At 41.9% G+C, this 122,021-nt stretch overlaps 4 protein-coding genes and 1 pseudogene across 4 annotated transcripts; 3 read left to right on the top strand and 2 right to left on the bottom strand.

Moving 5' to 3' along the window:
* The first annotated feature begins 35,929 nt into the window (after window positions 1–35,929).
* TRIM40 (tripartite motif containing 40) lies at window positions 35,930–53,971 on the top strand. The gene is made up of 5 exons (XM_007532327.1): window positions 35,930–36,343; window positions 52,286–52,381; window positions 52,959–53,171; window positions 53,470–53,620; window positions 53,829–53,971. Exons 1-5 carry the CDS (start codon window positions 35,930–35,932, stop codon window positions 53,969–53,971), a joined length of 1,017 nt encoding a protein of 338 aa, XP_007532389.1.
* A 1,895-nt stretch (window positions 53,972–55,866) lies between these two features.
* LOC103121752 (tripartite motif-containing protein 10) lies at window positions 55,867–66,786 on the bottom strand. The gene is made up of 7 exons (XM_007532285.2): window positions 65,935–66,786; window positions 64,355–64,450; window positions 63,520–63,750; window positions 61,923–61,945; window positions 61,310–61,425; window positions 58,282–58,314; window positions 55,867–57,194 (listed from the first exon to the last, which is right to left on the bottom strand). Exons 1-7 carry the CDS (start codon window positions 66,361–66,363, stop codon window positions 56,677–56,679), a joined length of 1,446 nt encoding a protein of 481 aa, XP_007532347.1. The 5' UTR covers window positions 66,364–66,786; the 3' UTR covers window positions 55,867–56,676.
* A 3,654-nt stretch (window positions 66,787–70,440) lies between these two features.
* TRIM15 (tripartite motif containing 15) lies at window positions 70,441–83,491 on the top strand. The gene is made up of 7 exons (XM_007532286.3): window positions 70,441–70,809; window positions 73,419–73,514; window positions 75,242–75,472; window positions 76,113–76,135; window positions 78,153–78,268; window positions 78,612–78,644; window positions 82,362–83,491. The coding sequence occupies exons 1-7, from the start codon at window positions 70,441–70,443 to the stop codon at window positions 82,880–82,882; spliced, it is 1,389 nt and encodes a 462-aa protein (XP_007532348.1). The 3' UTR covers window positions 82,883–83,491.
* On the top strand, window positions 79,893–81,319 carry LOC103121773 (polyadenylate-binding protein-interacting protein 1-like; annotated as a pseudogene).
* Window positions 83,492–95,614: 12,123 nt separating the features above from the next.
* On the bottom strand, window positions 95,615–115,441 carry TRIM26 (tripartite motif containing 26). The gene is made up of 8 exons (XM_007532287.3): window positions 115,345–115,441; window positions 107,827–108,315; window positions 107,577–107,672; window positions 105,918–106,148; window positions 101,374–101,396; window positions 100,765–100,880; window positions 100,158–100,190; window positions 95,615–99,681 (listed from the first exon to the last, which is right to left on the bottom strand). The coding sequence occupies exons 2-8, from the start codon at window positions 108,262–108,264 to the stop codon at window positions 98,999–99,001; spliced, it is 1,620 nt and encodes a 539-aa protein (XP_007532349.1). The 5' UTR covers window positions 108,265–108,315; window positions 115,345–115,441; the 3' UTR covers window positions 95,615–98,998.
* Between the last annotated feature and the right edge of the window lie 6,580 nt (window positions 115,442–122,021).

Consider the following 122,021-nt stretch of genomic DNA (forward strand, 5'->3'; position numbering starts at 1 on the left):
ACAAAGAGGAGAGAGGGGCCTAAGGAGAGATTAAGTGACTGCTAACAGTTCGACAGTTTGTCAGTGGAGACACCACCTCCAGTCTGCTCCACCAACAAGGGGACAGCTGAAGGGAGGAAAGGACTCCCCAGAGACTCACCAAGTACAGCTCTGAGTCTCCATTGCTACTACCCTCAGAATCTGGAGCAGCAACAGGGAGGGACACCAGGGCACAGAGATCTAACCGGGAAACTCAGGAGAAGACCTATACCTCGGTGGCATAACTGAAGGGCTGTGAAAGTCTCTTTGCATAACCACTGGATTATCTCTGCCACACCCTGCTTTATCTCTTGGTCAGGAGTCATTGATTAAGCCAAGAAGCCTATTGATAGTTTAAAAGCCCTCAGGCTACCATAGCCTACAGGGAAAAAAAAAAAAAGGCTTTTACACCACTGAACTCCAACTCAGGGATTGAAAAACCTCTTAACTTATATAAAATGGTTAAAACAACAAGAAAAAATAATGGAGACTCGAACCAGGACAAGAGTCCAGCTAAAAGTCCTCCAGAGGGCAAAGCACAAAACAACGAGTTCAACATCCAAACATTAGCTAAGGAAATAATAACAGGAGTGAGTAAAGAATTTGAAAAAATTATAATCAGAACTGCAGGAACAACAAATGAGAATATGGAAGAAAATTCTAATAATCTCATGGTTATTAGAGAGCTGAAAGCTGAAATTGCTGAGCTAAGAAGGCAACTAGCTGAACAAGCTAAAACAGTATCAGAGCAGGGCAACAAAATAGATGAACTCCAGAAAGCAGTAGAGGGCAGAGAGAATAGAATCAATGAGGCTGAAGACAGAATTAGCAAGATTGAGGATGAATTAGAGACAACTAAAGAAAAAGTAAGAGATCTCAAAAAGAGATTAAGAGATGCTGAAAACAACAACAGAGTCCTATGGGATGACTTCAAAAGAAACAATATACGCATTATTGGCTTACCAGAGGAAGAAAGAGAAGGGGAGGAAGAAAGCGTTCTCCAGGCCATAATAGCTGAAAATTTCTCTAGTCTAGACAACACCAAAGACATAAAGATTCAAGAAGCCCAGAGGGTCCCAAACAGAATTAACCCAGACCTAAAGACACCAAGACATGTCATACTTAGATTGGAAAGGAATAAGGATAAAGAAAGGATCCTCAAGGCTGCAAGAGAAAAACAGTCACCTACAAAGGAAAACCCATAAGATTAGCAGCAGACTTCTCCATACAAACACTACAGGCCAGAAGAGAATGGCAAGATATCTATCGAGTGCTCAATGAGAAAGGCTTTCAGCCAAGAATACTATATCCTGCTAGACTGTCATTCAGACTAGATGGAAGCATCAAAACCTTCTCAGACAAGCAACAGTTGAAGGAAGCAACCATCACCAAGCCTGCCTTGAAAGAAGTTCTGAAAGGTTTCCTATAAACAACCAGACCACCACAAATAGAACATATATCAAAACACTCTAAAACTCTACAAGAATGGCATTAAAATATCTTCAATCTTTGATATCAATAAATGTGAATGGCCTGAATTCACCTATTAAAAGACACAGAGTAGGAAGATGGATCAGAAAACACAACCCAACAATATGTTGTCTACAGGAAACTCACCTAACGCAACAAGACAAACACAGACTTAAAGTGAAAGGATGGAAAACTATCATTCAAGCCAATGGCCCACAAAAAAGGGCAGGAACAGCTATTCTCATATCTGACATGATAGACTTTAAAATACATAAGATTAAAAAAGATAGGAATGGACACTACTTAATGCTCAGAGGATCAGTCAATCAAGAGGACTTAACAATTATTAATATCTATGCACCCAATGAGAAGCCATCTAAATACATCAAACTTCTACTGAAAGAGCTACAGCAATATATTAACAGTAACACAATCATAGTAGGGGACTTCAACACCCCACTATCTCAACTTGACAGATCATCCAGGAAGAAAATCAGTAAAGATATAAGGGAGCTAAATGAAGAGATAGATAACCTAGAACTATTGGACATTTTCAGAGTCATTCAGAGCAAGTTGTGGTATATATACACAATGGAATACTACTCAGCTGTAAAAAATTGTGACTTCACTGTTTTCAGCCGATCTTGGATGGACCTTGAAAAAATCATGTTGAGTGAAATAAGTCAGAAACAGAAGGATGAATATGGGATGATCTCACTCTCAGGCCGAAGTTGAAAAACAAGATTAGAAAAGAAAACACAAGTCGAACCTGAAATGGAATTGGAGTATTACACCAAAGTAAAAGACTCTGGGGTGGGTGGGTGGGTGGGTGGGGAGAATACAGGTCCATGAAAAATGATGAATGAAATAGTGGGGGTTTTATTGCTAAATGGGAATCTGGGGAATGTTATGCATGTAAAAAAAAAAAAAAAAGAAGTAGAAACGCAAAGCAGAAATTGACTGAGTTTGGAGTATGGCACCAAAGTAAGAAAGCAGAAGTATACTCGAGTTTGCAGTGAGTACCTCCCTAATACTTCCTCTCCACTTTTCCAAGCTTTGGGTCCATGATTGCTCAACAATTTGTTTGGCTTTGTATGTTAACTCTCCTTTCAGTCACCAGGTTCCAGGTGTCATCAGGATGCCGGCCAGACTTCCCTGGATTGAAGACACCACCAATGTGTCCTGGAGCTCAGCTTCCCCAGAGACCCATCCTACTAGGGAAAGAGAGAGGCAGACTGGGAGTATGGACCGACCAGTCAACGCCCATGTTCAGCGAGGAAGCAATTACAGAAACCAGACCTTCTACCTTCTGCAACCCTCAATGACCCTGGGTCCATGCTCCCAGAGGGATAGAGAATGGGAAAGCTATCGGGGGAGGGGGTGGGATATGGAGATTGGGCGGTGGGAATTGTGTGGAGTTGTACCCCTCCTACCCTATGGTTTTGTTAAGTAATCCTTTCTTAAATAAAAAAAATAAAAAAAAAAAGAAAAATAAATGATGTTTCTTTCAAAACATCAGTGTGACAGAACCATATCTGATGACTTTAGTACAAAATGATGTTTCTGTGGATCTCCACCCCCTGAGCTATTCTGATCCCACACCCAGAAACTCAGCATGTAGTAGAAGATGCCAAAATGACAAAGATTGAGCAGACTCCTTTCCCTGCCTCTTCCTCGCCAACTCTGAGGGATAAAGTAGCAACATTTTACATTTCTATTATTTTTAATTTTGTAGTGCTAAGACGTCACACGTGTGTAATTTCATCTCTCCAAGACCAGCATTTTCATTCCTTTTATTCCTTTTTTCTCTTCTTTCTCTTTCTTCCTTTTTCTTTTTTGATAGAGATAGAAAGGGAGAGAGGAGAGAGAGAAACACTATAGCACCAAACCTTTTTCAATGCAATGTCTGAGCTCAAACCTGGGTTGCACATATAGCAAAGTAGCATACTAACCAAGTGAGCTGTTTCCCTGGCCCACATTCCTTTTATTTCAGAGAGAGATCTCAACACCAGAACTTTGCTATTACCATGGTACTCCCACGTAGTCTGGGACTCAAACTCTGGCTGATACAAAGTAAAGCCCATGCCATACTTGGTAAGTGAATTATTTTCTAGTCCTATGTTTCTATTATTTTTGAACACTTAAACATTTTGGAATTAGTCACTGTGTTGTGAATTATCTTGAGTTTCAAATAAAAAGTAAGAGAATATTTTATACCTGTTCTCAGTTGGCTGAAAAATAATCACTCACCCATATTTGACCTTCATATAATTATACAATCAGGATTATTTTTACTTATTATTTTATTTGATAGGAAATTAAGAGGGGGGAGATAAGCTGGAGAGGGAGATAAAAGAGAGAGAGAGAGAGAGAGACACATGCAGTACTGCTTCATCACTTATGAACCTTCTCCCCACATGTGGGGACTGGGAGCTTGAACCCAGGTCCTTTCACATGATAACTTGTGTGCAAAACTGAGTGTACCACTGCCTAGCCCCAGAATCATAATTCTTCTCCTTAGCTTTTCTCACTTTCTCCAAATGGCTGGAGCAGTCATCAATTCCCACTTACAATTTAGTATGTACTCTTCATTCATGCCTTTAAAAAATTTGCTTTTTTCCTTCTTCCCATCAGTCTGGAGTTTATCTGTAGGGAGACAACAGAATAAGATGGAGAAAGACCAGAGACCAAGGAGGTTGAGCAAAGAACTCAGAAAGACACTAGCTCTTACTGAGGATTGAAACTGGGACCTTTAGTGCTTCAGGCATGAAAGTCTTTTTGCATAACCATTACACTGTCTCCCTAGTCTTGTCTTATATCCTTAGGAAACTAAGAAGGCATAAAATACTGAGATATCCTTTCCACTTTCCTGAAGCAGTTATCAAGTTCAGTGTTGCCCAGTAGAAATACAGTCTGAATCAATTTTTTTCCTTTCTTTTTTTAAAATATTTTATTATTATTTATTTATTCCCTTTTGTTGCCCTTGCTGTTTTATTGTTGTAGTCATCATTGATGTCGTTCTTGTTGGATAGGACAGAGAGAAGTGGAGAGAGGAGAGGAAGACAGAGAGGGAGACAGAAAGATACACACCTGCAGATCTGCTTCACCGCTTGTGAAGCGACTCCCCTGCAGGTGGGGAACTGGGGACTTGAACCGGGATCCTCACACTGGTCCTTGTGCTTTGCACCACCTGCGCTAAACCTGCTGCACTACAGCCCAACTCCCTGAATCATAAAATTTTTAACTTTAGTGGGGAATTAATGTTTTACATTTGACAGTGAATACAATAGTTTGTACATGCATAATATTTCTCAGTTTTCCACATAACAATACAACCCCTACTAGGTCCTCTGTCATCCTTTTCCAGGACCTGTACTCTCCCCACCACCCACCCACCCCAGAGTCTTTTACTTTGGTGCAATACACCAACTCCAGTTCAGGTTGAACCATAATATTATTTAAATTTTTCTAGCAATCACATTAACAAAAAGTAAAAAGAAGCCGACAATATCAATTTATGTAGATACTCTATTTCACTTGGTATTTTTAAAATACTGTTATTTAAACACAGCTTTTCATACTACATCTTGTGAAATCTACATGCTTTTGACTGACTTGACTTTGGACTAGCTGTGGTTATGTGTTAGGTGCCTAGGAACACATATGGCAAATATAAGTCATCAAATTGGGCAGCTCAGATCTTCCTTTCTCACGTCTTGGCATGTGAGGAGAAAGTACAGAGGACAAAATGTGTATCGGGCTCAACCCTTTAGCTTCAGAAGTAGAAGGGTACCCTGGTGTGGTAAGAAGGTATTCCCTTCTTAAAACTCTTATGGCGACCCCATCACCATCCCCTAAAGAGAAAGTTTGAGAGAGAGAAAGGAGACAGTGCTCCTGAAGTAAAGAGATAGCTACCCCTATGGGCTCTCTCCTTATGCAGACAGTGTGTGCTGTGACTAGTATGCCACTGCTGAAAATAAAGGCAGGAACCTGGCATTTGAGGAGCCTTGTATGTTGTAGTTTAATTATTTTAACCAGAGTACTGCTCAGTTTTGCCTCGCGCACGTGTGTGTGTGTGTGTGTGTGTGTGTGTGTGTGTGTGTGTGTGTGTGTGCGTGCGTGTGCATGTGTGTGTGTTATATTTTACTTTCCATAGGGTGATGGCATAAGAATCCACTAGAGGTAGATGAACTAACCTCTTTCTTACCTTTAAATTTGTCTAGGTCATCTGTGAGTTCATTGTTTCTTGATTTTACTTCATTGATTTTTTTCTCCAGGTCCAAAGAAAGAGGGGTTGGACTGAGAAAGTCAAACTTTTCACTCCTAAGAGGATATGACCAAACTGAGTGGTGAGGTCACAGAATGAGGGTGAGGGAGAAATAGTTATAGCAAGAAGCTGAGAATCAGATGATAGAGTCTCAGGATACAGGAAGAAATCATGGAGTACTGAGCTGGTAGGATATACTTGGGCAAGGCAAGGCACAGGAAAGATATGGAAATGAAGATGGGAGAAGAAAGGGTATGGGGCAGCAAAGGGGGAAGGGGGTAGTGGGCGGTGACACACCAGGTTAAGTGCACATAGTAGGAAGCACAAGGATCCCAGTTCAAGCTCCCAGATCCCCACCTGCAGGGAGTCACTTCATAAGTGGTGAAGCAGATCTGCAGATATCTATCTTTCTCTCCTACTCTTTATCTTGCCCTCCCCTCTCAATTTCTCTCTCCTATCCAGTAGAAAATGGGGGGGGGGGGATGCCCTTCAGGAACAGTGGGTTTGTAGTGCCAGAACTGAGCACCTGGAGGCAAAAAAAAAAAAGCAAAAAAGAAATAGAAAAAGGACAAGGAAGTACAGTAGCTATCTCACTGAGCAACAGGGCATAGGATGCAGAAGAAGGGAACAGAAGAATCTGTACTAAGAAATAGGAACCTGAAGAAAATCAGTATACCTGCTAATATGCTCAACATAGGTCTTTCTTACCTACAGTCTAAGGTTCTGACAGCAAAGCTAAAAGTATATGGGACTTTATGAAGGAGGGATGGTGAAAGTACTTGAATATATGTAGAACATTATGGGATGAATCAAACAGTAAGCAAAATGCATTTGGGATGACACATCATACCTGTACAAGAGATCCTTGATGTCCTAGAACAGAAAGAGAACAGCACAGGCTCAATAGTTGACTGGTTTATGGGAACTAATGAGGACGTCCAGGTCGTGCTGGGTGTGGGGCAGAGTAGGTGGAGTGCAAAGCCTTACTCCAATATGTGTCTGGTATGTCAGTAATCAGGGAAATAGTTAGACTTTAACAGGGAGTATGTGGAAAGGAGGGGAGGTGAAGGACTGAAATTGTGTAGATAAATGTTGCCTTTGAGACTAAGCTAGAGATAGGACATGGGGGAGGAGAATGTCTGGAATGACTGTGCATGAGCTTTCTTGAAAAAATAGGGTTCTCGAGTGGGGAAGGTGGGAGGTGAGTTCAGGAGGGGTCTCAACTTATATGGGGAATCAGGTAGACACACATTGCATGATACTGTAGCCACCGACAGTCACTAGTGGCTATTGAACAGCTGAAATCTGTTGGCATAATGAGGAACCAAATTTCAAATTTAATTTGATTCTCACTAATCCTAATTTAAGTATAAAACTGAAGCAGTATACAACTACTTTTCCATCAAATACAACTATATTAATTTTGTAGTGAAATGTTATTTCAACCATTGAACCTTTCTAGTCCTTTTTCCAATTATGACACCATCTCCCCAGACAATAACCTGGGTCCACCTACATAGTAGATGTCAGGAAAAGGCAAAAACTAGTAAAGTCATGGGCCCTCTGGTATATACCTAAAATAGACCTACCAGCTTTTTCCAAAACGGAGACCCCAAATCTTCATCTACAATATTCTTGCCTTTAGGTTCATGATTAGTCAACAATTTTTTCTGCTTTACATCTTAACTCTTTTTCAGCCACCAGGTTCCAGTTGATACCATGATGCCAACCCAACTTTCTTGGGCAGAGGACCCCACCATGTGTCCTGGAGCCCCGCCTCCCCAGATCCCTGCCCCACTAGGGAAAGGGAGAGACAGGCTGGGAGTATGGATCGACTGCCAACACTCATGTTCAGCAGAGAAGCAATTACAGAAGCCAGACCTTCCAGCTTCTGTACCCTACAATGATTCTGGGTCCATACTCCTAGAGGGATAAAGAATAGGGAAGCTACTAAGGGAGGGGATTGGATATGGAGTTCTGGGAGTGGGAACTGTGTGGAAATGTACCTCTCTTATCCTATGGTCTTGTCAGTATTTCCATCTTATAAATAAAGATAAATAATTTTTTAAAAAAATACAAAAAAGAAAAAAATTAGCATCCAAATTAAGGTCTGCAGATATGTAAAATATACAGCAAGTTTCAAAGACTTTGTAACAGAAAATGAGATTGTAAGATATTGACCATTATTTGAAATATACTGGTTGAGCTGGGAGATAACTTAGCCTAGGAGAGCACCAACTTGTATACTTGAGCCTCAGAAGCTACAGGTTCCATCCTCAGCACCACCGTATGTTAGAACTGAGTCATATGCTGGTCCTCTTTCTCTCCCCTCTCATTCTTTTTCTCCAAGTCTCTCTTTCATAATAAATAAAGACTTTTTAAAATATTGGTTGATAGGTTTAAATGATAATACTTTGAACAGTATTGAGTTAAATAAATGCATTTTATTAAGCTAATTTTACCTTTTGTCTTTTTTAAAAAATATTTTAAATATTTATTTATTATTTATTTCCTTTTGTTGCCCTTGTTATTTTATTGTTGTACTTATGATTGATGTCGTTGTTGTTGAATAGGACAGAGAGAAATGGAGAGAGGAAGGGAGGACAGAGAGGAGGAGAGAAAGAGAGACACCTGCAGACCTGCTTCACCGCCTGTGAAGCGACTCCCCTGCAGGTGGGGAGCCGGGGTTCGATCAGGGATCCTTATGCCGGTCCTTGTGCTTTGCACCACCTGCACTTAGTCCGCTGTGCTGCCACCCGACTCCCTCTTTTTTTTTTTTTTTTTTTTTGCCTCCATGGTTATCAATGGGGCTCGGTGCCTACACTAAGAATCCACTGCTCCTGGAGGCCATTTTTTCCATTTTATTGCCCTTGTTATTATTGTTGTTGGATAGGACAGAGAGAAATCAAGAGAGGAGGGGAAGACAGAGAGAGGGAGAGAAGGATAGACACTTGCAGACCTGCTTCACCACTTGTGAGGTGACCTCACCCCTGCAGGTGGGGAACCAGGGGATGGAACTAGGATCTTTACGCTCTTCCTTGCGCTTAACACAATGTGCGCTTAACCCACTGCGCTACCGCCCAGCCCCCACCTTTGATCATTTTAATGTTACTACTAACCAAAAGTTAAATCACACATATGGCTTACAGTGTAATTCTAAATTTCATATGTGACCTTTATTATGTTTCTAAATTATGTGTAAGCTGGGTATTATACTTCTAAAGAACAGATGAAAAATGTGGCTAGCTCTGAGTTAGAGGTAGGGTGATAGGAATGACCCCAGATTTTCTGTCATATGACCAGTCCTCAGACCTATCACCAGGAGTGGGCTACTTTTTGCAACTTGATCCCATAGGGACTCACCTTGAGCAGCAGGCTTGGTGGCAAATTCAACCTGCACATCAAAGAATGAGTAAGCTTATGAAGACAATCCAGCTGTTCCTCACAGGAAGCTATGTGGAATTTCTTTGCCTTCTCCATCTCCTGAATTAGCCAATTTGTCCGTGTCAGAAGGAAATTTTCTTCCTCCTTTAGAACTTGATAAAGTTGCTTGAATTCTTTGATAATCCTTTGTTTCTCAAGATCTGTTTGGGTCTAATGGTGAAGAAAACAAATGCTTGCAAGTTGAGAGGATGGCCTTAAAGTTCCTTCTGACCCATTTCTCTAAAACATTGTGGTAGGTCAAAGAGAGAAGAGTACGACCGTCTTTGAATAGAGATGGACTGGTCCTCCATCAAGGGTCTACTCCCCTGACCGAACCTCCAAGCAAGCTCTCAAGAAAAAAAGGGGGGGAAGAGGGGTTGCTACTAAGAGCTACGGAATTATTATGCATGCCTGAGTCACAGCAATGACCCTGGTAGCAATAAAATAATAATAATGATAAAGTAAAATTTTTGAAAAAGAACTGGGTGAGTTTATAAAGTCTTCATTTTCTAACTCGAGAATCAATTTCTAACTAGTAAGAGACTGTGAAGGGAGCAGACTTGGGTTGTAAAAGTGATGTTTATAACTCTAAGATCAGTGGTGGCTTCCTTTATACCACCTGTCCCCATGTGTAGGAGACCAAAACAGTCGACCTATTGTGGACCAAGGTTGGATGTGGAAGGTACTAGCCACATCCACTCAGCAAGACAGATGCTGAAATGGAGGGAAAGGCAGGCACATACTCTCACCCTGGAAGCCATAAATTTCCCCGTCCCTCCTAGTCTCCATCTCATTCTGAGCCTGTTTCTTTGCTATAAGGGGTCTTTACAGATAAATACATTGTAATTACTGGGGTTCTAAGAGCATTTGCAGAGATGTTTCCACTTCTGAGCTCATGGGCAGACCCACATTTGAGGTTTTTCTCACCATGAAAACATTGACCTTCTGTTCACCTTGTTTCTTTGCTTCCTTTATTGTCTTCTCTTTTTGCTTTAACACCTTGATCTTGAGTTCAAGTTTTTCCTGTACAAAAAAAGTTTTGTTTTTTTTCAGCAAGCTGTGCCTAGAGCCCTCTTGGCTTCACAACACAATCCTGATTTCTCAGGACTGTTGGTGAGGCTACCAGGATGAGTACTGGCACAGTATTAATACAGTCCCCTTTGCTGCCCAAACTGGGGGATATTATGGAGGGTCAAGATATTACATGAATGTTACATGTAAGCATGGAAATAATATTGTCTAGTAACCCTGTTTGACTCTCCCCATCACTGAGTTATCTCTAAAGAGGTATTCCATATGCTTCCCGATGCCCAAACTTCCTTTTATGAAACTAATGGTATGTATTTCCCCTGACAGAGGTGACATATATACTGCAAAGCTAGACACAATTTCATTACTGTCTGACTTTTTCTTTCTATAGGAAAAGAGAAAGACCATAACACTGAAGCTTCCTGAAAAGTGGTAGAGACCAGGCTCAAAGTTGGGTTTTACATATGGCAAAGCAGCGTACTCTCCAGCTGAGTTATTTTGCCCGCTCACACATCAGTAACTCTTAAAGCATATGTTCTGGGTTAACAAAATTGCTCACTTGGATAGTTTTGCCAAGTGCGCAGGTCAGGTTCGACTCTGGACCTCCCTCATAAGAGAAAGCTTCAGTATTCTGGTTTCTTTCACTCCTATTTCTGCTCCTTTCTCTGTCTATCCCTGCCTGAAAAAAGTCATCTTGGAGCCGTGAAGCCTTGGTATGGTATGAGAGGGGGGAAGAAAAAGACACATATATATGTTCTATTTGCCCCATTTGGAAGGTGAAACATTTGAAGCTCAGAGAGGTAAAGTGATTCCTTAAAGCTCAGACAGTAAACTCTGGAGTCTGAATCCGAGCCCAAACCTTCTGGCTCAAAATGGCCTATTTTCCATTATGTATCAGATTTCCCTACTCAGACCTTTGAATCTGCCTGACTAAACATCTTACTCAAGTGCCAGGATGAGAGCAATGGGTGCAAAAGCAGAGGGAGAAGGCAACACACTGAAGTCCTGATCTGCTGGGGCTCAAGGGAGGGATTTTAAATGCATACCTGATAACTCCGGGCAACTTCTTCCATCAGTACTGTAGTATGTGATTTGTGGTTCTCAGAGTCACGACACACCAGACAGGCAAACTTCCCATCATCCTCACAGAAGTAATGGTATTTCTCTCCATGATTCAGACATGTAAGTTCTTCACTTTCTAGTGGTTTCTCAGGGGGATCCATAGCTTGGATCTGTTCCACCAGATTCATCAACTGCCAGTTGTGCCGGAATTTGCTGTTCTTCTTCACAGTTTTTTTGCATACAGGACATTTCATACATTTGCCTGTTGCTTCTTTCCCATTTTGATTGATGCATTCAAGGCAGAAATTGTGTCCACATGGGAGGGTGGCGGGACCCTGCAGGATACTTAAGCAGATGGGGCAGGTCACTACCTCCTTCAGGTTATTAACAAAATTTTTAGTAGCCATGAAAGAACAGAGTGCTGCTTTAAGTCTGTAAAAAAAAAAAAAAAAAAAAAAAAAAGCCTAGAATCCTGCTCTGAGAACTGGTTATAGGAATGGAGAAGGAAATCAAGAAGATAGAATTTAATGATTCTACTAACTAGAGAAGGAATGGAGGAGAAGGAGAGACAAAGACCAGGAAAAAGAATAATGTAGGAAAAATATAGGAAGTATTATAGAGTGGAGAAAGCAGATGGACAATCCTATCTTACTACCTCTTGAGAACAAATGAATATTTTGAATAGCTGCTCTGTGCTTATAAATTGGGGAAAGTTGTCCTGAACCTTGGACTAATTGAGAGTATGTTTATAAGGTAGTCAACTGAGCTCACAAGGACCTAGGCACCAAAGTCCACCCATAGAGATTTAGCTAGGGCGGGGGTAGATAGCATAATGGTTCTGCAAAGAGATTTTTATGCCTGACACTCCAAAGTCCCAGGTTCAGTCCCCCACACCACCATAAACTAGAGCTGAGCAGAGCTCTGGTGAGGGGGAGTGTATGGGGGGGGAAGAATTCAGCTAGGGAGTTGAGTGTGGTCTATAAGACTTTCTGAAAGATCACAGCTAGTTTACTCAATGCTCTGGGCACCTCCTAAGCAGAGCCAAAACCTTGAGGGAGGAAGGAAGCAGAGAATGCTCTACCTCAGGTGCTTTGCTCTACACTTAGAAGACATAGGAGATATAATAACCTACATCAGGGAATTTTCAGTTATAGGAAGTAACCATTTCCCTCAGTGATGATTCCTACTCCAGCAGAAGAAAAAAGGAACTGGTGGATCTTTTACTTCCTCTATGTATCTGTGGCTATCTGGCCTCATATTTTTTTCCCCAAATATGAATTCAGTCTTCATATATGTTTCTTCCTTCTTCTTAATGCTGCCTGATCTTAGCATTGCCTTTTTCTGTGACTTCTGTCCCAGCTAGGGAAATAGGAACCATCATTACCTTCACACCATTCTGTAACTCACACACTAACCATTCCTCTCTCCTCATGTTAAGGAGAAAATGTCCTCACTCCCATCCCATTTCATCTGGACTTCACCCTTTAACTATCTCCTCCAGTCATCCCACCAAGAAGCATACTACTAATATATATTTTTAAACATATAGGTTTTTTTAAGAAAGATTCATTTTATTTATTTCAGGAGAAAGAGAGAGGCTTGAGCATCATTCAGGCATATGGAATGCCTAGGATCTAACTTTGGACCTTATGCTTACAAGTTCAATGTTTGTAGCTTATACCATCTTTCAGACCATATGCCATTAATTTTATTTTCTCTTAATCTCAGGTCAAGTATGGATTGTGGGCAATTTTGTGATTATAAATGAATTGTAGGCACTTTTGTGGTTATAAATGGACTGCAGGGAATTCTGTAATTATAACCAGTTACCATATAATCTTCCTTGCTTGGAACAGTCCCAGGTTTCACCTTTGTCCTCAAATAGTTTATTATGCTTCATTTAATTATCAGTTGTCCAGCTTGGATGATAAATTACTAAGACACCCTAGTTATAGAAATGTCATATAAAAGCTCTCCTTTTTATTTTGTTTTGAATTAAAAATTCAACATTAAAAACATCTTGACTTTTATAATATTTCAAAGTTTATATTTACCCTAAATTTTTTACTCTTGGAAATAGAATCTAACTTTTTTTTAAATCTTTTTAAAAAATTTTTTTTAAATATTTATTTTATTTATTTTTTCCCTTTTGTTGCCCTTGTTGTTTTATTGTTGTAGCTATTATTGTTGTTGTTGTTGTTGGATAGGACAGAGAGAAATGGAGAGAGGGAGGGGAAGACAGAGAGGAGGAGAGAAAGATAGACATCTGCAGACCTGCTTCACCGCCTGTGAAGCGACTCCCCTGCAGATGGGGAGCCGGGGTTTGAACCAGGATCCTTATGCCGGTCTTTGTGCTTTGCACCACCTGCGCTTAGCCCGCTGCACTACAGCCCGACTCCCAGAATCTAACTTTTAAACAAGCTTAATTTGACCAGCATGGTTATTTTTAAAATAAGGATAATTTAAATAAATATAAGAAAAGTGGCTATTTTTTCTACCATTCCTTATGTTACCTCTTGTCTGCCTGGCCATGAATGTATTTGACAATTCTCTCATCGCCAGCTTCATTGGGATATAAGTAATGCCTAGACAATAGCTCTAAGTATTTAATGTTTCAGATTTGTAAGATGATCAAATTCTGACACTGGGCTTAAATTGTTTAAGGAGCTCTAGCGTGTGTGTGTGTGTGTGTGTGTGTGTGTGTAGTTTTTTAAATATTTAAGTTACCTACAGCCTTAGGCTATAGATCCTAATCATTGGATTTTAATAGAAAAGCATACCCCCAATTAACTAGATAATAATAATAATAATAATAATAATAATAATAATAATAATAATAAACAACTATTACTACTTTAAATTCTTTCTAAGAGTAAAACAAACCCTTCCCATTCTCTTTAAAATTGTATTTCCCCTAGCCCTAGAACTTCTAAGACTGTGCTCATGTTTTTTGATGTTTCTTCTCTCTGATCCCTTACTATCTTACTGCCTCTGTTCACCTCCACTAAATCAACCAGGGCTGTCATGCCAGGCTATGCTTCTACTGACTTGTTACTGTGGATTGTTGTCAGGGACACCAAGCTTGAGATGTCAACCTCCCAAATCTTCTAATCTAGTGAGATCTCTCGTAACTCACAGTAATCCCTAGTTCCATTTCAGGTGGTACATTATCTAACAAAGTTACAGATACTAGATATAGGCTAGGGCCTAGGGTACTGGTTAGCCCTCCATGATTAGACTTAGACCTAGTAAGTCTGGGATCTTAGTAGAAGGGGCTAAAGAAGGTATCATATTCTCTAACCAATTAGATTTAAACTTAATAAGCTTGGCAATCTAGTAGAAAGGCCCAAAGAAAGAAGACCCCATAAACCTAAACCAGTTTGGATACAACAAATGATACTCAGTGCTTTAACAACTGAGAGAAGGTCTAAGTTTATCAGATAAAGGAAGGATTACACAAGTTGGATAAGGGCAAGACACTGACTCACTTAATGGTGGACTTTTTGGTCAGTACCAGGCCACCCCATCATCTGGGGTTCTAGTCATGGAATCCTTGGATTCCCACATAGATATGATGGGCCTATACCTCTAGTAGATCCCTCTCACCACCATCACTGGTCACTTCCATCAGAAACATCATCACAAGTCTTCTTGTGGGCCATTCCAGGACCTTGCCCTCACTATAAAGTAGCAATAAAGGAGACTGCCCCACTCCCAATCTGAAGGGAGGCGGGGTCATACTACTCTTCCCCTCGAGGAGCACTGTTCCTGAAATGAGTGCACCTAGAATGTTCCCAGCTATAACCATAGCTTGCGAGCTCTGACTAACAGGGACTCTGAGGTTACACAGGCTTCTGTGTTAAATATAAATATATACAGGCCCTGAGTCAGGTTGATGGGGTAAATAGTTAATTGTAGTCACAGATTTTCTTCAAGATTGGGAGTTACTGTTGGTATGTTTCTAATTTTACTTCTAAAAACCTTTTCTGTTTCATTTGGTTTAAATACCCCCTGCTTAACACTGCATTCTATTTACATAACACTGTATTCTATTTACATAACCTCTGTTAACAAGCACCACCTTCCCTCCAGGGCATTGGTGGTTCAGTGGTAGAATTCTCGCCTGCTCTGCCCCCTCTCCTTGTCATACCCTGATTTTTACCAGTCACTTTTCTCTCCACCCTCTCTGTGTCGCATCCTGTTCTCACCCTACTGGGCTAGTATATTTATAAGGACAAGATTGTTTGTAGTGTAGAGTTTAGCTTAGCTCAGCTTAGATTGTGCTGCGTCCTGCATGAATTAAGAGATACTGTGTACAACCCAGCCATGAGTCCCGGGTCGTCTGTTACCCACCTGTGAAGCCAGCCCAAATGAAAACAACAAGTTACTTTCTGCCCTAATGCAATTTCTAGCCCTATTCTCAATTCTGACACCATCTTTGCACACAATATTTTTGTCCACCTCCATGTTAGCTATCAAGCTCAAGCAAAAACCACAAAGTCATGGACCCCTAGGAACATACCTAAAATAGACTTCCTTACTTCTTTCCACCCTAAGATCCCTATTCTTATCTGCTCTATTCCTGTTTTTTGGTTCCTGTTCATTAATCATTTTGTTCTTCTTTACATCTTATTCCCTTTCAGCCACCAAGTTGCAGATGCTATCATAATTCCATCCTGACTTTCTTGGGCAGATGACCTCACCAATATGTCCTGGAACCTCATCTCTCCAGAGTCCTGGAAACAGGCTGGGGGTATGGAGCAATCTTCCAACATCATTAGAGAAATAATTATAGAAGCCAGAACACTCACCTTCTGCACTTCAAAAAGAATTTTGGTTCAGTGGTCCAGGAGGAGGCATAGTAGATAAAATGTTGAACTGTCATGCATAAAGTCCTGAGTTCCATCCTCAGCAGCACATGTACCAGAGTAGTGTCTGGCTCTTTCTCTCTCTCCTCCTATCATTTTCATTAATAAGTAAATAAAATAAAAAAATTTTGGTCCATACTCCCAAAGTAGGAAAAATGATAGGGGGAGATGGCCAGAGGGCTCTGAACTCCAATTCTATCAGGACCCAGAGAAAAAAGAGGAAAAATAGAAGGACATTTAGAAGTAGCAATAGGCATAAGTGTGACTTAGAAAGGAAGTGAAGGCAGGATCATTGAAAAAAATGGATATATATATGTAGTTATAGAGATAATAGCCAGCCCATATCTGTAACCTTAGAAGAACTACTATACCTTCCAATGGAGGAAATGGGGATACAGAACTCTGGTGGGGGAATGCTGTGTAATTATACCTGTTATCTTATAGTTTTGTAAGTCAATATTAAGTCACTAATAAAATTTAAAAAATAATAATTACTGCTGTCCAGCAAAATGGATGAAACTGGAGGTTCCACGCTTAGTGAAATAAGTGAAGAGGGGAAACTAGGTGGTTTCATATAGGGATATAGATATTAAAACAAACACTTGCAAAAAAAAAAAAGGGAAAATCTGAAACCAAATTGTCTCTCAGACTTTGTGAGCACTATGGAGGCATGTGTGTGGGAAGAGGGCAGCACAGAACTTGGGTGATGGGTGTGGTGTGGCTCTAGAACATTGTAAACTATTATTAAATAACTAACAAAAATAGTTTAAAAAATAAAAACAAGTGACATATAACACTGTATAAGTAATATATATGATGTAAAATATGTATATATACATACATATCCATAGCAAAATATTTACCACAGTAAGGTAGTCAATACTTACATATCCATAGCAAAATATTTACCACAATAAGATAGTCAATACTTCCTTAACCTTACATCACCATTTTATAGTGATGATTATGGTAAGAACAATAAAGATTTCTCATAACAACTTTCAAGTATACAATACAGTAGTAACTATAGTCATCACATTATACATTTATTCCCCTGGAACTTACTCAGCTTATAGCTGAACATTGTCACCCTTGGACAAACATATCCTTCCCCCACCTCCTACCCCCTGGCAACCAACATTATACTTTCTGTTTTTATGAATATATTTTTAGACTTTACATTATGCAAATGTGGTTATATAATATTTGTCTTCTTTGTAAATATGACTGAATAATGTTAGAGGCAGTAACTCTAAAATAGTTATAGTTGCTTTTTAAGTTTGAGTTTTAAGAATAGTTTAAATATAGTTGCTTTTTGCCTTCCTGACCAGTGAGGTGGAAAATTCCTTGCCCTTTTCCCCTCGACAGAACCTGAGAGGCCATCAATTATTTTGACAGACCCTGCAGCAAGCAGGACTCCTCATGACCTCTGCAACAGAATACTGTTACCAGACAGTTAAAAATGGCCTGACAAATGATGGCCCGATAGATTGCAAACAGATGGTCGGTGGTCCCAACAAAGAACTAAAGAATGTGGTGACCCCCACTTTGGCAATGACCTATTGGTCTGGTGTGATGTTTAGAAATAGCCCATGCTTTGCTCTGAATGGATCAGGCTTTTGCTAAGTTTGAAATGATTGGATATAGGCAGATAAGGTGATGTGTTCCCCCTCCCTGAGTGTAGTCTGAATTCCTATAAATTGTATGGTTTGAGCTTTGTTCAGGGTCGAGCTTGGTAGACTAACACCAGTCACCATCTCGGCCCGGATTGCAATTCGTGAATAAACATCTTTTACTTCCTTGCAGTGGATGGTGGTTTGATTTCACTCGCTAACAAATAATATCTATATAAGTAATGGAATTTTCTTTATTAATTCATATGTGAATGGGCATAAACTTTTTTTTCAAGTCTTAACTATTGCAAATAATACTGCAGAGCAGATGGGAACACAACTATCTTTTTGAGATTCTAATTTTACCTCTTTTAAATATACAACCAGACCTTAGATTCTTATATCATATGGTAGTTCTGCTTTTTTAAAACTTTATTTACTTTTTTATTTATTCCCTTTTGCTGCCCTGGTTTATCGTCATTGTTGTTATTAGTATTGTTGTTATTTATGTCTTCGTTATTGGATAGGACAGAGAGAAATGGAGAGAGGAGGGGGACAAAGAGGGGGAGAGAGGGGGAGAAAATAACTCTGTCTGCATAACCATTATTGCTATCTACCCCTGCAACTTCTTTATCCACTCATCTATTCTAGGCAACAATAGCAGACACTACTTTTCTTCCATTTTCTTAGTCATCTCACAATGTATCAACTTTGTGGGTCTCTAGTTAGGGTGAAACATATCTCTTCCTGGTGTCCTGAAAGTCTGGGTAAGCTGATTATTCACCTCTTTTTTTCTTTCCTGTTGAAGGGAACTTTTTCTAGCTGGAGACTTCCCTCTTGGCATTATCCTATAATAACACTATCAGAATATAGGAATGATGTCTGCAAAATGAAGTTCTTTTTCCTTCCCTTATTATTTATTCATACTTGAGGTTTTTGTGCTACTGTTGCTGAAGTTTCTTAAGTGGACTCCAGAGTTCTCCCACAACTGTATTTTTTCATGATAACCATTTCATTTTCTATTTTATTAGTGATTTAACTTTTTTTTTTTTCATTTTTTAAAATCTTATTGGGGAAACAGAGGTTGGAGTCTCCTACTCCACCATCTTAGTGGTGTTGAACTTATGACTCAGATTTAAATTCCTTTTGCATGTATTACCTCATTTAAATGTCACCTTTAAGAACAAAGAAACAAAGTATGCTTCAGCATTACCTGGAGGGTTTGCTGAAGTAGAGATTTTCTGAGTCTCAACAGAAACTTTGTTTAAATAGGTCCAGATTTGAGCCTGGTAATTTACATTTAAAACAAAGTCCTGGATGCTGATGTGACCAAAGGATGTTGAGAAGCACTAGTTTAGGAAAAATTGTGCCGATTCTTCCAGCTAATAAATGGCAAAGCTGAAAGTCTATTTCAGGCTTCCCATTCCATATTAAATACTACTGAAATGCTGAACAGACTTTAAAGAACATTGGTCTTTCAACTAGCAAATCAACAAGAAGGAAAATACAGGGCCAGGTGGTGGAGCCCCTGGATAAATGCACACATTACAATGCTCAAGGACCCTGATTCAAGCCCCTGGTTCCCATCAGCAGGGTTAAAGCTTAACGGGTAGTGAAGCAGGGCTATAGATGTCTCTCTGTCTCTCTCCCTATTTTTTTTTAAGATTTTTAAAAATATTTATTGATTGATTGATTCCTTTTTTAAATCTTTTTTATTTTTTTATTTTATTTTATTTATTTATTCCCTTTTGTTGCCCTTGTTGTCTTATTGTTGTAGTTATTATTGTTGTTGTCGTTGTTGGATAGGACAGAGAGAAATGGAGAGAGGAGGGGAAGACAGAGAGGAGAGAAAGATAGACACCTGCAGACCTGCTTCACCGCCTGTGAAGCGACTCCCCTGCAGGTGGGGAGCCGGGGTTCCAACCGGGATCCTTATGCCGGTCCTTGTGCTTTGTGCCACCTGCGCTTAACCCGCTGCGCTACAGCCCGACTCCCGATTGATTCCTTTTTGTTGCCCTTGTTTTATTGTTGTATTTATTGTTGTTGTTGTTATTGATGTCGTCGTTGTCGGATAGGACAGAGAGAAATGGAGAGAGGAGGGGAAGACAGAGATGGGGAGAGAAAGACCCTGCAGACCTGCTTCACCGTCTGTGAAGCGACTCCTCTGCAGGTGGGGAGCCCGGGGCTTGTACCGGGATCCTTACGAGGGTCCTTGTGCTTTGCATCACCTGCACTTAACCCACTGCAACTCCCTTTTTTAAATATTTTATTTATTGATTGATGAGAAAGATAAGAGGAGAAAGAAAGAACCTGACATCCCTCTGGTACATGTGCTGCCAGGGATCAAACTCAAGACCTCATGCTAAGAGTCCAGTGCTCCATTCACTGTGCCACCTCCCAGACCATTCTCTTCCTCTCTATCTCCTCCTCCCCTCTCAACTTCTCTCTGTCTCTATTCAATTTTTAAAAACTACTAAAAAAAAAAAAGAGAGAGAGAGAGAGAAAAGAAAATACACACATGAACATTACTGGGGATTTTCTTTTTGAATTTTTAATTTTTTAAATGTGTCTCTTTCCTCTCACCCCCAAGGTCTTAATGTATCTTGGTACCACTGAATAGTCTATCTGGTGCAGTTTCTCATAGTATTATTACTTGTGGTCTTAAAGTCTTCCATGGTGTTAATTACACCAGTCAACCTCAGACATGAACTTTTCCAACCAACATGTGGCTTAATTAACATGAAGATCAGAATGACCTGGTTGGTAAGTGGCAGTAATTGATTAAAATTTCTTAACTAATTGAATAGTAACCTTTTTTTTTTTTGCCTCCAGGGTTATAGCTGGGGCTCGGTGCCTGCACCATGACCCACTACTCCTGGAGGCCTTTTTTTTTTCCCCCTTTTGTTGCCCTTGTTGTGGTTATTATTGTTGTTGTTGATATCCTTCGTTGTTGGATAGGACAGAGAGAAATGGAGAGAGGAGGGGAAGACAGACACCTGCAGACCTGCTACACCGCCTGTGAAGCGACTCCCCTGCAGGTAGGGAGCTGGGGGCTGGAACCGATCCTTACGCTGGTCCTTGAGCTTTGTGCCTGTGCACTAGCGCCTGACTCCCAACAGCGACCTTCTTAAGGTCAGAGAATTCCTTGGTAGATTAGTGAAGTCTGAGGAGCGTAAGAAACCAGGGAGTTTACATTATTTCGAGGCTTAACCTTAACCAAAATAGGAGTTGCTGGAGTGCCTGGGGAAACTTCCTGGTCATTATTATTTTTTTTAATTTTTAAAAAATATTTATTTATTCCCTTTTGTTGCCATTGTTGTTTTATTGTTGTAGTGATTACTGTTATTGATGTCATCATTGTTGGATAGGACAGAGAGAAATGGAGAGAGGAGGGGAAGACAGAAAAGGGGAGAGACAGATTGACACCTGCAAACCTGCTTCACAGTCTGTGAAGCGACTCCCGTGCAGGTGGGGAGCCGGAGGCTCCAACCGGAAACCTTACCCTGGTCCTTGCACTTTGTACCACGTGCGCTTAACCCGCTGCGCTACCACGACTCCCTCCTGGTCATTATTTTAAAAAGGAAATTTGACCAAAGAAAAGTATTTAGGAAGGAGACAATTAGGTATGCATGCACACAAAAATGATGGAGCAGAAAAACAGATGTGAAGCAAAACTGTAAAGAGAAAGCCATTCAATTACTCAAAATTTTTAAATTTCTTTATTGGGGAATTAATGTTTTACATTCGACAGTAAATACAATAGTTTGTACATGCATAACATTTCTCAGTTTTCCATATAATAATACAACCCCCACTAGGTCCTCTGTCATCCTTTTTGGACCAGTATTCTCCCCCACCCCAGAGACTTGTACTTTGGTGTAATACACCAACTCCAGTCCAGGTTCTATTTATGTTTTCTCTTCTGATCTTGTTTTTCAACTTCTGCCTGAGAGTGAGATGATCCCATATTCATCCTTCTGTTTCTGACTTATTTCACTTAACATGATTTTTTTTCAAGCTCCATCCAAGATCAGCTGAAACGGTTAAGTCACTATTTTTAATAGCTAAGTAGTATTCCATTGTGTATATATACCACAACTTGCTCAGCCACTCATCTGTTGTTGGACAATTACTCAAATTTAGCAAACTTTCTTGAGTAGTCAGAATTTTCTTCTTTTAAGTTTCGCACTGATTGTCTTGAAAGAGGTCAATTTGTCAGTATTTCTCTTAGAGACTTCAAGGTATTAATTAAAATAAACTTCTTGTTCCATTTGCTTGGGCCTTCAGTTTCTTTCTAATTGAGTGTTCAAATTAATTTAGGGAGTTCAAAGGAGTTATATTTTTTTTTGGGTTTTTTTTTTTTTTTTTTTGCCTCCAGGGTTATTGCTGGGGCTCAGTGTCTGCACCATAAATCCACTGCTCCTGGAAGCCATTTTTCTCCCTTTTGTTGACCTTGTTGTTGTAGCCTTGTTGTGATTATTATTGTTGTTGTTGATACCACTTGTTGTTGGACAGGACAGAGAGAGAAATGGAGAGAGGAGGGGAAGACAGAGAGGGGGAGAGAAAGAGAGACACCTGCAGACCTGCTTCACCGCCTGTGAAGCGACTCCCCTGAAGGTGGGGAGCCGAGGGTCCATGTTCAGCAAAGAAGCAATTACAGAAGCCAGACCTCCCACCTTCTGTACCCATAATGATTCTGGGTCCCTACTCCCAGAGGGATAAATAATAGGAGAGCTTGGTGGGGAGCACAGATGGGATAGAGAGTTCTGTTGGTGGGATTTGTGTGGAATTATACTCCTCTTATCCTATGGTCTTGTTAATACCTCCATTTTATAAATAAAAAAATAAAAAAGAGAGAAAAATTAAATTACAGTGATAACCAGAAAAAAAAAAAAAGAAAAGAATATGGTCTGCCTATGGCATGAGTACTCACCAGAAGAGGAGCAAGTTCCCTGAAAGCATTGGATTGTACATGCAAGAGAACTTGACTCTTCAAAATAAATGTGTATGTGTGTGTGTGTGTGTGTGTGTGCGTGTGTGTTAGTAAGCAAAAGTTGGTCTATAGAGGATGGATTACTAAATTATGCTAAGTAATTACTGAGTCCCCAGTGTTGGCTATTTGAAATTGTTTGCTGAGAAATGAATGATATACCTCTGTTATCTTATAAACAACTTTAGCATCCAATGATTTACCCAGCACACCACCTTCCATGCTATGTGGCATCTTGGTCCTGATGGAGGAGGCAACACAATCAGATATGGGAAAGAATAAACTAGTCCATTTTTAGTATCTATTCCAATTTATAGCTTCCTCTATACAGAAAAGAGGCAGTTTTAAAAATATTTATTTATTTTCCCTTTTGTTGCCCTTGTTGTTTTATTGTTGTAGTTATTATTGTTGTTATTATTGATGTTGTCATTGTTAGGACAGAGAGAAATGGAGAAAGGAGGGGAAGACAGAGAGGGGTAGAGAAAGATAGACACCTACAGACCTGCTTCACCACCTGTGAAGCGACCCCCCTGCAGGTGGGGAGCCGAGGGCTCGAACCTGGATCCTTACCCTGGTCCTTGCGCTTTGCGCCAGGTGCGCTTAACCTGCTGCACTACCGCCCAACTCCAGAGGCAGTTTTTAATACAAATCTTACACCGTAAATAAAATAATAATAATTCTAAATGATTTAAATTTGACAAAGGCTGGATATTACAGACTAGATAGATGGATGACCAACTATTTTTTTTAAATTTAATAATGATCAACAAGACCATAGGATAAGAGGGGTACAATTCCATACAATTCCTACACCAGAGTTCTGTATCCCATCCTCTCCATTAGGAACTTTCCTATTATTTATCCCTCTGAGAGTATGGACCCAGGATCATTAAGGAGTGCAGTTAAAACTGAAACTGTAAGAACACTGGAAGAAGTCACAGAATTAGTTCATGGGTCAGAGAGATAACTCCCTGAGTAGGACATGTGCCTTGCCATGCACATGGCACAAGTTTGAATTCCAGCATTACATGGGTGGCTCTGTGGCACCTGAGGAAGGTAATGCTGTGGAGGCTACCCTCCTTCCCCTTAACTCTCTCTGTCTCTGTCTATCTCTATCTATCATCTATATATCTGTCTGTATAAATGAAAAAGTACACTTAAGTCATAAAATTTTGCATGTACAGTGGTCTGGTAGGTGGCTCAGTGGATAAAGTACTGAAGTGTCATCCATGAGGTCCTGAATTCAATCCCTGGCAGCACATGTACCAGAGTGAAGCCTGGTTCTCTCTCTCTCTCTCTCTCTCTCTCTCTCTCTCCCTCTCTCCCTATCTTTCTCATGAATAAGTAAATAAATTCTTTAAAAAATTTTCTGCATGTACAAAGCCCCATACCCCCCAAATTTTACTATAACTTTCATAAGGCCTTTATAAATATGACACAAAGCATAAGATAGTGGTAAATTTACCTACAGGAAACTGCTTCTGTACAAAATACACAAAAGCATATTTAAAAGACAAAACTAGAGAAAATATTACTGTTTTATGTTACAGATTAATCTATGGACATGGATCATTTTTTAAAAAGGGTGATACAAATAAATATAATCAACAATCTCATAGGAAAATTGGCAAAGGATATAAATAGACAGTTCACAGGAATGGGAGTACAAGTGGCTTTTGAAAATATGGGAAGTTTTCCACTTCAGAGATAGAGAAACGCATATTAAAATGATACTGAATGGGGCTGGGTGGTGGTACACCTGGTTGAGCACATATGTTATAAAACACAGGGACCCAGGTTCAAGACCCCACCTGCATGGGGGAAACCTAAGTGGTAAAGCAGTGATGCAGGTGTCTCTCTTCCTCTCTCCCTACCTATCTTCTTTTCCTTCTCAATGTATCTGTCCTATCAAATAAATTAATAAAAATAATGTTTTTTTAGGCAAGCTGCAATATCAAAAGATGTTGCTTAGCAAGGATATGTTCTCTGTTCTCTGATATTTTTCAGTAGCTTAGTTCAGTTGTTATGATCAGTCAGTCATCTTTCTTTACTTCCTCATCTTTTTTTTTGTGATGCTCCAAGGAAATTTATTGTTTAAATTATTTTTATTGGGGTATTAATGTTTTACATTTGACAGTAAATACAATAGTTTGTACATGAATAACATTTCTCAGTTTTCTACATAACAATACAACACCCACTAGGTCCTCTGTCATCCTTTTCCACCATCTGTACTCTCCCCCCCACACCCACCCACCCCAGTCTTTTACTTTGGTGCAATACACCAACTACAGTTCAGGTTCTACTTGTGTTTCTCTTCTGATCTTGTTTTTCAGCTTCTGCCTGTGAATGAGATCATCCCATATTCATCCTTCTCTGTTTCTGACTTATTTCACTTAACATGATTTCTTCAAGCTCCATCCAAGATCAGCTGAAAACAGTGAAATCACCATTTTTAATAGCTGAGTAGTATTCCATTGTGTATATATACCACAACTTGCTCAGCCACTCATCTGTTGTTGGACACCTGGGTTGCTTCTAGGTTTTGGCTATTACAAATTGTGCTGCTATGAACATGGGTATACACAGATCTTTTTGGATGGGTGTGTTGGATTCCTTAGGATATATCCTCAGGAGAGGAACTGCAGGGTCATAGGGTAGGTCTATTTCTAACCTTCTGAGAAAAAAAAATAATGATAACAAATAAATAAAATGATACTGAAGTCAATTTTCTACCTGGTAAAAATTCAGGAGTCTGGTAATCCAGTTATAAACAATGTCAAGTTAAACAGGTTCTTGCTCTGTTAAGTCAAAGTAAATTGGCATGATTTCTATAAATGTCAGCACTGCCATATGCTTTATTGTATTACAAGTGTTTCTCCCTTTTTAGTCAGAAATCTCTCCTCTAGGAATTTATCCTACAGTTACTCTCATACACATAGAATTACTATAGACCTTATGGTAAGGCCTATACAAACCAAAGACTGGAAACAACCTAAATGTCCACCAATAAGGAAATGTCTACAGCTCTGTAACTGAACGAAAAAAAAAAAAAATGAGGAAGTTCTATGTTTATAGACAGAAGATAGCACCAAGATAAGATATGTGAAAACATAACAGTAGTTATGCAAAATAATGCACATGCTTGGTGACCTTTGGATTGAAAATTAAATTTATTTTCTTGAACATGCAAATGAACTCTCTGGAAGGATGAGGGTGAATTAACTTTGATTACGTCTAAGGAGGAGGTGGACTGGCTGACTGAGGTCAAGGGGGAGGGGAGAAACTTCTCAAAGTATACTTTTTTGTATTTTGTATGCATGTAATTTTTCAGATGTTTTATGTTTCACAAAGTTAAATAATGAAAAATCGAGCTTGGACTGGATAGTCACAGAGCAATAAGACCAATTGACCAACAAATATGAAAACAGTAATTCTAAAACTGAAAAATAAGAATCCATTTTATAAATCATATGTAAAACTGGTACTATCAAACATGACCAAAGTCATGGGGAAGCAGAGAGGTCTAGTCTCACCCTGCTGGTGAGAATTTAAATTGAAGCAATTTATTACATTTCATGGAGTTAGAAATGCCCAATATTACACAATAATGATAAAAGAAGTTCTAATAAAAATACAAGGGGCCAGATGATGGCTCACCTGGTTGAGTGCACAAGGACCTGGCTTTGAGTCCCTGGGTCCCCACCTGTAGGGGGAAAGCTTCAAAAGTGGTGAAGCAGTGTTGCAGGTGTCTCTCTGTCTCTCTCCCTCTCAAACCCCTTCCCTCTTGATTTCTAGCTGTCTCTAACAAATACATAAATAAAGACGATTAAAAAATTTTTTAAAAATACAACAAATTCCTATTGACAGCTTGCCATGTACGGGGCACAATTCCAAGCATTTGGCATATAACAGCTCATTTATGTTGAGAGATTAGGTCATCTGACCAAGATCATTAAATAAATAGGGGGACATAAACTCAATTAGACCGATGAGATTTTTTTTTACAGTATATTTGGCTCTGCTCTACCAAAGAAAACATAGCATACAACTTGCCATGCATACAACTCAGGTTTGAGTGGTACAATCTGTTCAGTAATACTAATGTCTGAAGTTCCTGTGGGTTTGATCTTTTCTGTAGCTTTTGCTTTTCTTATTGGTGGTCTCCTGCATCCTTTGTGCCCAATTCTTTTTGCTTATGTTCTATATATATTTGGAAAAAATATTTGTAGAAATAATTCAAGGCTTAAGATGGTAATTCCTTCCTAAATGAGTTTTCATTTTTGACACTAGCTTTCTAGGGTCACCTGAAAATAAGTTCAGAACTTGAGATTTGGGAGATCTGGGACTCTCTCTTGAGTTTTTTTTTTAAGATTTTATTTTTATTTATTAATAAGAAAGATAGAAGGAAAGAAAGGGCCAGACATTACTCTGGTACACGTGCTGATGAGGACTGAACTTGGGATCTCATGCTTCAGAGTCCAATGCTTTATCCACTGCCAGTTTTAGTTAATTTTTTATGAGGGGAACTGAAAGAGAAACATAAAGAGGGAGAGAAGAATAAAGGAAAGACAGGAAAGGAGACCAGAATATAATTTCAGAGAAATAAACCTGGATTCTCACACATGTAAAGCATTCATACTACATGCTGGGTTTCAATGCCACCCCCCTCTCTCTCTATATATATATTCTTTTTTTGCCCTTGTTATTGTTTGTTATTGTTGTTGTAGTTATTATTGTTGTTGTTATTGATGTCGTTGTTAGATAGGACAGAGAGAAATGGAGAGAGGAGGGGAAGACAAAGAGGAGGAGAGAAAGACACCTACAGACCTGCTTCACCGCCTGTGAAACGACCCCCCTGCAGGTGGGGAGCCGGTGCTCTACCTGCAATTAATCCACTGGGCTACCGCCCGACTCCCTCAATACCAGCTTTTAAACTCTCTCCTCTCTCTTTCCTTTCCTCTTTCTCTCTCAATTTTTAAAATTTTTAAAAATATTTATTTATTTATTTTTCCTTTTGTTGCCCTTGTTGTATTTCACTGTTATAGTAGTTATTGTTGTTATTGATGTTGTCATTGTTAGATAGGATAGAGAGAAATGGAGAGAGGAGAGGAAGACAGAGAGGAGGAGAGAAAGACAGACACCTGCAGACCTGCTTCACCGCCTGTGAAATGACCCCCCTGCAAGTGGGGAGCCGAAGGAACCGAGATCCTTACCGGTCCTTGCGCTTTGAGCCACCTGCGCTTAACCTGCTGAGCCACCGCCTGACTCCAGTCTTCCTTCCTTCCTTCCTTTCTTTCTTTCTTTCTTTCTCTTCTTTCTTCCTATTTTCCTTCCTTCATTTCTTTCTTCCTTCCTTCCTTTTTATTTTTATTTTTTAAATATTTTTAACCAGAGCACTGTTTAACTCTGGCTTATGGTGGTACGGGGGACTGAACCTGAGACTTTGGAGCCTTAGGCATGAGAATCTGTTTGCATAACCATTATGCTATCTACCCTCCTCTTCCTTCCTTCCTTCCTTCCTTTCTTTCTTTCTTCCTTTTCTCTTTCTTTCTTTCTCTCTTTCTTTCTTTCTCTTTCTTTCTCCCTTTTCTCTTTTTCTCTTTTTCTCTTTCTTTCTTTCTTTCTTTCTTTCTTTCTTTCTTTCTTTCTTTCTTTCTTTCTTTCTTTCTTTCTTTCTTTCTTTCTTTCTTTCTTTCTTTCTTTCTTTCTTTCTTTCTTTCTTTCTTTCTTTCTTTCTTTCTTTCTTTCTTTCTGAAAACTACATGATACTCTTGAATTCCCGCAGCCAAGTGAAAACAGCAGTGTTGTAATGGGGAGACAGCGCCACCTATCGCCCACTGAGAGACATTGCTTGCTCTATGTTTTGGTTCTAATGATAGAACCTGGCAGATAATCCAGGTTAAGAATATTTAGAGCACCCAACAACAGATGAGTGGCTGAGAAAGCTGTGGTATATATACACAATGGAATACTATGCAGATATTAAGAACAATGGACCCATCTTATCTGACCATCTTGGATGGAGCTAGAAGGAATTATGTTAAGTAAGCTAAGTCAGAAAGATAAACGTGAGTATGGGATGATCCCACTCATCAACAGAAGTTGAGAAAGAATAACAGAAAGGGAAACTAACAGCAGGATCTGATTAAATCGAGAATAAGGCAGCAAAGTAACAACACTGTGGTGAGGGGGAAGGTGGACATTTGGCTTCCCAGGGCGGCAGCAGAGGCAGGGGTGGTTGGGTGCAATGGAACACAGTCTTTTGGTAGTGGGAATGGTGTTTATGTACACTCCTATTAAAGTGTTGTCATATAAATCACTATTTAATTAATATGAGAGGGGAAATTGATTGTATGTCTCCAAATTTTTAAAACACAGAGTCTTTTTAATACATAGGCTGAATCTTTGACATGCTGACTCTCTCAAAAGTCTAGACCAGGTAGAACAGAAGCAACTGGCAACATAGCAATATACAAGATGCTGGGTATTATACAGCAAACCCTAACAAAGGAACTTTTCAAATTTAATCCAATTACCAAATAATGTGACGATAACAATAACTATCCATTGTCTTCTTGAACCCTAAGACAGCAGGAACCTCACATTTCCACAATAGAGCCTATATTTCCCACAGTCCTGGAACCTTAGGGTGGGGCCCACTTTCCTGCATGCTTCTTTCAATTCAAATCATATTGCATATGCCAACTGCAACCTAATCAACGCAACGAGTGCCACCTCAGCATGCTTCACTTCAGGCTGTGTCCAGAAACTTCAGGTGTGGAATGACAACCTTTCAGCTTCATCACTCTATTTCCATTCCAGGTGGTCCACTTCCTAATAAAGTCCCCAAACCTAGATATAGACCAGGTCCCCTGAGATAGAGCAAATGTTCACATGTGTCCATAAACCAGGGCAAAATATATACCTGAAAGCAGAAGTACACAAGAGTCTGCAGTGAGTACCCCCCTAACACTCCATCTGCACTATTCCAACCTTTATGTCCATGATTGTTCAACAATTTGTTTGGCTTTGTATGTTAACTCTCTTTTTAGCCACCAGGTTCTGGATGCCAGCATGATGCCGACCAGACTTCCTGGACTGAGGACCCCACCAATGTGTCCTGGAGCTCCGATTCCCCAGAGACCCACCCTACTAGGGAAAAAGAGAGGCAGACTGGGAGTATGGATCAACGCCCATGTTCAGTGGGAAAGCAATTACAAAAGCCAGACCTTCCACCTTCTGCATCCCACAACAACCCTGGGTCCATACTGCCAGAGGGATAGAGAATGGGAAAGCTATCAGGGGAGGGGAATGGGACATGGAGATTGTTTGGGGGGAATTATGTGGAGTTGTACCCCTCCTATCCTACGGTTTTGTTAATGTCTCTTAAATAAATAAATATTTTTTTAAAGAATATTTAGAGGGGGAGGGGATAAATAGCATAATGGTTATGCACACAGACTCTCATGCCTGAGGCTCCAAAGTATCAGTCCACTGCACCACCATAAAATGGAGCTGAGCAGCGCCCTGGTTAAAAAAAAAAATCCAAAGAATAATTTAGATGGTATGTTGAACTTGAGGTGGAAAGAAGACACACTCAAGGCTGAACAGAAGTTGAAACTCATAAAAAGCAAGACTATAGATAATGGTCTGTGTGGCAGTGGGTATAGGACCTGTGTATATTAAAAAACTGTGGAGTAGCAGAGTAGAGATCTGAATCTGGTTCATGTATTGATACTTCTTTTTATTTTATTTATTGATACTTTTTATTTTATATATTGATACTGCTTTTTAGTGATTTTTTAAATTTTTAATTAATTATTTAATAATTATTAACAAGGTTGTAAGATAACAGGGGTACAATTCCATATAATTTCCACCACTAGAGTTCCATATCCTATCCCCTCCATTGGAAGCTTCCCTATTCTTTCTATATATAAATATATAGGAAATATCGACACAACCATAGGGTAAAAGGGTTACAACTCCACACAATTCCCCCTACCAGAACTCCCTATCCTATCCCTCCCCTGATAGCTTTCCTTTTCTTTATTCCTCTGGGAGTATGGGCCCAGAATCATTATGGGGTGCAGAAGGTGGAAGGTCTGGCTTCTGTAATTGCTTCCCCGCTGAACATGGGTGTTGACAGATTGATCCATACTCCCAGACTGTCTCTCCCTCTCCCTAGTGGGGCAGGGATATGGGGAGGCAGGGTTCCAGGGCACATTGGTGGGGTTGTCTGCCCAGGGAAGTCAGACTGGCATCATGATAGCACCTGGAACCTGGTGGCTGAAAAACAGTTAAGATATAAAGCAGAAAAAATTATTGGCTAATCATGAAACTAAAGGCAGAATATTGCAGATGAAGATTTGAGATTCTCCATTTTGGAAAAATCTAGTAGGTCTATTTTAGGTATATTCCCAGGATTCCATGACTTTACTAGTTTTTGCCTGAGTATGACATCTAACATGCAGGTGGACCCAAGGTATTGTCTAAAGAGATTGTGTCATAGTTGGAAAAAGGACCAGAAAGCTGCATCAGGGAAGACAGTAGCTCCCAAATATGGGGAAAGTATATAAATATTGTTAACTGTAAACCCTATAGATTTTATCTGAGGCCCATAGTCAGCACAGGAGCCTATGTAACCTCTGCATCACCGTAGGTCTGATCTGGCATTCTGTAGTCATAGCTAGTAAAATTCCAGGATGCACTAATTTCAGGTTTAATATTTCTTCCCCTTTCCTGAATCACCCCACTTGATTTTTTGTCAACTTCCTTGATTTTGGCTCATACTAAAAGATGTTGTCTCATCTTTGCACACCCTAGGTTTTATTAGCTAGAGACAGCCAGAAATCAAGAGGAAAGGGTGTGATAGGGAGAGAGAAGGAGAAACACACACAGCCCTGCTTCAACACCTACAAAGCTTTCCCCCTCCAGGTGGGGACAGAGGATCGAACCCAGGTCATTGTGTATTGTAACATGTGCACTCAACCAAGTGGGCCACCAGCCAGCCCCAGGCTATGGCTTTTTCAAAACACAAGGCTCCAATTTCCTAAAATTTGAACCCTAAGACTAATTTTCTTATTAATCCAGAATTCTTTTCTTTTTTAAAGATTTCAATTATTTATTAATTAGAAAGACAGGAGGAGAGAACACCCTGGTCCATGGGCTGCCACCGATCAAACTCAGGACCTCATGCTTGAGAGTCCAATGCTTTATCCACTGTACTGCCTCCTGGACCGCTCCAGAGCTCTTTTCATCCTAGTTTCTGTCTGTCTGTCTGTCTTTTCTTCTTTCACCAGAGCACTTTAGCTTTGGCTTATGGTGATGTAGGGGACTGAACCTCAGGCATAAAAGTCTTTTACATAATTATTATGCTATCTCCTCTGCCCATCACTTCTTTCTTAAACATTTTTTAATTTAATTAGTGATTTAAATAATATATTCACTTGGTTTCAAATGTAAAAGGTAAACAACACAAGGGAAAGTCTTCCTCTCACCCACCACCCAGTCATCCAGATATCTAATTTTATTATCTCAGCTTTGGTTTTTTCATGCAAATGTCATTGAGATTTTGAGATTTAGGGGTCCAGGTGGTGGTGCACCTCCTACAACACTTAGGTGCTCAAACCCTGGTCCCCACCTGCAGGAGGAAAGCTTTGCAAGTGGTGAAGCAGAACTGCTGGGCCTCTCTCTATCACCACCCCCCTCGATTTCTGGGTGTCTCTATCCAATAAATAAAGACAATAAAATTTTAAAAAGAGATTATGTGACTTAGAGACATTTTGTAATTTTTCTATGAATTGCTAACTTCTACCCAGTTTTCTACTTGGCACCTAATTGCTGTTTTAAGAGCTCATTACAAATTAGGGAACAGTGGTCTCTAAGGTAGGTGACAGAATTAAAGATTATTTGATATGAGCATGTCAAGTCACTATAGGACCAAACTATTAGAGTGTCATCTATATAGTCCTCGAAATTCCCCAAGACGGTGGCAGGACAAGGAGTAGGGAAAAGTCTGTGAGTCTGGTGTGTAAGTTTTCACTGACTTACAGAAGATGACCCTGTAGAAGGCAATTTAAAAAGAGAGGCAGAGCATGGATAGCCAGAGTCCCACAAACATGTATTTTAATTTGGTTCTGGGGAGGTCGTGTTCATCAGGTAGTAGTATGGAATCAGAGAGATTCTCTCCACGCTTGTGTTCCTGAGGTTCAGGAAAACATTCTTTGGTAAGAATGCCAAGGAATTGTGATTGAGAGGACAGTTTATTTAGTAGAAAAGTGGGATTGAGGGAGGAGACTATGAAGTGAAGCTCAAACAAGAGTCTCAAACCTTTTTTTTTTTTTTTTTTTGCCTCCAGGGTCATTGCTGGGGCTCAGTGACTGCACTACGAATCCACTGCTCCTGAAGGCCATTTTTCCCCTTTGTTGCCCTTGTCGTCTATCGCCCTTGTTAATATTATTGTTGCCGTTGTTGTTGGATAGGACAGAGAGAGGAGAGGAAGACAGAGACGGGGAGAGAAAGATAGACACCTGCAGACCTGCTTCACCGCATGTGAAGGGACTTCTCTGCAGGTGGGGAGCCGAGGGCTCAAATCAGAATCCTTATGCTCGCCCTTGCGCTTTGCGCCACCTATGGGCCTAACCCGCTGCGCTACCGCCCAGCCCCCAATCTCAAACCTTTTAAAGTATCTACTGGCAGCTCTTGAGTGACCCCCTTTAGAGTTCCCTCAATGTGAATGCAAACACCAGTCTTACTACAGGGAAGCTGGAAGGTGGGATGGGCAGTAACTTTTCAGTATCAGATGCCACTGTAGGACCATGAGGTACTAGGGATATGCTGGGGATTCTATGATTCATAATGTGTGATTAGTTTTTAATGTAACCCATTTCTTGAATTACTAACAGCTATGTATTAGAACCAGACATGTCATAAATGCTTTCCTTTCCCTGTAGTTCTGTCTCCAGCCTTCAGGGATATTTGGCTAATGTGAGGGTAAACACAAATAGCAGGTAAAAAGGGCCCTCCAGGATTAAAAAATTGGGGGGGGCTTTTATATAACACCCCTGAATTGTGCTTACATCCTTGGGATAAGGTTAGAAGCTACAGAGTAAACATAGAATCTGATATAATCACTAGAATTGAAAATAACAAATCTGATATAATGTGGTTTATATAGTAGGAGAGAGATTATTCTAGTAAGTACAGTATGCCCTTAAGATGTCTATGTACACTCTTAAAATGTTTATATTTAACATAAATGTATGCTCACATATCTAATAAACACAGAAGGGGAGCAGCCTTGCACATGACATAAGGCAAAATCTCATTACAAGATGTATATCATATGCCTGCCCCTCCGGATTTCTTCTCTCACCACCAGTGGTGTGATGAAGTAATTCTTTGCCTCCAGGGTTATCGCTGGGTCTCCATACCTGCACTACAAATCCACTGCTTCTCGAGGCCATTTTTCTCATTTTTGTTGCCCTTGTTATTGTTATTGTTGTTATAGCTGTTTTTTTATTGTTAGATAGGACAGAGAGAAATCGAGAGAAGAGGGGAAGACAGAGAGGGGAGAGAAAGACAGATACCTGCAGACCTGCTTCACTGCTAATGAAGCAAACCCCTGCAGGTGGGGAGCCGGGATCCTTACTTCGGTCCTTGCACTTCTCAATATGTGTGCTTAAACTGCTGTGCCCATCCCCAAAGTGATCCTTTCCAATCTGGGATTCACCAAAGAAACTCCAGGTCATGACAAGGGGATCTTCATTCAGTGGACTGAGTCATGTTCTTGTGATATTTACAATGTGATATTGAAAGGCATCTAGAAGTTCTCCTATCTATGTACAAAGAGACCACACCCTGAACCAAGCAAAGTCCATCTCAACTTTCAGTCACTCTAGGTCTGTCACTCAGGGAGTTATTTTTTCCTAATAGTTCAGTGTTTCTAGGAAAGGATGGGCCTTTTTTTTTTTTTTACCTCTCCCACACTTTTATTGAAACATGAGGAAATAATTAGCATGCCATTAAGTGGACTGTTGACCTGCTGACCATCTCTCCAGATCTGGAGCTTGGGGAAAAAAAAGACTGACCTTGTAGAAGAAGAAACTGAGGTAGGATACTAAGAGAGCCTTTTGGAAAGAGAACTGGACAAGGTGTTTGGGGTAAGGGAATGAGACTGAATGCATACTGCTTAAGGGAAGTGGTGACAGGAGTAATTCCTTGTTTGGGAGGTCTTCTTTGGTAATTTCTTCTTTGGGAGTAATTCCTTCTTTGGGAGGTCTTTGGGAGGTCTTTGGGAGATGGTTTGGGGAAAAAAAGGTAGGGCATGTCATTTTATTATTATTATTTAAGAAAGAAGACATTAACAAAGCCATAGAATAAGAGGGGTACAGTTCCACAATTCCCATAACCCAATCTCCATATCCCATCCCCTCCCCTGATAGCCTTCCCATTCTCCATCCCTCTGGGAGCATGGACCCAGGGTCATTGTGGGTTGCAGAAGGTAGGTCTGGCTTCTGTAATTGCTTCCCCGCTGAACATGGGTGTTGACTGGTTGATCCATACTCCCAGTCTGGTAGAGCATGTCTTTCAGTAACACTCTTCTCTATGGTTCTCTCTTTATCTTTCATTGAGGAATCAGTGTAACCCTGGAAAGAAAGCTGGTTGGAAGAAGAACCAGCTGACAGAGACGCTGTTGCAAATGGTTGGTTGAAGTGACTGGTAACAACAGACTGTGAGATTTCTAATACCTCAGTATAAGAGAGAATACTTCAGATTCCTGTCAAATTCGCATCACTGAGTGCAAATTTAGAGAAGTCGTTCAACGTTTAAGTTTATGGTGCTCTGGTTTCTTCTGATCATGACCCTTTGACCTTTTAATGTTGAGCTGTAAGAATAGTCACATAAAGCTCTGAAAAGAGAATTGGTTTTAGAATCAGCTGTTTCCTCTAGGTGTATGGAAAAGAAGCAATTACAACTTTAGCAATAAAAGGGAGCTATAGGATGCATGTCAAAGCTGATGAGCTTTTTCTGAAACTTGTGCAGAGTCACAGTCTATATGCTCCATTCTGGGATCCATTAATGGACAATGGGAAATTGCCTGACATCAGAAGGCTGAGTCATTCACTGTAGGCTGTTCCAGAGATTATTTCCTTCCATCTAGGTTATATTACCTGGGTAGTCTATGTGGCAAGCCTTCCAAAGCCCCTGTGGGGTAGGAGGCCCTATAGATAGGAGGCTGGCGGGGTGGGGTAGAGCCTCTGCCCCCTTCCAGGGAGGCAGCCAAGAAGAGGGTGTCTGCCCCATCTGCCAGGAGGGTCTGAGGGAAGCAGTGAGTACCAACTGCAAACACCTCTTCTGTCGAGTGTGCCTGGTGCAGCATGTGGAGAAGACCTCTGAACTCCTCTTCTGTCCTGTCTGCCGGAAGCCATGTTCTGAAGAGGTTCTAGGGGCAGGATATATCTGTCAAAGACATCAGAAGAAAGTGCACTACTTCTGTGAGGTGAACAAACTTCTTCTGTGTGAGGAATGCAAGAAGTCCCCCAAACACAAGTCTCATGAAGATTTGGCCACCGAAAAAGCCATCAAGCACTACAGGGTAAGGCCACATTATCACAAATATGAGTTCATAGAGGCCACCAACTCCATGAATTACCCCACCTACACCTTGTCCATTATGCCTGGAGTACCATAGAGCCTCCATAACTTTGTTTCTTCTATTTCCCCCTATTTTGACCCCTGTCTGCTTTTCTGTGTGTATTTTGTTACTAATGTAAAAGTTTCAGTGCACGGGTATATGTCTGAAAGGGGATATTGTCTCTGTGATGTCATATTTCCAAGGAGTATGAAATACTCTCACTTTCTTTATCTATGGGGTGAAAGAGTTTGGCTAGATAATGTAAAACTATTTCAGTTCTGGGAGTTGGGCGGTAGCACAGCGGGTTAAGCGCACGTAGCGCAAAGTGCAAGGACCAGCGTAAGGATCCTGGTTCAAGCCCCCCAGTTCCCCACCTGCAGGGGAGTCGCTTCATAAGTGGTGAAGCAGGTCTGCAGGTGTCTATCTTTCTCTCCTGTCTGTCTCCCCCTCCTCTCTCCATTTCTCTCTGTCCTATCCAACAATGAAAACATCATCAACAACAACAACAATAACTATAACAATAAAACAACAAGGGCAAAAACAAAGGGAAAATGAATAAATAAATTTTTTTTTAAATACTGGAAGACCTAGAACAGCTAACACTTATTTTGTTGAAAGAGTGATGTAACTTCAAAGTTACAACCCTTTTTTTCCCTATCACGATTCCTTAAGTAATCCATAGCTCCCCCACTGATTTGAATGCAAACTTCATGATTTGCCATATAGATATGCTTATATATTTTCTTCACTCTTTATTCTATTCTATACTTCTGTATATTCCTGCTTATGTATCAAACCAACTTAACCACTGTATTTTTGCAATATGTTTTCATGTCAAGCAGACAGTAGAAGGCTCACAATATTCTTATTTTTCAGAATTTTTGTCAATATGCATATGCACATATGTTCATTTTGACCAATAGTTTAAGTGCTATTCTACCTACTTCTCCACACCCCAGTCTAATTAATATTTTTGATTAAAAAACTGGTTTGTTTTTGTCATGGTGTCTTTATAACTAATAATGAAAGGTCAACTTCTTCTTTTTTTTTTTTTTTTACTTAAGAAAGAATTAATTAACAAAACCATAAGGTAGGAGGGGTACAACTCCACACAATTCCCACCACCCAATCTCCATAACCCACCCCCTCCCTGATAGCTTTCCCATTCTCTATCCCTCTGGGAGCCTGGACCCAGGGTCATTGAGGGTTGCAGAAGGTAGAAGGTCTGGCTTCTGTAATTGCTTCCCCGCTGAACATGGGCGTTGACTGGTCGGTCCATACTCCCAGTCTGCCTCTCTCTTTCCCTTTTAGGGTGTGTCTCTGGGGAAGCTGAGCTCCAGGACACATTGGTGGGGTCTTCAATCCAGGGAAGCCTGGCCAGCATCCTGGTGGCATCTGGAACCTGGTGATTGAAAAGAGAGTTAACATACGAGGCCAAACAAATTGTTGAGCAGAAAGGTCACTTCTAAAGTTTTCTTGGATGCCTCTCTTTTTCAGAACATGCTAAGCTATAAAATGAACAAGTGGGGAGTTCCATTTGGGGAGGCTTACAGGAAGTTTATAGATAATAACTTATAAGATCAAAGAGGCAAAGTCCTCTCTGGTTGAACTTCATTCTTTCTGTTGTAGGAAAGATAGAAGATAGGAAAAGAGGGTGAAGTTTCCCATCTAATGATGAGCCATGCACAAGAAAAAGAAATTCATTCACTCACTCAGTTACTATTAGTTACTATTAAGTACAAAGAAGGTGGCTCAGGAGGTTGTTCAGCAGCTAGAGCACAGGGCTTGAATTCCTGAAACTTCTGGCTTAATGCCCAGCCTCTCTCTCATATTTGATGAGAGCCTAGCGATACTCTTATTTTTCAAAATTTTATGAATATTCATGCACATATGTTCATCTTGACCAATAGTTTTAGCACTACTTTTTTTTGTTGTTGTTGTTTGTTTTAGCAAAGCATCACTCAGCTCAGGCTTATGGTGGTGCTGGAGTTTGAACCTGGGACTTCGGAGCCTCAGGTATGAGAGTCTTTTGCATAACCACTATGCTGTCTCTCTAGCCTGTTTTAGCACAGTTTTACCTACTTCTCCACACCCCAGTGTGAAATAAAGAAATATTTTTTAGGTATAAATATTACTCATAATCCTTGTCCATAAATGCACCCATAAGTTATGATAAGTAACCTAAAACACATAGCATTTTTTTTCTTTCTGATTTTTTTATTGGGGAATTAATGTTTTACATTCAACAGTTAGTACAATAATTTGTACATGCATAACATCTCCCAGTTTTCCATATAACAATACAACCCCCACTAGGTCCTCTATCATCCTTCATGGACCTGTATTCTCCCCACCCACCCACCCCAGAGTCTTTTACTTTGGTGCAATATGCCAATTCCATTTCAGGTTCTATTTGTGTTTTCTTTTCTGATCTTGTTTTTTAACTTCAGCCTGAGAGTGAGATCATCCCATATTCATCCTTCTGTTTCTGACTTATTTCACTCAACATGAATTTTTCAAGGTCCATCCAAGATCGGCTGAAAATGCCAAAGTCACCATTTTTTACAGCTGAGTAGTATTCCATTGTGTATATATACCACAACTTGCTCAGCCACTCATCTGTTGTTGGACACCTGGCTTGCTTCCAGGTTTTGTCTATTACAAATTGTGCTGCCAAGAACATATGTGTACACAGATCTTTTTGGATGGATGGGTTGGGTTCCTTAGGATCTATCCCCAGGAGAGGAATTGCAGGGTCATAGGGTAGGTCCATTTCTAGCCTTCTGAGAGTTCTCCAGACTGTTCTCCACAGAGGTTGGACCAACTGACATTCCCACCAGCAGTGTAGGAGGGTTCCTTTGATCCCACAGCCTCTCCAGCATTTGCTGCTGTTACCTTTTCTGATATATGACATTCTCACATGAGTGAAGTGGTATCTTATTGTTGTCTTTATTTGCATTTCTCTGACAATCAGAGACTTGGAGCATTTTTCATGTGTTTCTCGGCCTTTTGGATCTCTTCTGTGGTGAATATTCTGTCCAAGTCCTCCCCCCATTTTTGGATGGGGTTATTTGTTGTCTTGTTGTTGAGTCTGGCAAGCTCTTTATATATGTTGGTTATTAAACTCTTATCTGATGTATGGCATGTAAAGATCTTCTTCCATTCTGTGAGGGGTCTCTTGGTTTGGGTAGTGGTTTCTTTTGCTATGAGTATTTTTTTTTTTCATTTAAGAAAGACTTGAATTAAGTTTTCTTGATGTGTTAGGAGCCATAATGCATACCAGACATAGTGATAACAAAGTGTCATCCCTACTACTAGGAAGTGTCTGGTTAGTAAGAAATACAGAAATCAAACTACAAGATGTTTCTGATTTTTTGAAAAGAGCAATGGTCTGATCTGGGTGATACATAGTAATGTTGTCAATGAGGGCCTCATAGAGGCAGAGACCTGTAAACTGAGACCTAAACTAAGAAAAGTAGCTGACAAATTTAGAGACTTCACAGAAAGTCAGCACTAACTGAGGCCCAAAACTAGGAAAGTCTTGGAGGTGAAGAGTTGATAGGGCCAGGAAAATAATGCAGCAGCTGCACAACAAACTTTCATGCCTGAGCCTCACATGTCCCAGGTTTAATCCTCAGCACCACCATAAGTTAGAGCTAAACAGTACTGCGGTCTCTCTTTCATTAAGATAAAGAGAATAAATCTTTTTTTTTTTTTAAATACAGAGTTTGAATTGACAGGATATACTAATAAATTAGAAGTGGGGTGAGAGAGCTAAGGGAATCAAACATGAAACATGATTTCTTGAGTTTCTGATTTGAGAAATTGAATGAATGATGTATAAGAACTGTAGAGAACAGGTGTGAATGAAACATCGTTTCATTTAGAACAAGTAACATTTTACATTGCAATACCTTTCAGTAGGATTTTAGCTATGTAGTCAGATATGAAATCTGAGTCTCCAGAGAATGTTGAGAGTCATAGTCCCAGAGAACAGTGCAGGAATACATCAGAATAAAGATGATAATGATTTTTTAATTAAGTAATTTATTTGAGAGAGAGAACTGGAGTACCACTCTGGTATATGTAATGTCAGGGATAGAACTACGGACTCCATGTTTTTGGGTTTTGTGTTATACATGCTGCACCACTTCCCTAGATAAAAGGAGGGGGGAAAGCTAGATAAATCCAAGGGAACGGATACAATAGCCTTAGAAGAGAGTCTTGAGAGAAAAGAGATTTCAGAGCAAAGTTCTGAGAAGGGCCACCATTTAAATGTATGGTATAGGAGGACCCAGAAAAGGAGACCAAAAATGGTCACTATTGAGGTAGGACAAAAATAAGGGGAGTGGAGCTCCATATGCTTTTAGAGAAGAAGATGTTAATAAATAACATAAAAGGGGCCTGGGCAGTGGCAAACTGGGTTGAGCGCGCATAGTAAGAAGTACAACGACCCGTGTAAAGATTCCAGTTCAAGCCCTCAGCTCCCCATCTGCAGGGGGTCACCTCACAAGCGATGAAGCAGCTCTGCAGGTGTCTCTCTGCCTCTTTCCCTCTCTCTATTTCCCCCTCCCCTCTCAATTTCTCTCCATCCTTCCCTGAAAGGAAGGGGAAGGGAAGGGGGGAAAAAGGAAAGGAAAGGAGAAAAAAGGAAAGGAAAGGAAAGGAAAGGAGGAAAAAAAGGGAAAAAGGAAAGGAGAGGAGAGGAGAGGGGAGGGGAGGGGAGGGGAGGAGAGCAAAGGAAAGGAAATGAGAGGAGAGAAGAGGAGAGGAGGGGAGAGGAGGGGAGAAGAGGAGAGCAAAGGAAAGGAAATGAGAGGAGAAGAGAGGAGAGGAGAGGAGAGGAGAGGAGAGGAGAGGAGAGGCGAGGCGAGGCGAGGAGAGGAGAGGAGAGGAGAGGAGGGGAGGAGAGGAGAGCAAAGGAAAGGAAATAAGAAGAGAGGAGAGGAGAGGAGGGGAGGGGAGGGGGAGGGAGGGGAGGGGAGGAGAGGAGAGCAAAGGAAAGGAAATGAGAGGAGAGGAGAGGAGAAGAGAGGAGAGGAGTGAAGGGGAGGAGAGGAGAGCAAAGGAAAGGAAATGAGAGGAGAGGAGAGGAGGGGAGGGCAGGGCAGGGGAGGGGAGGGGAGGAGAGGAGAGGAGAGCAAAGGAAAGGAAATGAGAGGAGAGGAGAGGAGAGGGGAGGAGAGGGGAGGGGAGGGGAGGGGAGGGGAGGAGAGGGGAGGAGAGGAAAAGTGTTGGGTAGTATGCCAGCTCCCCCCCCCCACTTAAAGCTTCTGTCTCTAATCCTGCTTAACTAAGCACCTCCATGCCTGCAGGGCATTGGTTTAATCCCACTTAAAGCTGCAGACTATTTACATAAACCACTGTTAACTAAGCACCGCCCTGCCTCCAGAGCATTGGTTTAATCCCCTCTGGTTCACGATGTCTTTTTGCTCCGCCCCCTCTAGTAGTCACCCTGATTTCCACCAGTCTCTTTTTGCTCTACCCTCTCTACGTCACATCCTGTTTCCACCCTACTTGGCAAGTATATATATACAGCTGCTCTTCTGTTTTAAAACACTTGAGATTGCCTTCTGGCTCCAAGAGTTCCAGAGTCTATCTCCTGCAACGCTAGCCCACCCTCAGGCTATCCTGGCGGAAAGGAAAGGAAAGGAAAGGAAAGGAAAGGAAAGGAAGGGAAGGGAAGGGAAGGGAAGGGAAGGGAAGGGAAGGGAAGGGAAGGGAAGGGAAGGGAAGGGAAGGGAAGGGAAGGGAAGGGAAGGAAAGGAAAGGAAAGGAAAGGAAAGGAAAGGAAAGGAAAGGAAAGGAAAGGAAAGGAAAGGAAAGGAAAGGAAAGGAAAGGAGAGGAAAGGAAAAACATAAAGTGTGTTGAATGATTCTGAGTAGCCCAGCACAATGAGGGGAGATTAAAATGGTTGACACCAAATACATCGGGCAGTGAGGAAGCAGGTGTACACTGTCCACTGTCCAACCTATTTGGTGTAAACCATTTTAATGTGCTTTGCTGGAATGTGATGATGTTCTTGGACTTTACTTGATTACAAATACTGGTGATGAGGCTTTTATGCAGATGAAGATTCACTGTCTATATTTCCCTCAATAATCAGGGCATGAATTTCACATGATTACATCAGAGTAGTCTATCTTTAGGATAATAAGCTAGATTAATTATGTTTAACCACAGCTTTTTTCCCCCTATAGAGTATTTCTCATTATTTTAATTAACATTACATTAAGCTTGTTGATTTTATTAGTAATTAAGACTTGGTATTCTAAACAAAATGCAGTAGTGCCACTACACATTTCCCTTCATATCTCTGAATCAAATGTTAAATTGGCATTGTTTAAACTTTATGCTGAAAGTAGCTATGCATTTTATAGTATTTAATTTTTTGGTAATTAGTACTTGTATTTTCAAATAAGAGTGTGTGTCTTATATCCTTTAGGTTGTCTTAATAACTTTTGGTGATTTTTTTAAGTGAAAAATCTCATTCTCTCTGATATCTGATGAGATCACAAATTTTATTCATGAAGGAAGACAGAACAGTTCTTGCATTATTCCCTATTTTCAATTTTTCTTTTTTGAACATTTTGAGAAATGTTTTATAAATAAAAATGTGTTTGAGTTTTGTTTTTTAACTCTAATGAGTACTTTATTTACAGGCTATGAACCCACTAAACATTATTTTTATGCAAAATGGATGAATAAATATATATTTTAAAATAGAAAACTATCTTACTCATTATGGATACTATAAATGATAGAGCTGCATTACCTCTGATTATTTAGTACATTTACCTTTATTGTTGCTACCTTTGCTTTCTCTTTTCATCTACACAGTTTACAGTTGACCTCAAACTATTTATTAAAGTTTAAACTATACAAGAAGATAAGACTATGACTTTTTAAATTAGTTCTTCAGCATAGATAACATTCCTGGCAGAGGGAAGTAAAAAAGAAAACATAAGCAGGTGTGGCTGTGTGTTCAGGATCCCATAAGCAATTCTGTTAGTGAGCCTGGAGAGCATGGGGGAAGAAATGAGAATTTAGTGTTTGAGAAGATGGTATCAGAGTTTATAATAGGACTAGAATGCTGGATCAGAGCAGAGAGAAGCTCCCAAATAGGGGGAAAGTATATAAATACCACTAACTGTAAACCCCATTGATCTGACTTAGGTCATATTCATATTTAGCACAGGAGCCTGAGTAACCTCTGCATCCCTTTTGGTCCAAGCTCACAGTCCATAGTCATAGCTAGGAGCATTATAAACTGCACTCATTTCAGGACCAATCTTCCTCAAACGATAAAGTGTGTTGACCCAGCCTCCTTTCAGAGAGTGGGGCAATTTTTAACACTGTTGTTCTACATTAGGGGGAGCATCCTGTAAAGGCCCACAAGAGGGCTTAAGATGTTCCTGATGGAGATGACCATTGATGGTACAGAGAGGGATCTGTTAGAGGTGCAAGCCCATCCTATCTATGTGGCAATTCCAGGATTCCCTGACCCTGGAATAGGGCCTCAGATGATGGGGTGGCCAAAAAGGGCCATCATTACAGTGTGCTGGTCACTTGCCCTTATCCAACTCTTGTAGTCCTTACTTTGTCTAACAAGGTTAGCCTTAGAGTGAGTGAGGGAAGTGACATAGGAAGTGGGTGAGGAGGGTATCTAGGTGTAAGTAAAAAGCATTTGAGTGAGTACTTTGTGGTGGCTTTTTAAGTCTTTCTACCGGCTAGTTGCACCTATTGAGTCACTGTAGACTACTGCACACTTTTACTTTAAGGTGTATGTTTTCCCCCAACTTATGGATACATGTGCGCATGTGCTCTATCTCCTGGGCCCTGGTCTACATGTAGGTTCCGTAGCTTTGTTAAGAAGTGTGCCACCTGAAATGGAACTAAGGAGCCCTATGGCATCCCCTCCATTGGCACTGATCCACTGCACAGTTATGTCCTGTCGCTGTGGATCGACACAAACCCCAAGAAGCACTCCAGCATTCTGCTTGAGACTCAACCAGCAATTGGATCCTGGATTGCTCAGCTATGTATTTGGTAGGGGACAGGACTTATAAGTAAAACATAATTTTCTTTCTTTTTTTTAAATCTTTTTTTTTATAATTTATTTCTTTATTGGAGAATTAATGTTTTACATTCAACAGTAAATACAATAGTTTGTACATGCATAACATTTCCCAGATTCCCATTTAACAATACAACCCCCACTATGTCATTCATCATCTTTCATGGACCTGTATTCTCCCCACCCACCCACCCACCCACCCCAGAGTCGTTTACTTTGGTGCAATACGCCAATTCCATTTCAGGTTCTACTTGTGTTTTCTTTTCTAATCTTGTTTTTCAACTTCGGTCTGAGAGTGAGATCATCCCATATTCATCCTTCTGTTTCTGACCTATTTCACTCAACATGAATTTTTCAAGGTCCATCCAAGATCGGCTGAAAATGCGAAAGTCACCATTTTTTACAGCTGAGTAGTATTCCATTGTGTATATATACCACAACTTGCTCAGCCACTCATCTGTTGTTGGACACCTGGCTTGCTTCCAGGTTTTGGCTATTACAAATTGTGCTGCCAAGAACATATGTGTACACAGATCTTTTTGGATGGATGGGTTGGGTTCCTTAGGATCTATCCCCAGGAGAGGCATTGCCAGGTCATAGGGTAGGTCCATTTCTAGCCTTCTGAGAGTTCTCCAGACTGTTCTCCACAGAGGTTGGACCAATTGACATTCCCACCAACAGTGCAGGAGGGTTCCTTTGACCCCACAGCCTCTCCAGCATTTGCTGCTGTTGCCTTTACTGATGTATGACATTCTCACAGGAGTGAAGTGATATCTCATTGTTGTCTTGATTTGCATTTCTCTGACAATCAGAGACTTGGAGCATTTTTTCATGTGTTTCTCGGCCTTTTGGATCTCTTCTGTGGTGAATATTCTGTCCAAGTCCTCCCCCCATTTTTGGATGGGGTTATTTGTTGAGTCTGGCAAGCTCTTTATATATGTTGGTTATTAAACTCTTATCTGATGTATAGCATGTAAAGATCTTCTCCCTTTCTGTGAGGGGTCTCTTGCTTTGGGTAATGGCTTCTTTTGCTGTGAAGAAGCTTTTTAATTTGATGTAGTCCCATAGGTTTATACTTGCCTTAGTCTTCTTTGTAATTGGATTCGTTTCATTGAAAATGTCTTTAAAATTTATGCAGAAAAAAGTTCTGCCAATATCTTCCTCTAAGTATTTGATAGTTTGTGGTGTAACATCCAAGTCCTTGATCCACTTGGAATTTACTTTTGTATTTGGTGAAATACAGTGATTCAGTTTCATTCTTCTGCATGTTTCAACCCATTGTTTCCAACACCATTTGTTGAAGAGACTCTGCTTTCCCCATGTAATAGTCTGGGCCCCTTTGTCAAAGATTAGATGTCCATAGGTGTGGGGCCTCATTTCTGGGCTCTCAATTCTATTCCACTGGTCAGTGTGTCTATTCATGTTCCAGTACTAAGCAGTTTTGATGACAATGGCCCTATAATACAGTTTGAGATCTGGGAGTGTGATGCCTCCGGTTCTGTTCTTTTTTCTCAAGATTGTTTTGGCAATTCTAGGTCTTTTCTGGTTCCAGATAAACATTTGTAGCATTTTTTCTATTCTCCTAAAAATGTGCTTGGGATCTTGATGGGGATAGCATTAAATTTGTAGATGGCTCTGGGTAATATATTCATTTTGATGATCTTAATTCTTCCAACCCATGAACATGGAATATCTTTCCACTTCTTTGTGTCTTTTTCAATTTCCTTGAGTAGTGACTCATAATTTTCAGTATACAAGTCTTTCACTTCTTTGGCTAGGTTTACTCCTAGATATTTTATTGTTTTTGTTGCTATAGTAAAAGGAACTGACTTCTGGATTTCAATTTCTTCTAACTTAGTGTTTGCATAGAGGAATGCCACTGACTTTTGAATGTTAATTTTATAGCCTGACATGTTACTGTATTGCCTGATGATTTCCAAAAGCTTCTTGCTGGATTCCTTAGGTTTTCCATGTATACTATCATGTCATCTGCAAATAAGGAGAGTTTGACTTAATGCCTTTAATTCCTTGCTCCTGCCTGATTGCTATGGCAAGAACTTCCAAGACTATGTTTAATAGTAATGGTGATAGTGGGCAGCCCTGTCTAGTACCTGATCTTAGTGGAAATGCTTCCAGTTTTTCACCATTGAGTATGATGTTGGCTGTAGGTTTGCTATATATAGACTCCACTATCTTCAGGAATTGTCCATCTATTCCCATTTTTTGTAGTGTTTTAATCATAAAGGGATGTTGTATTTTGTCAAAGGCTTTCTCTGCATCTATTGATATGACCATGTGGTTTTTGGTCTTGCTTTTGTTGATGTGGTGGATCACATTGATTGATTTACGTATATTAAACCAACCTTGCATGCCTGGGATAAACCCCACTTGGTCATGAGGAACAATCTTTTTGATATACTGCTGTATCCGGTTGGCTAGAATTTTGTTCAATATTTTCGCATCTATGTTCATCAGAGATATTGATCTGTAGTTTTCTTTTTTGGTTGTGTCCCTGTCTGCTTTTGGTATCAGGGTGATGTTGGCTTCATAGAAGCTGGCAGGGAGTATTCCAGTGTCTTCAATCTTCTGGAAGACTTTTAAAAGTAGAAGTATTAGTTCTTCTTTGAAGGTTTTGTAGAATTCATTTGTAAAACCATCTGGTCCAGGACTTTTATTTTTGGGAAGATTTTTGATAACTGTTTCAATTTCATTAGCTGTGATGGGCCTGTTCATGTTATCCACTTCCTCTTTACTTAGTTTTGGAAGTTGGTAGGTATCTAGGAAATCGTCCATTTCTTCCAGGTTCTCTAGCTTGGTGGCATATAGTTGTTCATAGAAGCCTCGCATGATATGTTGAATTTCTACGGTGTCTGTTGTGATATCTCCTCTTTCATTTACTATCCAATTTATTTGGGTCTTCTCCCTTTTTTGTTTTGTGAGTCTGGCTAAAGGTTTGTCGATTTTGTTTACTCTTTCGAAGAACCAACATTTACTTTCATTGATCTTTTGTATGGTTTTCCTATTCTCAATGTTATTTATTTCTGCCCTAACTTTAGTGATTTCTGTCCTTCTGGTTGCTTTAGGGTTCCTTTGTTTTTCTTCTTCTAGGTCTTTAAGATGTGCAATCAGGCTGTTTATTTGTGCTTTTTCTTGTTTCTTAATGTGTACTTGTATAGCTATGAGCTTCCCTCTTAGTACTGCTTTAGCTGTTTCCCAAATATTTTGATAGCTTGTGTCTTCATTTTCATTGAACTCTCGAAACATTTTGATTTCTTCCTTGATTTCCTCTTTGACCCAGAAGTTGTTAAGAAGTGTACTGTTGAGCGTCCACATTTTGGCACTGTTACTAATCTTTTGTTGATTGTTAAGTGTTAAATTCCACTGTGGTCTGAGAAGATGCTTGGGATGATTTCAGTGCTCTTGAATTGGCTGATGCTGTCTTTGTGGCCTAATATATGGTCTGTCCTTGAGAATGACCTATGTGGATTTGAGTAAAATGTGTATTTCAGTTTCTTGGGATGAATGACTCTGAAAATGTCCAATAGTTCTAGTTTATCTATCTCTTCATTTAGCTCCCTTATGTCTTTACTGATTTTCTTCCTGTATGATCTGTCAAGTTGAGAGAGTGGGGTGTTGAAGTCCCCTACTATGATTGTGTTACTGTTAATATATTGCTGTAGCTCTTTCAGTAGAAGTTTGATGTATTTAGATGGCTTCTCATTGGGTGCATAGATGTTAATAATTGTTAAGTCCTCTTGATTGACTTATCCTCTGAGCATTAAGTAATATCCATTCCTATCTTTTTTAATCTTATCTATTTTAAAGTCTATCATGTCAGATATGAGAATAGCTGTTCCTTCCCTTTTTTGTGGGCCATTGCCTTGTATGATAGTTTTCCATCCTTTCACTCTAAGTCTGTGTTTGTCTTGTTGAGTTAGGTGAGTTTCCTGTAGACAACATATTGTTGGGTTGTGTTTTCTGATCCATCTTCCTACTCTGTGTCTTTTAATAGGTGAATTCAGGCCATTGACATTTATTGATATCAAAGATTGAAGATATTTTAACGCCATTCTTGTAGAGTTTTAGAGTGTTTTGATAGATGTCCTATTTGTGGTGGTCTGGTTGTTTATAGGAGACCTTTCAGAACTTCTTTCAGGGCAGGCCTGGTGATGGTTGCTTCCTTCAACTGTTGCTTGTCTGAGAAGGTTTTGATGCTTCCATCTAGTCTGAATGACAGTCTAGCAGGATATAGTATTCTTGGCTGAAAGCCTTTCTCATTGAGCACTCGATAGATATCTTGCCATTCTCTTCTGGCCTGTAGTGTTTGGATGGAGAAGTCTGCTGCTAATCTTATGGGTTTTCCTCTGTAGGTGACTCTTTGTTTTTCTCTTGCAGCCTTGAGGATCCTTTTTTTATCCTTATTCCTTTCCATTCTAAGTATGACATGTCTTGGTGTCTTTAGGTCTGGGTTAATTCTGTTTGGGACCCTCTGGGCTTCTTGAATCTTTATGTCTTTTATGTTGTCTAGACTAGAGAAATTTTCAGCTATTATGGCCTGGAGATTGCTTTCTTCCTCTCCTTCTCTTTCCTCCTCTGGTAAGCCAATAATGCATATATTGTTTCTTTTGAAGTCATCCCATAGGATTCTGCTGTTGTTTTCAGCATCTCTTAATCTCTTTTTGAGATCTCTTACTTCTTTTTTAGTTGTCTCTAATTCATCCTCAATCTTGCTAATTCTGTCTTCAGTCTCATAGATTCTATTCTCTCTGCCCTCTGCTGCTTTCTGGAGTTCATCTATTTTGTTGCCCTGCTCTGATACTGTTTTAGCTTGTTCAGCTAGTTGCCTTCTTAGCTCAGCGATTTCAGCTTTCAGCTCTCTAATAACCATGAGATAATTAGTATTTTCCTCCATATTCTCATTTGTTGTTCCTGCATTTCTGATTACAATTTTTTCAAATTCTTTACTCACTCCTGTTATTATTTCCTTAGCTAATGTTTGGATGTTGAACTCGTTATTTTGTGATTCACCCTCTGGAGGACTTTTAGGTGGACTCTTGTCCTGGTTCGAGTCTCCAATATTTTTTCTTGTTGTTTTAACCATTTTATATATTATGTTATGAGTTCCTTTTATCAGTACTTTTCAAATTACTGATCACTATTGCCTGGATTGACTTGTGTCTAAGTAAGTTAATTAAAGGGTTTACAGTGGTGGAAGTTAACAGTTTTTTCAATCCCTGAGTTGGAGCTCAGTGGTTTAAAAGCCTTTTTTTTTTTTTTCTTCCGTATAGGCTATGGGAGCCTGAGTGCTTTTAAACTATCAATAGGCTTCTTAGCTTAATCACTGACTCCTGACCAAGAGATAAAGCAGGGTGTGGCAGAGATAATCCAGTGGTTATGCAAAGAGACTTTCACAGCCCCTCAGCTATGCCAACGAGGTATAGGTCTTCTCCTGAGTTTCCCGGTTAGATCTCTGTCCCCTGGTATTCCTCCCTGCCACTGCTCCAGATTCTGAGGGTAGTAGCAATGGAGACTCAGAGTTGCACTTGGTGAGTCTCTGGGGAGTCCTCTCCTCCCTTAAGCTGTCCCCTTGTTGGTGGAGCAGACTGGAGGTGGTGTCTCAACTGATAAACTGTTGAACTGTTAGCAGTCACTTAATCTCTCCTTAGGCTCCTCTCTCCTCTCAGTCACCAGCCACATGTGTTTGTACTCACGGGTGATTTACTGGGTTCCTGTGGTCATTTTAGTCCTGTCTTGTTTCGGTCCTGGGTGGTCTCCTTTGGTATTCCTAGTTGATCCCGGAGAGGAGAGGAGAGGAGAGGAGAGGAGAGGAGAGGAGAGGAGAGGAGAGGAGAGGAGAGGAGAGGAGAGGAGAGGAGAGGAGAGGAGAGGAGAGAGAGAGAAGCGATCTGCTGCTCGTAGCTCTGCCTCCAGAAGTCGAATGGGGCGATTCAAATCTTAAACATAATTTTCTTTAAAAAAATTTTTTTTGACCTGAGGAAGAATTTAGTGAACTACTCAGAATTTAGTGAAAAATTTAGTGAACACATTCCTTTCTTTAGTTCCTTAGTATACACATTCTCCATTTTACTTTTTTTTTTTAATATTTTGTTTAAAAAAGCCTTAAAATCTTCCTAACACAAGATTGGGGTGTGGGGAGAAAGAACCAAAGCATCACTCTGGCACATGGGGCGCTGGAGATGAACTCAGGACCTTCTCCTTCCAAGTTTAGCATCCTGCTCTGGGACTTGTTTATTTTACATGTTTGTCCCATTTTTCACCATTGTCCCACCTTCCATGGAAACCATTTAAAGTCTGTTGTATTCTTACTTTTAAAGATACATATTTGGGGGTCTAGGGAGAAGGCCTAAAGGCAAAAGACTTTCATGCTTATGACTATTAGCACCCAGGTTCAGTCTCCAGCACCACCACCATAAGCCAAAGCTAAGCAGTGCTCTATTCTCATTCTCTCTGTCTCTCATAACAATAAAATAAATACTAAATGGGAGTCGGGCAGTAGTGCAGTGGGTTAAGCACATGGACCGGCTTAAGGATCCCAGTTCCCCACCTACAGGGGACTCACTTCACAGGCAGTGAAGCAGGTCTGCAGGTGTCTGTCTTTCTCTCCCCTTCTCTGTCTCCCCTCCTCTCTTGATTTCTCTCTGTCCTATCCAATGACAGCAACAGCAACAACAATAATAATAACCACAACAATGATAAAACAAGGGCAACAAAAGGGGAAAAAATGGTCTCCAGGAGCAGTGGATTCATGATGCAGGTACCGAGCCCCAAAATAACCCTGGAGGCAAAAATAAATAATAAAAAATAAAATATTAAATAATATATTTAAAAAATAAACAGATATATAAAAAGGTAATAGTCACTTTTTAAAAATTTTTTTAAATTTTTTAAATATGTATTTTATTTATTTATTCCCTTTTGTTGCCCTTGTTGTTTTATTGTTGTAGTTATTATTGTTGTTGTCATTGTTGGATAGGACAGAGAGAAATGGAGAGAGGAGGGGAAGACAGAGAGGAGGAGAGAAAGATACATACCTGCAGACCTGCTTCACCGCCTGTGAAGCAAATCCCCTGCAGTGGAGAGCCGGGGTTCGAACCGAGATACTTATGCCGGTCCTTGTGCTTTGTGCCACCTGCGCTTAACTCGCTGCGCTACAGCCCGACTCCCCAATACTTTTTAAAATGATGCCATTCAGTTAACTTCCCCCCCCCTTTATTTGATAGAACAGAGAGAAATTGATAGGGAACGGGAGAAATAAAGACACTTGCAGCAGTGCTTCAATGTTCATGAAGCTTCTCCCCTATAAGTAGGGACTGGGCAAATCAAGGTCCCTCTGCGTTGTAATATGTGCACTCAACCATGTGTGCTACAGCCCAGTCCCAATGCCATTCAACTAAAAAAAAAAAAAAAGACACATATTACTGTAGTGTGTACTTGTAGATAAAATTCGCAAAATTATACTATAGGCCTCATTCTGTCTCTTGCTAGTGTTAAGATCAGTCCATCTTTTCTGCATTGTTTTCTGGCAGCTCCATAACATTCTGTTGTGCATATCTGTCATATTTTACTTATTTTTTTCCCCAAGAATGAACTTTACAGGATTCCAATTTCCTGTTAGCACAGCATTTGTGTGTGTGTACATCTTCTTAGGACCTCTAGGATATTTACCAAGAAACAAAGCCACTGGATCAAAGGGAGGTTCCAGCCTCTTCTTGGGGCCAAGAACTTAACTGTGTTCTGCTGAGTTCCTTCTGTGAGTACCACCCTTACCCTCCAGTCTGACAAGGAGATGTGTTCCTCTCTCTAGGAACGACTCAACCGCAAGATCAGGAAAATCAGAAAGCTTTTTGGGGGTCTTCAGCTCAAGTTTCAGAAAGAGAAGGAGACACTGCATACTACACAGGTGGGATTTTCAAGGCTCTGAGGAGAACCAACTGAGTGACCTTAGAACTCCTAGATCCTTTTCTGACCAGCTATCTTTCTGGAGTAGCCTAATTTGGTGGCAGTGGGGTCCTGGAGACTGGCCATCTGGTTACTGGGTTCAGGCAAGTTTAACCCTCTGGTCTTCATGTGATTTGTTTGTGGTATTGGTCTGCATGGTTTAGGAGACCACTAAAAAATTGGTCATCAATCAAAAATCACTACATAATCCATAACTTTCTGCCTCCGTCTTTGACAGTCTAACTTTATTCCTTTGCTCAGTTAAGTGTGGGGTCTTTTTTTACCCTATTATCAGAAGGGGGATAAAAGCAGTTAGTGGGAGGGCAGGCCTGAGTGGGGGAGGAGGGGAGTATCACACCTGAGTGTGATGTGAGGAGTTGTTACTGCATCTGTGAGACACACAGTCATCTCTTGCAGTGCCTGTGGCATTATCAAATGGAAGAAAACTAAGAAATAAACAGTCTCAGTCAGAATAACTGAGACTAAAGACCAGGAGAAAATCATCTGATGGTGAATCTTAGGCAGCTCTGTTTCTATAGTTTCAGGCAGACCATGACACCCACAGAGTGGAGGCAGAGCTGCAGAGCCAGCACCAAACCGGGAGACATCTAGATGCTCTCCCAGACCAGCTTGAGGACATACCAATGGAGACATCTAGAACCCTTGACTTCTCCAGTGACACAACACAGCTCAACAGCTTGCTTACTGATCTGGAGAGGACAGTTAAGGATTTGAATGCCAGCAAGTTGAAGGTGTGTGCCCTGAGTCTCTTCCCAAAGATTAAGGCCCCCATTCTGTCACCACCCCTGCCCTGTAGGCAGTAGTCTGCACATAGCATCCTTCTGGGAGAGGCTCTTCTGTGGTATGGTGCTTGCTTGTTCAAAAGCCCCATGTGTTGCTGCAGTTGAATAGGATGCAAATAGAAACCCTATCCCCTCCACTTCTCAAAGGGACTCTCCAGAGCTATATCCACTAGTGGGTAAAGGGGGGAGGTGGAATTTGGAGGTGATGGAGATCAGAGAACTCACTGCCTTTCTCTATCTCTCCTAGCATGCCAGTGACTTATTGGAAAGGTATGAACTGTCCCACGCTCTCACATGTGCTTATACCTACAAATCCAGAGACACAAACATTCATGTGAACTTTATCAAGGTCAAGGAGATCTACCACTCCCTTAATTTGAATATCTTTATGCTACAAGGTAGGGTTGGGGGGAGAGATTAAACAGAATATACCTGAGGATTTGTTTGTTTGCTTGCTTACTTGTTTCTAGGGCTAAACAATTATTAGACCAAGTTAAAGAAAAGAACTGATGGATCACTTCTCCAGTCATCTGAAGCAGTTTGAACGGGTTCATCTCCAGGTCACCTTATCTCAGACTCACCTCAGCTTCTTATTCTCCTTTCAAGATGTGCAGTCTCCTGCCAACTCTTCCCAGCAACTTCAGGTGTGGCCTCTCCTGAACATGGTCCCTTTCCTCATCTCCACAGCAGATGGACAGCTGTCAGAGCCTTCCAGTCTACCAGAAGCTTCATACACATTTTCTCTTTAAGTTAACAGTCTTGTTAAAGACACAGATAAAACTAATGAAAATAATAGAACTGGTGGGATTGAGGGTGGGAACTGAGGTCTTGAGAATGTTTTATTATTACATAGGAACATTGTTTGTGTCTCAACATTTTTTAAATTTACATTCTACATGAAATGCTGAACACTTCCAGACAAAGCAGTCTATTCCCTCCTCCAGTCCCTAATTCCTGACCTCCTTTTCCTACCTGCTGAAATAAAGATGAGCAGGATAATCTGAAACCTAAAAGTCAATATACTGTGCCTTCTCTCTCTGAGGTTGTACCCATTTAGTTCACCTCCAGGCCCCAGTGGGGAAACGATAAGACATTTCAGTTTATATCTGACCAGAGTAGACAGAGATAATGTGAAGATATTGCTAGTGGGGGCCGGGATGGTGGTGCATCTGGTTGAGCACACATGTTACAGTGCACAAGGACCCAGGTTCAAGCCCCTGGTCCCTACCTGCAGGGGGAAAGTTCTACAGGTGGTAAAGCAGGGCTGCAGGTATCTCTCTGTCTCTCTTCTTCTCTATCACTCCGTTCCCTCTCGATTTCTGGCTGTCTCTATCCAATAAATAAATAAAGATAATAAAAAACTAAAAAAATATTTGGCAATAGATAATATTATCTACACCAGCATGAACTAGAAAATATAATGTACATAAAACAGACAATACAGTTGACTCCTGACCCAGTGTATACTGTGTAGTTAGACCTGTGGAGGTTGTGACTGCCCTGAGAATATCTAATACTTTTTGCCATTATCTTCTCAACAATACAGTACAACACAGCATTTGCATCATATTAGGTTTTGTAGGTTATTCAGAGATGAACTGAAGTAGATGAGAAGATGTTCTTAAGTTATATACCAACACAACACTACTTTATATGGGCTTAGATGCCCTTGGGTTATGAGATAAAGGAAAGGAGGTCCTGGAGTCACTGCCTTCATCCAGATGCAGAGGCATGACTGTACTTATACTGAGCAAAGGACTTTTTTCCCCTTTCATTGACGTCCTGTAGGTTTCAAAGACTACATGTTTTAGGTATAAGCACAGCATTTAAAATTCCTTTGTTGAATGAATGAAAGCTGTTTCAAAATAAATTTATTATTAATTAATTTACTTATTTATTTTTTATCAGAGCACTGCATAAGCATTCTGGCTTATGGTGGTGCTGGAGATTGAAACTGGGACCATGGAGCCTCAGGCTGGAAAGTCTTTTTGTATAACCACTATGCTATATCCCCATCCTTGGTTTCCAAATTCTAAGCAGCTGTAAGTTAGTACTGAATCAGCATCAGGTAGGTAAGGGGGAGTGGGTATTCCTGTCACCAGTAATCAGCTTCTTCACCTCACACATGACCATAGTCTCCTTCAGCACCCTGTCTCTTCAAGACCTCTCCACCTCAAATCCACACATCTTCTTTTTATATATATATTTTATTTATTATTGGGTAGAGAGACAGAGAGAAATTGAGAGGGGGAAGCTAGACGAAGAGAAAGGCAGAGAAATAACTGCAGTATAGCTTCATCACTCGTGAAGTTTTCCCCCTGCAGGTGGGAGCCAGGGACTTGAACCTGTGTCCTTCCACCACTGTAATGTGTGCACTTAACCAGGTGCACCGCCACCTGGCCCTTCCACATATCTTCAAATGCCTAAATTCTCTCCACATTTTTGCTCCATCCCTCAAATACCACTTCTTATCCAGCTCTAAAGCAGTTTTCACTCTTTGAGTTAAATGCCCCATTTATCTAATTCATTCCAGTGCCTTCACCTGGAGCATTTTTACCTACCACAAGGGTACAGATGTACTATTACTGCTCCCACAGCTGACTTACGTGAGACTCAGTCCTCTCTACTATTTCATTTCTCAACCCCAGATGGTGATCAATAGTATAGGGAAAACTTTCCCCAGGGATTGAATATGGTCCTTGGGTTGTGGTTTATGACCCGGCTTTCCCTGGTCTCTTCCACCAAGGTGCCACATCTTCATATCAAACAGGAGTGACATCACCAGGAGAAAGCAGACACTGAGTGGTGTCAGGGTTTGAGATGGCAGCATATCTATTCATGGGGAAAATGGACATGATCTGTTGGTCACAGATCAGTCAGTTCCCCGGGTTTCTTTTCCCTAAAAAATGCTTCTTCCTGTCCTTTCTTCATTCACCAGCTTCAACCTCTTCCCATGAACTCTTTCAAGTTATGAAACAAGGTTTTCTTTTTATTTTCACATCACAGGTGGTCGGTCACCATATTGCTTGGATCACAGTTAGCACACAATGTATTGTTTTAGCATGTGAATACACAAAGCCCACTATTTGGGGAAGAATGTAGGATTAAGAGAGGCTTAAGTATCATACAGATGGCTATAAGACTGGGTCTAGAACACAGCTTCTCTGGCTTTAAATGGAGTATTCTTTTCTCGATGTGGTTTCTTCAGCACCTGGTGGGTATAATGAAGTGTACTGGCAGCAGCCCAAGTCCTTAGATACCCAACCATCCATCCACTGGGCACTGATGAAGGGACTGGTCAGCAGACTGAAAGTCATCCACCTTGCTGCCTGCCAATATCCTGACTCTGTCACACCACTTAAGGCATGAATTTCTGTTCCAAATCTTCCAGCCGAGGATAAGTTCATACTGTCCTTTCTTATAATAATTGAAAAGAGTAGTTGCATCCATCCTGTCAGGAGTTGAGGGAAAAACTAGACCCTCGACCCCAGAGTCCAAAGAAGGGGAAAACCTTCTGAGTGAAAGAGGCAGTGAAGGTGTAGATGGGCTCTTGGGTAGCAGCATTGACAAAAGTCACCCAACCCAGCTCATAGTCAAGAGATACTCGCACCTGCTGGGGCTGCTCCTCCAGAGTCAGTCGTGTAGGGAAGGCGTCCAGAGCTGAGACGAAGCCACACGCCAGCCTCACAGCCCACACTCCCTCATCTGGTCGCAGCCGCACCTCCCCCTTTCGCTTAATGGCCTCACTCGCCACACCCAAAGTACAGCTGCCCCCACGGGGCAGGTCTATGTTCACCACCCACGTGTGTCTCCCCTCTGTGAAGCCACTGTGAGCCAGGACACAGGTAACACGGTCAAAACGCTGGGAGTTGTCTGGTGAATTCTGCCACTTGTAGGAAAACCTAGCCCGGTGATGGTCTTCAGACAAAAGGAGCTTGGGGTGGGAAGTCTGGGGGTCCAGAGAGACATAAGCTGTGGGGAAACCAAAAGGAACACTGATGTCAGCAGACACATTATCACCTTCAAGAAAAGCTTAAGAACTCTCCCTTGGCACTCACCCATGTTGCTATTACCAACAATGTATTACCAACAATGTAAGACCAACATGGTGAGAATCACCTGGGAGCTTGCTAGAACTGCAACCTCTCAGATTTCCTCCACACCACCCAAAATAATCTGTACTTCAACAAGATCATGGATTATTTGAGCACATGTCAATGAATGCCTCTGAGGAAATGTTTGCTGGGACATCTATGCTCTCATCTGTTCTGCTTCCAGAAAAGTGTGTGTGTGCGTGTGCGTGTGCGTGTATACACATGTACACTGATCTGCCTCTGACATATCATGCCCTTCCCATCTTGTATTTCCTGCCTTGGAAAACAACGGCATTTTCTCCTCTATCCAAACTTCATGATTCCTCCCGTATCCGTAATGACTTATTTATAATCTTTGCTCCTGACAAATGTCCTGGCTCACCCACACACTGCTCATTTTGCCTCAGTAACTATAAAACTGTCATGGTCTGAGAACTACTTTTTAACATCACAGCTTCAGCAGACCCCAGTCTATCATTATTTTTCAGATCATTTATTGAAGCAAATACACAAATTCAGACCACTGAGGGGTTACAGATTCCCTTAAAACAATTATAAAACTGATAGATAGGGAACAACCTTGAATGGGGCCCATTCTGTTCATTCCTGTCTTACCCACAGGACATCCTCCTAATTCTCATCTAGGAAATGATACCTTAGAGGGAACTGTGTTCCCAACAGTTAAAAAAAAAAAAAAAAAAGATTCTAAATCCAGATCTTCATCCAAGAAACTGTTTGTGATAGACCTTGTCCTGTTCTGATTTAATCTTTCTGTCCTCTCATCACATACAAATCAGAGCAAGAGTTTTATACCTGGAGTGTGGTATGTGTATGTTTTTGCTTTGTGGTTCTCCCACAAACTACATAATGGTACATGTGTGTATGTGTGTGCACACATGAAAGATTGCCAGTCTTTTTCAGTTTTAGGTTTCTCCTTCCCTCCCACATTGACATAGGCTACTTACCTGGGTTATAGTCTAATTCAAAGCTGAGTTTTTCTGCAGAGTAAATAAAACAGGATAAGATTTTATTAGTCTCAACACTATAAAATATTTAATGATAAGGGAATTAAGGTTTAGAGAAGACAAGGGACAGAGGGCTGGAAGCTGAAAGTGTCTAGAACAGAGGTTTTTTGCTTATTTTATTTTATTTTATTTTATTTTATTTTATTGCCTCCAAGGTTAATGCTGGGGCATGGTGCACTATGAACCCACTGCTCCTGGAGGACATTTTTCCCCTTTTTGTTGCCCTTGTTGTTTATCGTTGTCGGATAGGACAGAGAAATGGAGAGAGGAGGGAAAGAAAGAGGCAGAGAGAGAAAGACAGACACCTGTAGACCTGCTTCACCCCTTGTGAAGCGACTCCCCTGCAGGTGGAGAGCCAGGGACTCGAACCGGGACCCCTATGCTGGTCCTTGTGCTTTGCGCCATGTGTGCTTAATCTGCTGTGCCACTGCCCAGCCTCCTAGACTAGTGGTTTTAAACCTAAGCTTGTACAACCTCTTCTAGAGAACTTGCTAAAACTGATTCAAGTGACCTGGAGAGCATCTAAGAATTTGTATTTCTGACAAGTTTCCAGGGGCACTGATGCTACTGCTTGCTAGATCTATTTAGAAGTTCCTGCCTTGGATCAAGAGCCCACCACATATAATAAATATTTAAGAAACAGCTATTTAGTGGATAAGTGGGTTGATTTATTTCTTGTTCTGCCTGGGAATCATTGTTGGGCTTGCCAAAGGTCAGTCTTTGATTAGAATAAAATTCCTTCACTGCCAGGCAATTAGGAGTACTTACAAGAAAGTCAACTGTGGGGAAAACACTTCTAGGGTGACTTTTTTGTGGATGAGTCATTTATAAACAGGTGGCATCATTCCAGAAGTCATCTGGGGGAGGAATGTTTGCCGAGTCACTTTCTGGTTCTCATGTTAAATTCTCCACACCCTCTCTTACCCCCATTCCCTGTTCTGAAAGGTTGGGAAGGATGCACTTAGTCCTCACTGGGCAGTTCAATGCTGAGAATCAAAACTTAAGTGAAGAGGTAGAGGGAAGGCAAAGAAAGAAAGTAAAAGTCAGCTACCACAGGGCAAAGGAGAATAAAGTTGCTGGGGTTTTTTTTTTCCTTGTTCTTAATAGGCCTCCTCCTCATCAAAAACTTGAGTGTTGACCAAGTAGATCAGAAGCAACCAATAGCACAGTTATATACAAGATACTGGGTACTGTACAACAAACCCTAACAAAAGGACTTTTCAAAGTTAACCCAATTACTAAATAATGTGATGATAACATTAACTATCGATTGTCTTTTTGAACCCTAAGACAGCAGGAACCTCACATCTCCACTATAGAGCCTCTACTTCCCCCAGTCCTGGAACCATTGGATAGGGCCCACTTTCCCGTATGCCTCTCCCAATCCATATCAAATAATATTGCATCTGCCAATCACAACCTAACCAACACAACGATTGCCACCTCAACATGCTTCACTTCAGACTGTGTCCAGAGACTTCACATGTGGAATGACAACCCTTCAACTTCATTACTCGGATGAGACCTTTCCTTTTATAGTATATTCTAATTTCATCTCAGGTGATTCACTTTCTAACAAAGTCCCAAAACCTAGATATACACCAGTTTCTGTGAGAGAGAGCATATGTTCACACGTATCCGTAAACTACTGCAAAATATATACCTGAAAGTAGAAGTACACTAGAGTTTGCAGTGAGTATCCCCCTAACACTTCCTCTCCACTATTCCAAGCTTTGGGTCCATGATTGCTCAACAATTTGTTTGGCTTCGTATGTTAACTCTCTTTTCAGTCACCAGGTTCCAGATGTCATCAGGATGCCGGCCAGGCTTCCCTAGACTGAAGACCCCACCAATGTGTCCTGGAGCTCTGCTTCCCCAGAGACCCACCCTACTAGGGAAAGAGAGAGGCTGACTGGGAGTATGGACCGACCAGTCAACGCCCATGTTCAGCGGGGAAGCAATTACAGAAGCCAGACCTTCTACCTTCTGCAACCCACAATGACCCTGGGTCCATGCTCCCAGAGGGATGGAGAATGGGAAAGCTATCAGGGGAGGGGGTGGGAAATGGAGATTGGGTGGTGGGAATTGTGTGGAATTGTACCCCTCCTACCCTATGGTTTTGTTAATTAATCCTTTCTTAAATAAAAAATAAATAAATAAAAACTTGAGTGTTGGGAGACGGGCAGCAGCGCAGTGGGTTAAGCACAGGTGGCGCAGAGCGCAAGGACAGGTGGAAGGATCCTGGTTCAAGCACCTGACTCCCCACCTGCGGGGGAGTCGCTTCACAGGTGATGAAGCAGGTCTTCAGGTGTCTGCCTTTTTCTCCCCCTCTCTGTCTTCCCCTCCTCTCTCCATTTCTCTCTGTCCTATCTAACAATGACAACATCAATAACAACAACAATAATAACTAAAACAACAAGGGCAAGAAAAGGGAAAATAAATAAATAAATGTAAATAAATAAATTAATTAATAACTTGAGTGTTACAGATACCTCCATGAATTTTTATTTAATTGTTGAGGGTGACATAGAAATCTTTGTTTTACTTAATGCGAATTGATGAAATTTATTTTTCAAATCAGTCATTTTTTTTCCCCCAGAGACCTGAAAATAAGGAAATCAAGGCCAGGGGCTGGGTGGTAGTGCACCTGGTTGAACATACCAGTGTAAAGAACTGATTCTAGTCCCTGGTCCCCAGCTGCATGGGGGAAGCTTTACAGGTTACGTGAGGCAGTGCTGCAAGTGTCTCTGTCTTCCTTACTGTCTCCCTCTTCCTTCTCAATTTATCTCTTGACATATACAATAAATAAAAATAAAATTAAAATTAAAAGATAAGAAAAATCAAGGCACAGAAAGGGTACAAGCCCTGCCAAAAGCTACACAAATCTTGGGTGATAAAACATTATAGCCATTCCCAAGCCCAGGGTTCACTGCTATGTGTGCTCAGAGGAGGCCTGTGGTGCTCTTACCCAGAAACATCTTCATCTCTCTCTGCAGTGGGTGGGCCTGCTGGGGGAAGTCCCGAATCCTCTGGCCCAGCTCAGAAGACACAGCTTCTGGTTTTCGGCACCTTCTGGTTTCACATCTAGAGGCAAAGAAGTGGTGAGGTCTGGAATTTACCTTCCTTGGCTGTGTCTCCATCTCAGCTGGCCACCTTCTAACTGAGCATGGAGGTGCCAGTTCCCATAGGCAAACATCCTTCCCCTGGGATGGACCCTCACCTGCCCTCAGACAATAGTATGCAAGGGTGTTTACCTATATCTGAACATTAGGATGCATTTATTTAAAAAATATTTATAGATACATATTTAATAGATATTTTTGATTGATAGATAGATAAATACCACAGCACTGAAGCTTCTTTCACTGAAATAGGAGCTGGCCTTGAACATAGGTACATAATAAGGCAGCAAACTATCCAAGTGAGCTATTTCACCAGTCCTGTGAGTCCACATGTGAATTTTTATCCAAAATATGAAACTTTTGGGTATTTGTGTGGCAACAGTTAAGAATATAGTGCAGGTATGTGTATGTCTGATAAAAAAAAAGAGAGAGAGAGAAGAACAAAACCATACTGCTTACCTTATTAGAGTGCTCCTGATATCCTAGGAGAAAGAGAGAGCAAGGGGTTAAGTTCCACCTCCCCACACTCCCATGTTCATTATAAGCAGGAAAGACACACTGCCACATTCCTAGCCTGGGATTAAAAAAGGATCCTAGATGCAAAGAATAAAGTCATTGTAGGGTTCACAAAGCATTAGGGACCTATCTGTCCTATTAATCAGAGACAAAAGCAAGTCCCATCCCAAGGTCTCAGTTTCCTAGTTCCAAGCATCCCCTCTTTAAATCATGTTGCTTTAGTTTACTCCCTTATTGGGATACTAGTTTCTCCCCTTCAGTCTGAAGAGATAAAATAGATCAGAAAGAACATCCTGATTGACGGATGGTGGAAAAAGAAGAGTTTACCTTGAAAATAGCACCTGATATTTGTGTGAATAGTATTAATGCTTTCAAAGTACATTTTCTTGTGGAAGCCTTACAATATTCCCATGAGGCAGGTAAGGAAATCTTTTCTGTTAAATGGATGATGGTACAGAGACCAAGGAACAAGATGATCATGGGGTTTCTGGAGAAGAAGTAAGACACAGAACTTGACACTGCTTATCAGAGAAACATAAATAAAGACAACAATGAGGGTGGTCTGGGAGGTGGTGCAGTGGATAAAGTATCAGACTCTCAAGCATGAGGTTCTGCATTCAATCCTCAGCCACACATGTACCAGAGTGATGTCTGGTTCTCTCTCTCTCCTTCTATGTTTCTCATAGGAGATAATAAATAAAATCTTAAAAAAAAAAAAAGGACAACAATGAGGTACCACTTTATACCTGTGAGAATATCATACATCAGAAAGACGGAAACAACAAATATTGGAAAGGATAGGGGTGGTGGTGGTGGTGGTGGTAAGAAGGGACAGTTTTGGACTGCTGCTGGTGAGAATGTAAATTGGTTCGACCCTTGTAGAAAACAATCTGTAGATTTCTCAGCACACTAGAAATGGACCTATTCTATGACCCAGCAACTTCTCTCCTGGGAATTTACCCAAAGGAAACAAAAATATCTATCAGAAGAGACCTATGCACACCTATGTTCTTAGCAGCACAATACTATTCAGCCACCAAAAAAAAAAAAAAAAAAACTATGAAGCATCTCCTTTACCTCATCTTGATGGAACTTGCAGAGATCATGTTAAGTGAGATAAGTCAAAAAGAGAAGGACAAATACCAAATGATCTTGCCTGTAAGTGGTACTTAAGAAATAAGCATATAGAGAAAAAACACAAAGCAAAACCTGGACTGGGTATGGCATATTGCACCAAAACAAAGAACTCCGGGAAAGGAGAGGGAAGAAGGGACAGAGAGAACCTTAAGGTTCTGTTTCATGATGCACAGGGAGATGAGTAATTGCACCTATAGTTTTACAACTGCATTGTAATCCATTAACCCACTCGCCCCCTCCAGTTAAAAATAAAATAGATTATAATAACTGGAACTTAGAAATGGTCCTGTGACCAGTCTTCCACCTGGGATTCAGAGGTGTGTGAGGAAAGAAGAAACAACTTAGCCAAGGTGAAGATGCAGCAAGTCAGAAGTAAGCATCAGTAAGCAGAGGCAGGCCTCACCGTCAAGAGCTCCCTGGCAGATCTCTTGTTTTTCTCTTCCAGTTCTGTAATCAGAGCACTAAACCGGCAGATCTCCTCACTGACCAGGACACCAAACTCATCTCGTTGCTTCAAGATATCCCCATCAAGCTTCTCCAGCTGAGCTAAAAGGATGCCCTGCTGTCCTTCCAGGAACCGGCTCAAGTGTGCAAACTCAGATATCACTTTCTGTCTTTTTGTAGCTACTTGAGTCTGAGGAGGCAAGAAGAGAGATCAGGAAGAAGTTATTCATCCTCCTAATTCTCCTCCTCCTCAACTTCCTTTTCTTTTTCTTTAGTTCATCTTCCTCCAGAGTTAGGTGATAAAAATCAGAGTCCCTCCACCATTATCCACTGCTGCTCCAAGTTCCCAAACAGACTGGAAATTGCTGCATGGTTTCCTTTGCATCTGCCATGCCATTTCTGGGAGCTGGGCCACCTATATTGCCTTGGCACCATCTGCTGGAGCTTCTAAATGGGTGAAGCTCAGAGGAGGTGTAGGGGAGGGGGAGGGAAAACTATACCTCCCACCTCCTATGAAGTACACATTCTGTGCTAGGCACTAAGCTGTATTGCAGGCATAACCTTACTCACTTCTTATAACCAGCCAGCGAGGCAGTGATTCTTTTTGAATCTCTATTTTACAGATAAGTAAATGGAGGACAGAGAATTGCTTGAGTTCATAGAACTAGTAAGAGTTGATGTTGGCATCAGGAATCAAACTCAGAATAGTTTAAAACTCCCCCAGACAATGGTGCCTCTGTTTCAGGGAACATCAGACTCTGAGGAAGGGATCCAGGGAAGGGATGATGACCTACCAAGAGGATTTGTATCCTCTGGTTTTCTCTTGACTGGACTCCTTGAATCTCATCTCTCTCTTTTCGTAGATTCTCAAGGCACCTCTGAATTTGTTCCTGTTGATAAAGAGTATAAACTATTTAAGATGGAAACAAATATTTGTTTTCATCCAGCCCCCTGTCTCCGGAGGTGAGACAATATCTGTATTTGTTTTGTTTTGTTTTCCGTCCTTGACAGCTTACTGTCTTTGGGTCTTGTTCTCCTTGACTTGATCCTACAAGAATTTTGTTTAGTACTGCCCCCTTTATTCTGTGCTATCATAGGCTATGATTTAAGGTTCACACTGAGTCTTCCTTTTTTTTTTTCAGATTAAGTAGTCTAATTTCTTTTGTCTTTAACAGATGATATCTGAGTAGTATGCTGAGCTTGAAATACCCTTTGAAATTATTTTGACTTTCTCAGATGTCTCAAATATCCATCTCTTATAAATGGAGTCAATTTTCTGTATATGTTTCTGGGTGAAGTTAATGTAAAACAATAAATAAATTATCTGTGTACAAGCAAATGTCCATATAGGTACATTTGGAAACACATAAAATTCTTATCATCAAATGTTAACTAATTGACAATCACACAGACACACACTTACATTAAAAAAACACTGTGGGGGACTGGACGGTAGTACAGCGGGCTAAGCGCACATGGCATAAATTGTACAGAACGGCATAAGGATACCGATTGTAGCCCCCGGCTCCCCACCAGCAGAGGGTTCACTTCTCAAGTGGTGAAGCAGGTCTGCAGGTGTCTATCTTTCTCTCCCCCTCTGTCTTCCCTTCCTCTCTCCATTTATCTCTGTCCTATCCAACAACAACAATAGCAATAACAACAACAACAACAATAATAACAGCAATGCAGCAAAGGGAAAAAATAGCTTCCAGAAGCAGTGGATTCATAGGGCAGGCATCAAGCCCCAGCAGTAACCCTGGAGGCAGAAAATAAAAATAAATAAATAAACACAGTGTAAATAACAAAAACCAGCACACACTCATTTTTATGACAGATAAAACTGCATACTACCTAAATATATGTAAATACCTGCATGTGTATACATCTGAATTTCCTCACAAACATGACTGCCCAGTTTTATTTTCTCACTCAAATGCCCAGACTCCCCTCCCCCCCACAAATACACTGTACATGTGGGCAAACATGGAAAATCTATACATGTACACACACTGCAATCATCAACTCAAACACAAACCCAGACATGCCTGACTGATCCCCAGCACAGACATGTTTTGGTCAATCATTCATTCAACAAGTATTTAATCCCTACTATGTGTTGACCGTAAGTAAACAACAAAGAACATATTTAAAACACAAACATAATCTGCCATGCCTTGGTCCATTGGCTGGGTAGTGATAGAAATAGGAAGATAAACTTTTGACTTCAAAGTGACCTAAATAACCCACAGATCTGCTCTGATTCTCTTGCTCTAGCCCAGTCTTAGCCGCCTCCTCCACTCCTCCAGTCCTCCAGCTCCCCCAGTTCGCCCCCCCCCCACACACACACCCTCCAAGCCTGTTTACATTTTCCTACCCTGTAGGGAGCTGCTGCATCCTCCAAAAATCGAATGGTGTGTGCTCGGTGCTCCTGGGCCTCCCTGCACACCACACACAACTGCATCTCATCATCCTCACAAAAGAAGTAGATCTTCTCTCCGTGTTCCTGGCAGACATCCTCCTCCTCTGAGCCTGGGGTGGCCACCAGCCTGAGGCGCTCGATGTTCTCCACCACACTGGCCAGCTGCCAGTTGGGCCGGAAGTTCCCCAGGCGGAAAGGCTCCTTACAGAGTGGGCAGGTAGGGGGCTCCTCAGAGTCTGGGATGGGAATCTCCAGGTAGTGGTTGAGGCAGCCCCTGCAGAAGTTGTGGCCACAGTCGATGGTGACTGGCTCCCTCAGTGTGCCTTGGCAGATGGGGCAGTTGACCTCATCCACCAGGCTGGTCACAGAAGTGGCTGAGGCCATGGTGTTACTGTGTCTCTGGGTTCCACAAGGTCACCCTTTCCGCTTGGCTAAGGGAGCAGGGTTTGAAGAGCAGTGAGGACACACACTACACACCCATACACACTCATATGTGTTCACAGGCACACTCTGAATTCACACTGACATCTTCATAGCCATACACACACACACACACACACACACACACATCGCCAATGTGAATCTGGCAGTCAAGGTTCTGTTGTCCTCCTCACAGAGAAACAGATATATGTCTGTCAAGAGCAGAGATGGAGAAATAGAGGAGAGAGAGGAAGAAGGGGTCACACGCTTCCAGAGATGACCTCAGTTACTCTCTGGATAGATGTCCATGAGCTGGGGCTCACCATACCTTCCTGTCTATTCAGTCACTCAGGAGAAGGAAAGTAATGATATCCTAACCATCGACAGTTGCAAAAGATGGTTCTTCTTTGGTGGGCAGGATGGAGTCTGGGGCTCAGAGCAGTGATGCCACCCCATCCTCCCTGCAATATAACCAGCTGTCTCCAGAAAGATTGGAGGTATCAGCCAGCTCAGGGAGTGTGGTGACTCAGATAAGGTCGTTTTGGGATGGGGGTGGAGCACAGCACAGACAAGCTCACCAGAGATGCCCCCAAGTGGCCTACAAAGAGGTTGGGATATACACTATGTGGGAAAGGAGAAAGAAAAATAGCACAGCCCCATTTGTTTATGATGATGATGATGTACCTTACAGTGATGTAAGCAACTTAAATATATAATCTTGTTTATTCCTCCTGTCTGCCCTATAACATAGGTGTTATTCGCCTAAGCTGGGCTTAGCCAGATTATTTAGCTTATCCAGGGCACACATGAAGGAAGGTGCCTCCTGGTAAAGCACATGTTAGCATACACAAGGACTGCAGTTGAAGCCCCTGTTCCCACTTGCAAGAGGGAAAGTTTCACAAGCAGTAAAGCAGGTCTGCAGGTCTGGTCTGCAGGTCTCTCTCTCTCTCTATCTCTCTCTCTCTCCCTCCCCCTCTCTATCTCTCCCTTTTCTTTCAATTATTTTCTATCTCTACTCAATAAATAAAACTTTTTTATTTTTTATATTTACTTATTTATTCCCTTTTGTTGCCCCTGTTGTTTTTTGTTGTTGTAGACTATTGTCATCGTTGTTGGATGACAATAGGACAGAGAGAAATGGAGAGAGGAGGGGAAGACAGAGGGGGAAAGAAAGATACACACCTGCAGACCTGCTTCACTGCCTGTGAAGCAACGCCCCTGCAGGTGGAGAGTAGGGGACTTGACTGGGATCCTTACGCTGGTCCTTATGCTTTGTGCCACCTGTGCTTAACCCACTGCGCTACCACCCAACTCCCAATATGCCTTTTTTTTTATTTATTCCCTTTTGTTGCCCTTGTTGTTTTATTGTTGTAGTTATTATTGTTGTTGTCGTTGTTGGATAGGACAGAGAGAAATGGAGAGAGGGAGGGGAAGACAGAGAGGAGGAGAGAAAGATAGACACCTGCAGACCTGCTTCACCGTCTGTGAAGCGACTCCCCTGCAGGTGGGGAGCCGGGGTTCGAACGGGGATCCTTATGCCGGTCCTTGTGCTTTGCGCCACCTGCGCTTAGCCCGCTGCACTACAGTCCGACTCCCCAATATGCCATTTTTTAAAAAGAAAGAATGTGACTATAATTTGTACTCATATTTATATGTGTTTCAGAGTTGCTCTGTCCAATAAAAACATAATCTGAACCACATATGCAGTTGAATACTTCCTAGTGATCGTATTTGGGGAAAAAGTGAAACTAATTTTTAATACTTTATCCCCAAATATTAAGTTTCAATGTATAATCAATATGCAAATTAGTAGTAAGATAGTTTACATTCTTTTTCATTGCTGCTAAGTCTTTAAAATCTGGGTTGGCGTTTTACATAGCACATCTTAGTCAGGACCAGCCACAATTTTTTTTCCTTTTCTATTTTTCTCTCTTTTATTTATTTTTTAAAAAGGTGATTTGTGTGAAAGCCAGTCATTTTTTAAAAGATTTTATTTACTTTATTAATGAGAAAAATCGAAGGAGAAAGAGAAAGAACTGGACATCACTCTGGTACATGGTACATGTGCTGCCAGGGATTGAACTCAGAACATCATGCTTAAGGACCCAGTGCTTTGGGAGCTGGGCAGTAGCGCAGTGAGTTAAGCGCACATGGCACAGAGCACAAGGACTGGCATAAGGATCCTGGTTTGAGCCACCAGTTCCCCATCTACAGGGGAGTCGCTTCACAAGCGGTGAAGCAGATCTGCAGGTGTCTATCTTTCTCTCCCCTACTCTGTCTTCCTCTCCTCTCTCCATTTCTCTCTGTCCTATCCAACAACGACAACATCAATAACAACAATAATAACTACAACAATAAAACAACAGGGGCAACAAAATGGAATAAATAAATATTTTTAAAAGAATCCAGTGCTTTCTCCATTGTGCCACCTCCCAGACCACTTTTTAATTTTTTATTAGCAATTTAATAATGATTAACAAGACTGTAAGATAACAGGGGTAAAATTCCATACAGTTTCCGCCACTAGAGTTCTCTGTCCCATCCCCTCATTAGAAACTTCCCTATTCTTTATCCCTCTGGGAATATAGACCAAACTTCTCTATGGAGTGCAGACGGTGGAATGTCCGGCTTCTGTAATTGCTTCTCTGCTGGATATGGATGTTGGCAGGTCAATTCAGCCTGTTTCTATCTTTCCCTAGTTGCACAGGGCTCTGGAGAGGTGAGACTTTCGGATAGTCGGTAAAGTCATCTGCCCAGGGAAGTTAGAATGGAATCATAGTAGCATCTGCAACTTGGTGGTTGAAAGGTAGTAAAATAGAAAACTGGACAAACTGCTTAATAAAAAGGAACCCAAAGGTAGGACTAGAGCAGATGAAACTAAGGGTCAGGAGGACTAGCCACATCTTAATGCTTTGTGACCACATGAGTCCAGAGGCTCCTGGAATGGACAGCTTTTCGTTTGTATGGGAGTAGGAAGCGTGGGAAGAGAATGTAATGGACAAAGTAGTTGAAATGAAAAGGGAATGAAACAGGTTCAGGACTGCTCTTTCGGTGAGAACATGAAAGAGGTTGGCCTCGACTTATCCACAGAAGCAGGTGAGTGAGTAAAGACTGTGACCATTTATCACTGTCATGACTCAGAATTCAGCAAGAGCCTGGAGTGACCCCAACCTTGGACCTCTCTAGTTCTGTGAACTAGGGAAGTCATAACCTTTCAATTTACATTCCTGTTTCTGGAAAATAAAGGTACTCAGCCCTCCAAGAGTTGTTATCAGATTAGATGTAATAATACAAAGCCTTAGACAAGTGTGGTTTCATCTGATTATCTTCTAGACTAATTGAGTTTTCAAATTTTTGTTTATTAACATGAATCATTTATATCATTGCTTTTGCCCTCTCCTGCCTATAATTTAAAAATAAAATTAAAGTATAATGTCCACCAAACTTAGGTGGGAGTGAGGATGGGAGTTTTGGAGGGACCAACCTGGACAGATAAGGTAAATATAAGGAGGGAACCCTGTGAGCAGTCATCACTGTGCAGACCTGTATCATCTGAACAGAAACCTGGAGTCTCCGGAAGTCACTCACCTCCTGTTCTCACTGGACTTTGCCACGTGGGCACGCCTCATAGCCAGAAGTTTATGGCTTCCACTGCTCAACAGGAGACAAGAAGTAGTGTCCCCGCCCTGGCTGCCCCCACCCTACTGAAGCCCAGGGAGGGATTCTAGGAAACCCCATCCCCAGTGATCTCATGGCATGCTTTGCTCCCCACCTCAGAGACGGGAAGAAACCGGAAGCAATGGAAAATAGCCACAGCCATGAAAGCCTGGGTAATTCTCAATGCCCTGGAGTTTGGACCCACTTAGCTGGTGGGTGGTGGCCAGGGCTCTCAAGAGGTGGCGCCAGGTGACTTTCTTGTCTTCCTCTCTAGGCCTCCTAGTCCTTTCCTTCTGTGATTCATGCAGAAGCAACTCATGTGGAAAAAGAAACTCATGTGGGCAAAGCAGAGACTTGAGTGGACAGGCTGAGGAAGGCATCGTGATGTCTTTGACTTCTTCCCACAGAGGGGACACTTGTCCTGCCTGTAAGGGACCCCTGGAAGATGCAGTGACTGGCACCTGTGGACACACCTTCTGCCAACCGTGCCTCCCCCACCCTTCTCAGATGGGAGCCCATTCCTCCAGCAGAGTCCTGCTTTGTCCCCTCTGCCAGGAGAAGGAAGAAAAGGAAGCTCTCCTGGTCCCTGTGCCCCTGGGACCTCTGGGGGAGACTTACTGCGAGGAGCATGGGGAGAAGATTTACTTTTTCTGTGAGAACGATGCTGAGTTACTCTGTGTGTTCTGCCGAGAAGGGCCCTCCCACCAGGCCCACACTGTGGGCTTCCTGGATGAGGCCATTCAGCCCTACCGGGTAAGAAGTATGACTTTAACTGGAGTGTAATGGGGAATGTCCTACAGTGAAGGGAATGGGGTAGGAACTGGATGAAGGGCCACTATGTCCATATCAGGGGACCCTCAAGGCTATAGAAATTGTATACATACTCCCAGACTGAGGGAGAGGGTCATGTTCTGCCTGGATGTGTAGTTATTTACTATCTCAGGAGGAAACCTCAGCTCTAGGCCTCAGAAGACCTCCATAGTGATGGAGCACAAAAAAGTGTAGTTCCCACAAAGGAATGCAGGTTAAGGATGGAGGACTTGGTTCCCCAGAATACAGATTAGATGTGGGATATACCAAGGCCCTCACTGCTAGGGCTCAAATACTGCTCTTCTTTTTGAGGAGGGGAGGTGTAACATATGAATGTCTCTCTTGTATGAAAGTGGTTTCCTGAGATGCACTTCTTTAACTGTACAATATCCAACTCCAAGTTCTCGCCATCTGTCACCCAGACATGGCAGTTTCTGTGTTCCTGTTCTTCATGCTCAGCTTTCCAGTCACCGGCCAGTCTGCTTTGAGGTAGCTCTTCCTAAAACATACAGTCAATCATGTTGCTCCCCTGCTCACAGTCCTTTCGTGGATCCCCAGTACCTAAAGCAAGTAAGACATTCAGGGTAAGATCCTGCCTTTTTGTTCAGCCTTATACTAGTCACCCTCTCTCTCTCCCCAAGATATCATGTATCCAGTCAGAAAACTTTATCTACCTGCCTTTTTCTGAATTGTTCTGCCATTTTCTATTTCTAGCATGTGTTTCCTTCCAGCTAGAATGTACTTCTCTCCTTTCACTTTCTTTTTGTTTCCATTTAAAAAAATATTTCACTTAGGGAGTCGGGCGGTAGCACAACGGGTTAAGCACATGTGGCGCGAAGTGCAAGGACAGACGGAAGGATCCCGGTTCGAGCCCCCAGCTCCCCACCTGCAGGAGAGTTGCTTCACAGGCAGTGAAGAGGTCTGCAGGTGTCTATCTATTTTTCTCTCTTCCCCTCTGTCTCCCCTACTCTCCATTTCTCTCTGTCCTATCTAACAATAACAACATCAGTAACAACAACAACTACAACAACAGTAAAAAAAAAAAAAGGGCAATGAAAAGGCAAAATAAATAAAATATTTTAAACTTTTTAAAATATTTTATTTATTTGTTTGTTTGTTTTTGCCTCCAGGGTTATTACCGGGGCTCTGTGTCTGCACTACAAATCAACTGTTTCTGGCAGCCATTTGTTCCATTGTTGTTGTTGCTGTTACTATTGTTGTTATTGTTGTTGCTGCTGTTGGATAGGACAGAAAGAAATGGCGAGAGGAGGGGAAGACAGAGAGGGGGAGAGAAAGACACCTGCAGACCTGCTTCACTGCTTGCGAAGCGACCTCCCTGCAGGTGGGGAGCCGGAGACTGGAACCCGGCTCCCGGTTCTTTGCTCTAGGTGTGCTTAACTAGATGCATTATCGCCAGGCCCCCTGTTTTATTTATTTTAAGGAGAGATACACAGTGAGGAGAGAAAGAGAGAAAGGGGCAGGGAGGGGGTGGGGAACACCAGAGCACTGCTCAGCTTTGGCTTATGGTGGTGCTAGCGACTGAAACGAGAACTTTAGAGCCCCAGGATGAATATTGTTCTGGTTTTGCCCTCCTTATGGCTTTATTTTTATTTATTTACTATTTTCCAGGACAGAAACTGAGAAAGAAGGGAGTGATAAAGAGAGAAAGTGAGAGAGACAGGGATAGAAAGAGACTTGTAGCATTTGCTTTACTTCTTGTGAGGACCTGCAAGTGAAGACTGGGAGCTTGAACCCACATCCTTGTACATGATATGTGTGTGCTCAGCCAGGTGTGTCACCACCCAGCCCCCTGAAAGTCTTTTTTCATAATCATTATGCTGTCTCCCCAGTCCTTTTTCTTCCTCCATTTTACGTATTAAAGTGTACACTTCAATGGCAGTAAGCACATTCTTCCCTACTCTTCCCCATCTGGAAATGTATCTTTTTTAAATTTCTTTCTTAAAATTTATCTTAAAGGGGGTAGATAGCATACTGATTATGCAAAGAGACTCTCATGCCTGAGACTCTGAAATCCCAGGTTCAGTCCCCTGCACCACCATAAACCAGAGCTGAGCAGTGCTCTGATTAAAAAAAAAAAAAAAAAAAAGACATAAAATTTATTTTAATGTGTGAGATACAAAGAGAAAGAAAGAAAGGCCAGAGAAGCACTGCTCAGCTCTAGTTTATGGTGGTATTGGAGATTGTAGCCAGGACCCCAGAACCACAGCTGTGAAAGTCTTTTTGCATAACTATTATGCTGTCTCCCCAGCCCTTGGAAATGTGTCTTTGACTTCTTACTGTAAATGGTTTCAATTTCCTAAAATCTTTCCTTGTCCTTCCTCTGTTGCATTTTTTTTTATATGTTGCATGTTTTGTGTGCGCACCTTGATCACAGCTCTTTTGTCTATTTACTTTTTAAGCACTAGATAGATGACTGTGTCTTTTCCATCCTTGAGGTGTTGCAGAACCCAGCACTTAGTGGTGTGCCTAGAATGTGGAGGGCAATATCTGCGAATGAAATTACCTCTTTCTACCCATTCTTCTCTTTACAGGATCGTCTCAGGAGTCGACTGGAGGCTCTGAGCATGGAGAAAGATGAGATAGAAGATATAAAGAGTCGGGAGGACCAGAAACTCCACGTGCTTCTGGTAAAGGTCACATAGTTGGCCATCTTCTCCTTTGGTAGCTCCCTTAGACTCTGGTAAGCCTGATATGTGCTATCTGCTGCCTGGCTGGAAGGAATTGACAAACTTTTCTTATTCACTTTCCTGCTTCTATTTAGGGCTCTTAGGGTCAGATTTGTGGGATCTCAGAACCTCAGAGATGCAAGTAATTTTTACATTTTCCAATCCAATATTCATATTATTAGATTTTTTCTGAATTCAGGGCTTCACATATGCACCATTTCATCATTCCTGCTTGTTTGTTTTCTCTTATTAAAACATTTATTTATTTATTTACACGGGGGTAAGATGGGGTAGAACCAGAGCACCACTCTAGCACATGCAATTCCAAATATTGAGTGAGGGACCTGAGAGTTCAACCTTTTATCCACAATTTCAACTGCCAGATAGCTGGGATTTTTGTTTTGTTTTGTTTGTTTCCTTTTGTCACCACTGGGGCTTCACTACTCTGGGTTGAATTTTTTATATTTATTTTTTTATATTTTATTTACTTATTTAAGATAAATACAGAGAGACATATTAGAGTACTGCTCAGCTCTAATTTAATGGTGGTGCTGGGGACTGAAGCTGGAACCTCAGAGCCTCAGACATATAAGTCTGTTGCATAACCATTATGCTGTTTTCCCCAGCCCCCTGGAATGACATAGATAGATAGATAGATAGATAGATAGATAGATAGATAGATGCATACATTCATACATGCATACATGCATTCATACATGCATACATACATACAGTACACTGCAATACAGTGGGGGCCACCACAAATCAGGCCCATTATCCAGGTGAGCTATTTTGCTGGCACTCTAGGTTGTTTTATTTTTCAGAGACAGTGAGGAAGAAACGTTACTGTACCAGAGCTTTCTCAGGTGTCATGGCACCTCCCATGTGCCAAGACTTGAACCTGAGTTATCTGCGTTATAAAGTGCACATCCTACCCTGTGACCTACATCTCTGGCCTCTGACTTGTATGGATTGTTGTTTTACTCAGCATAAAATGAGGTCCAGGAAAATGGCCCTCCCAAGGTTATGATGGAAAGCCCAAGTTTATGATGGGAAGGCTAGACTTCTCCACACACATCCCAGTTTGTCTGACTGAGCATCACTTTCAGATGGGAGGCTTAAAGCCAGACACATATATCAATGTCTGGATTCTAGTCCTGACCACAAAACTGATTGAAGGATAATACGTGGATGACGTTGAACTCTCTGGCTCTCTCCCACCTCTTTATGCTACAAAGTTATCCAGGAGGAAATCTGCAGTCTAGGTATTTCTAGTCCCTTGACCAAGGAGACAGAGTTTGGAAACAGGAAGATGTCTCCAGTGCACCTCAGCTTTCATCAAAGTACACCTGTAAATGGTCACCTCAGTGGCCAAGACCAGCGCCACACACTCCTCCAATAATTTGTGGTGACTTATTAGATGATATATAGATAAGAGAGGATTTTTTGAAAGTTCAGCATACTCTGAAAGCATGACGCAGTATTAGAATTTCTAGGTAAAAGCATAGCTTTTACCATTGGTAAATTTACCCTGGAGCCACCTACTTCTACCATAGTATTACTTAGGAAACCAAGTCTTGGAACTAGTTACTCCCTGCTTCATTTAATCAATAGTATGTAGATGGTCCTCCTAGAAGTCAGCTCTGTCAGTTTTTCCTGTTTCATGCCTGTTTTTCTATTCCTTGAAGAAACAGATTGAGAGCAAGAAGCAGCAGGTGGAAGCAGCTTTTGAGAAGTTGAAGGAAGAGCTTAGAAACCAGCAGCATCTCCTATTGGCCAGATTGAAAGAGCTGGAGCAGCAGATTCAGAAAGAGAGGGACGAGTACATCTCGAAGGTCTCTGAGGAGGTCACCCGACTTGGAGTCCAGGTCAAGGAGCTGGAGGACAAGTGTCAGCAACCAGCAAGTGAGCTTCTACAAGTGAGAGACCCCTCCACCACTTCATGGGAGAGGAGAGAAGTCCCACAGAAAAGTGAAGCCATGCTAGGGGCTGGAAAATACTGGGAAAGGCAGAAAGTGGAAGTCAAGGAAGTCCTTTGGTCTAAAGATAGTATGCACAAGCAAACCCACAGAAACTGGATGGCTTGCCCATGTTATATTTTGTGGTTATGTTGAGGATTTGTAATCGGATGGTTTGGGGTTTAGCTGACTCTGTCAGTGGTGTGACCTTAACAAGTCTTCTTTTATGCTCTCTAAACATGGGGACAATAGCATAACCTTCCTCATAGCATTGTTGTAAAGACTAAGAAATAATTCATGCAAAATGCTCATTCCTGGCTCACAGGAAGAACGTAGACTGTTTTGTATCAGGTCTGTCTAATTACAGGCTAGTTTTTTGTATTCTACCATTTCTTAATTGACAAGAAACATCTCAAATGAGCTGACTAGAATTCTACTTTAATAAGGGAACATGATATAAAAGAACAGTTTGATGAATATTTAACCAAATATAACTCTTTGAAAGAGAGTTTTGAACTGATATGTTAAGTAAGAAAAGATGTATAGATCTCTGATGGGAAGGATGTGTAGAAACTAAAACTATGTTATCTTTCTACTGTAGGATGTCAGAGTCAACCAGAACAGGTAAGCTCACTTCCCCATCCTGCCTTCTTTATAGTTCAAGTACACATTTATACTTCTTTTCATTGTTTATCTCCTTTAAGTAAGAAATGGAGAGTGACAGGGAAGGGGTAGTCATTGATGCCCTCTCCCCCACCATCATCTCCCTATAAATTGTTACACAGAAAAGCGAAAGTCCTCTGACAGATACACCATCTCATTCATTCTCATATAATCGGCTCAAATTTACTAAAGGTTTATATCTTAAAGTTTCATTTTAAGCCAGTTGTTTGGTTTTTGTTCTTTTTTGATTTTCATTTAATTTTTTTGCCAATAGAGTTTTCACTAGGGCTCGATGCCTAAACTATGAATCAATTGCTCCTGTCAGCCATCCTCTCCTCACCCCTTTCTTTCTTGTTGTTGATAAAGAGAAACTGAAAGGGAAGGTAATATAGAAAGGGAGAAAGAAAGACACTTGCAACACTGCTTCACTGCTTGTGAGACTTTCCCCCTGCAGGTGGGGACTGGGTGTTTGAACACAGATTCTTGCACATGTTAAAGTGCATGCTCTGCCAGGTGTGTCAAGAGCCCGACCCCTAAACCAATTGTCTGTTATGAGGAATTCACTCTCCTCTAGAAAAGAAGTCATAAATAATAATTATGTTTCTAGGCTGATCCCAGAATGTCATCTAACCCCTGAAATAATTAGTGCTTACTTGACATTTAACACCATTTAAATGTAACCCTAAGGGAAAACATTTAGGGAATATGATAAAAAAAAATCTAGGGAATATGATAAAAACACAGAACTTGGAAAACAACAAGGGCAACAAAAGGGAATAAATAAATATATAAAATTTTTTATTTAAGAAAGGAGACATTAACAAAACCATAGGATAGGAGGGGTACAACTCCACATAATTATATAAATATTTTTTAAAGTTTAAAAAAAACCACAGAACTTAGAAAGTCAAAGTTGTTTTTTCAATAATTTTTCCCATTCAACTCTCCTATTTCTTTCAAAATTTTAAGTACTACCATAATAGGACAGCTACCATGAGTGATGAGGTATTGCAAATATCGGCTCTTTTCCTAATGCTATATAGCATCAACTGTCCTGGGGTCCATGGAGATAGACACTAGCCAGCACTTGCCAAATGCTGTGTGCCCAAGCACATGTGTATATGTGAAAGGCTGAACACAGGTGTCCACAAATCAGGAAATGTCTCTAAACCTATTTCTCAGGGCCAGGCAGTGGCACACCTGGTTAAGTGCACACATTGCAGTGTGCAAGGACCCAGGTTCAAGACCCTGATTCCCACCTGCAGGAGGAAAGCTTCTCAAGTGGTGAAGTAGGGCTGCAAGTGTCTCTGTCTCTGTCTCTTTCCCTCTCTATCTCCCCCCTCATCTTAGTTCTTCTCTGTCTCTATCCAATAATAGTAAATAAATAAATAAATAAATAGTAAATAAATATAAAAAACACATTTCTCACAGTGTTTGCCATATAGACCCAGAAGGGCCTTTGAGACCCTCTAATCTGATGAGGAAGCTAGGACCTAGAGAGAAAAGCGCTTGTTCAAGGTCACACAGCAAATGACAGCAAGAACTGAGCTGGAGTCAGAATGGAGGAATTCATATGCTTTTTCTTTCATATATTTTTTTCCTTCCCCCATCCCTCTCCCTCTTGTAACAAATAGCACATACATTAGAAAAATAAGTAAGGCTGTTTTCAGATGGTACTAGACTGTCCTTTGGAGGTTAGTAGGGGCAACGACCTTGGCCCCTTTTATTCCCCAAAGTCCAAACATTTACTAAAAGAACCTACATCTAATTCTTGAGAAATAGTTACCATTAAATTCTCTTAGATCTAACTATAATACCTCTTGTTTTAGTAGCTACACATTTCTAGCAAAGATAAAGAGATCATACTCACTTTAATTATTCACCACAGAACCTTTAGTCTGATTTTAGCCTCATAGTCTGCATGACCCAAACATTGTTTTTGGAATTAGAATTACAGTTGTTATTAATTTGCCTGCAGATGTGAGATGAAGACTTTTATGAGTCCAGAGGCCATTTCTCCTGACCTTGTCAAGAAAATCCGAAATCTCCATAGGAAAATACTCGCCTTACCAGAGATGATGAGGACCTTCTCAGGTAGAGAAGAAGGCATAGCAGCATTCCACACTCCCATTAGCTATCCTTTTCCCTGACATCCACCTCCATCTTTCCTGGCTCAAGACATCCTCCCTCTTTAAGCCTTCTCTTAGTGACCTCTTTCTACTGAACAGCCCTCTGGAGCATCTCCTCCTTTCCCCCAAAGTCAAGCACTGGACTGTGAGTCCAGAAAGATGAAGACTTAGCTCTTGAACCAGACAGACCATAGTCAATGGCAAACCTTTTCCCTTTCCTCATATTGTTCCTGGGATCTGCTGCTCTTGAGGGTACCTGTGAGAAACAATAAATTACATGTCTACCTGTCTATTTCTGTTTCCCTCAGAAAACTTGGTGCATCATCTGGAATCAGATTCAGGTAAACAAGGGACATCTGGGGGGACCATTTTCTCCATTTATCCATTCACTTGCTTATTTGGGGTTTGATTGCTACAGTGTAGCTCTTGCTAATTTTCAGATACTGGGGAAATTATAAAGCCTTTTCATCTCAAAATATTTTCACCTGTAAAGTGAAATATGCTGGGGGTCAGGTGGCAGTGTACCTGTTTGAGCATACATGTTACAATGCTCAAGGACAGGGCAGGGGGAGATAGCATAATGGTTATGCAAAGAGACTCTCCAGCCAGAGGCTCTAAAGTCCCAGTTCAATCCCCTGCACCACCATATATCAGAGCTGAGCAGTGTTCTGGTAAAAAAAATAATAATAAAAATAAAAATAATACAATGCTCAAGGACCTGGGTTCGAGCCTCCAGTCCCCATGTGCAGAAGGAAAGCTTTGTGAATGGTAAAATAGTGTTGCAGGTGTCTGTCTCTCTCCCTCTCTACCATCCCCTTCCCTCTCAGCTTCTGGCTGTCTATATCCAATAAATAATTAAAGATAATACAAAAAAATTTAAAAAATAAAAATGAAATGAAGTATGCTGTAGTAGTACCTACTTTGTATGTGGCTGTGAGGTATATAAATACAGTACCTTGTGCAAAGTAAATGCTCAGTTGTTACTGGTTATTATACAGATTTTATCCAAAATAGTTATCAAATCCTTGTCTTTTGCTCAGCATTGTACTAGACTCTACTGACTTGAACAAATCTAATTTGGAAAGATCAAGGATTTAATTTTAAATTGGTGCTGACCTTAGAACTATTTCCATAGGCATCACCCCACTCTGCTTTTCAAACTTAAATGTATGGGGACCAGGTGATGGTACACCTGGCTGAGCACACAATACAGTGCACAAGGACCTAGGTTCCACCTGCAGGGGGAAAGCTTTGCAAATAGTGAAGCAGAGCTACAGGTGTCTTTCTCTCTCCCTCCCTATCTCCCCCTTCCCTCTCAATTTCTGGCTGTGTCTATCCAATAAATAAATAAAGATAATAAAAAATTTTAAGGGGCCAGGTGGTGGTGCACCTGGTTAAGTGCACACTGTAGCGAGGACCCAGGTTCAAGCCCTGGTCTCCATCTGCAGGGGGAAAGCTTCACAAGTGGTGAAGCAGGGCTATAGTTGTCTCTCTGTCTCTTTCCTTCTCTATCTCCCCTCCCCTCTCAATTTCTCTCTGTCTCTATCCAATAATAAAAATAAATAAATATATTAAAAATAAAATATCTTTTAAAATAAATAAATAAAATTTTAAATGTATGTGGGGACTCTCACTCTTCTCTTTTTGTGGTGAGAGTCACCACGCAGATAGGGCCCACCTAGAACAAACAAGGCCCCTGACTGCCTCACCCAGAATTTCACAGGTTAGTATCCCACAGAAGAACTCAGAGTCAGCAGTAGCTAAATGCTAGGTGGTTGTAGCTCCTGTAATAATGTCTAGGCTGTCTGTGAATGCTCCCTTAGGTTTACCCATCAGGTTATTTTTGTCATCATACTGAATCCTACAAAGATGGTTGTGAAGATTACCCACTCTATCAAAATATGTTCAAGATTTTTTTTAATCATCTTACAGAGCAGCCTAGCAGTTTTAAAACTGAAACTGCACAGTTTGAAGACACCCTGAATGGCTGGGTTACAACAGATGATACTTTACAAGAACTTGTGGAACTCATCTATCAACAGGCCATACCTGTCTCAAATTTCTCTTACATGGGAACTCACCTGTGTAAATACCTGTCCTATCATTTGACAATTAGTCCACAGAGTGGTAACTTCTACCAATTGCTACTTCAAAGATGTCAGGCTGAACATAAAGTTAAAAATCAAGCTGCAAAAGGTGATGAAGTGACTCGAAAATTATTCTATGCATTTGTCCTTTGTGGGGAAACTTTACCTTAACCTAGAGATTAAGAGAACAAATGGGCAGGTTACAAGAGCAGATATTCTTTGGGTCTGTCTTCAGGAATTGCTGAATGCCCTCTTTTCTGATCCTGTGGATGACAACTTAATTTCTGCAGAAAAATTACTGAAGTTAACTGGATCCATTTTTGGAAGATGCCTGGAAGGAAAAAGGATGGAACTATATGGAAGAAATTAATCTGAGAATTGAAAATGTTGTCCTAGGTGCAAATTATAGCAGAAATATAAAAAAGATGCTCTTGAAAATTGTAGGGCTGTGGTCAAGTAATTGGGGTACAGTCCATGCAACATCAACTTACAGAGAAGCAACACCTGAAAATGATCCTATTTTATAATGTTTGTTTGTTTGTTCATTTATTACCAGAACACTGCTCAGTTCTAGCTGATAGTGGGATGGTGGTGTGAGGCTTTGAACCTGGAACTCTGGAGCCCCAGGCATGAAAGTCTCTTGGCATAACCATTATGCTATCTACCTTTCATCCTACTATTTTATAAATTAACAAACATTTTATACATCTGGTGGTGTTCTTTTCACTGCTGCTGATCTAGATTACCAAGAGAAATATCAAGAGTTACTTGAAAGAGAAGTTTGTTATTTTTCAGATTATGAAGAAAATGGAACAAATTTATTGGGGGCTGGTGAGACACACTTGTATAATATTAATGATGAGATAGACCCAGAGATAGAAGCTTATTAAAAGATTTGTTTGGAATCAGAGTGAAAGTGAAAACAATAGGGCCAGGTGGTAGCACAGTAGATTCAGCTCACACAGTGGGAAGCTCAAGGATGGGGGCAAGGGTCCCAGTTCAAATCTTCCCCACCTGCAGGGGGGGGTCGCTTCACAAGCAGTGGAACAGGTCTGCAGGTGTCTATCTTTCTCTCCCCCTCTCGTCTTCCCCTATTCCTCCAATTTCTCTCTATCCTATCCAACAACAACAATAACAATAATGGGGAAAAAATGCCCACCAGGAGCAGTGAACTGAGCCACAGCGATAACCCTGGAGGCAAAAAAAAAAAAAATAGTAAATTTAAATTTCAGTGTATCAGTTTTATAAAGCAGTTTAGGTCATGGTTACTTAGCAGATTACAGGGAAATAAAAAAATTGATCACACTTATACCAAATTGAGGATGTTGAGTTATGTTACTAATGTATGCAGCTTTACTTTTAACACTACTTGCCAAAATAAAGTTTATTCCCTATAATTTAATATATCTATATATATTAATATATAATAATTTATTGTGTACAGTTAATTATTCTGTTTTGGCTTCAATAAAATCAATTTTGAAGTTTTTTTTTAAATGTGGGAGAAGGAGTTACCTGGGGGCGGGGGTAGATAGCATAATGATTATGACTCTCATGCCTGAGGCTCCAAAATCCCAGGTTCAATTCCCCACACACACACACATCGCACCACCATTAAAAAAAAAAAAAAAAAAGATTTAAAAAAAATCACCTTGGGGATCTTGTTAAAATGCAGCTTCGGATTACATTTGATAAGTCTGAGGGCCTAGATTCTGCACTTTTTACAAATTTCCAGGAGAAACAGAAATCTCTGGTCCATGGGCCTCACTTTGAAAAGCAAAGCCTTACAACAACTCCAGCCAGATAGAAAAGCTGTGATTCCCTGACCTCGTCAAACAGGAAGGAAACCTGAGCCAGGCAGAAGCCAGGCCACAGCGGTGCTGTTTCTGCCTGCCTCCTAGGTGTCAGGTGTGTGCTGAGGCATTTTGGTTTGCAGCCAGCTCTGCTGATGTCCTTGATTTCTTCCCCTAGGGGTCGAAGTCACTCTGGACCCTCAGACCGCAAGTCGGAGCCTGATCCTCTCTGAGAACAGGATGTCGGTGCGGTACACCCGGCAGAAGAAGAATTTGCCCGACAGCCCCCTGCGCTTCGAGGGTCTCCCAGTGGTGCTGGGCTCCCCCGGTTTCTGCTCCGGGCGACACCGCTGGCAGGTGGAGGTGCAGCTGGGTGACGGCGGCGGCTGCAGCGTGGGGGTGGCCGGGGAGGAGGTGAAGAGGAAGGGTGAGCGGGGCTTGAGTGCCAAGGAAGGCGTGTGGGCAGTGATCCTGTCGCAGCAGCAGAGCTGGGCCAGCACCTCCCCCGGCACCGACCTGCAGCTCCCGGAGATCCCGCGCAGCGTGGGCGTCGCCCTGGACTACGAGGCAGGCCAGCTGGTGCTGCTCAACGCCCGCACGCAGGAGCCCATCTTCACCTTCAGCGCCGCCTTCTCCGGAAAGGTCTTTCCTTTCTTCGCCGTCTGGAAAAAAGGTTCCTCCCTGACTTTGAAAGGCTGAGGGTGAAGAGTCTGAAGGGCACTTATGCGAGTGGAGAAAGCAGCGTCCTGGGATCCCCACTCTGCTCTTGGCCTGCTGGGTTGCTTTGGAGGAAATGGGAGCTCAGAGGCGGGACAAGTGTTTCAGATTGTTTATACTTTTAATTTATCTTAACGTCCTTCAACTAACTCCCTGCCGTCTAAGCCGGGATCTGTGTACCAATAAAGACCCAGAAGGAAACCATACCGTGCCTAGGGCACCAGCAAAACGAAGAGTCAAGATAATCATTACGGGAGAAAACAGAACTTTGTTGATGTTGCATTAACTTACCCAGTTGACCTTTTTGCCAAATTGAAGTGTCATTGTATTATATATAGATTTCAGGTGTGTATCATACATGCATCACCTTTATCCTGATACATAAATTCCTCTTCCACCTGTTTTGATTGTGACACCCACATTCAGAAGCTGACATTTTTATAGGCCTTAGCGTCACTTCTCCAGCCCTTGGGTGGGTAAATCCAAGTTCCCTTCTTTCCTTTTCTTCCATTCAGGTCAATTCTCTTTCTCCTACAGAATGTCTTCAATGTTCCACCCACCAGACACCTGCATTTCATGTGTCTAATTCATGTTGACTGAGCTGACTAAAAGTCGAAATGGCAGAGGAAATCTCTGGGACCAAGACAGAATCCTGTCCCCTTTTTTACTCAGTACTAGGCTGATGGCAATAGAACCAGACCTCATTATTCAGTAAATTTAGGTTATGTCTTCAGGTCTAACCTCTCAACTATTTATTATTACCATTCTTTTTTTTTTGCCTCCAGGGTTATCACTCCACTCGGTGACTGCACTAGAATCCACTGCTGATGGCAGCCACCTTTTTTCCATTACTATTGTTGCTGCTGCTGCTGTTGTTGAATAGAGCAAAGAGAAATTAAGAGAGGAGAGGAAGACAGAGAGACCTGCAGACCTGTGAAGCGACACCCTGGCAGGTGGGGGGGAGGTGTTGAGCTAGGATCCTTGCACTGGTCTGCGCTTTGCACAGTGTGCTTAACCCGGTGTGCTAACTCCAGGCCCCTTTATTACCATTCTTCTTATTGGACACAGAAAAAAATCACATATTAAAATAAATTTAGAAAGCATGGTATGAATCTCTATGACAATGATCACTACCACCCTTCCTGATTCTAGTTCTTGTTCACCTCAAGGTTACAACTCACTTTCCCACCCTCCCATCCTGACTTTCATCCTTAGTCCAGGTTCCTTATAATGTAAGTCTAAGTACAAAATTACCTTCTTTCTTAATATTTTATTTATTTAGGGACAGAGAAACTGAGAGGGAAAGGAGAGAGTTAGTTACAGTCTTGTAGCACTATTTCACTGCTCATGAAGCTTACCCTCTGAAGGTAGGGACCAGGGGCTTGAACCTGTGTCCTTGTATGTGGCAAAATTACCTTCTTTATCCTACAAGCTTAACTCTTTAAGTGTGGGGCCATATATATTTTTTTAATTTCCACCAGGGTTGTCACTGAGGCTCAGTGCCAACACTACAAATCTACCGCTCCCAGAAACCACCACCTCTCTCCCTTTTGTTTTTCTTTTTCTTTTATTTTATAGGACACAAAATGAGAGAGGAGGTTGAGATAAGGAGAGAGAGAGACACCTGCAAGCCTGCTTCACCTTTCATGAAGCTTCCTCCCTGCAAGTAGGGAGCTGGGGCTTGAACTGGGTTCCTAGAGGATAGTAATATGTGTGCTCAACCAGGTACACCACTTCCAGGCTCTAGTCATCTGTTTCCTAAAATAAACTAAGGAAAAATTAAAAATAAACTAAGCACTTGCACCATATATGAATTTTATTACAAGATTATAGTACACGGTCCCGGAGGTGGCGCAGTGGGTAGGGCGCTGGATTCTTAACCGTGAGGTCCCGAGTTCAGTCCCCAGTTCAGTCCCCGGCAGCACATGTGCCAGAGTGATGTCTGGTTCTTTCTCTCTTCCTATCTTTCTCATGAATAAATAAACAAATTCTTTAAAAAAAAAAAAAAAGATTATAGTACAAATTAAAATGTGAATAATTACCTAAATTTAACTGAATAGAAGTCCTTTATAAAATTTTAAAAAAAAGGGAAGAGTCAAAAACTTGGGGTTCTTTTCTTCCACCCCATGTAACAGTAGAACTATCCTGTGTCTAATCCATAAATTATTTAAAATTGTTAAGCCAACCTAACAGTAGTACCTATAGTGGTAGTGTATAGTGTTTATTATGAAAGTATGGTTTATACTCATATGCTCATGATTTAAAAAAAAAAAAAGAACCACCAAACATTTTCAAAGAGTATAGGTGAGTGGTCTGGAGGGTGGCACAGTGGATAAAGCACTAGACTCTTAAACATGAGGTCCTGAGTTCAATGTCTGGCAGCACATATACCAGAATAATGCTATGACTCTTTTTCTCTCCTCCTATCTTTCTCATTAATAAATATATAAAATCCTAAAAGAAAAAAAAAGTACAGGTGAGAAATCCTTCCCTCCCAATATTTCCCATAGATAACCACTGGTGTCAAATGTTGTATCCAAGTGTATCTACTTTATTTTTGCACTAGTCACATCAGTATACTATAAATGCTTTGTGTCACTAGAAGTCCAATGTGCTATACTTTGGGATACAAAGCCACCCTTTATAAATACTATTTGTAGCACCAAAGGAAAGACGCTTATTGGTACTAGACCAGTAAACTCAAAATAAATTATTAAAAACACCAGAAGCCCTTCCCCATTAGAAGATACAAACTTGAAGAATATAACTTTGTTTTTAAAAAAACCTTTTTTGTTAAATCTTTTTTTATATATTTATTAATTTTCCCTTTTGTTGCCCTTGTTTTTTATTGTTGATGTAGTTATTGTTGGTGTTATTGATGTCGTCGTTGTTAGATAGGACAAAGAGAAATGGGGGAAACAAAGAGGGTGAGAGAAAGATAGACACCTGAAAACCTGCTTTACTACCTGTGAAGTGACTCCCCTGCAGGTGGGGAGCCGGGGGCAGGAACCGGGATCCTTATGGCAGTTCTTGCGCTTTGCGCCACGTGCGCTTAACTGGGTGCGTTTAACCTGCTGCTACTGCCCAACTCCCTTTTTTGTTTTTTTAATTTTCCCTTTTGTTGCCCTTGTTGGTTTTCATTGTTGTTATCCGACTCCCTTTTTTTAAAATTATCTTTATTTATTGAATAGAGAAAGCCAGAAATTGAGAGGGAAGGGAGTTATAGAAAGGGAGAGAGACAGAGAGAGATACCTGCAACACTGCTTCACCACTTGCAAAGCTTCACCCCTGCAGCTGGGAATCAGGGCTCAAACCAGGTCCTTGCACATTGTAACATGTGCACTCAACCAGAGGAATATAATTCTAAGAGTTTCAATTTTAGAACAATCTAAAGGAGATTAAACATTGGCATTCTTAAATGATTGAAAAACTAAAATGAAAGAAAATTACATAAATATCTGGTGCAAAATCCAAGTAGAATTCCTAGACACAGAAATATGATGAATGAAATTAGAGATTTGAACAACAGAATACAAAGTTCTAAATATGATTTATATGAATTTGGAAGGAAATTTCTTTTCTTGGGAAGTAAAAAGAGAGAAAGCAGGATCAATACTTTAAGAGATACTAAACTTTCTTTGTACCTGGCAAAATTATGGTATGTTATGTATGTATGTATGTATGTATATATGTATGTATGTATGTATGTATGTATTACCAGAGCACTGCTCAGCTTTGGCTTATGGTGGTGCAGGGGATTGAACCAGAAACCTCAGAGCCTCAGGCATGAGTCTGTTAGCATATCCATTATGCTATCTCCCCTGCCAAAATCCTAAAATCTCAACTCAAAACAGTTTTCCAAAACTGTTAAGAGGCCCCATGCAGGGACCAGGAGATATCACAGCTGTAGTACACAGGACGTGCATTGCAGTCTCAGGTTTGATCCCTGACACCACCAAAAGTCAAAGCTGAGTTGTGCCTGGTTAAAACAAACAAACAAACAAACAAATCAGTACCATGCAAATATTCAAGAAACACAAGACCTAAGCAAGACAATGACAAGTCAAGTCAGATACAGAAACAAAGATGAAGAGAAAAATTGGAAAAAATGGGGAGAAAGTGAATTATCTTCCAGAGAACAACTGAAATGCTAGCAGACTTCTCAGTAGCACCAACATATAGCATTTGGATAGTCATTCAATGCCTGAAAAAAGTTACTGTCCAGAGGGTTGGTAGGTAGCACATGTAGTAGAGTACACGCTTAACCATGCAAAATGACCCAGGGTTCAAGCCCCCAGCTATCACAGAGGAGCATCATGTAAGGGGGAAGATTCACAAGCAGTGAAGCAGTGCTGTGGTATCTCTCTTTTGCTCTGTATCTCTATACCTCTCTGTCTCTATCTGGGGGGAAAAAATGCATCTATCAGGAGCACTAGAACTATGCAGGCCTAAAGCCCTTGCAGGAAAAAAATATTGTTCAATTAAATTTCCATTCTCAGCTAAACTATAGCTCCAGAATGAAGATAAAATTAAAGTCACTCAGGAGTCAGGCAATAGTGTAACAGGATAAGAGCAAAGCACAAGGACCGGCGTAAGGATCCCAGTTCAAGCCCCCAGCTCCCTACCTGCAGGGGAGTCACTTCACAGGTGGTGAAGCAGGTCTGCAGATGTCTGTCTTTCTCTCCCCCTCTCTATCTTCCCCTCCTCTCTCCACTTCTCTGTCCTATCCAACAACAACAATAAAACAAGGGCAACAAAAGGGAATAAATAAATATTTTTAAAAAATTAAATTCACTCACAGGCAGAAGTTGAAAAACAAGATCAGAAGAGAAAACACAAGTAGAACCTGAACTGGAGTTGGTGTATTGCACCAAAGTAAAAGACTCTGGGGTACAGGTCCAAAAAGGATGACAGAGGACCTAGTGGGGGTTGTATTGTTATGTGGAAAACTGTTGTGCATGTGCAAACTATTGTATTTACTGTCAAATGTAAAATATTAATTCCCCCCATAAAGAAATTTTTAAAAATTTAAATTCCTCAAGGGGAAAAAATGTAGTTCACCATAAATCTTTGCTGAGAGATAGTTTAACATTTACCTCTTAGGAAGAAGAAAGTTAAGCCCAAAAAGAAAGAAGGTGGATATAATTATCACCGAATTAGCAAAGTAATTGGTAAATCATGTAAGAAACTAGAAAGAAACATGAACTCTATAGAACTACAACTGTAGTAGTAATTACTTGGGAGCATATTAAGACAAGGTTGAACAAATCTACTTTCAGATGAATTAAAAATAAAAATTTGGGGGGTCGGGCGGTGGCGCAGTGGGTTAAGCGCACGTGGCGCAAAGCACAGGGACCAGCGTAAGGATCCCGGTTCGAGCCCCCGGCTCCCCACCTGCAGGGGAGTCGCTTCACAGGCGGTGAAGCAGGTCTGCAGGTGTCTATCTTTCTCTCCCCTTTTCTGTCTTCCCCTCCTCTCTCCATTTATCTCTGTCCTATCCAACAACAAATTGTGTCAACAAGGGCAATAATGATAACCACAACGAAGCTACAACAAGGGCAACAAAAGGTGAAAAAAAAATGGCCTCCAGGAGCGGCGGATTCATGGTGCAGGCACCGAGCCCAGCAATAACCCTGGAGGAGGAAAAAATAAAATAAAATAAATAAAAATAAAAATTTGAAGGGGCCCGGTGGTGGTGCACCTGGTTGATCACATGTTACAATGCACAAGGACCTAGGTCAGGTTCCCAGTCCCCACCTGCAGGGGGAATTCTTCACAAGTGGTGAAGCAGGGCTGCAGGTGTCTCTCTGTCTCTCCCCCTCTCTATCTCTCTTGATTTCTGGCTGTCTCTATCAAATAAATAAAGATAATAAATTTAAAAAAGAAAATTATTTAAAAAAATAAATAAAAATGTTAGTGGTCAAGGAAGTATCTGTGGAAGAGCACAGGACTTGCATATGTGAGGTCCAGCATTTGAAGTCCCGCTCACAGATGTTTTCTCTCTAGCTCTTTTAAGTTGAGGAAAGAGTTAACTACTAGAGCACAGAAACTGAGTGCCTGAGGCCCCAGAGGTCCCAGAGTTTAGCAATGTTCTAGTCTCTCCCTCTGGGCTTCTCTCTCTCTCTCTGTCTCTCTCTCTGTCTCTCTCATATAAGACTCTTTCTCTCTTTCTTAATAGACAACTTGAGAAGGAAGGGTGTATGCAGGTAGATAGACAGACAGACCTGTAGCACTGCTTCGCCACTTATGAAACTTCTCCCTGCAGGTGAGGACCCAGGCTTGAACCAGGGTCTTTACACACTGTAAAATGTGTACTCAAATGTGTGCCACTGCCTGGCTCCAAGACTTCTCTCTCTTATAAAAATAAAAACTTGGGTGGTTCAGGAGGTGGTTAAAGCACTGGACTCTCAAGCATTAGGTCCCCGAGTTAGATCCTCAGCAGCACATATACCAGAGTGATGTCTGGTTCTTTCTCTCTCTCCTCCTATATTTCTCATTAATAAGTAAAATTTTAAAATAAAAAATAAATACTTGAGGGCCAGGCGGTGGCACACTGGGTTAAGCACACGTCCATAGGATGAAGCGCAAAGACCACTGCAAGGATCCCAGTTCAAGCCCCTGGCTCCCCACCTGCGGGGGGGGGGGGGGGTCACTTCACAGGCAGTGAAATAGGCCTGCAGGTGTCTACCTTTCTCCCTTTCTATATCCCCTCCCCTCTCAATTTCTCTCTGTCCTATCCAGTAAAAATGAAAAAAAAAATGGCCACCAGGCATCTCCATTAGGAACAACATCATAAACCCTCTTGTGGGCTCTCCAGGACATTGCCCTCAATGTAGAACAATAGTGGTGGAAATTGCCCCACTCTCCAGAGGGAGGCTGGGTCAACATACTGTGTCACTCAAGGAAGACTGGTCCTGAAATGAGTTCAACCTAGTATGTTCCTAGCTATGGCCATGGACTGTGAGCTCAGACTGACATGGATGCAGGTTACAGAGGCTCCTGTGCTAAATATGAATAGACATGAGCCCTAGGTCAGATCAATGGGGTTTATAGTTAATAGTATTAATATACTTTTCCCATATTTGGGAGCTTCTCTACCCTTATCAGCTTTCTAGTCCTATCCTCAACTCTGACACCATCTTCACAGACAATACACCTAGCCCACCTATATGTCAACTGTTGGACTCAGTCAAAAATTAGTAGTCATGGGCCCACTGGAATATACCTAAAATAGAATTCCTAGTTCCTTCCAACATGAAGACCACAAATTTCATCTGCTATCCTTTTTTTAAATTTTTTATTATCTTTATTTATTTATTGGATAGAGACAGCCAGAAATTGAGAGGGAAAGGGGATAGAGAGGAAGAGAGACAGAGAAACACCTGCAGCACAGCTTCACCGCATGTGAAGTTTCCCCCGCAGGTGGGGACCAGGGACTCGAACCTGGGTCCTTGCTCATTGTAATGTGTGCTCAACCAGGTATGCCACCACCTGAACCCTGCTATCCTTTTTTTTTTTTTTTTACCTTTAGGTTCCTGATTATTAAACAACTTGTTCTGCTTTATATCTTTTTTTTTTTTTTTCTGCTTTATATCTTAATGCTTTTCAGTCACCAAACTGCAGATTGTTCAATGATGCCAACCTGACTTCCCTGGGAAGATGGCCTCACCATTTGTCCTGAAACCCTACCTCTCCAGAGTCCTGTCCCACTAGGGAAAGACAGAAACAGGCTGGGGGCATGGACCTACCTGTCAATGCCCATGTCCAGCGAAGAACCAATTACAAAAGCCACTTTCCACCTTCTGCATCCCATAAAGATCTTTGGTCTATACTCCCAGTGGGATAAAGAATAGGGAAACTTCCAATGGAGGGGAGGGGATATGGAACTCTGGTGTTGGGAATTGTATTGAATTGTACCGCTCTTATACCACAGTCTTATCAATCATTACTGAATCACTAATAAAGAAAGTTATTTAAAAATAAAGAAAGTTATTTAAAAACATAATAAAGACAAAGTTATTTAAAAACATAATAAAGACATAGTTATTTAAAAACATAATAAAGACATAAAAACATTAATAAAGAAAGTTATTTTAAAAATTTTTTTGAAAAAAAATGGCCACCAGGAACAGTGGATTCGTAGGGCTGACACCAAGCCCCAGTGATAACCCCGAAGGCAATAAATATACTTTTTAAATCAAAATTTGAAGGAAAGCAGTTAGGTAAGTGTTCAGCATTAGCATTAAGGTCCTAAGTTCAATTCCTGGCACCATATATACCTACGTTATGCTCTAGTTTCTATCTGTCTCAGTAATAAATACATCTTATAATTGAAGGAGAAGCTGTATAACTTTTCAAAATTTATTTATTCCCTTTTGTTGCCCTTGTTTTATTGTTGTAGTTATTATTGTTATTAATGTCATCATTGTTGGATAGGACAGAGAGAAATGGAGAGAGATGGAGAAGACAGAAGGGGGAGACAAAGATAGACACCTGCAGACCTGCTTCACCGCCTATGAAGTGACTCCCCTGCAGGTGGGGAGCCGGGGGCTCCAACCGGGATCTTTACGCTGTCCTTGCGCTTTATGCCATGTGCACTTAACCAGAAGCTGTATAATTTTAAAAGAACATTTTCATGTCCTTGGGATAAGGATTTCATCAGTAAAAAATGCATTCGTTGCAAAGATATAGATCGGTAAATTCTATTTATAAAAGTTGAGAACTTGGGGGTTGGGCAGTAGTGCAGCAGGTTAAGTGCACACGGCTCAAAGCGCAACAACAAGCGTTAAGGATCCCGGTTCAAGCCCCCAGCTTCCCAACTTCAGGGGGTCACTTCACAAGCGGTGAAGCAGGTCTGCAGGTGTCTTTCTCTACCTGTCTCCCCTCCTCTCTCGATTTCTCTCTGTCCTATCCAACAACAACATCAATGACAACAATAACAATAATAATGACAAAAACAAGGGACACAAAATGAGAAAAAAATGGCCTCCAGGAGCAGTGGATTCATAGTGCAGGCACTGAGCCCCAGCAATAACCCTGGAGGCAAAAAAGAAAAAAAGAAAAAAAGAAAAGTGAGAACTTCTGGGCCAGGCAGTGGTGCACCTGGTTAAGCACTCACATTACAGTGTGCAAGGACCCAGGTTCAAGCCCCTGGTCCCCTACCTGCAGAGGGAAAGCTTCACAAGTAGTGAAGCAAGGCTGCATGTATCTATTTCCCTAACTACCTTCCTTCTCAATTTCTGTCTCTATCCAACAATAATAAAAATATTAAAAAATAAAAGTTTTTTTAAAAATTGAGAACTTCTGCTTTTGCCGGCGCTCCACTCTGGTGTTCAGACGCAGGAAAGGTTACTGCGTGAGGTGGCCATTTTCTCTACCTCCACGTGGCCCAACCTGCTTCTCTAACACCCAACTCTGAGGTGCCAGCGTGAATGAAGATTTGTGTTTCCTCTTCGCTCTGGACCCTCTCTCTCTCTCTTCTCTGCGGCCCGTGCACTACAACATCTGGCTCTACAACACTCCCAGAGGGATAAAAACTAGGGACCCCTCCATTGGAGGGGAGGATATATGGAACTCTTGTGGTGGGAACTGTATGGAATTGTAACCCTTTTATCCCACAATCTTGTCGATCATTATTAAATACTAATAAAATTAAAATGAAAGAAAATATGAATGGTTGGGGGGCAGGCACACACATTACCATGCACAAGGACCTGGGTTCAAGTATCTACTCCTTACCTGCAAGGGGGACACTTAACAAGAGGTGAAGCAGGTCTGCAGGTGTCTGTCTCTCTCTCTCTCTCTAGCTTCCCCTCCTCTCACAATTTCTCTCTGTCCTATCAAATAAAGAGAAAAAGGAAGAAAGAAAGAGAGGGAGGGAAAGAAAGAGTGGCCACAGGAACAGTGGATTCATCATTCAGGCACAATAAAATAAAATAATAAAATAAAATGTAAACTGGCCATACCATTAGTTGTAAGCCCGCCTTCCTGGAAAAAAAGTCTAAACTCCTCAGGAGACTCCATCTTGTCCCCACCCCACCCCACCAACCCAGGGGCTCCTTTGATCTCTTGCTCCCCTCCTGGCACTTCTTGGTTCAGCCAAGACTAATGAACTCTATAAGGTCTGCACAGTGGACATCTCTGTACCTACACTTGGAAGGATAACTTAATAAATGTGGGAACTGAAACTTCTTTTTTTTGGTCTTCAGGGTTATTGCTGGGGCTTGGTGCCTGCACTATGAATCCACTGCTCCTAGAGGCTATTTTTTCCCTTTTGTTGCCCTTGTTGTTTATCGTTGTTATTATTGTTGTTGTTGTTATTGCTGTCATTGTTGGATAGGACAGAGAGAAATCGAGAGAGGATGGGAAGATAGAGAAGGAGAAAAAGACAGACACCTGCAGACCTGCTTCATCGCTTGTAAGCGATCCCCCTCAGGTGGGGGCGGGGCTTGAACCAGGATCCTTGTGCTGGTCCTTGAGCTTTGCGCCATATGCGGTTAACCCACTGCGCTACCACCCAGCCCCCTAAGAAACTTCTTATGACATGCTCCTTCCCCCAGGGAGAGCTCACACTATCTTCCTAACTATCTCCATTAAAACGTGGACGGACTTAGATCACAGAAAGTGCAGTGTGTTATTAAAAACACGTTTCTCCTCCACAGTAAAAAAAATAAATAAAATAAAAAATAAAAGTTGAGAACTTCTAACTAGTGATATACTTTAAATTTATTTTTATGAGAGTTCTAACTAGTATTTTTTTTTTTTTATTTACTTTTTATCAGAGAGGTCAAAAAAAGCTGCTCAGCTTTTTTATAAAGTGGCTCTGGGAGTCAAATGTGGCCCTCAGTCATGCAAGTTATGAGCTTTGATATGCTAAGCTATCTCCCAAGCGCAAGAATTTCTGATTACTAAGAAAACAAAAAGGTAAATCACAAACTGGCGGTAAATTTGACGATTTATTTTAAAATAACAAGACTAAAATATGGAGTGTATGATGAGCTATGTGGATCAAGCTATAAACGATGAAGCTAAATATAGGTCACTTGCTTGGTTCCAGAGATAGTCTAACACTCTCACCAGCATCCCTGAATAGAAAGGCTTTATTTATTTATCTTTAAGGTGTTTGTTTTATTGTTGTTTTATTGTCACCATGGTTTATCACGGGACTCAGTACCAGCACTACAAATCCACTATTCCCGGCAATCATTTAGTCCTTTTTTTTTTTTTTTCTATTTTATTTGATAGGACAGAGAGAAATCAAGATGGGAGCTGCAGACAGGGAAAGAGAAAGAGACAGACACCTACAGACCTACTTCACTCCTAGTGAAGCTTCTCCACTGCAGGTGGGGAGCAGGGGTTTGAACCTGGATCCTTAAGCATGGTAATGTGTGTGCTCAACTGGGTGTGCTACTGCCCTAAAATTTTTGTTGTTTTTTTAATTCATTTATTTATTCCCTTTTTTTGCCCTTGTTGTTTTATTGTTGTAGTAATTATTACTGATGTCATTGTTGTTGGATAGGACAGAAAGAAATTGAGAAAGGAGGGGAAGACAGAGTGGAGGAGAGAAAGACACCTGCAGACCTGCTTCACCGCCTATGAATCGACTCCCCTGCAGGTGGGGAGCCAGGGGCTTACACGGTCCTCGTGCTTTGCGCCACCTGTGCTTAACCCACTGCGATACCACAGAACTCCCCCTAAAGTTTTTTTATTGTAGCAAAAATACCATGTAACATGAAATTTACCAAATCACACTTTATTTTTTATTTTTTTAATACCAGGATTATAGCTGAGGCTTGGTATCTGCACAATTTCATTGCCCCCAAAAGCCATAAATATATTTAATAAAGAGTAAGACAGAGAGACAGAGAAGAGTGAGAGGAGAGACACCTGTAGCACTGCTCCATGAATCATGAAGCTTCCCCAGGCGGGTGTGAACCCACTGAATGTGCCACCACCCAGCCGCCCCAAGTGTGAAGCATACTTACATTGTTGTAAAGCATATATATATTTTTTTTTTTTTTTAAACCAGAGCACAGCTCAGCTGGTTTGCGGTGGTTCAGGCGACTGAACCTGGGACTTTGGAGCCTTTGGCATGAGAGTTACTTTGCATAACCATTATGCTATCTACTCCTGCCCTAACGCAGATCTTCAGAACTTTTTCATCTTGCAAAAATAAGAAAACCACAAAACAAAAAAATTGGATGTATTTTTGGACTTATTTTCTTTTTTTTATTTTATATTTATTTATTTTTAGATAGCTAGAAGTCAAGAGGGAAAGGAATGATAGAGGTGGAGAGAGAGTAGTCTGGGAGGTCCACAGTAGATAAAACTTTGGACTTTCTTTCTTTTTTTTTTTTTAATTCCATTATTTATTTTTTTTCCCTTTTGTTGCCCTAGTTGTTTTTCATTGTTGTTGTAGTTATTATTGTTGTTGTTGTTGATGTCATGGTTGTTGGATAGGACAGAGAGAAATGGAGAGAGGAGGGGAAGACAGAGGGGGAGAAAAAGATAGACACCTGCAGACCTGCTTTACCGCCTGTGAAGCGACTCCCCTGCAGGTGAGCTGGAGGCTTGAACCGGAATCCTTATGCCGGTCCTTGTACTTTGCACCACCTGCACTTAACCCGCTGTGCTACCGCCTGGCTCCCGGGCTTATTTTCTAATGAATTCAAGATATACTATGGAGGGAGGTGAAAAAATCATATACAAGAAGAATTGAGAATGCCTTGCATTTTTTTTTTAATCACCATAGTCAAAATTCTATCACCAATATACAGGAAGTTAGGGTACAATTACATCATCTCTTTAAAAGAAAACACCAGGGCTTCCTCCTGATTGCATGGTGCCAAAAGTATATAGAACTTGGGCCATGGCATATAGCAAGGCAAGTGCCCTACCCAACTATTTTTTTTTAAGATATATTAATTTATCTAATGAAAAGGAGAGAATACGCACAGAGATTTAACTTATGCAATGCCAGGTTCGCATGCAAATAAGTCCTACACTCTACCACTGGGTTACCTCCCTATCCACCCAAATCATTTTATAGCCCAACATAAACTTGATATGAAAAACTGATGTAGAGAAGGAAAATCTTTAAGTCAGTTTTATTTATGAATACGTATATATAAATCTTAAATAAAAATAAACATAATTGAGCAAAAAAATTAAATGATAGAATTTACCCCTAGAATGCAAATTGGTTTAACATAAAAAAAATCATCAATGTCATTCATTAGTAGGTTAAAGAGAAAAATACACTTACTTCAATACAAGTAGAAAAGCATTTGGTATAATTCAACATACGTTTATAATGAAAATGTTTAATAGACTAGGAATTGAGTGTTCCTATCTTTTAAAGCATAAGCTACAAAATTATACATAAATATTTAATTTAACATACCTAATAATTCTAACTAAAAAACAGACACATCCATCTTAAATCAGGAACAAAGTACACTGGAGTTCCTAAGTAAATGAATAAAAGCAAAGAAATATAAATATCAAGATACAAATTTATTACTATCAGATTATCACTTTGTTTTTATTCAAAACGCCCTGACTCTTTCAGAAAGATTCTCTAGGAAACGCCAATCTCTATTCTTCAAACAACTTCATGAGTTAAAGCAGACATCATATGTAATTTCACAAATCAAGCCCCTGAAAGCTCTCACCATTCCATTCTCTTTACATACCCTGAGAAGACAACTTGAACAATTACCATCTTACCATCCTGGCAGGCAAGGACTTTGGAGTTAGCATAAATAGTACAAGTGAGGCTTTAACTACATTCTCTCTTTTCTCCTTCTTAATCATATGTGTCATAATCCAGTTCCTCAGTCCCAGAGCCCAGCTCCAAAGTATCCCATTTTCCCATACTCATCCACTAGTATACCCAAATGTTGGTTTGCTGTCTCCACCACTAATGAAAAAAAAAGTAACAAATGCAAAGGAGGATTTAAATGGGAAGAAGACACAGAAGAACTATTCTTTTTTTGGGATTTCCAGTATGATGCTAAAGGTAGAACCATAAGGCTGTGCATAGGCATGGGTCGAACTATTGCAGGTCAAACATCAGGGTTCAGATCAATGCATCAAGATGACAAAACTGACAGTAGCAACTAAAGACTAACCGATGATGGTGACACCTAGGGAAGATAAGACTGTAGAAAATGAAGGGGGGGGAAGTGGGGGAAGAAAAGACAAAGTAATCAGTGTAACACATAAGTATAAATAGCTTTTGGTGCTGGCAAAAGAACTCACTTGAACAGTGGTCTGCTTTGCCGTGTGCCTGACCCAGGTTTGAGTAGTCAAAGCTCCGTGCTATAGTTTCTTCCCACCCCACCCGGTCTTGCTTTTCTTTTCTGAAAATGCATGGAGCTGTGAAACTCCAGAGATGATAAAAACAAAACAAAAGCCTGTGGGTTCTATTTCCTTTAGAGCACTGTTTATATTCAAAGGATTCAGGGCGGGCTGTGCTGGATGCCACTCACCATCATTACATTCTCCACCGACATGGATCTCAGCGCACAGTTACCACTGAAAGACTAAGCACAAGGTGGAGCCTTGGTGTTAGCTGCTCTAAAGCCCATGAAAGGCTCTTCTAAAAAGGATAGCGCTTCTACAAACAGGACAGGAAGCAAAGTCCTAAAGGACCCACAGGGGTACAGAAGAAAAACACTGAGCTATTATTATTGTAACATCTTTGTAACTATGACTGAGGCCTAGTGAATGTGAATTATAACAAATTATCTAAATCTCCAAGCTGTTCATTCAACAAGCTTTTAATGAGCACCAGCTTCAAACCTGGTGTCACAGAGAATGCAAGTAGAAGACAGGGTGCTAGCCCTCAAGGAGCTTACAAAAACAGAGAGATGATTCAGGCAGCATGTGATACAGAGTGCAACTTTTGAAACAATAGAGATCCACAGAGCAGGGAACAGTCAATTAGAGCAGAAGAGTAAAAATTGGATAAGCAAGGACTGGCAGAGTGCCTGGAATGAGGAACGCTGAGAGGCAACGTGGCTTGAGCAAGAGCTTTCATTCAACTGGCGGAACTAGGGGAGCCTGGACACAGGCTGGGGCTTGGGTCAGACCGATGTGCAGGATGTAATCCCTCTGTTCATGAAGAATCAGTTGCTTGCTTCCTTCCTCTCTACTTCCCACATTGCTCTGTCTTATGAAAATGAAACTCATGCAGAGTAGGGTCAGTTTCAGAAGTCGCATCATCTGTGAGCAACTGATCAGAGAATTCCAAGCAGGGGAACACCTGTTTGACTGCATACTTTCCCTTATATTTTCAAATCAAGTGATCAGGAGCAAAATATTCTGGACCCTCCTCATAAGGACCAACTTATGGAGATAATTTATTCATCTCTGGTCAGTTATCCCCAAAGCTATGTGCACCCAGGGCCTTCCTCTAAGATCACAGAGGGCCCCAGAAGTCCCACCTCCTACTCAGGGAAACCTCACTGGCTTCAGAGAAGGGTGGATTCCACTCCAGATCTCATCGATGATTTTCACTGGCACTCCAGGAGACTTAAATTGCTTGGAAAGTCTCAGCATATTTTCATTCAGTTCATTTTCAGCACCTTCTTGATATTTAACTGTGAGTTAGGGTGGGAGTAAGTCCGTTTAAGTGCCAAGGAAGGTAGGCAGCAGAGTGATTTTGGGTAAAAGGAGAACTCTGTGATTTGAGAATAGCAAAATGGCTAGGGTAAGGATCTCGGGGTCTATCCCAAGAACATCTGGGTTTAATACTGTGAAAGAAAATGCTGTCATGCCTCTTCTTCAATAAAGACAGAGCTGGGCTGAGTCAAAGGCAGTGGTCTGAAAGGAAGGAGCCCTCATAGACTCCAGGGTCAGAAGTTTACACAGGAAGTACACAGGAGGCAGAAGAACCTGACTACAGCAGCATGGGTGGAGCAACAGCACTGAGCAAGGCCTCAAAGGAGCTAGTCACAGGGAAATGGTGGCAGTAGATGTGGGGTCTCTTCTCTCCCCTGTGGGAGGTGCTCTGGCAAGGTGTCTCTTGGCCCCATCACAAAGTACTAAAATTCTAGAAGTGGGACATCAGTATGTAGGGGACAGGAACAAGGCTCAGGGTTTCAGCAGGAGGCGTGTCCCCGGCCACTTGAGCCACAGGAAGGGGACCAGGCGGCGGGTGAAGGTGGTGGTGAAGGTGTAGATGAGTTCCTGGGACTCCGCATTAGTGAAAGTCACGGTGCCTCCTTCGTAATCCAGGGCAATGCCCACTCTCCGGGGCCGCAGTGCTGGGAAGAGCTCAGCCTCGGGGCTGGTGTTGGCCCAGATGCCCGCAGAGGAGAGGCGCAGTGCCCACACCCCATCTTCTGGTCGCAGCGAGAGGTCTCCCTTCCTCTTCATCGAGTCTCTGGCCACCCCCACCATGCAGCTTTCTAGAACTTCCTCCTCTTCTTCCTCCTCTGCTTCTTCTTCATCTCCTAAGGACTCCTCCTCATCATCTGTTTCCCAATCATCATATCTGTCCCCATAGCCAGGCTCCTCTTCTTCTTCTTCCTCTTCCCCTTCTTCCTCCTCACCCCCCTCATCTTCACTCTCAGACCACCCTTCCCTCTCCACCTCTACTTCCCAGTAGACCTTGCCCCAGGTGAAGCCTTTACTGCCCAGCACCCCTGGCTCACAGTCAAACTGCTGGGGGTGCAGGTAAGTACTGTGATACAGGCTACTGTAGGTGACACACTTCCAGTCCTCCGACAGCTGCAGGTACCCACTGGCCGACTGTGGGTCCAGTGTGACACTCACTGTGGGGACAGAGGAAGAAGTAACAGTATCATTGTTGGGCCAGTGACCATAGTGTCCACAGGAGAGATGCCACACTACACAAACCAAGGGCTGTGAGTGGTACAATGAGCACATGACCATGGGATCAAACGCAAGCACAGCACCGGGGTCTGGAACATAGGTGGCCTTTGGCCCCGCAATGCTGTAGTTAGTTGGCTCTGAATACAGGAGTCACATGGTCAGGCAGATGAGAAGAAACTTAGTCACAGAGAAAGAACTAGTGACAGACCTTATCAGAATAGAATAACCAAACACAGGGCAAAGAAAGGTCAAAATATGCAAGACAGGGACTTGAGTAGCTGGGAAATTCTCACTGTTGCAGAGAGAAAAGACTCTTGGAGTCATACAGAGGGCAGTTAGTGGGAGAATATTTTTCATTTGAAGTAAATGAGGGAAACAATATATATAGTGATTTTGTTTAATATAAGACACTCACCTATCTTATACTCCAAGTCTCTGAGCAGCTTCCCTGGGAATAAAAAATAAAGGACAGCAATGACCCTCAGGGCCAGGAAACTTAAGGGTTCACTTCTTAGTTGGACAGTTTTAAATTTTTTACCCAGGTTTCATTCCTGAAACCTCAAGAGAAAAAAAAAAAAAGATAATAACCAGGAAGCCCTCAGAGGGGTCAGAGACTGTGACAGTAAGGAGTCTATCTCTTTTTTGTTTTGTTTTGTTTTGTTTTGTTTTGTTTTTTCTTTTTCTTTTCTTTTCTTTTATTTATTTATTTATTTATTGCCTTCAGGGTTCTCACTGGGGCTCAGTGCCTGGAGGCCATTTTTCCCATTTTTGTTGCCCTTGTTGCCCTAGTTGTCATTATTGTCATTGTTGTTATTGCTGCTGCTGTTGTTGTTGGATAGGACAGAGATAGCTTGTGAAGCGACCCCTGCCCCCTGCAGGTAGGGAGGCAAGGTCTCGAACTAGGATCCTTACAACAGTCTTTGCGCTTCACACCATGTGTGCTTAACCCACTGCACTACCTCATAGCCCTGTAGTCTTTCTCAGCTCCTAATTCTCACCCTGATGCTATCCCCACTCCTTACCTTGGAATTCTCTCAGGCCTCGTTGCAGAGACTGAAGTTTATCTGTGAGTTCACATGTTCTTTTTTTTACTACTCGAGCAATGGGTTTCCCAATCCAGAACTTCTTCCGTTGGTACCTGAGAAGATAACAACAGATGTTAAAATGCTAAGTTCTTGCATTTCTCTCAATCTCTGTAATACTATGAAGTGGGTAGGAAAGAAATGACCATCTCAGTGAAGAGGGAGGAAAACAGGTTCAAAGATACTAAATGAACTGCCCAAGGCTGAAGTGGGACTTTTGACCAGCAGCAGACTCAACAGTCATTGTTTTTGCCTATGAAGTCACATTCCTATCTTACCCTTTCTCAGAAAAGGATATTAAGCCAAGGAGTTGAGATTACAGAGAGAATTTATTCCAATAGCGAACAAACCTCCAGTTCTCACAAGGTGTGTTCTTGTTTCTCAACAAGGATGGGACAATTATTAAGATCATCAGGATAAGCAATGGGACCCTGGTACCTCTGACATCATATTGTTCCCTATTAATCCAAATAAATCATGGTCAAGAGCAAGGGGTGAGGACACAGACATCAAAGAATAAGGCACACTATGGAAAGGAAATTCTTTTACCTGTTCACGAAATCTCTGGTATCCTGCAAGGGAAACACAAGCATCAATATGAATCTAAGAAGACTTCCATCATAGGTACCAGCATCGTATTACAGATGGGGATGCATCAATGAACAAATGCAGTGCCTCCCGCATGGAGCTGACATTCCAGTGAAAGCACTGGGCAAAACAAAACAATCACAGTGACAGAGAAAAAATTATGATAGAGCCAAATTCTGAGGAGATGACACTTGGGCTAAGATTTAAAGAATATGTTGGCTGGTACATTCTAGATCCTAAGAAGAAAAATAATAGGCCCCCCAGGAACATGTCTAAAATGGTTCTCCTAGCTTTCTTCTACCCTAAAATCCCTAATCTCATCTGCTCTAATCCTACTTTTTGGTTCCTGTACATTAACCATCTTGTCTCAACTTAGGTCATGCCACCTTCCAGACACCAAGCTACAGATGCTACCAAGACTCCACCCCAACTTCTCTGGACAGAGGACCTCACCAATGTGTCCTGGACCCTCACATCTCCAGAGCTCTGGTTCCCTAGGGAAAGACAGAAACAGGCTGGGGGTATGGATCGACCTGTCAACGCCCATGCTCAGTGGAAAAGCAGCTATAGAAGCCAGAACTCCTACCTTCTGCTCCCCATAAACAATCTTGATCCATACTCCCAGCTGAGGAGAAGTGATAGGATGAAGATAAGAGGACTCTGCATTCCAGTTCCAGCAGCACCCAGAGAGAAGGAAAAGGAGAGGGATATATGGAGGTAGCGATGATGTTATGAGTGGCTTAGAGGGGAAGAGAAGATTGAATCAGAAAAAGAAGGGGCAACTATGTATAAATTTGGAGAGAGAGTTGTAGAGAAGATGGTTGGCACATGTCTACAACTTTAGGGGAACTGTGGTGAATTGCAGTGGGGAGAGTAAAGATTCAGAACTCTGGTGGTGGGAATGGTGTGGATTCAAGCCTCTCCCTCCCCCTCCCCCCTCCCTCCCCTCCCCTTCCTTTCCCTTCCTCCCTTCCTTCTTCCCTTCCTTTTCTCTTATAATAGAACCCCTAGAGTTAATAGGTGGGAAATGGCCAACCAACAAGAATATATTTCCCAGGTCATGTACCTAAACTCCAGGCAATGGGGTGTGAAAGAAAGCAATAATTACAATTTAGTGTCAGGATATCTGTTTGGCTTTTCTGTTTTGTTTTATTTAATAGAGATGCTGCTTCCACACCTTCTTTTTTTCCAGCTGGATTTTGCATATACTGGTGGGTGAGCCCAACTCTGGCTATACAGCTGAGGACACATTCTTTAAAGTTAGTAGAACAGCCAGATGGCAGGAACCCAGCTCTCTGGAGGATCTCAAGGACAACAGCCCTGAAAACTAAACATCTTTCATCATTGAAATGCTACTGAGAAACTAACTTCCATTTTCTGTTTTTTAATATTTATTTATTCCCCTTTATTGCCCTTGTTGTTTTATTGTTGTAGTTATTATTGTTGTGGTTATTAATGTCATCGTTGTTGGATAGGACAAAGAGAAATGGAGAGAGGAGGGAAAGACAGAGAGGGGGAGAGAAAGACAGACACCTGCAGACCTGCTTCACTGCTTGTGAAGCAACTACCTTACAGGTGGGGAGCCAGGGGTTTCAACCAGGATCCTTACACTGGTCCTTGCACTTTGTGCCACGTGCACTTAACCCGCTGCGCTACAGCCTGACTCCCTAACTTCCATTTTCTATAAACCCCTATACATGAGTTTGATACAGCACTTGGCTATGCCATATAGATGAATGAAAGAAGACAACATGAGCATAGTGACCCAGTCTGTAGGCTGATATATGGACCAGGTGAGCTAGTGTTGTGGCAGTAGAGACACAGAAGTTGCATATTCCAGGCATGTGTGAGACTGACTCCGCTGGCACACAGGTTAAGGACAATCAAGGACAGACCAAGGTTTGAGCAGGTGGGAAGATGGTGGTGTCAGCTATGTAACAGGAGAATGGAACCAGAAGGGAGTGCTTGTGAAATGTTAGTTATTTCCCTTTCATGAGTCTCAAGCCTACATAAAAGTCTGCTAATTTTTTGTTTTACTTATCCCACAACATTCACTGTTTCTTATGACCTTGAACTGCTCTAGAAACCTGGGATAGGATAGCTTAAAAAGAGACACAAATTCCTATTCTTGTTAAGAGCTGACCATCTAGGAAAGGAGATAGCAAACAATCAACATAACAAATACATTATATTATTCTATTATGGGATCCATGTTATAAGAAAAAAAAAAGAGGAGAGTGAAAAGGACTGGGGGGGGGGGGGGCAGATAGACCTCTTCAAAAGAGAAAGGTCTGAGAAAGAAATAGTTGCTGGTTTCAGAAACTCAGGAAAAGTGTTGGGCTCTGTTCCAGGAAAAATCATCAAAGAAATCAGAAATTATACCCCATTCCACTATGATGTGACTGCCCAGAGACCAGTTGTGAGTTTCTGGTAAATCCTCCTAATCTGCCCCTCAAAACAAGTTAAATTCAAGTCAGCTTCAGAGAATGGGGTAGCAAATTCGAGACAGCCTATGTCAACAAGTCTGCTAACACCTCGTGTAAAAGGGTAAATAAATGGGCAATGGAAGGAGGAGGGGCTAGGGGGTCCATGAGAGCATATCCTGCAACATGGAAGTTGTTAGAACACTAGGAAGGGAGAGATTAAGGGATGTGTAAGGGTTAAGACAGTAAGCAGACCGGGAGTCAGGCGCAGCAGGTTAAGTGCATGTGGCGCAAAGTTCAAGGACTGGCGTAAGGTTCCCAGTTCAAGCCCCTGGCTCCCCACCTGCAGGGGAGTTGTTTCCAGGCGGTGAAGCAGGTCTGCAGGTGTCTATCTTTCTCTCCTCCTCTCTCTTCTCTCTGTCCTATCCAACAACGACATCAACAACAATAATAACTACAACAACAATAAAAACAAGGGCAACAAAAAGGAAATAAATAAATATTAAAAAAAAAAAAAAAACGTAAGCAGATCAGAGAGGAAGGGACCCAGAGACCAATGAAGAAATCTTTCTCCCAAAGGACAGAAAAGGGACAATGCAGGAGTCCTAATCAACCTGCAGCTACACATAGGCCTCGGAGAGAATCATCCTGTCCAAGACTCCTAGAGGTCCTTCCACCCCTGACACTCTTGGGGCAATCTGAGCAGAGCAGAGGCTGGGGTATGAACCACAGTCATACCTTTGCATGGGCCATACCTGGGGCATCAAGGAAAGAAAAAAAAAAACACTCAAGAATGGAGCCAACAATGGGAAAGAAAGAGGAGCAATCTGTATCCTGACCCATCCAGGGCTGAACCAAGGAGGGTGTGGGTATCTCTTTATCCTCTCCTATTCCCTAACTTCCTTCCTCCTTAGTAAAGTCCTGCTATTCCCACTTCAGAGACACTGATTTCCTTTATTATATTTGGCAAAAGTTCTATTTTATATCTTTTGTCCTCCTGTTTCTCCTTCTTATCTGTATTTCTCTATATATTTTTGGATCATGGCCCCTGGTTTATTTATTTTATTTTATTTTATTTTATTTTATTTTATTTTATTTTATTTTATTTTATTTTATTGGCTCCAGGGTTATCGCTGTAGCCCTACCACTGGCTGGAGATAACCAGTTCCTGGAGGAGACCGTGAGTGGTTTCACTGCAGACAGGCCCAGCTACTCCAAATCATGCCAAGTGGAGACTGAGGACTATCATGTAAGCCTTCTCCTAGCCCACAAAGGCAGGAAGATCAAATAGGGTCCTTCCAATCATTCTGAACCACACTTAATTCAGGCAAGTATCATTCATTTATCTGGGAAGCTCTCAGAAAAAGCTGTGATATTATCTCAACTTGGCATCCTATACTCCAGTCTAAAACTTTCCTCTCTAAGTATAAAGGCCACCTCCCCCAATTATTCCAAAGACACTCTGCTCTTCACCCCCCCCCCCCATGCCCCTAGAACGAGAGAAGACCTCACCCATCTGGGTGGCCCATCTCCTCCAGACCCTTGGGGTCCTTGACAGAAGCCACTTTCTCAGTCAGTAACCACTACAGGCTTCCTCATCTCCAGAACCACATAAAGCTTCCACTGGACAAATGTCTGCCAGTGATTTATTCTAACAGTGATAGTAGTGATAAAGTTGCAGAATAGTAAAGTATTGATGATGTCCCCTACCATTTCTACAGTAATATAAAAACTTTAAAATATTTTATTTACTTAATAACATGACACAGAAAGAGGGGAGAAGAAGACAGAGAGGGAGCCAGAGAATCACTCTGGCACATGTGATGCCAGGGATCAAACTCAAGACCTCATGCTTGAGAGTCCAACACTTTACCCATTGTGCCACCTTCCAGATCATTTTAAAACATTTTTTTTAGTAGAAAGTTTACTTTTGGAAGCCACACTTTGTCAGTTTTCTCTACCCATGTGATTGCTGGAATAAGTGGGAACAGGTAAGGATTTTCACCCCCATGTTTGAGAGGAGGTGATTCTCCAGGCCCAGGACCCGCAGCAGGATCTCCCTGTCTGGGGAAGGTCTCTTACCTGCAACAGTTCTGTGGCCGGCTGCTGGGCCTTGCCCTCCAGCTCAGAGATGATGTGTGCCAGCCGGTCCAGCTCCCCAACACCTTTGGTCTTGTACTTTTCCCTGCCCTCCGTGAGCTCCTGCTCCAGCTTCTCCAGCTCGTCCAGCAGGTGCTGCTCACGCTCCCTCAGGAACTGATGGCCCTGCTCAAACTCAGCCACAATACTCTGCCTCTGCTCCTGAAGCTTCTTCTGCAAGGGTAGGAGAGGGAAGAGGGAAGTGAGTCCCCCTGGAATCATGTTAGAGGTGCACAAGGCGGGGTCTTCTCCTTAACTTACCTCCATTTATGAATTCCCTAACATTCAGGCTCAAAGTAGATCCACTAAGTCAATCAGTTTGCTTTCCTCGGCTGCCTTTCAATTAAAACTCTGACTGCATGACTGGCCAGTGCCAGGCAATTCAGTATGCTGTGGAGATCTTTGAAGAACTCTATGAACCAGCACACTCTGTTCTCTGGATACCAATCTCTGCCACATCTCCTAGGAAGTTTTCCTTGATTAATTTCACCCAAGTCTGCTCAGTCATTTAGGTTGGGGTTTCATCAGTGTCTACCCACACTAAGGGTCTGGGGGTGCTTCTTGATGCTCCCCTGCTTTAATGCTTTACTCTTGCCCTTTTTCAGGATCTAATCACTCACTGCTGAGCATGACTCCAAATCCTCCAAATATCCACGTTTCATCATCAACTTGCCCCATGGAGAATTCAAGTTTCACCAATATTCCCCCCTCTTGACTCATCCCTGATCAGCACATAGTGTGCTATTTGTTTCTTTCTTTTCTTTGCTTTTCTTTTATTAATGAGAAAGATAAGAGGAGAGAAAGAAAGAGCCAGACATCACTCTGGTACATGTGCTGTTGGGGACTGAACCCAGGATCTCATGCTTGAAAGCCTAGTTCCTTAGCCACTGCACCACCTCCTGGACCACAATATGCTGTTTATTTTCTAACTGCTGAGTCATGGTTTCTAACTGCTGAGTCAGCACCTTCACTTGACACAGTGCCATCTCAGCTGGTGCTGTCTTCTGTGCCCTCACCTCAAGGCCTATTCTGCATCCATCTCCCTCCTTCAAAACCCATCATGTCTCTCTCACCGTCTTTAAAGGAAGAATGAGGTGATGCACCTGGTTGAGCATACATATTTCAGTGCCCAAAAACCTGGGTTCAAGCCCCCAGTCCTCACCTGCAGGGGAACACTTCTTGAGTGGTGAAACAGTATTGCAGATATCTCTCTTTTTCTCTCCCTCTCTATCTCCCCTGTCCCTCTTGATTTCTCCCTGATTCTACCCAATGACTAAATTAATTTTTTTTTAAAAAAAAGGAAGGATGAAGCCAGACCTTACTCAGCAGTACCCTATCCTCTGGCAACAATGTCCAAACATGGCCCTACAACTGCCAGAGAGAAGGAGAAGCCTTAGCTAGCACCTAGGTTTTATACTTATCAGGCGAAAAAAGCCCCACAGGGTGGAAATACTTGGGCTAAAACCCAGGTCTCTTGTCTGCCAGGTCAGTGTTCATTCCTGGGTGAGCTCAGCTTGCCTCCAAGCTGCCTCTCTACTTCTCAGGCCTCCCTGCTCCACATGATCCACTTCCTCGGGGATTTCTCACAACAGCCTCACTTACCAGCACAGCCATGATATCGGCTTCTCCCTTCACCTGAAAACCCTGGATTTTGTCTCTGTCTCTTCTTAGGATACTCAGGTGGTTCAGGATTTTTTCCTGCAGAAAGACAAACAGTGGGAAAGACGCACACTCTGAATTAGGACAGGAAGGAAGACTCTGCCTAGCTCTTTGTCCAGCAAGAAACTTCAGAGGGGTACAACAAAGCACCCCCAGTGGGGTAGCAGGGAATCTACAGAGGTAGAGGGGTTACCCTGTGGGGCTGGGCGGCCTTCTCCACCAGGATGGCCGTGTGCAGCCTGTGTTCCCGAGATTCCCGGCATATCACACACAGCAGCTTCCCATCGTCCTCGCAGTAGTAGTGCAGCTTTTCCTGGTGCCGTTCACACAACCTGGTGTCCTGCTGTTCTCGGCTCACGTTTCCTGGCTGCCTACCCTTGTCCACCTTTAGCCGCTCAATGTTCTCTACCAGGCTGGCCAGCTGCCACACAGGTCGGATATTCTCCTTCTTAAAAGCCTTCTTGCAGAGGGGACAAACAGGGCGCCCCCCTGAGATGGGGCGGACGTCAGTGGTACAGCTACGGCAAAAGACATGGCCACAGTCTATAGTCACAGGGTCCCGCAGGTAGTCAAGGCAGATAGAGCAGGTCACCTCCTCCTCCAGGCTCCGCAGCGGGGCTGATGTGGCCATGGTGTCTTTAGCTCAGAAAAGTCTCTGTTCACTGGCAGGATCTTCTCCTCCCTGAAGATGAAACATGGAGTTAAGAGCAGGCACAAGCAGGGGCAGAGGTGGTAGTCTCACATAGGCCGTCAACTCCAGCCACTGATCAGTCAACTCTTACAACTATTTAAATGGCTCACACAATATCACAGCAAGTGATCTTACCAGTCACCTAGTCTAACTCTTGCACCTCACTGAGGAGGAAACTGAGGCCCTGAGAAGGTGCTTTAGTAGAATGAGAAACAGAGTCCACGTAATGTTGCTGGGAAACTTTTTCCCAGACCCTTTCCTTCTATCTGCTAGGAAACTGCTCAGACATACCAGTTATGATAGAAAAAGACATCAAGGGGCCACGTGGTGGTGCATCTGGTTAAGCACTCACATCACAGTGCACAAGGACCCAGGTTCAAGCCCCTGGTACCCAAATGCAGGGGGAAAGCTTGTCGAGTGATGAAGCAGGGCTACAGGTGTCTTTTTGTCTCTTTCCCTCTCTATCTTCCCCTCTTCTCTCAATTTCTATCTGTTTCTATTCAATAATAAATAAATAACATTAAGAAAAAAGAACAAGACATCAATAATTATTCGCTGGAATACTTATGACCAATCTACAGCACACACTAGTTACACAGTGCTCCCTCAGTAATGCTGTGTACGAACTGTGTATTTTTCATGGGGGTGGGGGGAGTCCTGACAAAATAAAGAGACTCCTTGTATGTGCTTCTCCTTGTCTTTTCAAAGACAAAGAACCCTGAAGTACTTTTTATCAAGACTCAAGAAACACCAAGCATCTGAGTCCTAATGTCCCCCTTTATAGAAGTTTCCCTGAGCTGGGTTGCAGATTCAACTTGGCTAGCTTTCCCTAGAAAGATCTACCTCAGGGTTGAGTGGTAGCAACCTGGTTGAGTGCACACGTTAAAATGCTCAAGGACCTGGGGTCAAGCCCCTAGTCCCCACCTACAGGAGAGAAGATTTGCGAGTGGTGAAGCAGTATTGCAGGTGTCTCTGACCCTCTCTATTTCCCCTTGCCCCTCAGTTTCTGGTTGTCTCTAGCCAATAAATAAATAAAGATAGGGGCTGGGTGGTGGCTCCCCTGGTTAAGTGCACATGTTACAGTGTGCAAGGACCTGAGTTCAAGCCCCCAGTCTCCACCTGCAGGGGGAAAGCTTTGCAAGTAGTAGAAGCAGGGCTGCAGGTCTCTCCCTCTCCCTCCTTCTTTCTCCCTCCCTCTCTCTCTCTCTCCACCTCCCCCCCTTCCCTCTCAATTTCTGGCCGTCTCTATCCAATAAATTTAAAAAATATTTACAGGGGAGTCAGGCGGTAGCACAGTGGGTTAAATGCAGGTGGCTCAAAGTGGAAGGATTGGAGTAAGGATCCCAGTTCGAGCCTCCGGCTCCCCACCTGAAGGGGGGTAGTTTCACAAGCAGTGAAGCAGCTCTGCAGGTGTCTGTCTTTCTCTCCCCCTCTCTGTTTTCCCCTCCTCTCTCCATTTCTCTCTGTCCTATCTAACAATGACAACATCAATAACAATAATAACTACAACAATAAAACAACAAGGGCAACAAAAGGGAAAATAAATAAATAAATATAAACAATTATAATTAAAAAATCACAAAAAAGTATATATATATATGACTCTCATGCCTGAGATTCAAGTCCCAGGTTCAATCCCTTGCACCACCATAAGCCAGAGCTGATCAATGCTCTGGTAAAAAATAAATAAGTAAAATACAAAAAACACACGTAAAAGAAAAGAAAGATCCACCTCCACTCAACCTGCTGACAACACGACCTAGACATACTGAATTCACTCCAGTTGAGACTGCTTCTTGTAGTTGGCCTGGTTATTCCAAGAATAACAAGGGTGAGCTGTTCTAGCTGGGCTCATGACGGAAATCAGTAGGAGGCATCCTCAGGTGACTGTGACTGTAACATCTTGATGAGGGTTCAGCCCTCAACGGGAGCATGGTAGCTGACCACAGAGGAGTTCAGTCCTGTTTTATCTTTGTAGTTCTGGCCCATTGCCTGAGGTTAGGAACCTCTACATACCTAGCAACAGTTGCTTCCTGCCCAAAATGCTGTATGGCAACAGCAAACTCATTCAAGTGCTCTGAGTCTGAATTTATCCACCCATGAAATAGCTGCATAATATTTTTATTAGTGTGTTGAAAGTGCAGAGCCTACTTGTGACACAGAGGAAAATCTACAAGAATCTAAAATTTGCTTCCCAAATCCAGTGAGTCTTCAAAGCACAAAGAAAGAAAGAGAGGAAAGGTAAAGTGGCAGCAACGGAGGAAAAATCAACGACAGTGACACATGCTTCATGGGCTAAGGGCTGAGGAATTTGCTCTGTAAAGATCCATGGGAGACAGCTAGAGCCTCTGTTGGGACGAGACAGCAGACAGGATGCACAACTAACACTAGGCTGGAATGGAGCATTTGGAATCACAGGTAAATCTAAACTATTACTATTACACAGTCAGTACACTGCAACAGAGTTCAGTGACCTTGAACTTATTTACCGTAGTGATGTGAATGAACTAGAAATAACACACACACACAGAGGCAGTAAGTTCCAAAGGAAAAGCAAGACAGGAATTACTTCTTGAGACTCTAATACATTGCATACGAGAGGTACATGTGCTTTATAGAGTAGTGTACGATGTAACGGTGATTATACTGCTGACAACAAACTTCAACTGGAAGCTCCAAGAAATTTAGGTGTGACTTTCAGAGTTGTAATGACGCCACACCTATGGTAATCTAATTTTTCCCCCCTCCAGGGTTATCACTGGGGTTCGGGGCCTGCATTATGAATCCACTGCTTGTAGAGGCTATTATTTCCCTTTTGTTGCCCTTGTTGTTTATCAGTGTTGTTATTATTGTTGTTGTTAGATAGGTCAGAAAAATCGAGAGAGGAGAGAAAGGCAAAACGGAGGAGAGAAAGATAGATAGTGGGGGGCAGGCAGTGATGCACCTGGTTAAGCACTCACATTACAGTGCACAAGGACCCAGGTTCAAGCCCCTGGTCCCCACCTGCAGAGGGAAAGCTTTTGAGTGGTTGAAGCAAGGCTGCAAGTGTCTTTTTGTCTCTCTCCCTCTCTATCTCCTCCTCCTCTCTCAATTTCTCTCTATCTCTATCCAATAATAAATAAATAATTTAAGAAAGAAAGAAAGATAGATGGACACCTGCAGACCTGCTTCAACACCCATGAAGCAATACCACCACCACCACCACCACCACCACCACCCCCTGGCAGGTGGTGAGCCAGGGGCTCCAACAGGGATACTAGGGTCCTTGTGCTTCACACCATGTGTGCTTAACCTGCCGCACAACCTCCTGGCCCCCAGTCATCTAATTTTTGACAAGGGTGCCCAGACTATTAAATAGAGAAAAAAGAGAGTCTCTTCAACAAATAGTGTTGGGGAAATTAGGTTGAAATGTGCAGAGTGAAACTGAACCACTACATTTCACCAGAGATAAAAGTAAACTTTAAATGGATCAGGGCCTTGGATGTTAGACCAGAAACTATCAAATACTTAGAGAAAAATATTGGCAGAACCCTTTTCTTTTTAAGTTTTATGGACATCTTCAGGAATACAAATCCAATTGCAAGGAAAACAAAAACCACCACCTAAACACAGAGACCCCTCACAGAATGGGAGAAGATCTTTGTAAGTCATACATCAGACAAAAGGTTAAAGTAGGGAGAGGATATGAACAGAATATTCACCACAGAAGAGATGCAAAAGCCCAACAGACATGTGAAAAAATGCTCCAAGTCAGTGATTGTCTGAGAAATGCAAATAAAGACAACAATGAGGTACCACTTCATTGCTGTGGGAATGTCATACATCAGAAATATAGTAACAGCTGGGAGTATGGCTCGACCTGGCAATGCCCACGTTCAGCAGGGAAGCAATAACAGAAGCCAGACCTTCCACCTTCTGCACTCCATAATGACCCTGGGTCATACTCCCATGGGATTAAAGAATAGGAAAGCTATCAGGGGAGGGGATGGGATACAGAGTTCTGGTGGTGGGAATTGTACCCCTTATCCTATGGTTTTTGTCAGTGTTTCCATTTTATTAATTAATTAATTAATAAAAAAAGAAATACAGTAACAATAAATGCTGGAGAAATTGTGGGGAAAAAGGAACCCTCCTGCATTGCTGATGGGAAGGCAAATTGGTCCAACCCTTATGGACAGCAGTATGAAGAATTCTCAGAAGGCTAGAAGTGGACCTTCCCTATGATCCTACAATTCCTCTCCTGGGGATATATCCTAAGGAACCAAACACACCCATCCAAAAAGATGTATGTTCATAGCAGCACAATTTGTAATAGCCAAAACCTGGAAACAACCCAGGTGTCCAACAACAGATGAATGGCTGAGCAAGTTGTGTTATATATACATAATGGAATAATACTCAGCTATTAAAAATGGTGGTATCACTGTTTTCAGCCAATCTTGGATGGATCTTGAAGAAATCATGTTAAGTGAAATAAGTCAGAAACAGAAGGATGAATATGGGATGATCTCATTCACAGGCAGAAGTTGAAAAACAAGATCAGAAGAGAAAACACTAAGCAGAACCTGAACTGTAGTTGGTGTATTGCATCAAAGTAAAAGATTCTGGGGTGGGTGAGAGGGAGAGTACAGGTCCAGGAAAAGGATAACAGAGGACCTAGTGGGGATTGTATTGTTATGTGGAAAACTGAGAACTGTTATGCATATGCAAACTATTGTGTTTTATACTGTCAAATGTAAAACATTAATCCTCTAATAAAGGGGGGAAATCCTATTTTATTATTAAAATGGCCATTCTACCAAAAGCAATCTGCAATTTCAATGCAATCTCTATCAAAATTCCAATGGCATTTTTCAAGATAATTGAACAACTTGTCCAAAAATTTGTGTAGCCAAAAAAGGCCACAAATTGCCAAAGTACTTCTGAGAAAAAAGGAAAAATATGGAGGCATCTCACTCCCCAATTTTAGTTTATACTACAAAGGTAATAAAAACAGCACGATACTGGAATAAAAAATGGACACTTGGATAGAGTAGAATCAAATGCCCAAAATAAACCCACACATATACCACCACCTAATATATGACAAAGAGGTAAAAAAAACCATTCAGTGAGGTAAAGAATGTCTCTTCAACAGTTGGTGCTGGGAAAACTGGGTAGCCAGCCACATGTGGAAAAGTGAAACTGGACCTAGCACCATACACCAAGGTCAAATCAAAATGGATTAAAGATCTAGATATTAGATCAGAAACTATAAAATGTATAGAAGAAAATGTTGGTGAAACTTTGCAGGACCTTCACATCAAAGATGTATTTGGAAGGGCTAGGTGGTGGCACACCTGGTTGAGCACACACCTTATAGTGCACAAGGACCCAGGTTCAAGCCCCTGTTCCCCACCTGCAGGGGGAAAGTTTCACAAGTGGTGAAGCAGGGCTGTAGGTGTCTCTCTGTCTCTCTCCCACACTATCTCCCCCTTCCCTCTCAATTTCTGGCTGTCTCTATATAATAAATAAATAAAGATAATTTTTTTTAAAAAAAAAAAAAAGATGTATTTGGAGACTCAACACCTTGGGCATGAGAAATGAAAACAAGAGTAAATAAATGAGATTACATGAAACTAAAAAGCTTCAGGTGGGGATAGACAGCTTAACGGTTATGCAAAAAGACTCCCATGCCTTTAGCTCTAAAGTCACAGGTTCAATACCCCACACCAACATAAGCCAAAGCTGATAACTGCTCTGGTTATATATATATGATGTTTATAATTGTTTAAGTGGTTTATGATAGTTTCTCTACGTTTGCATAGGTTTGAAAATGTCCATAGCAATTTAAATCCCCTACAGGTGAGGACCGGGGGCCCGGGTCTTTGCACATAGCAACATGTGTGCTCTACCACATACACCACCGCCCGACCCCTAAAAATATTCTTTAAAAATTAAAAAAAAGAGATGAAAAACATATTCATTCATGTGGAATCTAGAAATCTGATTTACATAAGCTTGCTCAAAAAAAAGAAAATCAAACAAAACAGAAGCAAGCAAACTATAAGACTTATGAGAACTATAGTGGTTATCTTTAGGAGGTGGGAGGATAGAGATACAGAACTTCAGTTGTGGGTGTGGTGTGGAACTATACATTATAATCTTACAGTCTTGTAACAAAGTCTTCATAACAATTTTTTTAAAAAGCTGATTCCATTAAACTCGGGGACATCATATCAGTTAACAGTTATTAAACTAGAGGCTCAGGCAGGGTTCTGACACTAATGTGACATCCATAACAAGCCTTTTTTTTTTTTTTTACCAGAACACTGCTCAGCTCTGGCTTATGGTGTGCAGGGGATTGAACCTGAGACACTGGAGCCTCAGGCATGAGAATTTCTTTGCATAACCATTATGATATCTACCCCTGCCCTCTCTCCTCTTTTGAAGCATACACAAATAGTGTCAAAGTCTGGAATGTACGTCTCCCACATCCCACACAAAAATAAATTCAGGGCAGGGCTACATAGCATAATGGTTATGAGAAAATCAGCAGGGGAAAATGTTAATGTTTAAAGGACTGACTGAACAAAGTGGTGAATGTACAGCACCAACTATTCAATACTGTGGTTAAACAGGCTTATTCTAAACACACACACACACACGTTTCCCCCCACCCCAAAATGACTTTGGGCTTGAAGTCGGTCGGCCTACTATTCGGTTGCAAGCAGCCAGACAGACCCACTTACTTCTGGCTGTGGAGACAACAACGGACGGGTGCCCGAGTTTGAGACAGACAAGGGGAAGCAAGGATATTCATCTGGGAAAAGGCAAACGGAGAGTCAAGCAAGCAGGAAGCATTAGGCCAGCAGGGAAGACTAAAGAACTTAACCAGCTTGGAGCAACGAGAACGCCAGGTGACCCCGTTCGGTTCCGGGCCCGGAAGCCCCATTTAGCGCTCCGGGCGGGAGGGCGCGGTGCGGGGTGCGTGCGCGACTGCGGCTTTTTTGCATCTTTCATGGGGCGCCCGCTACTCACCGGTCCCGAGCAGGGGCCGCACTCCCCCGGTTGTGGTAGCTCCTGTCCCCGGGCGGCCAGTTCCGGGTCGCGAGCTTCACGAGCACCGATGCTCTAGCGCGCCCCCCACCGGCTAATCTCTGGCTCTTCAGAATCCTGCTCCGAGATTTCTGCCAGATCAGCTTCTGGATTGGCTCCTGCGCGGCTCCACCTTCCAATAAGAAACTTTAGACTCCTTTACATCACTAATCACTGGGTAAATTCGGAGGCGGCAACTCAAGTGGGGGGGGGGAAAGGAAAATGAAATAAAGCTAAGCAGAAGGCTGCGCGGGAGCCGCGGCGGGAGTGAAGCTGGTAGTGCTTGTTAGCGCTGTGCGGGTTGGAAGCGGGCAGAGTCCTGAGGCCCAAAGAAACATCTTTCTAAGATTCTATTAATAGGATACCAGCCCCCCCCCCCCCCCCCGTCCCCAACTCCCTATCTTTCTCACTTCCCCTCACCCCCAGAGGTCTGCACTGTGAGGCAAAGTGACCCTGCCGGCCAGGTGCATTCAGACTCCCAACATGACCTAAATTTGTTTTCAGAACCAGACAGGCTGTCTCAACAGCCAAACTTTCTCAGGGTACTATTTTCAAAGCACCTAGGACAAGTCAGATGTTTAAAAGAAAATACCCTTAGGGCTGGAGAGATAGTATTATGACTATGCAAGGGACCAGGAGCACCTGGCTAAGCACACCTGGCTAAGCGCACACATTACAGTGCACAAGGACACAGGGTTCAAGCCGCTGGTTCCCACTTGCAAGGGGAAAGCTTCACGAGTGATGAAGCAGGGCTGCAGGTGTCTCTCTGTCTCTACCTCTCTATCTCCCCTCTCAATTTCTCTCTATTCAATAATGTATAAATAAATATTTTTTAAAATTTTATGACTGTGCAAAAAGACTCATGCCTGAGGCATCAAAAGTCCCAGATTCAATACAGAATACCATGAAAACCAGAGCAGTGTTTTGGTCAAAAGTAAAATAAAAATACTCTTAAGCCATATGGTCATTATGACCCCACTTGACAGATAGGGAAACAGTTTCCACAAATTAAGAGACCTCACTGAAACTCAATGGGGCTGTTTCTCTCATTCCCATGAAACTTAACCATGGTATCCCTGTGACAGAAAACCAAGCTTTGCCATACCAGCTTATGCATAAGAGGAGCTAGCTTTTATTGTCATTCAAACCTGTAGTCAGAGAGTGGAGTATATTAGAAACCCTCTAAGGAGCCCTTTTTCTAGGAGGAAATGAAGGGGGGGTGGGAAAGTCAGGAACTAAATTTGGGGCCAGTTGAGGAAAGATCAAAGCCTCCCTCCCCCAATTATTCCCAGCTGTAGAATCATGACTTCTAGAACAAAACCCAAGATAGGTCTGAATTACTTTTTATTGCTACCAAAGGGTAAGGCCCTTTAGGATGAGGATGAGAGCTTGTGTCAGCAAGATCTCCTTTTTGTTTCCAGATTCAATACTTACTGGAGTTAAATTCAATCCAATTAATTAGTCAGTCTCTGGTGTGGTCTGCAAGGTGGTGCACTGGATAAAGCATTGGATTCTCAACCATGAGGTCCCGAGTTCAATTCCTGGCAGCACATGTACCACAGTGATGTCTGGTTCTTTCTTTCCTCCTATCTGTCTCATGAATAAATAAATACATTCTGGGAGTCATGCAGTAGCGCAGCAGGTTAAGCGCAGGTGGCGCAAAGTGCAAAGACCAGACCAGCATAAGGATCCCAGTTCGAGCCCCCGGCTCCCCACCTGCAGGGGAGTTGCTTCACAGGCGATGAAGCAGGTCTGCAGGTGTCTATCTTTCTCTCCCCCTCTCTGTCTTCCCCTCCCCTCTCCATTTCTCTCTGTCCTATCCAACAACAACGACACCAATAATAACTACAACAATAAAACAACAAGGACAAAAAAAGGGAATAAATATAAAAAATAAACAAAATAAATAAATTCTAATATATATGTTATTTTTTTTTTGAAAAAGTCTCTGCTCGTTCCTCTCCCCAGGTCATATCAGACAGTCCAAGTGCAGTACTTCTGAACCCTAACTTTAAGTACTTTACTCAGAAACCAGAGAGCAGGCAATGTAGGCTCAGACTAGGGTGACTAGAGGTTTCATAGAGGTTCCTGCAAGTCTCCTACCTCAGGAAGATGACCACCTTAAAGTTTGCTGAACAGCCCAGCCTGCACTTCTTTTCTGTTCTGCCTATAGTCTGTTGTTGGGAAATTGTGAGGGCTCACAAAGCACCCTGCATTCTTGATACTATAGCCTATCTACATAATCATTGTTTGCCTGAAAGATCCCCACCCATTCAATTCCTTTGTTCTATCTTCTTTCTACCCTCAAGACCCTCCCTGTCTGCAGGGTGTTGGTAACATGTGTAAGCCTGATAGAGCTTAGGGAGAACCACCCCCATCTTTGGATGGAGGTCTGAGAAGATAACCTCTTGGTAAGTCTCTCTCAACCGAGGTGAGCATAAGGGGGGAAACTCAGACTTGGTTCTTTCCTTCTTGACTCTCAGGCCCACAGTAACTCCAATACTTCCCTCCATTAACTGCAGGCCACATGGCCACAGATTCACTTATTCAAAGTCACCTTCTGATCACAGAAGAACACACCTTATCACACACTTCATCACACACCTCAGACCCCAGACAAGAGAAATTCCAAACTATATGGCCTTTTGATATCCATCTTCTTTCTGTCTCACCCTACAGGTTTAACCCCTATGTTTCTCTCAAATACCTTTGGATAATTAAGTTGCTTGTGTTATGGAGAATAACTGTCTTGTATCTCATCAATTCCTGTCATACCAGCCCCCTACCTTAGGGGCATGCTGACTGTTAAGAAACCTGTAATTTCTGTCATATTTCAACAATAATTAACTTCATTGCTTTTCTATTTAACTCATGTCCACTTTGCTAATAAACAGACTTTAGGATTCTGGGATTCTAAGGACTCAGATTTCTAGATTCACGCTTAAGAGTCCCCTGGTGTCTTTTACTTCGTGTCACCCCTGTTGTGAGCGAGAAAGAACCAGCCCGTTACCATTCCCCTAGAGGCCACCCTGCTGGAGAGGGAGAGAAACACCCCGAAATGCAGGGTATTATTAATCCTACCAGTTAAAACCCTCACAACAATTTCTAAGAAAGTTTCTACCTTCCCAGCCCCTTTTGCCCTTCTCCGCCTCTTTCCTAGCTATTTCCGTTTCCGACTTGCCACTTCTGGTTCTGCCCTTTAAAAGCCTTGGCTCTCTAGTCAATAAAGAGATTTGCATTGCCTCGCCACCATGTGTTTGGTTCCTGAGTCATCTCCCTCCAGTCGCTGAGTGAGTAGCAGTCCAGGCTGGCTCCGCCGAGTTCTCTCTAACCCAGAGAGTACACACCTGGGAAGCAGCACCCCCACGCTAGCCCAGCAGGCTGTTTTGTCCTGGGCCACCTTCTGTGTGGTTATTGCCATAACTGTTATATGAAAATGCTCCAGTTTCCTTGGGTCTGTAGTGTTCAACCTCTGCACAGAATTTGGGTTGGTGGCTGACTGGGGAGGGTGAGCCAGTACATTTGTCACCAAGGATTTGTCATTGATGATTGTAGATGTTGCAGAGATGGGAATGAGTTTAGGCCCTAAACCCTATAGTCACAGGAAGGTGGAGGAATTTGCAAAGGATGCAATACTCTAAGTTTACATATGGTGGTGGTGGCGGAGGGAGGGGTCTTCAGGAAAAATTCACACATTTTGACACCCAACATTTTCCCCTACTTTCTTTTTGCAGCAGCAGTATAATGCGTCAGTTCCTCTCATTCAAGGAGATTAAATGAGATAATGTACAACTTTTAAATCAGTGAATAATTGTTGACTAAAGTGTATGATATAACTATAAACATTTTGAAATGAGAATTTATTTATTTATTTATGTGAGAGATGATTAGGTCTTCTCTTCAAAAGAACATGAATAGAACAACTGTTTAGTATAAAAATTCTTTTTATAAATTGTTATCTGGGGGCTGGGCGCTTAACAGCAGGTTAAGCGCACATGGTGCAAAGTGCAAGGGCCATTTTAAGGATTCCGGTATGAGCCCCCAGCTCCCCACCTGCTGGGGGACACTTTGCAAGGGGTGAAACAGGTCTGCAGGTGTTTATCTTTCTCTCCTCCTTTCTGTCTTCCCCTCTTCTCTCGATATCTCTCTGTCCTATCTAACAACAATAGCTATGACAACAATAACAATAACAACTACAATAAGAGCAACAATAAGGGCAACCAAATGTGAAAAATGGCCCTCCAGGAACAGTGGATTCATAGTTTGGGCACTGAGCCCCAGCAATAACCCTGGAGGCAAAAAGAAAATAAATTATGGTGAGGTGTATGATACAAAAAATCCTAACAAAGGGATTTTTCAAAGTTAACCCAATTGCCAAATAATGTGATTATAGCAATAACTCTCTATTGCCTTCTTAAACCCTAGGACAGCAAGAACCTCCCAATTCCTCTACAGAGCCTATATTTCCCCAGTCCTGGAACTTCTAGACTGGGGCTCACTTTCCTGCATGCTTCTCTCAATTCATACCAAATGATATTGCATCTGCTGATCCAAAACTAATCAACGCAACCAGTACCACCTCAATATGCTTCACTTCAGACTGTCTAGAGACGTCAGGCATGGAATGTCAACCCTTCAGCCTCATTACTCGGGTGAGACCTTTCCTTTCATAGGATTCTCTAATTCCATTCCAGGTGGTTCACTTCCCAACAAAGTCTCAAAACCTAGATATAGACCAGGTCCCATTAGATAGGGCATATGTTCACATGTGTCCACAAATAGGGCAAAATATATACCTGAAAGCAAAAGTACACAATAATCTACAGTGAGTCAGTATGAAGTTCATAATGACACAGTGTCCACTTAGACTTAGATACCCTCCTCACCTATTTCCTATTATGCTTCCCTCACTCACTCCCAAGCTGAATAAGGGCAAAAGACTGGCATACTTTAACGGTGACTCTTTAGTCACTATCAAGCCACCCCATCAGCTGGGGCCCTAGTTGGGGAGTCCTGAGATTCCCAAACAGACATGATAGGTCTAGACTGTGAATAAATCCCTCTCTCCATTGTTACTGGTCATGTATATCAGGAACAACAAAACAGATCCCTCAACATGGATCAACAACGGTAGAGAATGTTCCATCCTCTAAAGGGAGGTTGGACAACATACTCTATGCTACACCTGAGGAAGATGAGTCCTGATATTGGGGCAGCTTGGAATGTTCCTACTGATGACCACAGAATGTGAGCTCAGATCTCCAGGGATGCAGAGGTCACATAGGCTCCTAAGCTGAATATCGGCCCCAGATCAGATCAAATCGATGGGATTTACAGTCAACAATATTTATACACGTTTCCCATATTTGGGAGCTACTCCCTTCCCTAATCCAGCTTTCTCATCCTTTTTCTAGCCATGACATTATCTCCCCAGACAATAACTAGGATCCAACTCCATATCAGATTTCAGGCTCAGGGGGAAAAAAAAAAAACAGGTATAGCCACAGGCCCTTTGGAATTTAATTAAAATATGTCTACTAGCTATCTACAGAATGGAGACCCCACCCCCCAACTCTTCATCTACACTATTCCAGCCTTTAGGTTCATGATTAGTCAACAACTTGTTTGGCTTTATATGTTAACTTTCTTTTCAGCCATCCGGTTCCAGATGCAAGCATGATGCCAACCATACTTCCCTGGACAGACAACGCCACTAATGTGTCCTGGAGCTCCAATTCCCCAGAACCCCTCCCCACTAGGGAAAGAGAGAGACAGGCTGGGAGTATGGATTGACCTGTCAACACCCATGTTCAGTGGGAAAGCAATTACAGAAGCCAGACCTTCCACCTTCTGCACCCCACAATGACCTTGGGGCCATACTCCCAGAGGGTTAAAAACTAGGAAAGCAGGAGTTGGTCGGTAGCACAGCAGGTTAAGCAGACGTGGTGCAAAGTGCAAGGACAGGCATAAGGATCCCAGTTCGAGCCCCCGGATCCCCACCTGCAGGGAGTCACTTCACAAGCGGTAAAGCAGGTCTGCAGGTGTCTTTCTTTCTCTCCCCCTCTCTGTCTTCCCCCTCCTCTCTCCATTTCTCTCTGTCCTATCCAACAACAATGACATCAGTAATAACTACAACAATAAAACAAGGGCAACAAAAGGGAATAAATAAATACCTAAAAAAAAAGAATAGGAAAGCTATTGGGATGGATGGTATACTCGGAGTTCTGGTGGTGGGAACTGTGTGGGGTTGTACCCCTCTTATCCTATGGTTTTGTCAATGTTTTCTTTTTATAAATAAAATTTTTAAAAAAGAAAAATTAAATAAATAAATTGTTATCTCTGACCACCTGTGGCCAGTAGTTTTGTATTCTTTAGATCAGCTCCTTGCAGTGCTTGCTACTCCTCCAGCAGAGACCCTCAGACACTCTTCCTGTTGGTAACATGTGTAAGCCTGATAGAGCTTAGGGAGAACCACCCCCATCTTTGGATGGAGGTCTGAGAAGATAACCTCTTGGTAAGTCTCTCTCAACCGAGGTGAGCATAAGGGGGGAAACTCAGACTTGGTTCTTTCCTTCTTGACTCTCAGGCCCACAGTAACTCCAATACTTCCCTCCATTAAC

Source organism: Erinaceus europaeus, chromosome 4 (assembly GCF_950295315.1).
Source record: "Erinaceus europaeus chromosome 4, mEriEur2.1, whole genome shotgun sequence".
Classification (NCBI taxonomy): Eukaryota; Metazoa; Chordata; class Mammalia; order Eulipotyphla; family Erinaceidae; genus Erinaceus; species Erinaceus europaeus.

Excerpts from the sequence above, each read along its gene's own strand:
- TRIM40 (XM_007532327.1), top strand. The coding sequence starts at position 35,930 with ATGTGGCAAGCCTTCCAAAGCCCCTGTGGGGTAGGAGGCCCTATAGAT. Across the intron at positions 52,382-52,958 it reads AGACACTGCATACTACACAG|TTTCAGGCAGACCATGACAC; the intron begins GTGGGATTTTCA and ends CTGTTTCTATAG. Across the intron at positions 53,172-53,469 it reads TGAATGCCAGCAAGTTGAAG|CATGCCAGTGACTTATTGGA; the intron begins GTGTGTGCCCTG and ends TATCTCTCCTAG.
- LOC103121752 (XM_007532285.2), bottom strand. The coding sequence starts at position 66,363 with ATGGCCTCAGCCACTTCTGTGACCAGCCTGGTGGATGAGGTCAACTGC. Across the intron at positions 63,751-64,354 it reads AGAGGATACAAATCCTCTTG|ACTCAAGTAGCTACAAAAAG; the intron begins GTAGGTCATCAT and ends TTGCCTCCTCAG. Across the intron at positions 61,946-63,519 it reads CTGCCAGGGAGCTCTTGACG|GATATCAGGAGCACTCTAAT; the intron begins GTGAGGCCTGCC and ends TCTTTCTCCTAG.
- TRIM15 (XM_007532286.3), top strand. The coding sequence starts at position 70,441 with ATGTCTTTGACTTCTTCCCACAGAGGGGACACTTGTCCTGCCTGTAAG. Across the intron at positions 73,515-75,241 it reads AGAAACTCCACGTGCTTCTG|AAACAGATTGAGAGCAAGAA; the intron begins GTAAAGGTCACA and ends TATTCCTTGAAG. Across the intron at positions 78,269-78,611 it reads GATGATGAGGACCTTCTCAG|AAAACTTGGTGCATCATCTG; the intron begins GTAGAGAAGAAG and ends TGTTTCCCTCAG.
- TRIM26 (XM_007532287.3), bottom strand. The coding sequence starts at position 108,264 with ATGGCCACATCAGCCCCGCTGCGGAGCCTGGAGGAGGAGGTGACCTGC. Across the intron at positions 107,673-107,826 it reads AGGCCGCCCAGCCCCACAGG|GAAAAAATCCTGAACCACCT; the intron begins GTAACCCCTCTA and ends GTCTTTCTGCAG. Across the intron at positions 100,881-101,373 it reads ACCAGAGATTTCGTGAACAG|GTACCAACGGAAGAAGTTCT; the intron begins GTAAAAGAATTT and ends TTATCTTCTCAG.